Source organism: Jaculus jaculus, chromosome 6, assembly GCF_020740685.1.
Source record: "Jaculus jaculus isolate mJacJac1 chromosome 6, mJacJac1.mat.Y.cur, whole genome shotgun sequence".
Taxonomy (NCBI): Eukaryota; Metazoa; Chordata; class Mammalia; order Rodentia; family Dipodidae; genus Jaculus; species Jaculus jaculus.
The window spans coordinates 158,481,523-158,603,418 of record NC_059107.1 but is presented as its reverse complement, the minus strand read 5'-3'; the positions used below and the strand labels follow the sequence as shown (position 1 = coordinate 158,603,418).

At 47.1% G+C, this 121,896-nt stretch overlaps 4 protein-coding genes across 7 annotated transcripts in view; 2 read left to right on the top strand and 2 right to left on the bottom strand.

Annotated features, from left to right (window-relative positions):
* The first annotated feature begins 373 nt into the window (after nucleotides 1–373).
* Nucleotides 374–29,813, top strand: Rangap1 (Ran GTPase activating protein 1). 2 transcript variants are annotated; one of them, XM_045153076.1, is made up of 16 exons: nucleotides 374–415; nucleotides 10,554–10,703; nucleotides 14,364–14,491; nucleotides 15,289–15,348; nucleotides 16,473–16,652; nucleotides 19,782–19,916; nucleotides 20,189–20,347; nucleotides 21,412–21,525; nucleotides 22,479–22,578; nucleotides 22,665–22,749; nucleotides 23,899–24,079; nucleotides 25,049–25,168; nucleotides 27,017–27,119; nucleotides 28,230–28,318; nucleotides 28,513–28,634; nucleotides 28,932–29,813. In XM_045153076.1, exons 1-16 carry the CDS (start codon nucleotides 385–387, stop codon nucleotides 28,999–29,001), a joined length of 1,827 nt encoding a protein of 608 aa, XP_045009011.1. In that variant the 5' UTR covers nucleotides 374–384; the 3' UTR covers nucleotides 29,002–29,813. The 2 variants fall into 2 exon arrangements, with proteins under 2 accessions (XP_045009011.1, XP_045009012.1); XM_045153077.1 differs by lacking the exon at nucleotides 374–415 and adding an exon at nucleotides 4,996–5,373.
* A 2,399-nt stretch (nucleotides 29,814–32,212) lies between these two features.
* Chadl (chondroadherin like) lies at nucleotides 32,213–47,415 on the top strand. 2 transcript variants are annotated; one of them, XM_045151699.1, is made up of 6 exons: nucleotides 32,213–32,277; nucleotides 36,763–36,940; nucleotides 37,866–39,566; nucleotides 40,116–40,282; nucleotides 41,853–42,051; nucleotides 47,188–47,415. In XM_045151699.1, exons 1-6 carry the CDS (start codon nucleotides 32,270–32,272, stop codon nucleotides 47,212–47,214), a joined length of 2,280 nt encoding a protein of 759 aa, XP_045007634.1. In that variant the 5' UTR covers nucleotides 32,213–32,269; the 3' UTR covers nucleotides 47,215–47,415. The 2 variants fall into 2 exon arrangements, with proteins under 2 accessions (XP_045007634.1, XP_045007635.1); XM_045151700.1 differs by lacking the exon at nucleotides 47,188–47,415 and adding an exon at nucleotides 42,620–42,961.
* L3mbtl2 (L3MBTL histone methyl-lysine binding protein 2) lies at nucleotides 45,851–70,582 on the bottom strand. Of its 2 annotated transcripts, none has more exons than XM_045151701.1 (17): nucleotides 70,479–70,582; nucleotides 68,929–69,166; nucleotides 64,682–64,815; nucleotides 62,551–62,674; nucleotides 61,790–61,869; nucleotides 56,424–56,541; nucleotides 54,355–54,489; nucleotides 53,994–54,082; nucleotides 53,061–53,292; nucleotides 52,460–52,536; nucleotides 50,873–51,031; nucleotides 50,084–50,231; nucleotides 49,639–49,721; nucleotides 48,969–49,203; nucleotides 48,500–48,565; nucleotides 47,259–47,375; nucleotides 45,851–46,767 (listed from the first exon to the last, which is right to left on the bottom strand). In XM_045151701.1, the coding sequence occupies exons 1-17, from the start codon at nucleotides 70,500–70,502 to the stop codon at nucleotides 46,655–46,657; spliced, it is 2,172 nt and encodes a 723-aa protein (XP_045007636.1). In that variant the 5' UTR covers nucleotides 70,503–70,582; the 3' UTR covers nucleotides 45,851–46,654. The 2 variants fall into 2 exon arrangements, with proteins under 2 accessions (XP_045007636.1, XP_045007637.1); XM_045151702.1 differs by having other exon boundaries at nucleotides 50,873–50,977.
* A 17,790-nt stretch (nucleotides 70,583–88,372) lies between these two features.
* The window catches only part of Ep300 (E1A binding protein p300), a 79,394-nt gene continuing 45,870 nt past the window's right edge, over nucleotides 88,373–121,896 (bottom strand). Inside the window, exons 14-31 of the mRNA XM_004650338.2 lie at nucleotides 120,079–120,516; nucleotides 118,272–118,451; nucleotides 117,316–117,460; nucleotides 115,933–116,051; nucleotides 112,536–112,775; nucleotides 109,490–109,578; nucleotides 105,728–105,808; nucleotides 103,424–103,480; nucleotides 102,488–102,565; nucleotides 101,444–101,511; nucleotides 98,921–99,071; nucleotides 98,660–98,806; nucleotides 98,262–98,375; nucleotides 96,718–96,883; nucleotides 95,956–96,120; nucleotides 94,475–94,636; nucleotides 91,892–92,173; nucleotides 88,373–91,667 (exon numbers count right to left, since the gene is read on the bottom strand). Coding sequence (XP_004650395.1) covers nucleotides 89,475–91,667; nucleotides 91,892–92,173; nucleotides 94,475–94,636; nucleotides 95,956–96,120; nucleotides 96,718–96,883; nucleotides 98,262–98,375; nucleotides 98,660–98,806; nucleotides 98,921–99,071; nucleotides 101,444–101,511; nucleotides 102,488–102,565; nucleotides 103,424–103,480; nucleotides 105,728–105,808; nucleotides 109,490–109,578; nucleotides 112,536–112,775; nucleotides 115,933–116,051; nucleotides 117,316–117,460; nucleotides 118,272–118,451; nucleotides 120,079–120,516 — 4,875 coding nt within the window. The 3' untranslated portion in view covers nucleotides 88,373–89,474. The remainder of the gene's footprint in view (nucleotides 91,668–91,891; nucleotides 92,174–94,474; nucleotides 94,637–95,955; nucleotides 96,121–96,717; nucleotides 96,884–98,261; nucleotides 98,376–98,659; nucleotides 98,807–98,920; nucleotides 99,072–101,443; nucleotides 101,512–102,487; nucleotides 102,566–103,423; nucleotides 103,481–105,727; nucleotides 105,809–109,489; nucleotides 109,579–112,535; nucleotides 112,776–115,932; nucleotides 116,052–117,315; nucleotides 117,461–118,271; nucleotides 118,452–120,078; nucleotides 120,517–121,896) is intronic.

The following is a 121,896-nucleotide window of genomic DNA, read 5'->3' as shown; positions in this document are numbered from 1 at the left end:
GAGAATGCCATGAAGATGCAGGGAATCTGTATGCTAGGGAAAGGAGGCCCCTGACACACATGTGACTTCAGTGGTCACATCCGCATGGGACATGCAGAGCTTACAGGTGAAGTGAGACACTACCAATGAGTCCTTAGCCCCTCTTCAGCAGGAGCACCGACGTCTGTTTGAGGCAGTAGACACACAGGAGTCTCCCGAAAGGGGAAAGGAAATATGAGTAACGTCAAACCCATATGCAAGTATCGACATTCTTTACGCCTTATAGGCCTAGGGCAAAATTGCTGGAGCCAGGCCAGAAAGAATTAGGAGTGTCGGGGTCCAAACGTGTATTCTGAGGGTTTGTGTACCCATTCACAGGCTCTCGAGAACCCCTGTGACCCGACAATGGATGCAGGTGGACTGAAGGACCAGAAGGGTAAGTACTGGAAAATCAGGGCCGTGCCCCTCATTCATTGAGTAACATTCACAGATATCAAGGAAAATACAGTAAGTACGTAACACATGGCCCACTGTGAACACAGTTAGAATCTGTTGTGGCCTTACTTGCTCCTCACAATCATGAGAAATTCCCATGTGACATGGAAGAAAAAGAGCAGGCATGCCTATGCTTTATGATGACGTTATAGACGACACTGCACCCAGCGTCTCCAGTTTTCCAAACAGGTTCTTGTATATTGCACTGGAATGATGTCTTTACTTGTCAGAAAATGATAGCAATGTCTTTGGGTCAAATGGAAGTCATATATGTATTTCTTTCTAGGGTATCCCTGTTGAAGAACAAACATTTAGGCCTGTTTGTAACCTTTGACCCATCTTGCATAGTTTTCATTTGATCTCTGATTTTCAATGATCAGAGCAGTTGAGTATCATAAACACAGGGAGCTTGAAGTCGTGGCAGGCACCTTTACTGCCAGCAGAGATAAGAGGATGAGCATGACATGGCGGCCACCCTGTGGCTACATCCTGAATCCCAGGTCACCCGGTACTAGGATTCAAGCCTAGCTGGAAAAAGAAAGGGAAAAGAAAAAAAAAAGCCGCAGAAGGCTTGGGAACAGAGAAATTGCTTAGCCGTTAGAGCCTTTGACTCTGAAGCCAAAGAACCCCGGTTTGAATCCCCGGGACGCACACGAGCAGGATGCACGCAAGCCCAATGCACAAGGGGGCGCTCGTGTGGGCTGGGGTACCTGCTGTGCCCAGTCCCTGTATCTCTCTCTTATTTAAATAAGTAAAATACTTTTTTTTTTTTCCCGGGGGGGGGGGGATGACAATGTGCTCATACAGATTTCTGAAGAGAGAGGGCCTCCTTGTCCACTACCTGTCATGTGTAGTTAGGAATTTTATTCTGATAGAAGGTAAGTAAATCAATTCATATTCAAAACAAGTCAAGAAGGAATTGGAGAACCTATGTGAGTGGCATTCCACCCAGTAGCAAGAGTCCTACTGCCTCTGTCACTGGGTGGAAAAGAAAACACCGCTCCTTATACGTCCTGGACTTGTCAGGCTTTCTCTCAAGAAATGTGGACCAGCGTCCCTGCACGTTTCAGAAAAGGTGACACCTAATCATCACCAGTGACAAGGGTAAGTGAGCAGTCCACAGAAGTGGACCCAGACGTCCTCGTCGATTTTCAAATCTCTGAATGTTCCATATGTGAGGCAGGCTCTCCTGCTCTATCAGCTGGCTTGGCATTCATGGAGGCCCTCCTCCTCCAGCCAATTAAAGAATACTTTCTGGAGCTCTCTTTTTTTTTTTGACTTCTCAATTTTTTTTATTTTTCTTGTTTTTATTTCTTCTTATTTTCACAATTTTATTAACATTTTCCATAATTATAATGGAGCTTTCTTTATTCCCAAAGAAACGCACCTCCGGGCCCTGCTCCCTCACATTTCAGACATCCCCATGACAGTAGGCTCACCACTTGTAAGTGAGGGGGTGAACCCAAAAAAAATGGCTCAATTTGAACAAGAACAACTCAGGCTGGCACATGGCCATGCATCAGCCATCTTTGTGGATTGGATAAATCTGACCCTTTTTTGAAGAGAGCCAATTCTCTAACCTAGGGTGAGAGTTTGATAGCTTTGCTCTCACCCTAGGTTAGAGAATTGGGAGCTTTTAGGTCAAAGAGAATGCCACGAAGATGCAGGGAATCTCTGTGTGCCAGGGAAAGGAAGCCCCTGACACACTTGTGACCTCAGTGGCCACATCCACATACATGGGCATGCAGAGCTTACAGGTGAAGTGAGACACTACCAATGAGTCCTGAGCCCCTTTCCAGCAGGAGGACCGACATCTGTTTGAGGCAGTGGACACACAGGAGTCTCCTGAGTTTGAAAGGGGAAAGGAAATATGAGTAACGTCAAACCCATATGCAAGTATCGACATTCTTTATGCCTTATACGCCCAGGGCAAAATTGCTGGAGCCAGGCCAGAAAGAATTAGGAGGGTCACGGTCCAAACGTGTATTCTGAGGGTTTAGGTACCCATTCGTAGGCTCTCGAGAACCATCGTAACCCGACAGTGGATGCAGGTAGAATGAAGGACCAGAAAGGTAAGTACTGGAAAAATCACGGATGTGCCCCCTCATTCATTGAGTAATGTTCTCAGATATCAAGGAAAGTACAGTAAGTACATAACACATGGTCCACTGTGAACACAGAATTTGTTGTGGCCTTACTTGCTCCTCACAATCATGAGAAATTCCCATGTGACATGGAAGAAAAAGAGCAGACATGACTATGCTTTATGGAGACATTGTAGACGACACTGCACCCAGCGTGTCCAGCACTGCAGGCCCTGGCGTGCCCAGTCTTTCTCTCTCTCTCACTCTCAAATAAATAAATTAAAATAAACAAATATTTGAAAAAACAAAAGTAAGAGTGAAGCTGGGTGTGGTGGTGCATGCCATTAATCCCCACATTTGGGAGGCAGAGGTAGGCGGATCACTGTGAGTTTGAGTCCACCCTGAGACTATACAGTGAATTCCAGGTCAGCCTGGGCTAGAAGAGTGAGACCCTTCCTGGAAAAACCAAACAACCAACAAGCAAACAAACAACAGTGGCAGGGCATGGTGGTGTATGCCTTTAGTCCCAGCACTTGGGAGGCACACATAGGAAGATTGCTGTGAGTTTCAAGGCCAGCCTGGAACTATGGAGTGAGTGCCAGGTTAGCCTGGGCTAGAGTGAGACACTACCTCAAAAAAACCAGAAAATAAATAATCTAGCATTTTCCCCTAGTTAGCTCTCTTCACATACATATATATACCCATCCACCCACACAATACACACACACACACACACACACACACACACACACACACACACGCATACATATTGGAAAATATGTATCATTTTTCCTATGCACTCATTCAGTGACTTCGGACATAATCACTTCTGTAGAAGACACTGGCTCAGTATCCCAGTATTTTAGGAATGAGTGTAAGATTGAGGGAAAAACTAATATTATTATAATTATTTAAAATTATTTATTTATTTATTTGTAAGCAGAGGGAGAGATGGAGAAAAGAGCTAGACACAGAAAGAGAGAGAGAGAAAATGGACACGCTAGGACCTCTAGCCGCTGCCAGCAAATTCCAGATGCATGAAACACTGGGCATGTGGCATTAAATGGGTACTGGGAAACTGAACTTGAGTTGTTAGGCTTTGCAGGCAAATGCCTTAGCTGCTGACTCATCTCTCCAGGACCCTATTATTATTTTTGTTTTGTTTTGTTTTGTTTTGTTTTTGAGGTAGGGTCTCAGTTTAGCCCAGGCTTACCAGGAATTCACTATGTAGTCTCAGGGTGGCCCTGAACTCTTGGTGATCCTCCTACCTCTGCTGGGTTTAAAGGCGTGCACCACCACGCCACCTGCCATTATTATTATTATTTTGGTTTTCCAAGGTAGGGTCTTACTCTAGACCAGGTTGATCTAGAAAATTCACACTGTAGTCCCAAACTGACTTGGAACTCACAGTGATCCTCCTATCTCTGGCTCCCTACTGCAGGGATTAAAGGTGTGCGCCACCATGCCCAGGGGTATTGTATTTTATGCCAAGTCTCTCCACCCTAGTTGAAGATCCAACCGGGGGCTGCATACTTCCCTTAGTGGTCATATCATTTTCAATTTATTTATTCATTAGTTTGCTTATTCGTGCATTCATAGGTGCTGGGGATGTACACCACTGAACTCATAATTTTTCATCTCTTAATCAGCAGTTTTTCATTCAGCCTTTTTTTTTTTTTTGGTCATTGCACACACTGTTTTGGAATGATACAGACCAGTTATTCTGTGTTCAGCTTTTTTTTTTTTCCCTCGTGGTTTGATTAATTTTGTGTATTGCAGAATGGTGATGCTGCGTCCTCGTTGCAATGAAGCTGCGATGGATGTCGATGTGTCATGTTACCGATGCTAATGTGGCACAATTTAGTGTAAGTGATGTCAGCAGGGTGCAGGCTATCTGTAGTAGTACAGTTATTTATCCTTTTTGTTGTTGCTGTTTTGCTTTTTCAAGGCAGGGTTTCACTCCAGCTCAGGCTGACCTGGAATTCGCTATGTAGTCTCATGGTAAGCTCGAACTCAGGGCGATCCTCCTCCTACCTCTGCCTCCCAAGTGCTGGGATTAAAGGTGTGCGCCACCACACCTAGCCTTTTTTTAAATTATTATTATTATCTAGTAATCCTCGGAACGTTCTTTCAATTTTACGTGTGAAGAACCGAGTCTTTTTCTTTCAGCAAATGGATCCTTACTTCCTGATGAACAGATCCAACAGCATACCTTTATCAGCATCAGCCTTCGGCGTTCGCGAGAAGCAACCCTTCCCGGAAGGGTGTGTCTGGTTTTCCGCCCGGTCCGCTGGGGTTTGTAGTCTCCGCGCGCACCGGTCAAACGCGCTCTAGCAGTCTCTGCGAGAACCAGCCCGACGCCGCAAGGGGCGGGCGGAGGAGAGGGACGCGCCGTCGCGGCGCGGTGTGCCATGGGACTTGTAGTCCGCGCCTCTCGCCGTACTGCGCCGGCGCTGGAGAGCCGGACTTCCCTACCCGGTGGGCTTTGCGCGCGAGGCCGGGAAAAGCCGGCCCGGGCTTGAACAAATCAAATCGAAGGAAAGAAACTGCCGGCTTTCAAAAATCCTCCTCCTCCTCCTCCGCCATCATCCGCCGCGCTCCGTAGGGCAGGTGGTGTGGTAGAAGCGAGAAAACTGGGAGCCCCGAGAGCGCGGACGTTCAAGTCGAGTGGGCATTGGGATCGCTGGACCTCAGGGGCAGTGGCCGGACGGGACTTCACCGGGACTTAAAAAACAAACAAACAAAAAAATCCCATCCCAGCTGCGCTCGGTGCGCGTGATCGGGTCGCCCCACGCGGCGCCGCCGCTTGTTGACGGTAGGGTCGTAGTCCTTGTCCTTGTCCCTGTCACCCTGCCAGGGCCGGGGCGCCCTGGGGACTGGGTGTGTGTGTGGAGTGGGGGTGTCGGGAGCGGCTGCTGCCCCTTTCACCCAGGGAGACACAGGCCTAGGGACAGCATCCCACTGGTCGCAGCCACCCGCGGTGGCGGTCTCACCTGGAGGCAGTGCCAGGCTTTCCAGGTGTGGGGGGCCAGTGCCAGGCTTTCCGGGTGTGTGTGTGTGTGGGGGGGCAGTGCCAAGCTTGTGCGCGTCGTTCCCGCATCCACCGCCTCCCCCAGCCCGGCCCACGCCCGCGGGGGGGACGGGCTGGCGTCGCGGCCCCCTGGATTGGCGTGAGTCACCGCTGACGCTTCTGCCAGATCGATGGATGTGCACCTACTCACGCCCCCCCCCCCACGCCGTGGCCCAGACGGAAGAGGACATTTGTGTATTCACCGTGTCTCTGCTGTCTGTCGCTGGCCATTTGCTGACCTTGGACAAATCAATTCATCCCTCTGTAAAGTGGATGGCGGAGGGAGTCTTTGTGTGTCGATCCCCTGGACCGAGGAGAAATGTAATCTTCCAACCTGACAAGTTCTGTGCCCCCATTCCACCTGGAGCCTTCCCCGCGCCCCTTTTTACAGACTCATCTAAGAACTAAGAGGTGTGCTGGGCGTGGTGTTGCTCGCGTTTACTCAGGAGGCAGAGGAGGGTTGCTGTGAGTTTGACCCCAGCCTGGGACTACAGAGTTAACCCCTGAGCCATCTCTCCAGCCCAGAACTCCTAAAATCGTAAAAGTGTTGTGTTAATTTTTTTTTTTAAATTTTTTTAAGGTAGGGTTTCACTCTAGTCCAGGTTGACTTGGAATTTACTATGTAGTCTCAGGGTGGCCTCGAACTCACAGTGATCCTCCTACCTCTGCCTCCAGAGTGCTGGAATTAAAGGCGAGTGCCACCACACCTGGAAAGTGTTCATTTTGTAGGCTGATGAGGTGTCTGCTGGCTGAACCCTAATAGCATCTGATGAAGGACTGGTCACTTGAAAAACCTAAGCATGATTGGAGGGTTGGGACTTAGAGGCACTCCAACCTCCCAGGTTAATAGGCAATCATGCTTATGTAACGAAGCCTCCCAAGCTTCCAAAAGGACAGGGTTTGGAGAGCTCCCAGACTGCTGAGCACAGGGAAGGAAGCCTTGGAGGGAGGCAGGCCCAGAGAGGGTGTAGAAACCTAGAAAGGGCATGGAAAGATCAGAACCCCTTTGCCCTTGCCCTACCCTGCCCTAAGTACCCTGTGAATTTATCTGGCTGCTTCTTTATATGCCCTCAGATACCCTTCTTACTAGTTGGAGAGTTTAGCTCAGTGGTAGAACACTTGACTGGTATACATGAGGCCAGCACTGGACGTATGTGCACACACACTCACGCACACACACATCTTTTTTATTATAAACCAGTTGCTGTGTTTCCTTGATTTTTATTTTTTTTATTTTTATTTAGTTGAGAGCGACAGACACAGAGAGAAAGTCAGATAGAGGGAGGGAGAGAGAATGGGTGTGCCAGGGCTTCCAGCCACTGCAAACAAACTCCAGATGGGTGCGCCCCCTTATGCATCTGGCTAACGTGGGTCCTGGGGAATTGAACCTCGAACCTGTGTCCTTAGGCTTCATAGGCAAGCACTTAACCACTAAGCCATCTCTCCAGCCCTCATTTTTTTTTATTTTATTTTATTTTTTTTTTAAATTTTTATTAACATTTTCCATGATTATAAAATATATCCCATGGTAATTCCCTCCCTCCCCACCCCCACACTTTCCCGTTTGAAATTCCATTCTCAATCATATTACCTCCCCATTACAATCATTGTAATTACATATATACAATATCAACCTATTAAGTATCCTCCTCCCTTCCTTTCTCCACCCTTTATGTCTCCTTTTCAACTTACTGGCCTCTGCTACTAAGTATTTTCATTCTCACACAGAAGCCCAGTCATCTGTAGCTAGGATCCCCATATGAGGGAGAACATGTGGCGCTTGGCTTTCTGGGCCTGGGTTACCTGACTTAGTATAATACTTTCCAGGTCCATCCATTTTTCTGCAGCACATGGAACATTCTCTAAAATAGACCATATATTAGGACACAAAGCAAATCCAGCCCTCATTTTTATTTTTGTCAGTTTTTTGAGGTAGGCTTTCATACCCAAGTGCTGGGATTTAAGGCGTGTGCCACCATGTCTGGCCTGGTTTATTTTTATTTATTTACTTTTGGGTTTTCAAGGTAGGGTCTTGCTCTAGCCCAGGCTGTCCTGGAATTCACTATATCATCTCAGAATGGCCTCAAACTCATGGCAATCCTCCCCCTCTGCCTCCTGAGTGCTGGGACTAAAGGCGTGCACCATCACGCTTGGCAGTGTTTCGCTGCTTTCTGTGAGTTGCTCTAGTCATCTAATTGAACCTCAGGAGAGTGTCATGGGGACACCAGTTCATAGCCTGTAGAACGGAGCACAGAGTACACTGGCATTCACCTTAGCACCAGATGTGGGCCACAGACTTGTGGACTGAGGCCCTCAACCTTCGGTATCTGACACTATGTTCCTGGAGACGTGATAGTGCCAGGGCCCAGTTAGAGGGCACCTAGCTGGTGTCCAGAGAGGCTGCTTGTGAGGAGGAGCCTATACACTTCTAGTGTTAGAGTGTGTGGTAAAACGTGGTGGGGAAATTGAGTTTATTTTCTAGGCATTGGCCTATTGTGATGGTTGCCCTTGTGATGTAGATCCCTCTAGTCTCCTAGGAACCCCTGAGAGGTCACTGTGGCCTGTGGAGTGACCTGGCCAGTGCTGAAACCAGTCATGCAGTTGTCTTAGCCCTGTGTGCCACTGCCAGTCATGTCAGCTTGGGCAGTGGGGCATAACCTGGGATGGATGACCTGGATCCCATAGCCATCTTTGTTCTGTTTGAGGAACAGAGCCCTCAAACAGAGTACTGCCAACGTGATCAGGCAGGTGTGTGTGTGGGGGGGGGCAAATAACTCTTGGGGGAAGCATTGGTTTGGGATTTGGCTGCCCTTCCCTGGGGGAAGGGGACCAAGAAATGGGCAGTTCACATGGTTTCACTGGGTGTCCCTGCTGAGGCAGCTTGCAAGAGAAAGTCTTGTGAGATGATCAATCCTTCACTCTTCTAGAACCATTACTTTTTTAAAATAGTTTTTTTTTTAATTTTTATTTATTTATTTATTTATTACAGTCAGGGGGAGACAGAGAGAATGGGCACGCCAGGGCTTCTAGCTACTGCAAACGAACTCCAGATGCATGCGCCACTTTGAGCATCTGTCTTATGTGGTTCCTGGGGAATCAAACCTGGGTCTCTAGGCTTTGCAGGCAAGTGCCTTAACTGCTAAGCCATCTCTCTAGCCCAGAAGACCCCTTTAAAAATATATATTTTTTACTTATTTGAGAGAGAGAGAGAAGGAAAGAGAGAGGTCAATAGAGAGAGAAAATGGGTGTGCCAGGGACTCTAGCTACTGCCAACGAACTCCAGATGCATGTGACATCTTATGAATCTGGCTTACATGGGTCCTGGGGAATGGGGCCTGGGTCCTTTGCCTAAGCTATCTCTCCAGCCCTATGTATGTAGGGGTCTGCATACATATGTGCGTGCCAGAAATTGACATTGAGTGTACTCAATCATTCTCCATCTTATTTTTCATTTCTAATTTTTATTTTATTTATTTGACAGAGAATGGGGGGGAGAGAATGGGCAAGCCAGGGTATCCAGCCATTGCAAACAAACTACAGGCATGTGCCACCTTGTGCATCTGGCTTACACGGATCCTAAGGAATTGAGCCTGGGTCCTTTGACTTTACAGGCAAGCACCTTAGTTGCTAAGCCATCTCTCCAGCCTGCATCTTTGGTTTTTTGAAGTATGGTTGTGCTATAGCTCAGGGTGACCAGAAATTCACCATGCAGTCTCAGGGTAGCCTCGAACTCATGGTGATCTTCCTACCTCTGCATCCCAAGTGCTCGGATTAAAGGCGTGAGCCACCATGTCTGACTCCTAAACAATATTTTATTTACTATTTTGAGAGACTATGTATATGGCTACAGCAGGGCCTCTTTCTTATAAATGAACTCCAGTTACGTGCACCGCTTTGTGCTTCTGCCTTTATGTGGGTACTAGTCAGTTGAACCTCAGCTTTGCAAACAAGTGCTTTTAACTGCTGAGCCATCTCTCCAAGCCCTTCCATTTTACTTTGGTTTCTTCAAGGCAGGTCTCACTCTAGCCCAGGCTAACCTACAATTCATTATGTAGTCTCAGGGTGGCCTAGAACTCATGGCATTCCTCCTACCTCTGCCTCCTAAGTGCTGGGATTAAAGATGTGCGCCACCATGCCTGGCCCATCTTATTTTTCGAGATAGGCTCTGAACCTGGAGCACGTGGATTTCACTGGCTAGCCAGTGAGCCCCAGTGGTTCCCTGTCTACTTCCCCAGTGCTGGTATTACAAGGGCACACCACCATGCCCACCATTTTATGTGGGTACTGGGGATCTGAACCCAGTTCTTCATGCTTGAATGTTACTTTACCCACTGAGCCAACTCCCCAACTCCTTTTTTTTTTTTGTTTTTCGAGGTAGGGTTTCACTCTGGTCCAGGCTGACCTGGAATTAACTATGTAGTGTCAGGGTGGCCTCGAACTCATGGTGATCCTTCTACCTCTGCCTCCCCAATGCTGGGATTAAAGGCCTATGCCACCACACCTGTCTTCTTTTTATTTATTTACTTTTTGGTTTTTTTGAGGTAGGGTCTCACTATAGCCCAGACTGACCTGGAATTCACTATGGAGTTTCAGGGTGGCCTCAAACTCACGGCAGTCCTCTTACCTCTGCCTCCTGAGTGCTGGGGTTAAAGGTGTGTGCCACCATGCCCGGCTTCCTTTTCTTTTTGAGGCAAGTTTCATGTAGCACAGGCTGGCCTCAAACTTGCTGTGTAGGATGACTGTCAACTTCTGACCTCCCTGCGAGCTTGACATCTGAAGTACTGGGGTTTTAGGCATGCACCAGGTCTTAGCAGTTCTCAGGAACAAACTAGGTCTTCTCCGTGATGGGCAAGCCCTCTACCAAGAGAGCAAGCTTTGTCCCCAAGCCAAGATTCCTTTTCCTAATGCACTTTTGGCCTCTTCAGTTTGCAGGTCTCCAGGGGAGTCTGTCACTGTGGACAAAATGGCCTCTGAAGACATTGCAAAGCTGGCAGAGTCGCTGGCCAAAACCCAGGTGGCTGGAGGACAGCTGAGTTTTAAGGGCAAGAGCCTCAAACTGAACACTGCAGAAGATGGTGAGTTCTTGGGCTGGTTGGCCACGGGCGGGAAGGGAATGCAGCACACATTTAGCCATCATCGGGCTCTGTGAGCGAGCACCTTGTCCCCTTGTCTTCACTGTTTGTCCTAGCAGTTCATATTTAGAACGAGGCGCAGCCATCATTTACCTGTTTGCACGGCTGTAGTGAACATTCCTTTGTTTATGGCCCCTTCATCTTCCTGAAGGAGGGGCTGGCTCGTAGTGAGGGCACACAGGATTCAGCCCTAGCGCTGTGTGTAAACGTGCATGTTTGAGGCGAAGTCTTACTGTATAGCCCGACTTGGCCTTCAACTCATGATCCTCCTGCACCTTGGTCTCCAAAGGGTACCATGCTTCACCCCAGTAACTCCTGGCCAGTCTAGGAATGCCCTGCTACCTTCCCTAGGGCTGAAGCCCAGGTAGAGATGCATTAAAACAATAGTGTTGGGGCACTGGAGAGATGGCTCAGTGATTAAGGCGAGACCTAATGGCCTGAGTTCAATTCCCCAGTACCTACATAAAGCCAGATGCACAAACTGGTGCATGCATCTGGAGTTTGTTTGCAGTGGCTAGAGGTCTTGGTGCGGTTATTCTCTGTCTCTCTTTGTGTCTGTTTCTCTCTGCTTGCAAATAAATAAAAATATTTTTAAAATTTTTTATTCATTTTTACTTATTTATTAGAGAGTGACAGAGAAAGAGGCAGATAGAGAATGGGCACACCACAGCCTCCAGCCACTGCAAACCAACTCCAGATGCCTGCACTCCCTTGTGCATCTGGCTAACGTGGGTCCTGGAGAATCGAGCCTCGAACTGGGGTCCTTAGGCTTCACAGGCAAGCGCTTAACTGCTAAGCCATCTCTCCAGCCCAGTAAAAATATTTTTAAAGCTAGGCGCGGTAGCACATGCCTTTAATACCAGCACACGGGAGGCAGAGGTAGGAGTATCACTGAGTTCAAGGCCACCCTGAGACTACATAGTGAATTCCAGGTCAGCCTGAGCTAGAGTGAGACCCTACTTCAAAAAACAAAAAATTAAAAAAAATAAAATTAAAAAAAAAAAAAACAGTGTTGGAGGACCTGAGTTCAGTTCCCTAGTACCCACATAAAGCCAGATGAACAAAGTGGTGCATGCATCTGGAGTTTGTTTGCAGTTGCTGGAGACCCTGGTGTGCCCATTTTCTGTCTCTCTCTTCCCTCTATCTCTCCCTGCTTGCAAAAAAACATAAATAAAATAGGGGCTGGAGAGAGGACCCAGGTTGCATTTCCTAGGGCCCACATAAGCTAGATGTGCAAAGTGGCATCTGGAGTTTGTTTACATGGCTGGAGGCCCTGGCATACCCATTCTTTCTGTGTCTATTTGCTGCTTCTCTCCCCTCAAATAATTAAACAAATAATTAAAATAATTAAATAATTAAAATAAATAAATAATTAAAATAAAATATTAAAAATGCAAAACAATAATAGTCTTAGGCCCTCTTGGGGCATTCTGGTTTCTGCAAACCAGCTGCCCTTCCGAGAAGGCTGGAGGGCCCTGTGTGAGAGCCAAGGCCTGTCTGACAGTGACCAGCGCTAAATCCCCTGGTGTCAAAGTGAATGTGCCCGCTGCATCAGTGCCTTTGAGGCACCTGCACAGCAGCCTTGCTCCTCTCCCCCAGGACTACTTAAGCCTTGAGTTGCTGGGATCATGGTGATACCCTTCGCTAATATTTCCATAGGGATGCTTCCTTCTTCCACTGGCTCTTTGAGACAGGGCCTCATGTAGCCAAACGAGCCTCAGATTCTCTGTGTAGTGGAGGCTTGAACTCCTGATCCTCATCCTCTTGCCTCCACCTCCACAAGTGCTGGGATTATAGGCATGCTGGGCTTGGCTGTCTAAGCTGTTTTGATCTCCTCTGGGAGGAGGTTGCTGATTGATGAAGGGAGACTAAGTAACTCATTCAAGATCACAAATCTAGCAAAAAGCAGAACCAGGATTATTTTTTTTTTTCTTTTTGGTTTTTCAAGGTAGGGTCTCACTCTATTCACTCTGTAGTTGGAGGCTGGCCTCCAACTCATGACGATCCTCCTACCTCTGCCTCCTAAGTGCGGGGATTAAAGGCGTGCACCACCACGCCCCATGATTTTTTTTTCCATGTAGTCTCAGGGTGGCCTTGAACTCATGGCAATCCTCCTCTGACACCCAAGTGCTAGAATTAAAGGCATGTCCCACCATGCCTGGCCCTATTATAGCTTTTAAAAGGCCGTTTTATGTTCTAACATATTGAAAACATTTTACTACAAAGGAAGGGAAACCAAAATCATCCATGATCCTACCACCTAGTGGTGATATCTGCTTTAAACTAGTGTCTTTTCTTTTTCTTTTTTTTTTTTTTTTTTTTGGTTTTTCGAGGTAGGGTCTCTCTCTAGGAACTCTAGGCCTCGAACTCACGGTGATCCTCCTACCTCTGCCTCCTGAGTGCTGGGATTAAAGGCGTGCGCCACCATGCCCGGCTTCTTTGTTTTGTTTTTAATTTTTGTTCAGTGGTGTTTGGCATGGACCGTGGTGCTGTGAGCATGCCAGACCTGCATTCTCACAGTGAGCTACATTCCCAGCCCCCACATACATTTTAAACATGATCAGCACTATTAGATAGATTTTTTTAAACTTAATACCATGATATGAATATCTTATAAGTCAATAAAAACCTTTGTTATGGGGCCGGGCATGGTGGCACACACCTTTAATCCCAGCATTCGGGAGGCAGAGGTAGGAGGACTGCCGTGAATTCAAGGCCACCCTGAGATTACAGAGTGAATTCCAGGTCAGCCTGAGCTAGAGTGATTCCTTACCTTGAAAAAACAACAACAACAAAAAACCCCTTTCTTATGGGTTTAGGCTATAGCTCAGAGTGCATGCCTGAGGCCCAAGATTGAATCCCCAGGCCCACATAAACAGGGTATGTGATGCATGCCTGTAATCCTACTGGGAAGTAGAAATGGAAAGAAGGATCAGAAATTCAAGGTCATCTTGGACTGCATAGTGAATTTGATGCCAGCCTGGGCTATGTGAGACCCTGTCTCAAAGGATAACAAGTGTCACTATTCATAATGGCACTCATGTCACCCCTTAGCACACCACAGAGAATTGGCCTGTACTCTCGATGCTCATTTGGGTAATTTAGAATTGTTCATCCTAAGTAATGAACATGTATCCACACCTGAGTCATTTACCGGTGATGATCTCTGCCACTGTGCCTGCCAGTCCTCTAACTTGGGGGTGTCCCCCTGCTAGGCCTGCTGTGCACCTCATCCTTGAGGCTCTGCACATACCACCTGCTTGGCAAAGTCTCAGGGTGGCCTTGAACTCATGGAGATCCTCCTACCTCTGCCTCCCGAGTGCTGGGCTTAAAGGCGTGCGCCACCACGCCTGGCAAAGTCATCCTCTCTGTGAACAGCCTGTTGCTTTTTTCCTTGGTTACTGGGCTTTCATACCCATTGTCTGCGCAGCTCTGCCGCCACTAGACAGAGCCTGTCCAAGTCCTTCCTTCCTCAGCCCAGGCTCAGCGCGTGGGAAGGGCTCCACAGCTTTGAAACAGAGTCATAGGAGGTTGCCAGGCTCTCCCTGCCCTGGACATCCATGACTGCCAAAGCATAAAGTTTGATTCTTTGGTCCCTGGCAGCTAAAGATGTGATCAAGGAGATCGAAGACTTTGACGGCTTGGAAGCTCTGCGCTTGGAGGGCAACACAGTGGGCGTGGAAGCGGCCAAGGTCATCGCCAAGGCCTTAGAGAAGAAGTCGGAGTTGAAGGTGAGATCTGCGGGCAGGACAGGTGTGCGCTGGTTAAGAACAAGCTTCCCTGCAATTGGCATAACCCCAGTCTGGATCCAGAACCTACTAATCCCCTGCCCTGGTGACTGTCACCCACATTACGTCTCTTCTTTGTCCACATGGCTTTGACATTACTGTGTGTGTGTCTCACTGTAGCCCAGGGTGGCCTTGAACTCTCAGCAGTCCTCCTACCTCTGCCTCCCAAGTGCTGGGATTAAAGGCGCACACACCACGCCCGGATAAGAGGCCTCTTTTTTTTTTTTATTTTTTTTATTTAATTGAGAGCGACAGACACAGAGAGAAAGACAGATAGAGGGAGAGAGAGAGAATGGGCGCGCCAGGGCTTCCAGCCTGCAAACAAACTCCAGACGCGTGCGCCCCCTTGTGCATCTGGCTAACGTGGGACCTGGGGAATCGAGCCTCGAACCGGGGTCCTTAGGCTTCACAGGCAAGCGCTTAACTGCTAAGCCATCTCTCCAGCCCAGGAAACCTCTTTTTTATGTTCATCTGTCTCCTAGAATCATGCCACATGTCCTGCCAGCTCACTGCACAGATCTGAGATGTTCCCGAGTCCCCAAGGAGCCTCCCTTGAAGGCCAGTTGGCCTCCAGGTTGCTTCAGCTTCAGACAAAACTGATCTAATTTTCTATTTTCAAAGCCCCCAAATAAGTGATCTTACAGTGTTTTCATTGCTCATATCCTCAGCAGTGCTTATGGGGGCTCACTTCCGGCTGTCTTTTGGGGTCTCCAGCTAACACTTCCCTTCTTCCTGCACAGCGGTGCCACTGGAGTGACATGTTCACCGGGAGGCTTCGGTCTGAGATCCCACCTGCCCTGGTAAGAAACGAGGCCGCCCCCTCCTCTTAGGCACAGCGACCCTGTCAGCCTCTTCTAGATGTTCCCTCACCCATGGACACTGAGCTGCTAAGAGAAAAGCCAGGCAGGCCCAGCACCCGCGCCACGTCTCTCCCCATGGGCAGGTGATACCCTGGAGGTGCCCTAGGCAAGTCCTTGGATGGAAGGAGGTGGGGCTGAGAGCAGGGATTCCTCTCTCCATGACCACCCCTCTCCTGATAGCCCCTCCTGGCACCCTCGGAATGCGATCTTCATGACTTCTAGACTACAAACAGCCCATTTTGGCTCCTCCATCTTTGTGTGGCCTCTCAGTTTCTCCATCTCACTCCTTTGCTGTCTCTGCCTCTGCCTGGGAGAAGGATGGAGAGGTAACCTCAGTGCCCCAGGTTTCTAGAAAGTTCAGACTGGCTTCATGCAGCCTTCTGCCAAGACACCTCTGAAACCTGGAGGTGTTTGGATGGCCTCTCTCAGCTTTGGCAGGGTCCACACCTGTTGTTTCAACCCTGGGGAATTGAACCTGGGTCCTTTGGTCTTGCAGGCAAACGCCTTAACAGCTAAGCCATCCCTCCAGCCCTTAATTTATTTTTCATTGACAACTTCTATAGTTTTAGGCAATAACCCATGGTAATTTCCCTTTGTAACTTCACTCTCCATTATACCCATTCCCCCCTCTCAGTCTCTTATTTTATTTTTATTTACTTTATTACTCACAGCTCCTTATTCTTTTTTTTTTTTTTTTTTTTTTTTTTTTTTTTTTTTTTTTTTTTTGAGCTAGGGTTTCACTCTAGCCCAGGCTGACCTGAAACTCACTATGTAGTCTCAGGGTAGTCTTGAACTCATGGCGATCCTCCTACCTCTGCCTCCCGAATACTGGGATTAAAGGTGTGCGCCACCACCCCCAGCTTCTCTCTTATTTTAATGTCATCACTTTTTCTTCCTATTATGATGGTGTTGTGTAAGTAGTGTCAGGCACTGTGAGGTCATGGATATCCAGGCCGTTTTGTATCTGGAGGAGAACGTTCTACCCTTCCTTTGGTAAAATAAAATACTTTAACAGTGGCATGTACTAGGTGTCTGAGGCTGACCTGTGCTCTCTCTATGCCCAGATTTCACTAGGGGAGGGACTCATCACTGCTGGGGCCCAACTGGTAGAACTGGACCTAAGTGACAATGCATTTGGACCCGATGGCGTGCGCGGCTTCGAGGCCCTGCTCAAGAGCCCAGCCTGCTTCACCCTGCGTGAACTCAAGCTTAACAACTGTGGCATGGGCATTGGTGGTGGCAAGGTGGGTCAGGGGCCCTGGGTGGCCCTTTACACTTCCACGTCTGACCAATTGCTGGTTCCCGCCATGTGGGGATGTTGTGTGCTGCTTTTCAAAGGAGAAAGGCACTGCCTGCAGCCCCTAGAAAAGGAGTCCAGAAGGTGAGAGGTTGCCAAGCAACCATCCTGTGTTCTGGCGTTGCCTTGGTAACACAGAGGCATTGCTGCTGCAGAACCTGCGTGGACCTGCGGGCTGTGCAGAATTCGTGGTTGGTGTATTTCTGTACTATTGTCACACGGCACAGCTGTCAGGGCCCCGGCAGGGGAGGAGCAGACGAGCTCCTGCAGTGGGCGAGCAGCCCCAGCTCCCCTTTATTCCTGGACGGGGCTTTGCTGTGGGCACCACCCCGGCCTGTCAGTCAGGCTGGCCAGTCCAGAAAGGAGCCTGTTAGTTTTCCAGGAGGGTCTGGCCTTCGATTCTCTTCTTTGACCTGGCGGCCTCAGTCCCAGAGCTGAGAAACAGAACAAGGCCCATCCCCCACCCGTCTACATTCTCACAACAGGGCTGGGGACCCGGGACACTGATGGGTCGGAAACCTGTCTGTGGGTGCTTCTGTGTATTACACTGAAGGGTTGCCAGTGCTGATGCTGTTTTCCCACAAGAGTAAACTTGGTTTGGAGCAGCAGGGTGAGCTGATCACTTGGTAATATGGAATTTACATCTTAACTTCAAACTCCACTCATTAATTTTTTTTATTTATTTGAGAGTGACAGAGAAAGAGGCAGAGAGAGAGAGAGAGAGAGAGAATGGGTGCGCCAGAGCTTCCAGCCACTGCAAATGAACTCCAGACGCATGCGCCCCCTTGTGCATCTGGCTAACGTGGTCCTGGGGAACTGAGCCTCGAACCGGGGTCCTTAGGCTTCACAGGCAAGCGCTTAACCGCTAAGCCATCTCTCCAGCCCTTTTTTTTTTTTTTATAGTTTTTTTTTGAGATAGGGTCTAGCCCAGGTTGACCTGGAATTCACTGTGTAGTCTCAGGGTGGCCTTGTGGAATGAAAGGCGTACACCTCAATGTCCAGCTCATTCATTCGTGTTTTTTTTTCCTTCTCTTTGTGGTGGTAGGGATTGAATCTAGGGCCTCCCACACGATAGGCAAGAGCTCTACGCTGAGGTGTATCTCCAGCCTCACAGGTGCCATTGAGGGCAGCAGAAAGAATGGAGGTGAGGCTTGTAGCACCCCAGGCAGGAGCCAGCATGGCTGTGCTGTCCCTGCAGAGCCGGCCTGGCCTCATGGAGGAAGAATGGAGGCAGATTTCAGCTCTGACTCAGATGCCCTCCTTCAGTCTAACTGGGCAATAAAGTACCACATACTAAGGTGCAATACAAATGTTTGCAGCTGCCCAGGAAAACAGGTAAAGTGAGTAGGGTGTGCCAGCGAGTATGACAGGGGCACTATTGTACCCTGTACCTTATCAATGCCAGGGAACAGGCTCCATGAGCTACCCGGTGGTTGTCTGGCCCGGCCCATAGTTGGAGTGGATAGAAGGAGAGCATTTTAAACCTTGGCAACGAGCACCTTCTCAACAGACTAGCTCAATTCTGAGCTATGACTTGTATCATAGTACTCCATTATCCACAGGGAGTACATCCCCAGACCTCCAGCGGATGTCAAAAACCATAGGATAAGCTGGGCATGGTGGCGCACGCCTTTAATCCCAGCACTAGGGAGGCAGAGGTAGGAGGATCGCCATGAGTTCGAGGCCACCCTGAGAGTACGTTGTTAATTCCAGGTCACCCTGGACCAGAGTGAGACCCTACCTTGCAAAACCAAAAAAAAAAAAAAAAAAAATAGGATAGTTCCAAACCATATGTATGCTGTATTTTTAATTTTTTGTTTTTTGAGGTAGGGTCTCACTGTAGCTCAGGCTGACCTGGAATTCATTATATAGTCTTGGGGTGGCCTCAAACTCACAACAATCCTAACTCTGCCTCTCAAGTAAGTGCTGGGATTAAAGGCATGCATCAACACACCCAGTTCACACATGATAAAATTTAAAATGTGTCAATTAGAGGCTGGGAAGATGGCTTAGCTGTTAGCTTGTCTGCAAAGCCAAAGGACCCAGGTTCAGTTTCCCAGGACCCATGTAAGCTGGATGCACAAAGTGGTGCATACTTCTGGAGTTCGTTTTCAGCAGCTAAAGGCCCTGGAGCACCCATTCTCTCTATCTGCTTCTCTCTCTCTCTTAAATAAATAAATAAATAAAATTAATCATTAAATCACAGAAAGAGTAGAAACAAAAATGCAGCAAGCTGGGGGTGATGATGTACACTTTAATCCAAGGACTGGGGAGACAGAGATAGGAGGATCACTGTGAGTTCCAGGACAACCTGGGACTACAGAATGAGTTCAAGGTTATTCTGGGCTAGAGTGAGACCCTACCTTGAGAACAAACAAAATTTAAAAAAAGGCTTTACTCTCCCAGCCTTCAGGGAGGCAGAGCTAGGAGAATGACTGTGAGGTCAAGGCCACCCTGAGACCACATAATGAATTCCAGGTCAGCCTGGACTGGACAGTCTGAGCTAGAGTGAAACCCTACCACCTGACCTTAAACACCCCCCCCCACCATCATAAAACAAACAAACAACAAAAAAAGGGGCATTAAAGCACTTGCGTACAAAGTCAAAGGACCCAGGTTCAACGGCACATGCCTCTGGAGTTCATTTGCTGCGAAGGACCTAGTGTGCCCATTCTCTTATCTGTCCTTCTTCCCAACCTCCCCCCAATATAATTTTTTAAAAAAATGTTTCTAGGGAAAAAAAAGTTCTGTCCCTCTCATGTGTTTCTTTACCTGGAAGATTGTACTTGTAGTGACAAGTACAGTGAGCTACCTAGATATCCCTACTTCACCTGGCTTAAAGTCCTGCTTATCTCTCTCCCTTCTGGAGGGAGGCCCAAAGCCAAACCCCACTCAAGGGTGTGACCCACACAGTAAGAGCCAGCTGAAGTGCTAGGTCCATAAGAGGTGTGCCTGTTGTCCTCTATCAGTTCTGATCTGCCACTGGTCAGTGGTAGTACACTGCAGGCCACGTCAGAAGCAGGTGGAATCTGGGACTCTGGCTGTGACCCGAATATATCCCATACCTTCCTCACAGATCCTGGCAGCAGCTCTGACTGAGTGTCACTGCAAGTCCAGCGCCCAAGGCAAGCCGCTGGCCCTGAAGGTCTTCGTGGCTGGCAGAAACCGCCTGGAAAATGATGGAGCCACTGCGCTGGCAGAAGCCTTTGGAGTAAGTCGCTTTATTCCTGGTCGTGACAGTTCTGCATGTGGCTAAGAAACCTGTATTGTGGTTTCTGGCCTCCTACTTCTGAGCTGTGTCACCTTGGGCAGTCATTTAGCCTCTCTGATCTCTGGTTTTCTTCCTGGATTACATACAGCCTTGTCCACAGTACGGTTTGAATTCTTTCTATGGGAGCACCTCAGTGGATGTGTGCTGGCCTCCTGTCCACCACCTGTCATTGACCCCAGGGCCTGCTTCTCTGCTGTCTTCTGCCCCCACAGATCATCGGGACTCTGGAGGAAGTCCACATGCCACAGAATGGAATCAATCATCCTGGTGTCACAGCCCTGGCTCAGGCGTTCTCCATCAACCCCCTGCTGCGGGTGATCAACCTGAATGATAACACCTTCACAGAGAAGGGCGGAGTGGCCATGGCTGAGGTGAGGCAGCCTTCGCGGGGCCACGGGGGGCTTGGCAGCCATGCTTGCTTCACTGGCAAGCATGTCTCTGCCACTGCCCCCCTTCCCTCAATAGTGTATACCCCACAGTCCGGGGCTTGTGCGCATGTCCAGAAGGGGGTCACATGGTACCAGATGTCTCTGTTTCCTGAGCAGCTTCTGGGCCCCAGTGGCTGGTTCTGTCCAGGAGTCACTGGCAGAGCTTCCCGGGCCCATTGGTCTGCTTGTCAGGTTATTCAGCACCTGCACATTGGGCCCATTGTCTGTACCCAATATGTGCCAGGTGCTGACCACTACTGTCTGGGCTCTGGGCTCTGTTCCCTTGTTGGGGAGGCTGGAGGGCTAGCTGCAAGTGTCACAGACAGGAGTGGGTGTTGGGAGCACATGAGATGGAGACTGCAGACTTGGGGCAGGCTGGCAGAGCTTTTTTTTTTTTTTCTCCCTGAGGTAGGGTCTTGCTCTAGTCCAGGCTGACCTGGAACTCACTATGTAGTCTCAGAGTGGCCTTGAGCTCATAGCATTCCTCCTTCCTCTGCCTCCAGAGTGCTGGGATTAAAGGTGTGCACAACCACGCCCGGCTCTGAGCTTGCTCTGTTTGGCTAAGAGTACAGTGTGGGGAACTCTGACAGGAGGTGGGAGGCCTAGAGACTCAGGATGGAGTTTTAATGGCTTGGTTTAGTTTGAAATGATCAAAGTTCAAGCGTCATGGAAGGGATGCAGGAAGGTAAGCGAGGCATGCAAGACCTTATAAACTATTATGCTAGTAAAAGCTCTGTGAGACTTCATCCTATAAGCAATAGGGAACCATGACAGGTTTGGGGTAGAGGTGTGATATGATCATATTTGTGCTTCAGGAAGAGTTGTGGCTTTAACACGGGGAATAGAGTGGAGGGTTAGTCGAGATCTCAGGCCTAAGAGAAGCACTAATGAGAGATGGAGGGGAGGCCAGGCCAGGCTGCAGAAGACAGTGGTGTAGAGACTGGTGTGCGGTGTGGCATGCCCGAGGCCTTCTGAGCCTTCCCCTTCCCCTTGGACTTCCTCCTCAGACGCTGAAGACCTTGAGGCAGGTGGAGGTAATCAATTTCGGGGACTGTCTGGTACGCTCCAAGGGCGCCGTTGCCATCGCAGATGCTGTCCGTGGAGGCCTGCCTAAGCTGAAGGTACCAGCCTTTCTGCCTCCATCTTCCCCCCGGGGTCTAGGCTCCCCCATGTGCAGAGGTGCCTGCCCAGAGTGGTGGTATGTGGAGCAGGAGCGCAGGGTTCTGATCTGAAGGTGGGTGGATCTGGACCAGATCCCAGGCCTTCCACTTAGTGATCTGTGTGTAAATCCCCTCACGTCTCTGAACCAGTTCCTTTAAAAAATGTGTGCGTGCGTGTGTGTTTTGCTTATATTTATGAATTTGAGTGAGAGAGAGAGAAAGAGGCACAGAGAAAGGGAGGGAGAAGATGGGCACAGCAGGGCCCCAGCCACTATAAAGGAACTCCAGATGCATGTGCTGCCTTGTGCATCTGGCTTAAGTGGGTCCTGTGGAACCGAACCTGGGTTCTTTGACTTTGCAGCCAGGTGCCTTAACCGCTAAGCCATCCCTTCAGTCCTGAAACAGATTCTTTCTTTCTTTCTTTCTTTCTTTCTTTCTTTCTTTCTTTCTTTCTTTATTTATTTATTTATTTATTTATTTGAGAGCGACAGACACAGAGAGAAAGACAGATAGAGGGAGAGAGAGAGAATGGGCATGCCAGGGCTTCCAGCCTCTGCAAACGAACTCCAGACGCATGCGCCCCCTTGTGCATCTGGCTAACGTGGGACCTGGGGAACCGAGCCTCGAACCGGGGTCCTTAGGCTTCACAGGCAAGCGCTTAACCGCTAAGCCAGCTCTCCAGCCCCTGAAACAGATTCTTTATTGGGGGGAGGTGAGCCGGGAGGAAGGGAAGTGTCCACTGTTCCAGTGTAATACAGACGAGCGTGCTTTGTGGGTGCATGGCATTGCTTCCCTCATTGATGTTCATACCCTGTGCCTGAGTCTTGAGACAGCCTGTCTTCTCTAACCCGGACAGTAGGGCTTGTTTGCTGGCCTGGGTTTTGCCTGCCTCCACTCCTTCCTCTTACTTGCAGGAACTGAACCTGTCATTCTGTGAAATCAAGAGAGATGCTGCCCTGGCTGTCGCCGAAGCCGTGGCTGACAAGGCTGAGCTGGAGAAGCTGGACCTCAACGGTATGCAGAGCGGGCGGTCAGCCTCAGCCTGTCTTTGCCCAGCCGGCCCTGGCACCTGCCCTGATGTCCTTTCCTCCCCGGAGCAGGCAATACCCTAGGAGAAGAGGGCTGTGAGCAGCTCCAGGAGGTGCTGGACAGCTTCAACATGGCCAAGGTGCTGGCGTCCCTCAGGTAGGGCATGCGGGGTGCGTAGCCCCAGTGGTCCAGGGTCAAGTCAGACCTGCCTTCCCTGGTTTCTAGCTATTTTCATCCACAATCTGTTGGTTGACCTGCTGTGTACCAGGGCTCTGCCAGACACTGGAGAGAAAAGGATGAGATGACAAGCTTTCTGCCTTCCCAGAATGAGGCAGAATGACTAGCTGTTGTGTGCTGAGCCGAGGACCAGGAGGGTCTAAGCATGGCTACCCTGCAGATGGGCAAGTCGAGCAGCCACTGAAGGCGTGTCGGGTTTTAGTCTGGTGTGACAGAAGCCAGGCTGGACCATGAGGCCACGGGAGCATCGGGATGGGAAGAGTGGGCATCCGAAGGGGGTGGGCTTCAGTGCCCACGAGAAAGGAAGAAGTTGGTGCAGGAGTGAGAACTCCAGCTGGGTGTAGTGGTGCACACCTTTAACCCCAGCACTTAGGAGGCTGAGGTAGGAAAATTGCCACTGAGTTCCAGGTCAGCCTGGGCTAGAGCAAGACCCTACCTTGAAAAAGGCGGTGGGGGTGAGAATTCCATGGCGTGCTGAGTGGACAGCAGAGAGTGGCTACCTTTGCTAGAACACAGCTTGCTCTCCTCGGCCTCTCATCTCCTGGGGGGCTTTAGCGCATGTTGGACACTCAGGACTGGGCCTGGGCTGCTGATTAGGAACTGTGGGCTGAACTTTCAGGGGATCAGGAACTTTTTTTTTTTTTGAGGTAGCATTTCACTCTACCCCAGGCTGACCTGGAATTCACTATGTAGTCTCAGTGGCCTTGAACTCACAGCGATCCTCCTAATTCTGCCTCTGGAGTGCCGAGATTAAAGGCGTGCGCCACCACACGCAGCTGAGAAACATTCCTCCCGTACCCAGTGCTTCCTGAGTCAGGCTCAGTGAGGTGGTGTGGTGGTGCCCTGAGCATCCCAGCCTGCACAGCTGCTTTCTCTGTGTTCCCTTGTGGAGGCTCCTCTGTGCTCATGCATGGGTCTCCCTGGGTGATGAAAAATGAATGACAGGCTTTCTGGTGACCCAAGTGCCACTTTAGGGGCAGTGTTCCTCTGCTTGCCATAGTCCCTAGGCTCACAGGGCCAGGTCTCAGCCAAGGTGGACGGTTGGACTTAGAGTGTTCCACTCTGTAGTGATGACGAGGGTGAAGATGATGAAGATGAGGACGAGGAGGAAGGAGAAGAGGAGGATGAGGAAGAGGATGAAGAGGAGGAGGAGGAGGAAGACGACGAGGAGGAAGAAGAGCCACAGCAGCGAGGGCAAGGAGAGGAGACAACCACACCCTCAAGGAAGATTCTGGACTCTAACAATGGGGTGAGTTTGTTGTCATTTGCTGGGATCAGAGTCCTGGTCCCCCGAAATCCTGACCCATCCTCACCTGGGTTGGGCACTGTGTAATCTACTTAAGCATATTGTTCTAGTATAGTGATGATTTGTTTATGTTTCTGTTTACCCAGTATAGATATGTTTATTATTTTCTAAATTCTAAAATGATTAGCTGGGCATGGTGATGCACGCCTTTAATCCCTGCACTTAGGAGGCAGAAGTAGGAGGATCGCTATGAGTTTGAGGCCAACCTGGGACTACAGAGTGAGTTCCAAGTCAGCTTGGACTAGAGTGACAACCTACCTCGAAAAAGACAAAAACAACAACAAAAAATAATAATAAGCATACACTGAAGCCTTGTTTTCTCCTCCCGTCAGTGGTACTGGGGACTTCAGGGCACAGGCCTCTGGTCTACGATTCAGGGCAAGGATTGACACCAGCCTGGTGGTCCTTGGTAGCATCAAGACTGCCACACTGCAGTTCGTTCGTTAGTCTCTTCATCGATGTCCCAAATAACAGTTTCCCGAGAGCTCTGGGAGGGAGCGCCAGGCTATCCACACTTGTGGAGCTGGGCTGCTTTTTCTGAGCTCTGGCAGCAGTTAGGTTGGAAGGCACTTCTCAGGCCTGGGCATCCATGGGCAGTTGATGATTCCTGGCCTCACTGACGAAGGCTAGACAGCATAGGTCCTGGTGGCGTCACTTTACTCCCTGCATGCTTCTCAAGTCATTTCAGGGACCTTCTTGGGGTCCTTACGGGTGCCCTCTCCCCCAACTCAAAGGCGTAGCATCTATAGGACTCCACCCTTTGGGTATGCTGCTGCTCAATAGTAGAGCTCATTCTAGACCTGGGTCCTTGCCTAGCTGGAGTGAGGAGAGGGTGTTCTTAGAGTGGGAACAGGCATAGCCAGGTGCAGGAGTCTGGGAATCTACAGAGCCCCTGTGTCACCTGTTTCTCAGGAGCCAGCTCCCGTGCTGTCCTCCCCGACTCCCACAGACCTCTCCACCTTCCTGTCATTCCCCTCCCCAGAGAAGCTGCTGCGCCTTGGGCCCAAGATCTCCGTGCTGATTGTCCAGCAGGTAAGAGCCCCTCCCACGCGGTCCTGTGTCTGCCTCTGCTTTCCAGGCGGCTGTAGGAAGGGGACAGGGCAGTACAGGAGGGGACACGGTCGATTGGGTCCTGACCTCCTCTCCCCTCCCTTTTTTTTTTTTTTTTTTTTTGTTTGTTTTTTGTGGTAGCCTTTTACTCTAGCTCAGGCTGACCTGGAATTCACTCTGTATTCTCAGGGTGGCCTCAAAACTCGTGGTGATCCTCCTACCTCTGCCTCCCGAGTGCTGGGATTAAAGGCACACGCCACCATACCTGGCTCCCCTCCCTTTTTTTAAATACATACTTGTAGATCTGTCAGCCCTCAATGGTTGCTGATGTCACCCCCTACCTCCACCCCAGGAACCTGCTTGGCCTGCAACTCAAGGGTCCCTGGCAGGTTCCAGCATGACTAAAATGAGGGAACTGGCGCAGGACTCACGTCCACGCTTGGGCTTCTCTCTGTTCACTTGCTTCTGGAATAAAACCCCTTCCAGGGCCCCCTTGGAGGACAGGTGCTTATCGCTTGGGAGGGCCCTTGCTCCATCCTCGCATGACGTGTGGTTCTTGGTTTGTTCTTTCAGGCATGATAACACTGTTCTTGAGCATGGTTTTATTTCATCTTTGTGACAACCTGAAATGTAGACCCAGTTTCTCTTAGTTTATAGATAAGAAAATTGTAGCTCAGGGCATCAACCAAAATGATTTTTTCTTTTCTTTTTTTTCTGGCTTTCTGAGGGAGGGTCTCACTCTAGCCCAGGGTGACCTGGAATTCACTATGTAGTCTCAGGGTGGCCTCGAACTCGTGGCGATCCTCCTACCTCTGCCTCCTGAGTACTGGGATTAAAGGCATGTGCCACCAAGCTTGGCTTATATTTATCTTTAGTTTTTATTTTCATGATAGATGAGATTATATGGTATAAACCTAGTTTTATCTTAGTTAATATTTTCATTTCACACCATTCTGCATTTTCCTGCATCAACCGAACTTTTTTTCATGACTTCCTCTGTTCCAATGAATGTATCAACACATAAAAACAAGACACTATTTCTTTTTTAAAATATATGTTTATTAGCTGGGCGTGGTAACACATACCTTTAATCCCAGCACTCGGGAGGCAGAGGTAGGAGAATCACTGTGAGTTCAAGGCCACCCTGAGACTACATAGTGAATTCCACGTCAGCCTGGGCTACAGTGAGACCCTACCTCAAAAAAACAAAAACAGGGCTGGAGAGATGGCTTAGAGGTTAAGCGCTTGCCTGTGAAGCCTAAGGACCCCGGTTCAAGGCTCAATTCCCCGGGACCCATGTTAGTCAGATGCACAAGGGGTCGCATGCATCTGGAGTTCATTTGCAGTGGCTGGAGGCCCTGGCGTGCCCATTCTGTCTGTCTGTCTGTCTGTCTCTCTCTCTCTCTCTCTCTCTCTCTCTCTCTCCCTCCCTCCTTCTCTCTCTCTCTCTCTCTCTCTCTCTCTCCCTCCCTCCCTCTCTCCCTCTCTCTCTCTCTCTCCCCCCCTCTGCCTCTTGCTCTCTCTGTTGCTCTCATAAATAAATAAAAATGAATAAAATATTTTAAAAAACAAAAAGCATTTATTATTGTTTGTAAGCAAAGGGAAAGAGAGAGAGAAAGGACACACCACAACCTCTTGTCACTCACTGTAAATGAATTCCAGATACATGTGCTTTACATGGGTACTGGGGACTCAAACCTGGGCCATCAGGTTTACAGCACCTTAAACAATAGAGGGCGAGGTAGAAGCTGCCCATGCCCACTGGGATCCCACATATTGCCCGGGACTTTGGTCTTTGTGACCGGCCAGGCCATTGTCTCTTGTCCTCAGACTGATACCTCTGACCCTGAGAAGGTAGTCTCGGCCCTCCTGAAGGTGGCCTCAGTGTTCAGGGATGAAGCAACCGTGAAGACAACAGTGCTGGATGCAGCAGGTAATGTGGCCAGGTGGGAACTGGCAGCCTCAGCCCCGGGATCCTTGTGGGCCACTGATGACATTGACGGGTAGCTATACTGGGTGCTCCGCCCTTGCGTTGATGTGGCCACTGGACTCGATTTTGGAGGTTCTGATAGTCTTGCAGCAGAGCAGCCTGGATTTTGCAGCTGGGAAACAGGCCTTTCCCAAAGTTGCATGATTGTACAGTTTTAGAACTCAGGGCCATGCCTGACTAGGAAGACCAGGCAGTCACATCTGCAAGGCCTCACAGACTTGTCCTGTCTGGCTGTAGAGGCTGAGCCTTTGTGTCCAACCCGGGAGCTTTTGCATATACATACACACCACCACCCACCCCACCTCGAGGTCACTGACACAGAGGACTCATGTTTTCACTGCGTTCTGTGATTTGTTTCCAGGGTCTTTTGACTCACCTTCCCAAGCCTCACCATCACCACCCTCTTCCCACTCTGTTTTCTGAGTTCCCTCTAGTTCAGCCCCTGTCAATCCTCTATTTTGTCATGAATTTGAGCCCCAAGATGACCAGAGTTGGCCAGACAGAGATGAGAGGAAGGGCCCTACAGGAGGGTGTAGAGAGCTAAAGGAGTAGAAACGCATGACACCCCTTCCTAGATGGGCGCATCCCTGCCGGCCGCTCAGAGTTTGGGTGCCGTTCAGCGCAGGCGATGCAGGAGAGGAGGCAAGAGCTGGGTGGGAGGCTGCGGAACTGTGCTAGGAGTCTGCTGAGCATGTATCAGAACAGAAAACCTAAATTCTTTTTCACAGTCACATCAGTCCCCTTCCTTCACCCAGATATCTGAAACCTCCCCAGTGATTATCTCCCTCACACAGTCGGTCCCCACTGGGTAAGATAGCACAATAGGTGTTGTCAGCACCCATTTTACAAGTGAGACCAGGTGAGGGATGTGTTTTTTAGCTGGTAATTAGCAGCCTTTCCTGGTGCCAGCTGCCCCTCAGTCCGCTACCTCCCTCCCTTGTCATGTCTGCCTCGTGATGAAAGGAAGCAGGGCTGTGCCTGTATGTGCCAGAGACTGAATACACTGGGCCAGGTCCTAGCCCCCACCTGCCACCCTCTGTTCTGCCCCTGCAGATGCCCTCATGCAGAAGGCCTTCAGTTCCTCATCCTTCAACTCCAACACTTTCCTCACCAGGCTGCTCATCCACATGGGTCTACTCAAGGTGAGGCTGTGGAGTGGAGGGAGGAAGCTGCCCTGTCCCCCACGCTGAGTCCCGAGGCCTTGGTCTGTTGAGATAGCTTCCGTCTTTACAGTGGTACCTCAGCTCTGGGGCTCCGCCAGTAGTCTTTATGTGGTGGGGATCAGTGTCCCCTGTGTGACCATGGAGCTCACATACCTTTTTCTATCCCTTTGTAGAGTGAAGACAAGATCAAGGCCATTCCTAACCTATATGGCCCCCTAATGGTGCTGAATCACATGGTACAGCAGGACTATTTCCCCAAGGCCCTTGCGCCCCTGCTGCTGGCATTTGTGACCAAGTGAGTGTGATCTTGTCATTTTGCCCATTGCTCCTTCTTGGTTCTTCAGTTGGTTGATGTAGCTATCACTGGTCTGGTCAGGAGAATGCCAATTCCAGGAGCCCCATTCCAGCCAGCTGTGTCCAAAAGGCAGAAAAGGCTCATATGCTCCTTTTCAGAGTATCTGAGCATTAAAGAAATGAAATTGGCGCCAAAATGCACCTCCTGACACACCAGGTTGGGAAACAGACCTTGCTGGAGGCTGGCTCCCACGAATCTGAGCAGTCTGCCTTCCTCACTGAACTCTCTTCCCCACAGGCCCAACGGAGCCCTGGAATCCTGCTCCTTTGCCCGCCACAATCTGCTGCAGACCCTCTACAAGGTCTAGCTTCAAGTCAGCCTCTGCGTATCCCTCGGCCTGCACTAGTGATGGGGGACCTGGATGAACAGAGCTCCAGCCATGTCTTCCTTGGACAGGACTCGGACTAGAGGCGGGGGGTCTTTGTGTCATGTGTCGTGTTGGTTCCCCGGGTATGTGTCGTCTGGTGTATGTGCGCAGGTGTGTCCTTGCTGTCAGGATTGTGGTTTCTCATCTCCTGGTCCACTAGCGTTGTCAGTGCCCAGGGGAAAGGGCTGAAAGCTGCTTCGCCATTAAACTCATCAGCACCTGAAGGCACTCTCTGATCTGTGCCTCAGACCCTGGTGGCTCTCTCTTGCTCTGGCTTCCTGCCCCATTCCTGGGCTGTGCAAAGCCTGGGAAACTGCTGTCTGTGTCCTCTGTCTTCCCTCTCAGGGTCGGAATGTCTCCCCATCACCTTGCCTGCTGTGCCAGCCAATTGGCTTAAGGAACAGAGACTGCCACGGGTGGGTTTGTCAGCAGAGGCTGAGACTGGCCACAACCCCTATAGTCTAGAGGAGGAGCTGAGGGGGTACAGGCCCCAGATAGCCCAGGAGCAGGAGTTGCCTGAGGCTGCCTTGGCTCCTGTGCCCTGGAGGGCAGGTTCCCGATGATACCTGAGCTGCATCTTGGGGCTGCTCTTCAAGGACTGTTTGGGCATGGGAGGTTGGTGGGGGTTGGGCTGGGCAGAGATCCCCTGTGACTTCCCTTAGTGGCTGTGTGGCCACTTTGTGCTCTCCTCTTTGTGCTGCGTGTCTGGGCTGTGCCTGGGATCTTCATAATAAAAGTCACTTGTGGTAGTAGCAGAGACCCCAGAAACTTCTCTCTTGTGTAGTGGGCTGTCTCAGGCCCTTCGTATCTGCTGTCTCACTTCAGTCCTGCAGAAGAACCCATGCCAGCCTTGTGTCACCACGTAGCCAGGCCTCCCTCTCAGGCCCACATGCTTCCTCTGCTCTAGGTGGTATGGCTGAGGGCAGGGGGTCTCCTGGTGCTAAATTGGTGCCAGTTTTCCCTACCTATAGAGAAGCTCCTAATTTGTCCCTATTTTGGTTGTGGGCCAGCGTATGTAAGGTGGGCGGGGAGGAGGGAGACATTCAAGTCTTAAGGACATAAGAACTGAGTTGTAAGGTTCATACAGATCACCAGTTGGGGTGGTATGTGGGAGATGCCGGGATGAAGAGGGACCTGCCCGAGGTTGTCTAGCCTGGCTTACTTTCCTACTAGGTTACATGGGCTGGCCTAGGGTTATGTGTATATATAAGCTTTATCTCAGATGAAAGAGCGAAAGATCTCATGGTACCTCAGGACAAGCTTATGACTGCTGTAGCCCACCTCTGTACCTCAGACTAGCTCAAGAGGTCATAGTTAGTGGCTGTTCATAAGGAAATGAATTTCTAGACCTGCACACACCAACCCTGTGATTACACAGCCTTCCGGGTCCCTTGGAACTATGTGATGCCTGAGCCTAGGCCCCGTACCTGTGAAAGGTCTGCTGGGTACAGGTGCTACAAAAAGAGACCTCAAGCCATAGACTCAGGCTACAATACTTAATTTTGTTCTTTTTCTTGATTTTTTTGAGGTAGAATCTCACTCTAGCCCAGGCTAATCTGGAATTCACTATGTAGTTTTAGGGTAGCCTCAAACTCATGGCACAATCCTCCTACCTCTGCCTCCTGAGTGCTGGGATTAAAAGTGTGTGCCACCACGCCTGGCTGCCATTTCATTCTCAAGCTTATACTGGAAAACTTCAGAGAAATATTGTCAAGGAGGCCCTAGCAACACTGGTCACAACAGTAAGAAACTAGAAACAACTTGGGTCAGCATCAGAAAAACCTAAAGCCTGAAGTCACACACACAGTGCAGAACAGTAAAAATGCGTTAGGGCTGGAGAGATGGCTTAGTGGTTAAGGTGCTTGCCTGTGAAGCCCAAGGACCCAGGTTCAACTCTCCATATCCCATGTAAAGCCAGACACACAAAGGTGAGGCTCATGCAAGGTCACGCATGCCCACTAGGTGACACAAGCGTCTAGAGTTTGATTGCAATAACTGAGGCCCTGGCATGCCAATTCTCTCGCTCTCCCTAAAATAAAAATAAATTATAAAACTTCTCTAGCTGCAGCTACATGCACACAGGAATTGGTAGAGAAGTGGTACTGGCTGGGAGGTTGGCTCAGGCCCTTGCTTGGAAAGACTTCAGACACAGGTTCAATTCCTCTGTAACCATGTACAGCAGTTGCACAAAATGGCGCATATGTCAAGTTCATTTGCAGCAGCAAGAGGTCTTCGTGTGCCCGTATGCTTCCTCGCTCTCTGTTCATAAGTAAATTACTAATAATCGTGTATATGATGATTTTTCATTTGTTTTGGCTTTTTAAATTTTTTTCTTTATTTGAGAGAGAAAGAGGCAGATAGGATGGGTTTACCAGGGCCTCCAGCCACTGCAAACTGCAGGTGCTTGTGCCACCTTGTACATCTGGCTTCTGTGGGTACTGGGGGATTGAACCTGGGTCCTTAAGCTTTGTAGGCAAGTGTCTTAACTGCTGAGCCATCTGTCCATCCTGTCTGATTTTGTTTTGTTTTGTTTTTGAGATAAGGTTTTGCTTTGTACCCAGGCTGGCTTAGAACTCATGATTCTTTTCCCTAATGCCTCCACACCAGGCTTAAGTCTCCGGGTTGATAATATTTATACAAACGAATACCATAGAACATGCAAAATGAATAGATATGACTCAGAGGTATCAATTTGGATGACCCTTGATAATCTGATACTAAGTGAAAAAAAACGTTATGGAATACTGTATGTCATCAATATATATAGGTATATATATGTACCAAAAAAAGGAAGGGGTTAACCATGCTTCAGCACTTACGTTCCGGGCACAACAACCTCATAAACTAGTTACCAAGGTAAGGGTGGTAAGGAGTATCCCTGTTTAGGGTTCCATAGAACCTGGATTCACCCCAGGCTGAATCCCCAGGATTTCTCCCTGCTCAGGCCTGCTAGGGCTGCGTTCCTGAGCCTGCACTAGACAGGAGGCCCTGTAACTCTAGCCACTGTTCCCGCCCCCTGCCCACAGCCTGGGGAAGCCCCAGCTTCGCAGGGCTGCTGACAATGCCTCCATTCAGCCCTGTCCCTGCTGCCTGGCCTGCACGCCAAGGCGGGGGGGGGGGGGGGCGTCCTACGGGCATCCAAGCGCGGACCTTCGCTGGCCTGTCCCTTGTGCTGTGCCTCCAGGTTGGGCTGGCAGTTCAAGGCGGCATGGAAGGGTGAGTCTGGGGTCCCTGGGGTTGCAAAACAGCTGGATGCCACAGGCAAGCCTGTACCCTAAATGGGCCCTAAAATGGAATATAGAAATGTAGATCCTCTGGAGTTCTATGGATTAGTCCTTTGGGCCTTGTGAGAGGAATTGGCAGTAGCCCTCTGTGCCCTGTGCCCCTTCAGGGATTTGTCTGACGGGTACGCCCTTGTGGCCGGGAGCCACAGACTCTAGACAGGGCACCCGCTATAACACGGGTGGACGTGGGGACTCAAGGGAGACTCAAACAGTGACAATCCAGGAAGTGGTTATGGGGATGGCCCATGGGCCAGGGCACAGTCCAGGCACCAGGGACGGCTGTGCAGAGCCGGTTTGACAAGCCCCGAATGGAAGGAACAGCATGAGGCACGCAGGGAGGGCGCTCTGGGCCTGGGTGGTGAGGGTGTGTAAACCAAAGAATTCGAGCAGATTCTGCCTGAGGAATCAAACCTGGAGTCAGGGCTTTCCACTGAAGGTGGTAGAGAAATGCTAGACCAAGTTCAGCTGGGGACATCCCGGTCCTGTCTGTATGCTGGAAGTTCCTTTGCTGCTGAGTGGGGCACAGGGGAGGCCAGAAAAGCCACGTGGCAGCAGTCATCCCTAAGAAGAGATGGATGGACAGGGACTAGTTGTGAAGTAGATAGATCTGGCTGATAGAGCAAAGGACAAGCAGGTGGATGGATGGACAGGTAGACAGATAATTCTTGCCCAGAGTACCAGTCAGAACCTGTACCCTCAGTTCCTTCAACCCAGTGCAGGTGAGCTGGGTGGTGCTTAGGTGGGGAAAAGACAAAAGAGAATAAATGCAGAGGAAAGCAGAGGCCGGAGCTGCCCATGGACTGTGACAGTGTTGGACCAGCCAGTACGACATACTCAAGGATCTGACTCCACAGCACATGGACCAGTCTTTCATAAAAGCCTGGCTTGGATGCACAAGGTGGCCCAAGTGTCTGGAGTTCGTTTGCAATGGCTGAAGTCCCTGGCATGCCCATACTTTCTCTTTCTCTCCCTCTCTCTGTCTCTCTCTCTCTCTCTCTCTTTCTAACTAAATAAATAAAAATGTTATGCCTGGAGACATGGCTTCTTCGCATTTAAGGTGTGGTTAAGGCGCTTGCCTGCAAAGGCTAAAGACTAGAGTTCACTTCCCCAGTGCACATGTAAAGCTGGATGCACAGTGGCACATGTGTCTGGCATGCATTTGCAGTGGCTGGAGGCCCTGGTGCACCCATTCTGTCTGTCTCTGTCTCTCTCTCTGCTTGCAAATAAATATTAAAAGAAAATTTATCCAGGTGTGGTGGCACACTTCTTTAATCCCAGCACTTGGGAGACAGAGGTAGGAGGATTGGTATGAGTCTGAGGTTACCCTGAGACTACATAGTGAAAGGTCTGACTAGGCCTGGGTCTTCTCTCCCACTACTGCCGAACTGTCTTCGAAAGATGGATGCTATTGTTCTACCCACCTTCTACAAGGGGAGCTAAGGACAAGTCACTTCTGTACCTCCCCGGGACCAGAGCCTCATTACATCTTGGTTTTATGCTCTGAACTCCACAACCATTCTCACATTCAGCTGGTCTCAGTGCCTAGGTGCCTAGGTAGAGCAAAGATTGATTACTCTTCTTGCTTTTTTTTTTTTTTTTCTTTTCCCAGTTTTTCAAAGTAAGGTCTTGCTGTAGCCCAGGCTGACCTGGAATTCACTATGTGGCCTTAGGGTGACCTTGAAATCACACTGATCCTCCTACCTCTGCCTCCCGAGTGCTAGGATCAATGGTGTGTACCACCACACCTGGCTCACTTTTTCAAATTTTATTTTTTGCTGAGCATGGTAGTGCACACTGTTAATAGCATCACTCGGGATGCAGGGTAGGAGGATCACCATGAGTTCAAGGCCACCCTGAGACTACATAGTGAATTCCAGGTCAGCCTGGGCTAGAGCAAGACCCTACCTCAAAAAATATTTTTATTTATTTACTTGGAAGCAGAGAGAGAAATCGAAGACTGCTAAGCCATCCCTCCAAGCCCTAACTTTGTTTTTTCCAGGTAGGGTCTCACTGTAGCTCAAGCTGACCTAGAATTCACTATGAAGACTCAGGGTGGCCTCAAACTCACGGTGATCCTCCTACCCTGCCTCCCGAGTGCTGGGATTAAAGGTGTGCGCCATCATGTCTGGCTGAGCCCTTTATTTTTGTTTGTTTGTTTTTGTTTTTTGAAGTAGGGTCTCACTCTAGCCCAGACTAACCTGGAATTCACTATAGAGTCTCAGGGTGGCCTCGAACTCACAGCGATCCTCCTACCTCTGCCTCTTAAGTGTTGGGATTAAAGGTGTGTGCCACCATGCCCGGCAGCCCTAACTTTTTAAAAAATATTTTATTTGTTTGAGAGAGAATGGGTGTGCCAGGGCCTCCGGCCACTGCAAATGCACTCCAGACACATGCACCACCTTGTGCATCTGGCTTTACATGGGTACTGGGGAATCAAACCCAGGTCCTTTGGCTTTGCAGGCAAACGCCTTAACCATCAAGCCAAGCCCCCTTTTTAGACAAGATACCATGATCATAATCCCTTTCAACCCCTCCCCCACTGAAACCTTTCCAACTAGTCTATATATATATCTTTTTGAAGTAGGGTCTCACTCTAGCCCAAGCTGGCCTGAAACCTAGTGACAATTCTCCTATCTGTGCCTTCCAAGTACTGGGATGAAATGCATGCACCACCATAGTCTATAAATATATAATAGACCACTAGTCTATTTTTCTTTTCTTTTTTTTTTTGTTTATTTTTATTTATTTATATGAGAGCAACAGAGAGAGAAAGAGGCAGATAGAGAGAGAATGGGCACGCCAGGGCTTCCAGCCACTGCAAATGAACTCCAGACACATGCATCCCCTTGTGCATCTGGCTAACATAGGTCCTGGGGAATCGAGCCTTGAACCAGGGTCCTTAAGCTTCACAGGCAATCGTTTAACCGCTAAGCCATCTCTCCAGCCCCAACTAGTCTATTTTTTTAAAATATTTTGGGGCTGGAGAAATGGCTTAGCGGTTAAGGTGCTTGCCTGCAAAGCCAAAGGACCCAGGTTCCATTCCCTAGGGCCCACGTTAGCCAGATGCACAAAGGAGCACATGTGTCTGGAATTCGTTTGCAATGGCTCAAAGCCCTGGTGTGCCTGTTTTTTCTCTCTACTCTTTTCTCTGTTAAATAAATATAAAATATTGAATGAAAAAAATTTTATTTCAGAAAGAAGCAGATAAACAGAATGGGCACCCAGGGCTCTCGGTCCCTCTTACATTCTTTTATTTACTTATTTATTTTTTGATGTATGGTCTCACTTGACCCAGGCTGGCCTGGAATTCACTCTGTGGTCTCAGAGTGACCTTGAACTCTTGGTGATCCTACTTCTGCATCCTGAATGCTAGAATTAAAGGTGTGCGCCACCACACCTGGATTTCTTTGCCCCTCCTCCTCCTTCTTTTTTTAATATGTTTGTCTTATTTCATCTTATTTTTTAAATTTATTTTATTTACTTATTTGGGAGAGGGTGAGAAATAGGCAGAGAGAGAGAGAAAATGGGCATGCCACGGCCTCCAGCCACTGCAAACAAACTCCAACTCCAGACGCACATGCCCCCTTGTGCATCTGGCTTATGTGGGTCCTGGGGAATTGAACCTGGGTCCTTTGGCTTTGCAGGCAAGCACCTTAACTGCTACACCATCTCTCCAGCCCCATTATTTCATTTCATTTCATTTCTTTCTTTTTTTTTTTTACTTATTTGAGAGAGAGAGGGCAGATATAGAGAAAGGCTGGGCATGCCAGGATCTCCAGCAACTACAAACAAATTCCAGATGCATGTGCCACCTTGTGCATGTGGCTTACGGGGGTCCTGAGGAAGCCAATCTAGGTCCTTTATCCTGAAGGCAAGGGCCTTGACCACTAAGCCAATTCTCCAGCCTGGCTCGTACATTCTTTCCACTACCACTTCTTCCAAAATGGTCACTGAGTCTTGGAGGATATACTAGAGATGTCTCACTTAGTGCTGAACACTGTCACTTCTCAACACTTTGGCCATTTCTGAGTCACTCCAGTATTCTCAGGGTGGCCTCAAACTCACGGCAATCCTCCTACCTCTGCCACACAAGTACTGGGATTAAAGGCATGTGCCACCATGCCCAGCTCAAACTTAAAATATATATATGTGTGTGTGTGTGTGTGTGTGTATGTATGTGTGAATGAACGATTAGCTAGCAAAGAAATAGGTTTACAAAGTGGACATGGTGGCACACACCTTTAGTTCCATCACTCAGGAGGCACAGGTAGGAGGATCACTAGGGGTTCAAGGTCAGTCTGGGCTAGAGTGAGAGCGTACCTTGAAGGAGTTGAGGCAGAACTACCCTGTAGTTGTGTGGCTCAATGAGGGCCAGTGTTGAGACCTATGTGGACAGCCAGCTCTCTCCTTCTCACAGGCCCCAGAGCTCCACCCATGTCCCCTCGGTGCTGCCGCTGCTTCTCCTGTTGCTGCTGGGTCCAGCCTCGTATGCAGTTGCCCAGCGATGCCCACAGACTTGTATCTGTGACAACTCCAGGAGGCACGTTGCCTGCCGGCACCAAAACCTCACTGAGGTGCCAAACACTATCCCTGAGGTCAGCTGGGTGTGAACATTGGCATGGATTGTCAGTGGGGTAAGGGGGAGGCAGCAGGAGCCTTAGCTGGGTATCAGTGACTTAGCAAGTTACTTCTTAAGCCTCAGTCTTCACATCTGAAAACTGGTAAGAAAAATAAGTTGTAGCGGGTAGATATTCTAAAAACCCTTCCTTTGTGACTGGCACAGCTAGGTGAACTAAAGTAAATACTGAATTTATTACAGAGCCTGTGGAAGAGAACTGGGCCCACGGCAGGGTCTAATGGTGTCTTTGCCCCATGGAGTTAGGAGCTAGTGGGGAACAGAGGACATCAATAGCAGGGAAAGCCTGTGAGGGCGCCACAGTAGGCCAGCTCGGCGGCAGGGCTGCTTCTTGGGGAAGCAGGGTAAAAGAAGTAGGTGGGGAGATGGCCCCGTGGTTCAAGCAGTCAGCTCAGGCAGCCATACCAGGGCAGGTTTCTGTCATCCGGGCACACTAGCAGTGAGGAGGGTGGCCGAGACAGGATTTCCTGGAAGTTTGTGGCAGCAAAGAGCAGACAGCAGAGTGAGAATCCAGACCTCGAACCCCTGCTCCAAATGAGGTGGAAAGCTGTCCTGTGACCTCCACTCATGCACCATAGCACCCATTCACCTGCACTTGCACACAAACATGCACACAACACGAACAAATAAAAGAGCCGGGCGTGGTGGCGCACACCTTTAATCCCAGCACTCGGAAGGCAGAGGTAGAAGGATGGCCATGAGTTCGCGGCCACCCTGCGACACCATAGTGAATTCCAGGTCAGCCTGGACTACCGCAAGATCCTGCCTCGAAATAAAGAAATAGAAATAGAAAAGCAGGGGACGGTAAAGGGCAGGGAGTGTCCCAGGTAGAGGTGGGCGGCCAGGGCCCCGGTCTCTACGCAGCTCAGCCTCTCTTTCCCCAGCTGACCCAGGAGCTGGACCTCCAGGGCAACATGCTGAAGGTGATCCCTCCAGAAGCCTTCCAAGACCTGCCCTACCTCACGCACCTGGACCTGCGGCACTGTCGCGTGGAGCTGGTGGCTGAGGGCGCCTTCCGAGGGCTGGGCCGCCTGCTCCTCCTTAACCTGGCCTCGAACCGCCTGAGCACGCTGCCCCAGGAGGCACTGGACGGGTTGCGCTCGCTCAGGCGGCTGGAGCTGGAGGGGAATATGCTGGAGGAGCTGCGGCCGGGGACCTTCGGGGCCCTGGGCGCTCTGGTCACACTGAACCTGGCCCACAACGCCCTGGTCTACCTGCCGGCCATGGCCTTCCAGGGGCTGCTGCGCACTCGCTGGCTGCGGCTGTCGCACAACGCGCTCAGCGTGCTGGCCCCCGAGGCCCTGGCCGGCCTGCCCGCGCTGCGCCGCCTCAGCCTGCAGCACAACGAGCTGCAGGCCCTGCCCGGCGCCGCCCTGTCGCAGGCGCGCGGCCTGGCTCGGCTGGAGCTGGGCCACAACCCGCTCACCTACGCGGGCGAGGAGGACGGGCTGGCGCTGCCCGGCCTGCGGGAGCTGACCCTGGAGCATGGGGCCTTGCAGGCTCTGGGTCCTCGGGCCTTCGCGCACTGCCCACGCCTGCACACCCTGGACCTCCGAGGGAACCAGCTGGACACCTTGCCCCCGCTGCAGGGCCCCGGCCAGCTGCGCCGGCTGCGGCTGCAGGGCAACCCGCTGTGGTGCGCGTGCCGGGCGCGCCCGCTGCTGGAGTGGCTGGCGCGCGCGCGCGTGCGCTCGGATGGCGCGTGCCGGGGGCCGCGGAGGCTGCGGGGAGAGGCCCTGGACGCCCTGCGGCCCGCGGACCTGCGCTGCCCGGGACACGCGGCCGAGGCGGAGGAAGAAGAGCAGGAGAGAGCGCGGGCCGGACCCCGCGGCCCTCCGCGCCCCGGGAACGGCGAGGACGCGGCGGCCGCGCCCTGCCCCCACGCGTGCGCGTGCGTCTCCGAGACGCGGCACAGCAGCTGCGAGGGGCGCGGCCTCCAGGCAGTGCCCCGGGGCTTCCCCAACGACACTCAGCTCCTGGACCTGCGCCGCAACCTCTTCCCCTCGGTGCCTCGAGCGGCTTTCCCGGGCCTGGGCCACCTGGTGTCGCTGCACCTGCAACACTGCGGCATCGCGGAGCTGGAGCCCGGCGCCTTGGCCGGCCTGGACCGCCTGATCTACCTCTACCTCTCTGACAACCAGCTTTCGGGCCTCAGTGCGGCTGCCCTCGAAGGGGCCCCCCGCCTTGGCTACCTGTACCTGGAGCACAACCGCTTCCCGCAGGTCCCAGGGGCTGCCCTGCGTGCCCTCCCCAGCCTCTTCTCCCTGCATCTGCAGGACAATGCTGTGGACCACCTGGCACCGGGGGCTCTGGCGGGGGCGCGGGCCTTGCGCTTTCTCTATCTGAGTGGAAACCGCCTTACCCAGGTCTCGCCCGGGGCACTGGGCCCGGCTAGGGAGCTGGAGAAGTTGTATCTTGACCAAAACCAGCTGCGAGAGGTGCCCACCCAGGCCTTGGAAGGGCTGCCTGCCCTCCTGGAGCTGCAGCTTTCAGGGAACCCGCTCAGGGCCCTGCAAGATGGGGCCTTCCAGCCTGTGGGGCGGTCCCTGCAGCACCTCTTCCTGAACAGCAGTGGCCTGGAGCAGGTGGGCACTGGGTGAGGCTCCGGGAGGAATCACAGGCCATCCTCAGTGCCATCTTTTAGGCTGGGCATGGATCAATCCCGAGATAATCTAAGACCCTGAAGCGCTTCCTTTGCCCTTAGGGAGGTTCAGATGTGGGTGACAGGCCAGATAGATTGCAGTACCACAGAGCTAGAGGCTTGGGTAGAGACATGGAGGACTGAAGAACTGGGTCTGAAAGATCACCTAGTATTGAGACATCTGGGTGACTTGGATATGAGACCCATCTAGGGTTTGTTTTGTTTGTTTTTCGAGGTAGTGTTTCACTCTAGCCCAGGCTGACCTGGAATTTACTATATAGTCTCAGGGTGGCCTCGAACTCACGGCGATCCTCCTGCCTCTGTCTCCAGAGTACTGGGGTTAAAGGTATGTGCCACCACACCCAGCTCATCTAGGTTTTTATCCCAGCGCTACCCTTCCTACATGGGCCCCCTTGGAATCTTCGCCTTCCTTCTGTCAGAGAAGGTCCAGATCTGGCAGGAGCTCATGAGAGGGCCTGGCATTTCCTTGCAGATTTCTCCCAGGGCCTTCTCAGGCCTGGGGCCGGGGCTCCAGAGCCTGCACCTTCAGAAGAACCAACTTCAGGCCCTGCCTGCTCTGCCCAGTCTCAGTCAGCTTGAGCTCATCGACCTCAGCGGCAATCCCTTCCACTGTGACTGCCAGCTGCTTCCTCTGCACAGGTAATCATCCGGCCAGGCCTCCAGCTGCGGTGGCCTGCCAAGGCCCGCTGTTTCCCTGGAGGTACTATGGCTGTGCTTCACTGAGCAGTTTAGTGGGATGGAGTGTGTCCTTTAGAATCAAGCATGCGTGAACCCTTGGGCAGTCTTTACCATTCCTGGGATCCCAGGAGGGCTAGTCTCAGCTTTGACTCCCTCATCCATAACAAGAAACATTTTTGCTTGGTCTAGAGGATTGGGACCTAGTAAATCCATATGCACATTTGGTACAAGTACTTAAGTAGCAAGAAGCCAAGCATGGTGATACACCTGTAATCCTGGGACTTGGGAGATGGAGGCAGGAACATCAGGAGTTCAAGGTCATCCTTAGCTACTTAGTGAGTTCAAGACCAGCATGGGCTACATGAAACCCTGTTTCAAAAAAAAAAAAAAGTCAAAGAAAAAGAGCAACAAACTGGATGTGAGTTCAAGGCCAGTCCAAGACTACAGAGTGTGTTTCAGGTCTGTCTGGGCTAGACAGAATGAGACCCTACCTCAAAAAAAAAAAAAAATCTAAACTGGGTGTGGTGGTGCACACCTTTAATCCCAGCACTTGGGAGGCAGAGGTGAGAGGATTGCCATGAGTTCAAGGCCACCCTGAGACTTACATAGTGAATTCCAAGTCAGCCTGGGTTAGAGTGAGACCCTATCTCAGAAAACAAACAAACAAACAAAAAAAGAGCAACAATAACCTGAAGGCAGGCAAACCTGGACTCTGGTCAGTCCATGAAAGAGAGCTGGGAGGACTCATTCACCTTGCTGTGGCGGCTGAGCATTCATTTACAGCAGTTAGCAGCTGTAACTTGATGTGTGCAGTATCTGGCTCATGGTAAGCCCTTTCTGTTACTTTTGGTGGGGAGGTTCGGGGTAAGGTCTCGCTCTAGCCCAGGCTGATTTGGAATTCACACTGAGGTCTCAGGCTAGCCTTGAACTCACGTCTCCTACCTCCCAAATACTGCAATTAAAGGTGTACACCACATCTGGATCTGTTACTACACTACTTTTTGGAGAAGGGATCTGTTGCAGTCAGGTTCGTATTGCTGGTAGAAATCACCCAACCAAGAGCAGCTTGTGGGGAAAAAAAAAAAAAAAGTTTATTTTGGCTCACAGGCTCGAGGGGAAGCTCCATGATGGCAGGGGTAAATGATGGCATGAGCAGAGGGTGGACATCACCCCATGGCCAACATAAGGTGGACAATAGCAACAGGAGTGTGTGCCAAACACTGGCATGGAGAAACTAGCTATAATACCCATAAGCCCGCCCCCAACAATACACTGCCTCCAGGAGGCATTAATTTCCAAATCTCCATCAGCTGGGAACCTAGCATTCAGAACACCTGAGTTTAATGGGGGACACCTGAATCAAATCACCACAGGCTCTGAAGCTTGGAGTTGGAGGTCACAACTATACCCATACAGGTCCTCTGCAGAGCCTGCCCATTTCCCCCAAGTTCCTGACCCCCTCAGAATATTAAAGAAAGCTGTCACCCACACGTAGTCACAGTGAGCATCCCGGTCTCTGCTTCTTCCTCAGGTGGCTCACTGGGCTGAACCTGCGGGTAGGAGCGACCTGTGCCACCCCTCCGAGCGCTCGTGGCCAGAGGGTGAAGGCTGCAGCTGCTGTCTTTGAACCCTGTCCAGGCTGGACTGCCAGGAAGGCCAAGCAGACACCAGCCTCCAGGCCCAGTGCCAGAAGAAACCCCATCAAGAGAAGACATCAAGGAGCAGACAAGGTTGGCCCTTAGGAGGGAGGGTCAGGTTGAAAAGCCCCCAAGAAGGGCCTGACTGGTGGTTCCAGAGCTGGGTAACCACCCATGCCCCATTGCATCACTCAGTAATACCTCTCTCCTCACCTTTCCCCCACCTCCACCCCCCAAGGTAGGGTCTCACTCTAGCCCAGGCTGACCTGGAATTCACTATGTAGTCTCAGGGTGGCCTTGAATTCATAGTGATCCTCCCATGCCTCTGCCTCCTAAGTGCTGGGATTAAAGGCGTGGGCCACCACACCAGGTCCTGCCTATTAAGAAACTAACTAAGGCTAATTTATCCCATAGGACAGTGGCCTTTCCTACAAGCCACATTATATCCATCTCAATGCATCTTTAAAATATTTGAGAGATGCAAATAAAGAATGAGCACACCAGAGCCTCCGGCCACTGCAAACGAACTCCAGATGCATGTGCCACCTTGTGCATCTGGCTTTTCGTGGGTCCTGGGGAATAAAACTTAGGTCTCCAGTCAGTTTCCATGTGCAGCTCCAGGCACCTAGCTTCACTAATAGTGACCTCTAAAAACTTGTAGTAAACCTGTCGCCCACTCCAAACCAACCGGGAGGAACATTGTTCAGCATTTCCTGCCAGGAGGGGTTCCGAAAAGCCCTGGCCTTTATGCCATTGGCTATGAAGAATGTATTGAGAGGCCCCTCTCACCCCACATGGAACGACGTTCCTTGGACCCTGGCAAAGAGGGCCAGGCTGACCTGGAAACCCTTTCAGCACAAGCCTCATTACAGGTGGAAATGGAACCCATCCGAATTACCTACTACTACCTCGGCATTGCTGAGGTCAGGATTCTACAGCAATGCTTGTTTTTACATTTCCAAGCAAATACCAAAACCTTTAATAAAGATTGGGTTGGTATCAATGGGTTTTTGTCACAGAACTGTATTGTAGATCCCAGAGTTTCCCCCAAATCCATCTGTATCAAATCTGTAGAAGTAGAGAGAGATTTTCTTTCCGCTGGCTCATTAGTTGAATGCCTTGAAAAAGCCATTGGATACCCCTTAAAATTTAACAACTGAGTGTCCTCCTTCATAAGGATTTGGGCTCGTATATCCTCCCCCACTTCCCACTGTCCTGACTGCCCTGCATCCAGATGTGGCTGTCAGACTTCGTAGGAATGCTTTCCACCACAAGGCCAGTACAACCACAAAGAATTACAGACTTTGGGCAGAAAAAAACAGACCCATTTGAGCATGCTCATTTTGAGCAGGCAAGCTATCTAACAGACTTGCATGGTGGGCCAGTTCGTTTTTTAAAACAAAATAATAATTTTTAAGTGGATTTTACAGCCCTGGTGTAAACAAATGTAGGTACGTTCCATATTGGACAAAACTTATAGTTTGAGTTTCATACGAAATTGAAAAATGTATTTTTTTCACAATGTTTCATTTTTACACATGTCTGTCCCTATAAAGTATTTATAATCTTGAATAAATAAGCAATAGATAATGACAAATTAAAACTTGAATCACAGCAAATAAGGCGGTTTTTCAATATTACCTTTAGCTACTATTGTATATAATTGAGTTTCATTTTTCACCAAGTGTTTTGCTATTGCTAATCAGCGTTGCCTGCAAAGATTTCTGTGTTGTACCAACTTTTATGATTGTGTTGCCATTTAAGGGTTTTTTTTCTTTAAATATTAAAGTAATTCCCAACTTAAAAAAAAAAAAAAATTTAGGTCTGAGCCAGGCGTGGTGGCACACGCCTTTAATCCCAGCACTCAGAAGGCAGAGGTAGGAGGATTGCTGTGAGTTTGAGGCCACCCTGAGACTACATAGTGAATTTCAGGTCAGCCTGTGCCAGAGTAAGACCCTACCTTGAAAAAAAAAAATTAGGTCTACTTGCTTTTCAGGCACATGCCTTAACTGCTGAGCCATCTCTTCATCCCCTCCATGCATCTTTAAAATCAGGGCTTTTTGAGGTAGTACTGGTGGACTTGGAAGTCACTGTGTATTCTCAGGGTGGCTTTGAACTCACAGTGATCCTCCTATCTCTACCTCCCTAGTGCTGGGATTAAAGGCATGCCCCATCACACATGGCTTTATTTATTTATTTATTTTTGAGGCAGGGGCTTCCTTTAGTTCAGGCTGACCTGGAATTCACTATGTAGTCTCAGAGTGGCCTCAAACTCATGATGATCCTCCTACCTCTGCCTCCCGAGTGCTGGGATTAAAGGCGTGTGCCATCACACCTGGCTCCCACACACAGTCTTGGAGCCCAACAGACTGGCCTTTTTTTTTTTTTTTTTTTGACAGTGAAAGAGAGAGAGAGGCAGAGAGAGAGAGGCCGGGTGTGGCGGCGCACGCCTTTAATCCCAGCACTCGGGAGGCAGAGGTAGGAAGATCGCAGAGAGTTTGAGGCCAGCCTGAGACTACATAGTGAATTCCAGGTTGGCCTGGGCTAGAATGAGACCCTACCTCGAAAAAAAAGAAAAAGAGAGAGTGAATGGGTGTGCCAGGGCCTCCAACCACTGCAAACAAACTCCAGACGCGCGCACCCCCTTGTGCATCTGGCTAACATGGGTCCTGGGGAATCGAGCTTCGAACTGGGGTCCTTAGGCTTCACAGGCAAGCGCTAACCGCTAAGTTATCTCTCCAGCCCAGACTGGCCATTTTGTGTGTGTGTGCAAGAGCTAGAGAGGAAAGAACTGGTGCACCAAGGCCTGCAGCCACTACAATCAAACTCCAGACATGTGTGCTCCCTTGTGTGCATGTGTGACATTGCATGCTTGCATCACTGTGTCTGGCTTGCGTGGGACCTGGGGAGGTGAACGTGAGTCCTTAGACTTTGCAGGTCTTAATTACTAAGCCAGGATTTTTAGCGGCTGGGCATGGTTAGAGGCACATGCCTTTAACCCAGGGTTTGGGAAGCAGAGGTAAAAGGATCATTGAGTTAAAGGTCAGCCTAGAATTAGAGTGAATTCCAGGTCAGCCTGAGCTAGAGACTCTATCTCAGAAAGAGAGAGAGGAAAGAAAAAGATAAAACGAGATGGCCTCAATTGGTCCACTGTTTGCCTAGCAAGCACACGGCTATACAGGTTTGATCCAAAACAAAAAAACAAACAAACAGGTGGGGCACAAAGGGCTGCCTATAGCTGCCTCTGTGGGATCCAGGATATTAATGGGAGCAAACACATTCCAAAAGTGTCTAGCTGGGAAAGATAAAAGCAAACTGAAGCCGGGTGATGGTGAACGCCTTTAATCCCAGCACTTGGGAGGCAGAGGTAGGAGGATTGCAGTGAGTTCGAGGCCACCCTGAGACTCCATAGTGAATTCCAGGTCAGCCTGGGCTACAGTGAGACTCTACCTTGAAAAACCAAAAAAAAAAAAGCAAACTGAAATTGGGCAGGTACCAGGTGAACTGAACCTCTGTTGTGTAGTTTCAGAGGACTGGAGAGAATCAGTAAATTAAGAGGTTAGAAACTGGGCTCTAGAGATGGCTCAGTGATTGTTTTTGTGTAAGCATGAGAGCCTAAGGGGGGTCTCACACAGCCTGAGTTCAGTTCCCCCAACACCCACATACATGGCTGGCCATGGCCACATGTCTAGAACCCTAATGAGCTGGGGCTCATGAACAGCAGGGTACAGGATCAGTAGGAGACTCTCTCAAGGAACAGGCAGGTAAACTGTTAAGAGGGGTATGGGACATTCTCCTCTGGCCTCCACAGGTGCACATATGGGTCACATCAGCACTCACACACACCACATACTATGCACACGCAAAACAAAACAAAGGCAAGGACAGTGAAGAAAGTGTCATTTGCACCTCTTGTTTGCCTTCCAGAAGCACTGGGGGAAACTAGGGAAGATCCCCCTTTAGGGCCACCTCGGTCAGCACGGCTGAGCACACCTCAGGTGGGCTCTACAGCACGTCAGGCTCTGGCAGGCGCCTGTGGTGCACGTCAAGATCCTGTGTCCAAGCTGAGCAGTGGGTTCAGTCCGTGACACCAAGGACACCGGTCCCTGCAAATCTCCCTCACTGCTCCTTTTAGGAAATGGAGTCAGTGCTCTTGCTAAGAAGGGTCAGAGGCCACCTTGCAGGTCACCCATTATCTTGGTCACTTCTCAGCCACTTGCCACAGTGCCTAGGTTACCAGGAGGTGCACAGTGCCACCCAGGCGTGAGAGGCTGCTCTGTCCTACCACCCAAGGTTAGCCAGGGCCCTTCCTGCTCACAGCTCCTGCATGTTATTCATTATTCTCACGGCTCACTCACTTGGGCACACCCACACACCACAGCCTCATCTTCCCATGACAGGACAGCATCCATCCATGTAGAGGGTGCAACAGGTATGGGAAGGAAGTGTGCCAACTTCAGAACTCAGTGCTGTTGCTCAGATCAATCTGTGGGCAAAAGATGGTTGCAGTCACATAGGCCTGGCCAGGAGACAGAGCCATGCCTCAGGAGACCAAGGCTAGTCTTTCAGTGTGTAGCCTTCACACTCCAGGATGAAAAGGTTGTCTCCAAACTTAGGTGGGGGTGGCAGTAGAGAAGCCAGGCCTCCACTGTGCTCCACGACCCGGGCCTGACTTGAGTTAGCCAGTGGGGAAGGCTCAGTAGTCCCTCTCCTGCTTGATGCTCTCGATGGGGACAGGCAGATCTGGACTGGAAGACTTCTCAGGCGATGTGGGGTCTTGATGTTCTTCCTTCACGTATACAGCAATAACTAGGGGAAGGGAAGATGGCAGAAGAGAGAGAATGAGTGTGAAGCCGCAAGGGCTGGGGGCTAAGAACTGGCTTCTTACAGACGGGCCTTCAGCAGTGGCAGTGGCAGAGGCAGAGGGCAGGGGTAACTTGTACCCTTCTCCTCGCCCTCCCAGAGGCAACGGCAGAGGTCTAAGATCCTGGGCACAATACAGTGAGGCAGTCTAGGCCAGGGACCCGACGCTGGCCGACGTGCTACCTATCCTGCTGAGCACATCTGGTGCCGAGGTACAGAGAGAGCCAGGCACCTAGCTGGAGAGGGCCTCGGCTCAGTGGGAGAGGGGTGGGCGGCTTGTAGGAGGTTTTCCAGATCCAGTAAGTCAAGAAGTACTTAGTGGCTGAAAACTTCCGTTCAAACTTAATTTTATTCTTCTGTGCCCAGGTGGGGAAGGAGAGAGGCCACCTCTGAGAACAGAGCAGGCTGGCCCTGCCTCAACCCAGCCCAGCTCTTACTTTCATCAGCAATCTGCTCTGATGAGAACCTCTCGGAAGCCTGCAGATCATCCTCCAGCAAGGGTTTCTTGGACCCCTGTCTCAGGGGCCGTGTCTTGGTTGGTGGGATTCTTTTCCCTATAAATAAAAATAAAAATAAAATCAAACCCAGCGTTAAGTGTTGGATCTACTCAAGGCTTGTACAACTGGGTCTTATGCCATGGATAGGCAGTGTTGTGGAGGGGAAAGTGCACCTGGACTTGACTCCTGACAGTGCCCCTTACTGTACCCTGACCTCAGAGCAGCCGTAAGTTTTTCTTTCTTTTATTTTCTTTTTTTTATTTTTGGTTTTTTGAGGATCTCACTCTATCCCAGGCTGACCTGGAATTTACTCTGTAGTCTCAGGGTGGCCTTGAATTCACAGTGATCCTCCTACCCCTGTCTCCCAAGTGCTGGGATTAAAGGTGTATGCCGCCCCACCTGGCTTTGTTGTTGTTTTTGAGGTAGGGTCTCACTCTAGCACAGGCTGACCTAGATTCACTATGTAGTTTCAGGTTGGCCTCAAACTCACAGTGATCTTCCTAGTACTGACTCCCAAGTGCTGGGATGAAAGGTGTGTACCACCAAGCCCAGCTACTTTACCATTCTGAATGGCACAGAGCCTCCCCCAGTAGCACTATGCCATGCCTCACAAGTGCCCACTTTGGTTTTGTACCATTTCAGTACATCCTCTTCTCCATATGGTTCATGTTGTAGAGATCACCTAACCTTGATGGGCCTACAGATGAGGATGCCCCTCTGCCCCGTCCACCTTGTAGCCCCCGAGCTGATCCCACCCTAGGCTCAAGATCTGCTGAAGGTGGACCCCAACAGCCAGGTGGAGTCTGTCCACACAGCAGCTGCCTGTGCTCTCACCCATAAGCTAGGCATGAAGGAAGAGCGGCCTCAGGAAGCCAGTGTCTCTTTGTCCCCAGGCCTGTGCCCTTACAACCGAACAGCTGTGGGATGCTCAGGGCCTTGCCTCTTTCTAATGCTGTGGTAGCAGAAACAGGATCCTCCTTTTCTCTTTCCAGTCTCAGCCCTTACCTTAGCATCTGGACCATGGCCAGAGACTGAACCCTTTAATTGTGTTCTGGGTCTCCAAAGGCACAGTGTAAGGCCCATGGAGCCAAAGTAGCAGAGAGCCAAAAGGGACCAGAATGAGAGCTGTACAGGGCAGCACCCAGGGAACCAGTGCCTCGCTGTTTTGGGGCCTTCCTTACTTTTCTTCCCAAACTGTTTCTTTTTCTTCTTTGTCGTCTCTCTGGCCTTCAGAGGTGTAGCTGGTTCTATTATTTGAAAGACAATACCAAGAGGTGAGAAGAGAGTTCTGAGAAAACACAGGGCACTTCCTGAAACCCATGCCCTCACACACTGGGCACCCCGAGAAGGGAAGCCACAGCTGGACAAGAACAGGGTAGAGGGGTGGCTTGGTGGTTTACCTGGGTGCACATGGGCCCAGGCATATGACAGAGTGGGCAAGATGAAGGAAGGAGCTCTGCAGGCCAGAGGGAGAGGGAGACAGAGCAGTCAGGAGAGGGTGAGAGGCAGGGTACACACTCTGCTTAGAGCAGCCAGGAGTCTCCAGAGGACTAAGCTGGGCACAGGGAGAAGCCGTTGGCAGGAAGGAAAAAGGCAGACAAAGAAAAGTGATGAGCTGCTCAGAGCTGTGGGGCCCTGACACGACCTGACCTGCGGCCACAGGAGGCTGGAGCTGGTAGCCAGTGAGTTCACACCAGCCAACAGGGTAGATGTCCGGAGACTCGCAGTCCACCCACTGGTCATACTCGCTGTCCCAGCCATCAAAGTGGATGCTGAGCAGCCGATGTACCACCCGCTTCACTGTGGCCACACAGATGAGCCGGGGCTCCATCAGATCCACAGCCTCCAGCTTCATGCCCACCTTGAAGCCATGATTAGGGCAATCCTTAGGAGAGAAGGCAGTTGGTCAGCTGGGCAGTGCCCTGCCGGGTAGGCTCACCCAGAGAACTAGGTAAAAAGGATGGGCTGGAGAGGTGGTTTAGTGATTAAGGTGCTTGCTTGCAAAGCCAAAGGACCCAGGTTCGATTCCCCAGGACCCACAGAAAGCCAGATGCACAAGGTGGCACATGTGTCTGGAGTTCATTTGCCCTGGCGTACCTTCTCTCTCTCTCTCTCAAATATGTATATATAAACATGTATGTATGTATGTGTATATATATATATATTTTAAAGGCTGGGCTACACAGTGGCCCACTGGGAAGTGTCTGATCCCAGTAGGAGACTTGAGTGAAGGGCTGGAATTGCCCCCACTTATATTTGTGGGCAGAGCCAACCTCAAGGCTGCCATGGACCCCCGACTCCATTCCTAGGGTCTGCTCACCATGTTGAAGAGTCTCGATGGAGCAGCTTTCGACTTGGTCTTCTCCAGGTAGCTATCCCAGTCAAAAGTCTGTGTATCATACCCTGGAGAAGTAGCAAACTCAGATGTGGAGAGAAAGAAGGAAGCAGAAAATAGGACGTGGGCTGGGAAAAGGAGCATACTGCTGAAGTCACTGCAGCTGGGTCAGATCCAGTGTAGTCTCCAGAGCTGCCTGCTGCCCTTCTCTCCAGGTTGGCACCTGCTCTAGATCACAGTCCTGTTGCACAGCATGTTCGCTGCCCTGAGACACACGTGGAGTTTTGTTCACCAGCCACACGCTAGCCATGAGGCTATGAGCCCAGGCACCGTAAAGACTAGAAGGGCTGTGGGTGGCCACCACCTCTCCCATACCCTGAGAGCCCACCTAGCAGGCGTCTGACCTCCAGGCCACCCTGCAGAGCCTCACCTTTTGGGGGAGTGAGCGCGATGTCATTCTTCTGGCAGAAGGTGGCTGGGAAGATGGCATGGGAGGAGGCGTGGTAACAGAACCAGTCGGAGCCATCTGTAGAGGGGCCCCCATCCACACAGATCATCAGGTAGCCATCTAAGAGAACCTAGGGGAGGGGGTAGGGTGGGCAGACAAGACAGACAGAACCAAGTCATAAACTGCAGCAGCCCCTCAAGGGGAAGGTGGCTCTAAGTGAATGTCAAGCTCTGCCTTCCCCCAAACACCCAGTGGTCTCTGCAGAGCGCACACTTGTGAGATCACTCATTCTCCTCACTGAAGCCAACAGCATGTGTCTGTCTTGCGGTCACTTGGCTGTCATGGATCACATGGCCAAGCACAGAGCAGGCTAGCCTGACAAATCAGCCATGTCCTCTAGCAGGGCCAGGGTGGGGGCTTGGTCCTTGGGCCACAGGAATAATGGAGGGAAGGAGCAGGGAGAGGGACTGTGGTTTTGGGCAGGCAGGGAAGATGCCGAGTGGCAGGAAGGCCTCAGTGATGTGACACGATGGAGCCTTCACCTGACACGGGGCCAAGGCTTAGCTATGCAGTATGCATCCGTCCAATGGCTCAGACCCTATCATGAAAACTGATTCTGAACAAGCAGCAGGAATGGTTTCCCTCCTCTCCACAATGCTGGGCACAAGAAAGCCAGTGTCAGGTCCCAACCCACTACAGGGAAGAACAAGCACTGTGCCATCAGTCCCCTGAGAACACCACGCTGGCGGTATGAAGGGGCGCCAGGCTCACCTTGCATATGGTTGCCACACAGATGTTGCCCAGATTCAGGGGGTCAATGGCCTCCAGTTTCATCCCCTCCTCGAACCAGCCACCTTCTGTATAGACAGCTCGTACCTTAAAAGATTGAAGCAGGGGCTGGAGAGATGGCTTAGCAGTTAAGGCGTTTGCCTGCAAAGTCAAAGGACCCAGGTTCGATTCCCCAGGACCCATGTGAGCCAGATGCACAAGGGGCACATGGTTCTGGAGTTCATTTGCAGTGGCTGAGGCCCCGGCGTGCCCATTCTCTGTCTCTCTTCTCTCTATCTCTCTCTGCTTGCAAATAAATAAATAATTTTAAATTTTAAAAAAAGAATGAAGCAGTTGAGAATTCTGGGGAGGCCCAGAGGAAGGTGCAGGAAGCAGGCCTCATATGGGAAGGAAACAGATAGAAAGGAAGGAAGAGTTCTACCAGGCGTTGTAATACATGCTTATAGCTCCAACACTTGGGAACTGTCAAGTTCAAGGCCAGCCTGGGCTACAAAATGAGGCTCTGTCTTACATCTACTGACCCCAAAAAAGGTTGCCACATGCATTAAAGGAATGTGAATAATGTAAAAATAAAAAATAAAAAAAGGAGAGAGCCAGGTGTGGTGGCACATGTCTTTAATCCCACTACTCAGTAGGCAGAAGTAGGAGGATTGCCTTGAGTTTGAGGTTACCCAGAAACTAGAGAATTCCAGGTCAGCCTGAGCTAGAATGAGACCCTACCTTGAAAAACCAAAAGTAGAGCTAAAGAGATGACTCAGCAACTAAGGGGCTTGCCTGCTGTGGTGATTTGATTCAGGTGTCCCCCATAAACTTAGGTGTTCTGAATGCTAGGTTCCCAGCTTATAAGAGATTTGGGAATTAATGCCTCCTGGAGACGGTGTATTGCTGGAGGTGGGCTTATGGGTGTTAAAGCCAGTTTCCCCATGCCAGTATTTGGCACACTCTCCTGTTCCTGGTGCCTACCTTATGTTGGCCAGGGGTGATGTCCACCCTCTGCTCATGTTGTTTTCTCTGCCATCACAGAGCTTCCCCTCAAGTCTGTGAGCCAAAATAAACCTCTTTTTCCCACAAGCTGCTCTTGGTTGATTTCTAGCAGCAATGAGACCTGACTGTACCACCTGCAAAAACCTAATGACCTGAGTTTGATTGCCCAGTACACATAAGGCCAGAGGCACAAGATGGCACATATGTCTGGAGTTCATTTGCAGTAGTTAGAGGCCTTAGCACACTTGTTATTCTATGTCTGTCTCTACTTGCAAATAAATAATAACAAATTTTTAAAAAGGGGGGATGGAGAGGTTGCTCAGTGGTTGAAGATGCTTGCTTGCAAAGCCTGGTGGCCTGGGTTTGATTTCCCAGGACCCATGTAAATAAAGCCAGACAAAGTGCACCAAGTGGTGAATGGGTCTGGAGTTCATTTTTTGGGGTGGAGGCCCACGTGTACCCATGTTCACTCACTCATTCTCTTTCTCACAAATAATGAAACTGATTTAAACCAAAAGAAGGGATCATTCCAGAGAGAAGCTCGGGCCTGTAATGGAGGAGAAGTAACCAAAGTCCATGTCTCACCTTCTTGAACAGGTAGGGAACAGCATCACAGTAGATTTTCCTGAAGGTGGGATGATGGGCCATGTCACCTCGCCTCTCTTGAGATGGCAGTGGGACGAAGAAGAGCACAGAGTTGAAGGCAGCTATCCACCATGTCTGCCCACAAGCAGTTTGGGCCACTCTACCTGTGCTAACAGCTGTATCCCAGCTCCCCATGGGAACAGACGGGTCTAACCCAAAAGACTCTCTGTGAGGAGTAGTCTGTCTATCTGTCTATCTCTCTCTCTTTCTTTTTTGTATTTCTGAGGCTGGGTCTCACTCTAGCCCAGGCTGACCTGGAATTCACTACGGAGTCTCAGGCTGGCCTCGAGCTCAGATCCTTCTACCTCTGCCTCCCTATACTCAGTCTCTTGCATGACACTGAGCCTGTAGCATCTGCGTTACATCTTACAATTTACAAGTTCAGCTGTGTGACACTGGTTAAGTCCCTCAGGCTCTCTGGCCCTCTGTACTGTCACTGGATGACAGATATGGTAACCTCTCCCTTGCTATACTGTTGTGAGGAACAGGGAAGGAGCTCCCACCTGTCACTAAAGTTACGCTAACCTGAGGCTCTACTAACCTGACATTTTGATGCCATGGCCAACACGCCGTGACCAGCCCACCGGGTGGATCAGGGGGCTCCACATGTGGCACCAGAAGTCGTCGTCACTGTCACCATCCTCATAGAGCAGCCGTAGGCGACCCCCAATTACCGTGTCCACAACGGCCATGCGGGTCCGTGACACCTGGGACTTGTCCACCACCTCCAGGCGCATGCCCTGCCGGAAGGGGTACTTCATGCTTTCCACCATCTGCAATGACATTGGAATGCAGGTCTGCTTCAGCCACCAGGCTCTTCCCACCTGTGTCCTGCTCTGCTTTTTAAAAGTCTGCAGAGAAGCTGGGCGTGGTGGCGCATGCCTTTAATCCCAGCACTCGGGAGGCAGAGGTAGGAGGATCACTGTGAGTTCAAGGCCACCCTGAGACTATAGAGTATATTTCAGGTCAATATAGACTAGAATGAGACCCTACCTTGAAAAACCAAAAAGAAAAAAAAAAAAAGGAAAGGTTTATGGAGGCAAATGATGTTTATTTATTTTTGTAAAAAAGAAAAAGAAGGGCTGGAGAGGCAGCTTAGTGGTTAAGGCATTTGCCTGCAGACCAAAAGGACCTTGGCTCGATTCTTCAGGATCCACGTAAGCCAGATGCACAAGGGGCACATGCATCTGGAGTTCGTTTGCAGTGGCTGGAGGCCCTGGCATGCCCATTCTCCAACGCCCCCCCCCCCCCCGCTGCCTCTTTCTCTCTCAAATAAATAAATAAATAAATAATATTTTCTTTAAAAAGGGGGGGATGGGAGCATTAGCCTGTGGAAGAGTGCTTGCTTAGCATCCCCAGCACAATATGAAACAAAATAAAAGCCCTGCAATAAATTACATGAAACATGGAGACAAACGAGGGAAAAGACTGAGGGAAGGAGATCAACTGGGATCCCCAAAAGCTTTTGCCAGACCTTGATGTGGAAATCTGCAGGAAGCGTCCTAGAGCCCACCAACCGCTTCATGAGGTAGCTCTTCCAATCGGTATACTTGGAGTGGATAGCTGTGGAGACACCAGCAGACGCTAGTTGTAGAGATGACGCCTCCAGCAACCCAGAGAGCAGCAGAGGGGACTGAACAGTTTACTTCTGCCACTGCAGTCTAGCAATGACTGTCTCTTACAAAACCAGCTCTCAATCGGGAGCTGCCCATTGGCTTCTAGGATGAGGTAAAGACATAATAAGGGGGTTCTGTTCTGTTTAAGCCAAGACAAAGGGATCCCCTCTACTGAGGGCTGCATGAGAACTAGGATAGGGAAAGTTCTTATCAACTCACTCCGTGGAGGAACCAAGATTTTGCTGTTGATGGCACACCAGCCAATGGGGTGGACGTCCACAGTCCCCAGGTTGCACCAGAAGTCGTGACTGGCGTCATTTTCAAAGCCTTCATACCGGAGCAGCACCCGATAACCTGGAGAGAAGAACAAGGTTCCCGTGAGTGAGGATGGGATGAGAAAGGGACCTTCTGGACCTTCCTTCAGATTTCCCACTTCTTCTCCCAAGAACTCCTCCAACGCCAGTGAGGTCCCTGATGTACACAATAAAACAAATCCATGTTGCTTATTTAGAAAGTATTATGACATGGTAGTAAACTTAATTTTTTTAAATATTTAATTTTTTTTTAAATTTTTATTTATTTGAGAGCAACAGACAAACACAGAGAGAAAAGCAGAAAGGGAGAAAGAATGGGCACGCCAGGGCCTCCAGCCACTGCAAACAAACTCCAGATGCGTGGACCCTCCCTCTTGTACATCTGGCTTATGTGGGTCCTGGGAAATTGAACCTCAAACTGGGGTTCTTAGGCTTCATAGGCAAGCGCTTAACCACTAAGCCATCTCTCCAGTCCCTTAAAAATATTTTTATTAAAGCTGGGCATGGTGGCGCACGCTTTTAATCCCAGCACCAGGAGGTAGAGGTAGGAGGATCGCCATGAGTTCGAGGTCACCCTGAAACTACATAGTTAATTCCAGGTCAGCCTGGACCAGAGAGACCCTACCTTGAAAAACAAAACAAGCAATAGTGGCACGTCTGTCGTGGTGGAAACCAACTACCCTCCAACTGGACTGGAGGCCCGCTCCATGGGGGGGAATACATCCCTGATACTGAAAACTTAAAACAGGGGTAGTCATGAGCCCTAGGGGTGTAACATCTGCTGATGTCTGGAAAAAGGTATATACTATGCTTATCAAACTGCCCAGTAAGCACTTCTCTTAATATTTATACCTTTATATAAATGCTACTCTCACTTTGGGTAGAGAATCTTCTCTTTTCAGATGGCAGTGACCTTGGGACGACTCAAAAGGTATCATAGTGCTGGAAAGAAGTGACTGGAGTACTGAGTAACATCTTGATCACACCTTCCAAGGCTCAGGGTCTAATGCAGAAGAGGTGACGGAAAGAATGTAAGAGCCAAAGGAAGGGTAGGACTCCTTACAACGCGCTCCCTCCAGACATAAAATGGCCTGGATATCCATGACCTCATAGTGTCTGACACTACCTACACAAGACCATCGTAAGAGGAGGAAAAGATCATGACATCAAAATAAAAGAGACTGATTGAGAGGGGGAGGGGATATGATGGAGAATGGGATTTCAAAGGGGAAGGTGGGGGGAGGGAGGGTATTACCATGGGATATTTTTTATAATCATGGAAAATGTTAATAAAAATTGAGAAAAAAATACAAAAAAATTAATGAACTTTGAGCAAAAAAAAAGAAAAGAAAAAGAAACAAACAGGGCTGGAGAGATGGCTTAGCGGTTAAGGCACTTGCCTGCAAAGCCAAAGGACCTTGTTTCAATTCCCCAGGATCCATGTAAGCCAGATGCACAAGGTGGTGCACGCATCTGGAGTTCATCTGCAGTGACTGGAAGCCCTCGTGTGCCCATTCGTGTGCTCTGTCTCTCTCTCTCTCTCTGCCTCTTTTCCTCTCATAAATAAATAAACAAACAAACAAAACAATTATTTATTTGCAAGCAAAGGAGGGAGAGGTAAAGGGAGAAAGAATGGGTGTACCAGGGCCTCTAGAAAAGAACTCCAGATGCAAGTGCTACATTGCACATCTGGCTTGACGTGGGCACTGGGGAACCAAACCAAGTTGTTAGGCTTTGCAAGCAAGCACCTTAACTGCTGAGCCATCTCTCCAGCCCATGTTTCTATATTGTCATTATTCCTGGAATAAACCTCAAGAACTGGACTATCAAAGCTTATTCCAGCTCTGTGGTCTCCTCTAAGGTAAGGCAATCAAGAAGAGGGGACAGAAAAGAAAAGAGACAGAACCTTATAGAATTTTGAGATATAAGCCATCACTCTGCAGCCACAGATCCTGCCCTGCCCATATCACCCACCTGCTGTCTGGATGACAGAGGCGATCCAGTACACACGGCTGGGGAGCACGGCGTCACTGTTGAGCACCTCTACCTTCATGCCCTTCGTGACATCCTCCCACTGGTCATAAAGTGGTACCTATATGGGGATGAGAGCATTTAACAGGGGAGGGGGGCTGCACCTCAGGTTTTCACTAGGGATGAAGTGGTGATCAGGCATGTCCAGGAGCAGAGGAGGGGAGGCCGGGGAGCAAGCAGCGTAATGGTGGGGGTCCAGCGACACCAGCCTGAGTGCTCACCATTGCAGGACCAGCGACTTCTATCACCTTGGAAATATCTTCGGACACCTGAGAACGCCTTAGTTCCTGTCACTATGCCAATAGTACAACAATAGCTCAAAAGCTGGGAGTGACCCTTACCTAGGGGCGGGGTAGGTAATTTAACAATAAAAACGATGGGACCAGTGAAAAAAGCAAAGAGGCAACCTACAGAATGGGAAAAAATCTTCGCCAGCTATATATCTGGTAGAGGATTAATATCTAGGATATACAAAGAACTCAAAAAGTTAAATAATAAGGACTCAAACAAGCCAATCAAAAAATGGGCTACGGAGCTAAATAGAGCATTCTCAAAGGAAGAAATACAAATGGCATATAAGCACCTAAAAAAATGTTCTACGTCACTAGTCATCAGGGAAATGCAGATTAAAACTACACTGAGATTCCATCTCACTCCTGTCAGATTGGCCACCATCATGAAAACAAATGATCATAAATGTTGGCGGGGATGTGGAAAAAGAGGAACCCTTCTACACTGCTGGTGGGAATGCAATCTGGTCCAGCCATTGTGGAAATCATTGTGGAGGTTCCTAAAACAGCTAAAGATTGATCTACCATATGACCCAGCTATAGCTCCTAGGCATATATCCGAAGGACTCATTTCATTTCCTTAGAAGTACGTGCTCAACCAGGTTTATTGCTGCTCAATTTATAATAGCTGGGAAATGAAACCAGCCTAGATGTCCCTCAACTGATGAGTGGATAATGAAGATGTGGCACATTTATACAATGGAGTTCTACTCAGCAGTAAAGAAAAATGAAGTTATGAAATTTGCAGAAAAATGGATGGACCTGGAAAGGATTATACTAAGTGAGGTAACCCAGGCCCAGAAAGCCAAGCGCCACATGTTCTCCCTCATATGTGGATCCTAGCTACAGAAGACTGGGCTTCTGTGTAAGAAGGAAAATACTTAGTTGCAGAGGCCAGTAAGTTAAAAAGTAGATATAAAGGGAAGAGAAAGGAAGGGAGGAGGGTACTGAATAGGTTGATATTGTATATATGTAAATACAATGATTGAGATGGGGAGGTAATATGATGGAGAATGGAATTTCAAAGGGGAAAGTGCTGGGGGGAGGGAGGGAATTACCATGGGATATTTTTTATAATCATGGCAAATGTTAATAAAAATTGTGAAAAGAAAAAAAAAAAGATGGGACCACTAGAGAATTCAGGCAAAAGAGACGGCCTTTCCTGCCCGTGGGTGAGATGCACCCCTTCGTTAGCAGAGTCAGGGAGCTGATAGTGTAGGGCATGTCCTACCAGGCAGGACAGTTTACGCAGTCCAGGGAGTGGGCTTCAGGTGGTCACAGATTCCCCAGCAACCACGCTAGGGGTGCACGCCTTTAATCCCAGCACTCCAGAGTCGGAGGTAGGAGGGTGTCCATGAGTTTCAGGCCAGCTATAGAGAAAAGCCTCCTCTGGGGCTTTTAGAAATGGGACTAAAAGACAAAAGACCCAGGTATGACTGTAATCCCAGCACTTAACAGAGGGAATAGTCAGTTAGGGTGACTGGGCCCCTAAAAGTAAAAAAGACAGGAAAGTCTGCACTTGCTAGAAATCAAAGATGATCTGATTTATCTCTTGCCTAGTTCCCTCTGCTGTTTTGTTTTTTTTTTTTTTTTTCTCACAAACAACCAGGACCCCTCCTGGGAGGGAGGTCTTTCATAGGATTTAAACTCTGTAGTTGGTCAAAGTTCAGCCCCTGGAACTTGGGTTCAAGAGCTAATCTCTTCCTGAGACAGCCCCTAGCCCTGACTAACCAGCTGTCCCCTCTGGCTCACCTGAGTGGGAAGACAGCCCACCACTATAAGCTTATAAATACCCTTACAAGGGAGGAGGGCAGGCTCTCTGGCCACTTGGGAACTTCCAGCTGAGGGGAGGGCCTCCTACCCCCCACTCTCCACATGGCTTCTTTACCTCCTCCAGCTCCCCACATGGCAGGAGCTCCTTGAACTTTCTTTTCTTTTTTTCATGGTTTTCCCAGGGCCCCCATGTGGGATCTCTAGCCATATGGGTATCTTTCTCTGACTCTGTACTTCCCTCAATAAATACAATTTAGTGCTGCAGGGATGGCTTAGCAGGTAAGACATTTGCCTGCAAAGCCAAAGGACCCAGGTTCAATTCCCCAGGACCCACGTTACACAGATGCACAAGGGGGCACATGCGTCTGGAGTTTGTTTGCAGTAGCTGGAGGCCCTGGCGCACCCATTCTCTCTCTCTCCCCCATTCTCTCTGTCAAATAAATAAATAAAATATTAAGTCGGGGGCTGGAGAGACGGCTTAGTGGTTAAGCGCTTGCCTGTTAAGCCTAAGGACTCTGGTTCAAGGCCCAATTCCCCAGGACCCACATAAGCCAGATGCACAAGGTGACACATGCATCTGGAGTTCTTTTGCAGTGGCTGGAGGCCCTGGCACCCCATTCTCTCTCTACCTATCTGCCTCTTCCTCTCTATTGCTCTCAAATAAATAAAAGATAAACAAAGAATATTAAAAATATACATATTGAAAAAATATATATATATACATATTGAGTCGGATATGGTGGGGCATGCCTTTAATCCCAGCATTTGGGAGGCACAGGTAGGAGGATCGACATGAGTTTGAGGCCATCCTGTGACTACAGAGTGAATTCCAGGTTAGCCTGGGCTAGAGTGAGACCCTACCTTGAAAAAACAAACAAACAAACAAAATAAATAAATAAATAAATAAAAATAATAAAATATTAAAATAAATATAATTTAATAATTGATTAAAATTAGAAATTAGATGGAGGGATGGCTTAGTGGTTCAGGCATTTGCCTACAAAGCCAAAGGACCCAGGTTAGCTAGGTGCACAAGGGGGCGCATACATGTGGAGTCTATTTGCAGTGGCTAGAGGCCCTGGAGCACCCATTCTCTCTCTCTCTCTCTGTCAAATAAGTAAAAATAAAACATTTTTTACAAAATTAGAAATGAGGGCTGGGGAGATGGCTTAGCAGTTAAGGCACTTGCCTCCAAAGCCAAAGGCCCTCAGTTCGATTCCCCAGGACCCACGTTAGCCAATGCACAAGGTGGCACATGCTTCTGGAGTTCATTTGCAGTGGCTGGAAGTCCTGGCACGCCCATTCTCCCTCTATTGCTCTCTCTCTCCCTATCTGCTCCCCTCAAATAAATAAATAAAAAATAAAATAAAATTGAAATGAACCTAGAGTTTGGGGTTTAAACACTTTCCTGGACCCCAAGTACCCTGTTACACTTATAAGGTGGAAGGATTGCTTACAAGTTGCAGGCCAGCCTGGGATACACTATGAGATCCTGTCTTAAGCAAACAGTACACGTGAGACTTTGGCTGGAGGATCTCAAAGCCAGTATAGGTCACACAGTGAGACCTGGTCAAACATAAAATAATAGAAACAAAAACAACAACAAAAAGACAAAAGGCCTGTGAGTTCAAGGTCAGCCTGGGACTAGAGACTGAGTTACAATCACTTTTCTGCCTTTTGGCTAAAATCAAGTGGAGAGTTAGTTACTGGTCAGCCTGGGCCACAGTGAGACCCTAACTCAGAAAAAAAAAGGGCAGATGACACTGTTACAGTTGTCACTGCCAGCCTATAGGCGGCAGCTGCTGGGTGTGAAGTTCTAGACCTCGAACCTATTGGGCTTCATCCTTCTAGTTTTTCAGAGTTGGCCGGCAAGAAGTCTGCTGAGGCAGAGCTATGCTTCATATTAGACTAGGTTTGGCTCTGTGGTAGGGTATGTGACATCCCCAGGACCAGGAAAAAAAAAAAAAAAAAGACGCTCTACTAACCAGCACAAGGGAGAACACGGTGGTGCATGTCTATAATCTCAGTACTTGGGAGCCAGAATCAGAAATTCAAGGTCAGCCTGGGCTTCCAGAAACAATGTCTGTCTGTCTGTCTGCCTGCCTGCCTGCCTGCCCCTTGTGCACGTGCGTGCGCTCTCTCTCTCTCTCTCTCTCTCACACACACACACACACACACACACACACTACACACACACACACCAGCTAGGTGTGGTGACACATGCCTTTAATCCCAGCACTCCAGAGGCAAATGTAGGAGGATCATTATGAGTTCAAGGCCAGCCTGGAACTACAGAGTGAGGTCCAGGTCTCTGGGCTACATATGATCCTACTTTGGGGGAGGGGGACTTAGCCTGGTGTGGTGGCGCATGCCTTTAGTTCCAGCACTTGGGAGGCAGAGGTAGGAGGATCACTGTGAGTTCAAGGCCACCTTGAGACTATATAGTGAATGCCAGGACAACCTGAGCTAGAGTGAAACCCTACCTTGAAAAAAAAAAAAACCTAAAAAAGCCTAAACCCAGCATGGTGGCACATGCCTGCCTTTGATACTAGCATGTGAGAAGCAGAGGTAAGAGGATCACTGTGAGTTTGAGGCCAGCCTGGGACTCTAGTGAATTCCAGCTGAAACCCTATCTTGAAAAACCAAAAAAAAAATAAATAAAAAAGCCAAGCATAGTGCACGCCTTTGATTCCAGCACTCTGGAGGATAAAGTAGGAAGATTACTGTGAGTTTGAGGCCAGCCTGGGACTCTAGTGAATTCCAGCTGAAACCCTACCTTGAAAAACCAAAAAAAAGTAAATAAAAAAGCCAAGCATAGTGCACGCCTTTGATTCCAGCACTCTGGAGGATAAAGTAGGAAGATTACTGTGAGTTTGAGGCCAGCCTGGGCTACAAAATGAGTTCCGGTTCAGCCTGGACTAGAGTGAGACACTGCCTTGGGGGCAGAAAATACACAAAGTCAACTAGGAGCCAGTGAGACCCTCCTTTGAAAACAAGTCAGTCCGTGCAAGGCTGGTATGTAAATAAGCAAAGCAAGAGGCAGAGGTGGAAGGATCACCGTGAGTTGGAGGCCAGAGTGAGACTCTATCTCGAAAAAAAAAAAAGAGAGAGAGAGAGAAGTAAACAAAAGTTAAAGAAAGTTTCATCCAGGGTAACTCCCCACTGTTCCCTCCTCAAGAGATGCAGAGTAAGAAGCAGTACAGCCAACAGCGCAAGCAGTCCCTCCCTCAAGGCCAGGACACTCACATGTTTGAAGCAGCTGACAGGAGCAGCCTTGTAACTGTGATCCTTCAGGAACTTTCCCCAGTCGAACCCCAAGACCAGAGCTGCAGAGCAGAAAGAAGAATAGTCTGGAAACCAACGGCGAAGTAGCCATCCCCAGAGGACTCTTAAGGAGCGCAGAGTCAAGCCCCTGTCCCCAGCCTACAGGCACCATACCTGCCCTACCAAAGGCCATCAGGGCAGAGAGGTCCCACACTACAGGCAGCCTGACATAGAGGGGTAGAGGATGTTCAGAGCAGCTTTGCTTTCTTTCCCCACAAAGAAAGGATATTCAAATACCCCTATGGCTTAAATTCCTCAGACCACTCTCATTCTCATGGGCCACACCTAATCGGCCCAGGTAGGAGGAGCAACCACAGAGGCCAGGCCACCCACCTGCTGCAAGGAGCAATTCCAGCCAGAAAAGCATGCCAACCACAGCTGGACTGCTTTGTGCTTCCAACTAATTTGCTCCAAAATCTCCCCACTCCCTTTCCTTATCCTACATCTGCTCCACATCTTTGCCCCCGACTGACCCAGGGCAAAAGGAGCCATCGAGATAAAAGCAAGGAGAAACAAGAGCAAGCAGTCAATCTTTGCCAATTTAGTGATCCAGAGCCTTGGAGGGTAATGGAAGGGATTTCTTCAGGTCGTTTCCTCAATGCTCAGCAGGTGAGATTCAATTCACAATAGGGTTTCCGCATTTCCTCACCCTGGCCTCCCCGCCCAGGTTTCTGCTGTCTCACCATCTTGTCCTGTGGGCGTCCCATCAGCTAGCTGTCCTGTCCCCTGGGAGTGAAGGAAGGCTCCAATTTTCGCAGACCAGGCTGCCTTGTGCAGGACTTTGGCTTTCTTGGTGGGTGGTTTCCCCTGGAGACAAGAAGAGACTAGTTTGGGGCTGGAGAGATGGCTGAGTGGTTAGGCGCTTGCCTGCGAAGCCTAAGGATCCCGGTTCGAGGATCAATTCCCCAGGACTCACGTTAGCCAGATGCACAAGGGGGCGCACGCATCTGGAGTTTGTTTGCAGTGGCTGGAGGCCCTGGCATGTCCATTCTCACTCTCTCTCTGCCTTTTTCTCTCTCTCTCTCTGTCTGTTGTTCCCAAATAAATAAATAAAAATAAATGAAAAAAATTTAAAAAAAAAAAGGAGACTAGTTTGTTTTGACACTTGTAGGGATCATCTAGTTCCTGCAGGGATCACTGGCACAACCCTCGATGCCCAGCAATAACTGGGGTCTGGACTGGGACTGCCTGGTGTTGGTCAAACTACTTAACCTCTTTTGGGCTTCAGTTTGCTCTGTAAAACAGAATGGTGAGAAATCTTGGTGGTGGAGTACAGGAGGGACGTACGCTCTGTCTTTAGCCTACTCCAAGGCCCTCTCTCTAACAGCTTACCCGAGTCATCTCCATCCTCCCAGCTCATGCAGAGCTATAGCAAAGAATGGGTTCCACAGGGGCCAGGAACTACCTCTCCAGGCTCAGGGGCAATGTGTGGTATATATGTGAATGTTCACCAGGTGCTTAAGGGAACTGTATGTGCCCTGTCACTTACTATATGTATGTATACACATACATACATATACATTTATATATATTTTAAAAGATGAAGTCAGGCATGGCAGTGCATGCTTTTAATCCCAGCACCCAGGAGGCAGAAGTAGGAGGATCACCATGAGTTTGAGGCCAGCCTGAGACTACATAGAGAATTCCAGATCAGCATGAGCTAGAGGGACACCCTACCTTGAGAAACCACAAAAACAAGAAAGAAAGAAAGATATAGCTGGGAGTGGTGGCGCACATCTTTAATCCCAGCACTCGGGAGGCAGAGATAGGAGGTCTCTGTGATTTCAAGACCACCCTGATACACAGTGAATTTCTGGTCAGCTTAGGCTAAAGCAAGACACTACCTCAAAAAAAAAAAAAAAAAAATAGCCTAGGCTAACCCCAAACTCCCTATCCTGCCTTGGCCAGGATTAATGGTCAAAGTCTGTAATTTCTGCACTGAAGACCCTGGGGCTTGCTGGCCAGCAAGTCCAATTGAACTGGTGAGCTTCAGTCAGAAAACTTGTCTCAAAAAGATCAAGTAAGGGCTGGAGAGATGGCTTAGTGGTTAAGGTGCTTGCCTGCAAAGTCAAAGGACCCAGGTTGGGTTGGAGAGATGGTATAGCGGTTAAGCGCTTGCCTGTGAAGCCTAAGGACCCTGGTTCGAGGCTCGGTTCCCCAGGTCCCACGTTAGCCAGATGCACAAGGGGGTGCACGCGTCTGGAGTTCATTTGCAGAGGCTGAAAGCCCTGGCGTGCCCATTCTCTCTCTCTCCTCTATCTTTCTCTCTGTGTCTGTTGCTCTCAAACAAATAAATAAATAATTTTTTTAAAAAAAAAGAGATTTTAAAAGTTTAAAAAAAAAAGATCAAGTAAATGAGTCAATGGGTGCAGTAGTGGCATGTCTGTCATGGTGGAAACCCACAGCCCTTTAACTGGACTGGAGGCCTGCTCCATGGGAGGGTTAGGGTTAGGGTTAGAGACCCTACCTTGAAGAACCAAAAAAAAAAAAATTGTACTTTAACATGCTTCAGGGAGGGATTTCTTGATCTTCTAAAGTGTGAGAACATATCCTAAATGCTAGGAAATCACATTAGATGGCCACATACAAAGAGTTCCTCAAGCCTACTAGGTCTGTGTTTTTGAGGTAGGGTCTCGCTCTAGCCCAGGCTGACCTGGAATTCACTCTGTAGTCTGAGGCCTCTGCCTCCCAAGTGTGAGGATTAAAGATGCACACCACCACGCCCAGCTCGTACTAGGATTTTGACTTCCATCATTTGATGGATTCTGTCTCAGCACCCCAAGCCCAGGAAGGGTGTGAGTGGCTGCCTCTCACCTGCAGTCTAGCCAGGATACTGGCTTTCTTGGAGTTGGAGGAGTAGCTCCTGGAACAGGAGACACTGCAGAACCTCTTGGTCTTGGAGAAGAAAGCTTCCCTTGTGCCCACGATGCCACACATCTCACAGACAGCTAGAAAGAGAATGCAGTATGTAACTTCCAGTTACAGTCACTTCAAATCAATAAAAAGAACCGGCTCTTCAAAGCCTGGAGTACTATGTTAGCCAGGTAAGCTTCAACTCCTACTGTGATGGATTAAGAGGAGGTACTGAAGCTGGGCGTGGTGGCACACGCCTTTAATCCCAGCACTTGGGAGGCAGAGGTAGGAGGATTGCCATGAGTTCAAGGCCACCCTGAGATGACAGAGTTTATTCCAGGTCAGCCTGGACCAGAGTGAGACCCTACCTTGAAAAACCAAAAAAAAAAAAAAAAAAAAAAAAGAGGAGGTACTGAGCAGGCTTGGTGGAGTGCGCCTTGGAGTTCAAGGGCACCCTGAGCATACAGAGGTACTGGAGTATGTGTCTCCCTCCCACACAAGACAGTCCTACCATGCTGTCCAGGCTTACTTCAAATTCCTGGGCTCAAGCAATCCCTTTTTATTTTTCTTAATAACTACTAATTTATTTACTTGAGAAAGAGGCAGACAAAGAATGGACGCACCAGCACCTCCAGCTGCTGCAAATAAACTCCAGATGCATGGGCCACCTTGTGCATCTGACTTACATGGGTCCTACGGAATTGAACCTGGGTCCTTTGGCTTTGCAGGCAAGTGCCTTAACTACTAAGACATCTCTCCAGCCCAAGCAATCCCTTTTGCATCAGCCTCTTAAGTAGCTAGAACTACAGGCATGCTGCCACTGGACCTATCATCATGCCCAAGCTACACTGTTTGGCTTTGTAGCAACAGTGGAAAGTAAGGAAAATCCATATGGATGACTCGGGAAATGGGTAGGTTTTGGCAAGTTTTAGAGAAAAGAAAATGAGAAGAGAAAAACTATCAAAATCATTTAACTTCTGTGGCACTAATCCCTCATCTAAATAACAAAGAGACAAACTAGATCTATTACAACTTGACTTCAAGAATCACTTGGGGTCCCCCAAAACATTACAGGCCATTCTAAGGCCCTTGGTTTCCCACCAGAAATAGATGGTAAAATCCTTTTACTGAAGATTCAACATACTTGGGCTGCAAAGCCACTGAGAAATCCTGCTGGAGCTGAGCTGAAAACCTCCTCCATGTAGACCAGCTGACAGAAAACTGGAAAAAGCAACGCTGCATGAAGTTCCACGGGAGGGAGAGAAATCTCCAGTGAAGATACTCAACAGTGGACACTATAAGCCTTACATTTCGCCAGCCAGGCCAAATGAGCCAATGGGTACAATAGTGGCATGTCTTTTATGGAGGAAACCAACCACCCTCTAATTGACTGGAGGCCTGCTCTATGGGAGGGAGTACATCCCTGATACTGAAAACCTACAACAGGGGTAGTCATGAGCCCTAGGGGTGTAACATCTGCTGCTGTCTGGCTAAATGTATATACTATGCTCACCAAACTGCCCAGTAAGCACTTCTCTTAATTTTCATACCCATATATTAATGCTACTCTCACTTTTGGTTAGAGAACCTTCTCTTTTCAGATGTAGTGACCTTGGGATGATTCAGAAGGCACCATGGTGCTGAGAAGTGACAGAGGAGTGCTCATCACTGAAACATCTCTATCACACCTTCCAAGGCTCAGGGTCCATTGCAGAACAGGTGGCAGAAAGAATGTAAGAGCCAAAGGAAGGGTAGGACTCCTTACAACGTGCTCCTCCAGACACAAAATGGCCTGGATATCCATGACCTCACAGTGCCTGACACTACCTACACAAGACCATCATAATAGGATGTAAAATATCATGACATAAAAATAAGAGAGAGACTGACCCAGGCGTGTTTGCACACGCCATTAATCCCAGCACTTGGGAGGTGGAGGTAGGAGGATTGACATGAGTTCAAGGCCACCCTGAGAGTACAGAGTGATAGCCTACCTCACCAAAAAAAAAAAAAAAAAAAAAAAAAAAGGGAGAGAGAGAGACTGATTGAGAGGGGGAGGGGATATAATGGAGAATGGAGTTTCAAAGGGGAAAGTGGGGGGAGGGAGAGAATTACCATGGGATATTGTTTACAATCATGGAAGTTGTCAATAAAAAAACAATGATGGAACGAGGAACTGGAAAATAAATAAAAATTTAAGTATTAAGGAATATATGTGTGTGTGTGTGTGTGTGTGTGTGTGTGTAGAGAGAGACAGAGAGAGAGAGGATCACTTGGGGAGCGGAGCCAGCCGTGGTGGTGCATGCCTTTAACCCCAGCACTCGGGAGGCAGAGGTAGGAGGATCGCCATGAGTTCAAGGCCACCCAGAGATTACATAGTGAATTCCAGGTCAGCCTGGACCACAGTGAGACCCTACCTCAAAAAAAAAAAAAAAGAATCACTTGGGGTATCACTGACTTTAGCCGAGATTTGAATGAACTGGTCTACAGTGACTGGGACACCTGTCATTTGTTACCAGGTGATTCTAACTATAGCCAGGGTCACAAATCTCTGAAGAACTTTGTGTCTCTAATGATTCCTTCTAGTTCTAAAAGTTCCATGATGCTGGGCTGGGAAGATGGCTCACTGGTCAAAGGTAGCTGGCCCAGGTTTACCTGCATAAAGCCCAATGCATAAGTGGTACATGTATCTGGAGTTCATTTTCAGTGGCAAGCAGCTCCAATGCATCTCTGTCTATGCTCAAAAATAAGCCAGTGGCTGGAGAGATGGCTTAACGGTTAAGGTGCTTTCCAGCAAAGCCAAAGAACCCAGGTTCGAATCCCCAGTACCCACATAAAGCCAGATGCATAGGGTGGCACATGAATCTGGAGTTTGTAGTAGCTACAGACACTCCAACTCTTTCTCCCTCTGCCTCTCTTTCTCTCTCCCAAATAAATAAATAAATAAATAAATAAAACTAAATAAAAATAAGCCAGGCATGGCGGAGCATGGGAGGCTGAGGCATGAGGATCACTATGAGTTCAAGGCCAGTCTAAGACTACATAGTGAATTCCAGGTCAGCCTGAGCTCAAGCAAGACTCTACTTAAAAAAAATAAAAAAGGGGGGGGGTGCTGGAGAGATGGCTTAATGCTTAAGGCATTTGCCTACAAAGACAAGGGACTTTGGCTCAATTCCTCAGGACCCATGTCAGCCAGATGCACATAGTGCATGTGTCTGGAGTTTGTTTGCAGTGGCTGAAGGCCCTGATGCACCCATTCTCTCTCTCACACTGTCAAATAAATATTAAAAAATTTTAAGGGCTGGAGAGATGGCTTAGCGGTTAAGCACTTGTATGTGAAGCCTAAGGACCCCGGTTCAAGGCTTGATTCCCCAGGACCCACGTTAGCCAGATGCACAAGGGGGCTCACATGTCTGGAGTTCGTTTGCAGTGGCTGGAAGCCCTGGCGTGCCCATGCTCTCCCTCCCTCTCTCTCTTTCTCTCTTCCTCTCTCTGTGTGTCACTCTCAAATAAATGAATTAAAAAAAATAAGATTCAACAAGAAATTTTGGAAGCAGAAGAGAAAGACAAAGCAGAGGAAAGGAAAAGGAACCAAGATGAGTTGGAATGATGATTCAACTGGCTCTCCAAAGAGCTTAGGCATCAGGGAAAGGGAGCACTACAGACTGTCCAGCCTGCCTCTTTTCCCAGGCAGCCCTCACACTGCAGACCCCAACACAAGGGTCTAACGGCTACACTCACATCACTCCTTTGAGGTGAACCAGCTTCCAGGTAATGTATGGGGAGTCCTACCTGCTCATCTCCACCCCAGTCCTCTACAGGTTACTTTATCTGTGTTCTGTGCCCCCACAACGCCTTGACTTCCGACCCACAAGCTATTAATTTTGTGCTTTTTGGAAATGTATCCACACTTTTAAGTCTATCATTTTGTGCACACCAACTTAGAAATCCCCGGCCTACTAAACAAGTGTAAAATCCTCACCATGTTACTGACAGGCATCTAATATGTGTTAAATGATAAATTATAAGAAAGAATGGAATTACACTTTGAAACCAGACTGTAGCAATGGAAATGACCATTGCAGACAGATCCTATTACATCAGATCACACAGCCTGTTACATCTGGAAGGCTCTGCCCACATTGCCTGTGTCCACCCATTCCTCTCTTCCTCTGTGACCTCCTAACTCCTCTCCATCTTCAAGGCACCTGGCTCAGAACCACTGCCATCCAAGGAGCGGGTATTCCCAGGGCTGAGCAAATGCAGTGGGGAGGTGGGTAGCTCTCCTGCTTCTCGGTCCTCATTCTCTGCTTCACTTGATTCCTCCAGATAGGAGCTGCTCTCACTGCCAGCACTGCTATTATAACTCCGGAAACTATCATAGCCGCCAAACAATTCCAAGTCATCATCTTCCTCTTCTTCCATTGGTTCTGAATATGAGGTCTCCTAGTGGAAGAATGACAAAGACAAGGCACAGCAGAGGGAACCATGGTTACCTTTAGTGTACAAGGAGAAATTTTCTGCAATTAATCCTTTCTGATTCTTTTTTTTCCCCCAAGGTAGGGTCTCACTCTAGCCCAGGCTGACCTGGAATTTACTATGTAGTCTCAAGCTGGCCTTGAACTCACAGTGATCCGCCTACCTCTGCATCCCCAGTGCTGGGATTAAAGGCATGTGCCACCACTCCCAGCTCTGATTCTGTTTTAATATTTCATTTATTTGAGATAATCTCCTGTATCCCAAGCTGGCTTTCCTGTGTAGTCAAGAACTTCTCTGTTCCTATCTCCACCTCCCCAGTGCTGGAACTACAGGCGTGCGCTATCACACTTGGTTTCATGCAGTGTTGAGGACTGAACCCAGGATTTGTGCAAAATAAGTAAGCACTCTACCAATTGAGCTACATCCTCAGGCCCCCAAATGCTACTAAAATGGATTAAATAAAATACAGATGTTCCTTTCACTGAGGTTACATTCTAATGAAACCTCATAAAATAAAAATAGCTGGGACCCTACCAAAGCAAGGTGTGGTGGTGGCGCACGCCTTTAATCCCAGCACTGGGGAGGCAGAGGTGGGAGGACCGCTGTGCATTCGAGGCCACCCTGAGACTACATAGTGAATTCCAGGTCAGCCTACCTTCAAAAACCGGACAGAAAGAGAGAGAGAGAATGAACGCTCCCAGGGCCTCTAGGCAGTGCAAACTAACTCCAGATGCATGCACCCCCTTGTACATCTGGATTTGCGTGGGTCCTGGGGTATCATAATTCGGGTCATCAGGCTTTGCAGGCGAGCGCCTTGGCCTCTGAAGCCATCTCTCCCCATCCCTCGGCTGCTTTTAACCATGAAGAAGAAACCGTGTCCAGGAAGGCTGCGAGGGAGGATACTGGGAGGTCGTGCACGAACGCTGGCAGGAGCTTTTCACCTCCCTCCACTCCCCACCTGGACGTGCCGGGCCTTACAACACGGCAAGCTCACGACCGCAAGGCCGAGGGGGCAAAGACGACGCGCCATCTCGCATCCCGGAACGCAGTGCCCCATCCGCAGGCTCGGGACGCTGATGCTCCCCAAACTCTCCGCCCGGTCTCGGCCCCAACATGAGTGCAGTGGAGTCACACGGATGGCCCGGACTACGCTTACTAACCTCACCCACCTCCTCGGGGTACCAACACTTCCACCCTCATGGCGTCTCCAACCGACCCACCGAGCAAAGGGCGCGGAGTTCCCCTGCCCAGCGGTGTAAGGCCGATCGTCCCCTCTCACCTCCACGCCGGGTGGCTTCTCCATCGTCTCCGAACTCAACCTTGCTTCAACCGTCTCCAGTGGCAGGAAGCCCGGTAGGCCTCGCCGCTCGCCCAGAGCGCACTCATTGGCTGCCGCCACTCAGCAGCGGACCAATCGCGCTGCAGGAGAGAGGAGCACGCCGACCGGCGCTCCGCCTCCGCGGTCAGTGAGTGGGCGGGGCCGGGGCGCGGGGTGTTGTGGGAATTGTAGTTCTCTTCTTGGTGCAGGTGGGGTGGGGGGCGTTGTCACAGCGACGCGCTGCCTGCTCGGGAGTCTTTAGACGCATCCAGGCGCCGGGAATAATAACCTCACAGGCTTCGCAGCTAGAGGTCGAAAGAGCCTCTGTGCTGGGATGCCTAGAGGGAGAGAACGTGCTTCCCACTCATCAGGAACTGCAATACGCTGACGCCCTGCACTGCATATAAATTGCCCTCGCTCAGAATACCCAACAGCCATCACTAACTCGTGAAGTAAAATCCCGACGGCTGGAGAGATGGCATAACGGTTAAGTCCTTTCCTTACAAAGCCAAAGGACCCAGGTTTGATTCCCCAAATACAAACGGTGCCGCATGCCTCTGGAGTTCAGTTGCGGCGGCCGAAAGCCCTGGTATGCCCATTCTCATTCTCTCTCTCTCTCTTCTCTCCCTCTCTCTCTCTCTCTCCCCACCCCCTGCCTCTTTCTCTCTATATATGTCACTCTCAAATAAATAAATAAAAATAAATATTAAAAAGTTAAATATTTTCCAGGTTCACCAGGGCATCCAGCCACTGCAAACAAACTCCAGGTCTTTGTGCCACCTTGTGCATATGGCTTTATGTGGGTACTAGAGAATCGAACCTAGGTCCTTTGGCTTTGCAGACAAGCGCCTTAACCACCGAGCCATCTCTCCAGAACCCCCCCCAAAAAAATATATATGTGTGTATGTATGTATGTATATATATATATATATATATATATATATATATATATATATATATATATATATGTTTTTTGGTTTTTTTTTTTTTTGGTTTTTCGAGGTAGGGTCTCACTCTGGTCCAGGCCAAAAAATATTTTTTTTTGTTCATTTTTTATTTATTTATTTGAAAGTGACAGAGAGAGAGGGAGGGAGAGAAAGAGACAGATAGAGAGGGAATGGGCGCGCCAGGGCTTCCAGCCACTGCAAACGAACTCCAGACGCATGCGCCCCCTTGTACATCTGGCTAACGTGGGTCCTGGGGAAACGAGCCTCGAACCGGGGTCCTTAGGCTTCACAGGCAAGCGCTTAACCGCTAAGCCATCTCTCCAGCCCCAAAAAAATATTTTTTAAAGGAGGGCTGGAGAGATGGCTTAGCCGTTAAGATGCTTGTCTGCAAAGACTAAGGGACTCAGGTTCCATTCCCCAGTATCCACATAATCCAGATGCACAAGGTCGCCCTTGCATCTGTAAATCATTTGCAGTGGCTGGAGGTCCTTGTATGCCCATTCTCTCTATCTGCCTCTTTCTCTTTCTCTCTCTCTCTCTCAAATAATTTTTTTTTTTAAAAAAAGAAGAGGAAACTGTGGCTTTTTGGGTTTGAACACTTTCCAAAATCACATAGGATTAAAATGTAAGATTTAGTCCAAATTCTTTCTCTATGCTATGCTGCCTCATTTGAGAATCTAGATACAACAAGTGGAGATGGATCACATGTAAAATATATTCCTAAATTGGAGCTTGACTGTATAGATGTGATCTATGTTGTCCACAGTGGGTTTTTTGTATTTATTTGCATGCACATGCACATGTGTGTCCACACACATGTTAAATGCAAGTGCCCAGGATATCTTTGCCACTGCAAGCAGAATGCCAGACGCTTGATGCTTGCATCACATTTTTTTTTTGTAAACAGTTTATTGTTATTAAAAGGTGTAAAGTAGGGCCAAAGAGATGGCTTAGCGGTTAGGTGTTTGCATGCAAAGCCAAAGGGCTTTGGTTAGATTCCCCAGGACCCACATAAGCCAAATGCACAAGGGGGCACATGCGTCTGGAGTTTGTTTGCAGTGGCTGGAGGCCCTGGCGCACCCATTCTCTCTCTCCCTCTCTCTGACTCTTTCTTTCTCTCTCAAATAAAGAAATAAAAATAAAACGTTTTTTTTTTTTAAGTTTAAAAGGTGTAAAGTAGCTGGGCGTGGTGATGCACGATTAATCCCAGCACTTGGGAGGCAGAGGTAACAGGATCACTGTGAGTTCGAGGCCACCCTAAGACTACATAGTGAATTCCAGGTCAGCTGGGCTACAGCAAGACCCTACCTCAAGAAAAAAAAAAAAAAAAATGGTGTAAGAAGCTTCTGATAGACAAGTTGATGAATGATAGCAAACGTGGCTGTGGTAGAAGTTAGTTGTCAAGACATCTCTTGGCTGCCAAACACCAGCCAGATAGCAAAGGTGAATGTGCTAGAAGTTTTCGGAATCCGATCAATGGCAGCTGCTGGTTCTTTGCATCCTCTGGGGAAAATAACCTCCTCATAGGCCGAGCATCTACTACCAACTCAAAACCCCAAACTCCAGTTCTCAAAACCCTATGAAGGAAGGGCAAAGGTGCTGGTTCTAATCCTTTGCTGTCATTTCTCCACTGTTGTGTCTAACCTGGGTACACACAATTCTGTCACAGTTCAAATCAAGTTCACCCTTATTGCTGAGCCATCTCTCCAGCATCCCCTACACTTTATTATTATTATTATTTTTTTTAGGCTGGGTCTCATCCTAACCAAGGCCAACTTAGAATTTACTCTATAATCCAGGCTGGTGTCAAACTCATGGGTATACTACATTGAGATTCCATCTCACTCCTGTCAGAATGGCTACCATCATGAAAACAAATGACCATCAATGCTGGTGAGGATGTGGAAAAAGTGGAACCCTTCTACGCTGTAGGTGGGAATGCAATCTGGTCCCGCCTTTATAAAAATCAGTGTGGAGATTCCTAAGACAGCTAAAAATAGACCTACCATATGACCCAGCTATAGCACTCCTAGGCATGTATCCGAAGGAATCATCTCATTTCCTTAGAAGTACATGCTCAACCATGTTTATTGCTGCTCAATTTATAATAGCTGGGAAATGGAACCAGCCTAAATTTCCATCAACTGATGAGTGGATAATGAAGTTGTGGCACATTTATACAATGGAGTTCTACTCAGCGGTAAAGAAAAATGAAGTTATGAAATTTGCAGGAAAATAGATAGATCTGGAAAGGATTATACTAAGTGAGGTAACCCAGGCACAGAAAGCCAAGCATTGCATGTTCTCTCTCATATGTGGATCCTAGCTACAAATGATTAGACTTCTGTGTGAGTAGGAAGCAAACTCAGTAGCAAAGGCCAATAAGCTAGAAAAGAGATATAAAGGAAAGAGAAAGGAAGGGAGGGCAGTACCTTATAGGATGGTATTGTATATATGTAAATAGAAGAATAGCTTAATGGGGGTGAAAAGGCCCAAAGTGAGGTCAGAGATTGAGTAAAGGAAGGGTGGAGGGAGGGCTAATCAAAATCTAAGAGGATATAAATAAATCATATGGAAACCTACTTTTTTGGACAATGGAACATTCAGGTGACATAGATTATTGCTAGAAAATTTTCAGTGCCATGGATGGAATACCTTCAGTGAGTTGTTGGCCAGGGAGGTCCCTGATGCCCCCAAAACATTACAGACCATTGCTGAGGCCCTTGGTTTCCCACCAGGAATAGATAGTAAGACCCTATTGCTGAAGACTCCATATACTTGGGCTGCAAGGCCACTGAGAAATCCCACTGGAAGTGAGCTGATAACCTCCATGTAGACAAGCTGACAGAAAGATGGAAGAAGCCATTCTACATGCAGTTCAATGGGAGAAAGAGATACCACCAGTGAAGATACTCAACAGTGGACACTGCAAGCCTTATATTTGGCCAGCCAGGCCAAATGAGCCAATGGGTGCAATAGTGGCATGTCTGTCATGGTGGAAACCAAATTCCCTCTAATTGGACTGGAGGCCGGCTCTCCATGGGAGGGAATACATTCCTGATACTGAAAATTTAAAACAGGGATCGTCATGAGCCCTAGGGGTGTAGCGTCTTCTGCTGTCTGGCTAAATGTATATACTATGCTTATCAAAGTGCCCAGTGATCCCTTTTCTTAACGTTCATACCCTTATATTAATGCAAATCTCACTTTTGGTAGAGAACCTTCTCTTTTCAGATGGAAGTGATCTTGGGATTACTCAGAAGGCACCATGATGCTGAGAAGTGACAGAGGAGTGCTCAGAACTGAAATATCTCGATCACACCTTCCAAGGCTCAGGATCTAATGTGGAAGAGGTGGCAGAAAGAATGGAAGAGCCAAAGGAAGGGCGGGACTCCTTACAATGTGCTCCTCCAGACACAAAATGGCCTGGATATCCATGACTTCACAGTGCCTGACACTACCTGCACAAGACCATCACAATAGGAGGAAAAGATCATGACATCAAAATGAAAGACTGATTGAGAGGGGGAGGGGATATGATGAGACTGGAGTTTCAAAGAGGAAAGTGGGGGGAGGGAGGGAATTACCATGGGATATTTTTTATAATCATAGAGGTTGTTAATAAAAAATAATTTTGAAAGCAAAAGCCGGGCATGGTGGCACACATCTTTAATCCCAGCAGTTGGGTGGCAGAGGTAGGAGGATTGCCATGAGTTCAAGGCCATTTTGGGACTACATAGTGAATTCCAGGTCAGCCTGGGCCAGAGTGAGACCCTACCTTGAAAAAAATAATTTTTTTTTTGGAAAGAAAAAGATGGGGTTTCAGCATGGCATCTTCCTCTGTGTGTGTTGGTACCAGTGGCGGGAACATGTTAGGTAACGTGTTTTACACCACTGAGCTCCATCTCCAGCCCAGATATTGGTTCTTTTACTTCCAAAATATAGTATCACCACCACCTTAATACAAAATACCTATCCACTGCAGTAACCTTTTTTTTTTTTTAATTTATTAGTTTTCTTTTCAGTAAATACAGGCAGTTTGGTACCATTATTTAGGCTCATCTGTGATCTACCCCCTCCCATTAGACCCTCCTTGTTAATGAAAATGGGTCGTGCATTGTGGAGTTAGCCCCCAGTTATTGGTATGATAAATGTCTCTGCAAATCATGACCCAACATGTGACTCTGACATTCTTTCCACCCCCTCTTCCGCAAAATTTCCCTGAGCCATGTTGGGTTCATTTTTGGTCTGCTTCAGTGCTGAGGTGTTGGGGGCCTCTGAGGCTCTGGCTCTCTGATTTGGTAGGAGTTGATTTTTCTCTGTGCAGTAACCTTTTAAAGTTATTTTAATTTTTTGGTTTTTTTTTGTTTTGTTTTTCAAGGCAGGTCTCATTCGGGCCCAGGCTGACTTGGAATTCACTGTGTAGTCTCAGGGTGGTTCTGAACTCACAGGGATTCTCTTACCTTTACCTTCCAAATTCTGGGATTAAAGATATGTGTCACCACACCTGGCCAATTTTATATATATATATATTGGTTTTTCAAGGTAGGGTCTCATGCTGGTCCAGGCTGACCTGGAATTAACTATGTAGTCTCAGGGTGGCCTTAAACTCTCAGCGATCCTCCTACCTCTGCCTCCTGAGTGCTAGGATTAAGGTGTGCGCCACCATGTCTGGTTCAACAAATTTTTTTAAAATATTTTATTTATTTGAGACAGATAAAGAGGGAGGAAGGGAGGGAGAGAGAGAGAATGGGCACACCAGGGCCTCCAGCTACTGCAGATGAATTCCAGATGTATGTGCCACCTTCTGCACCTGGCTTAGGTGGGTTCTGGGGAATGGAGCCTCGAATTGGGGTCCTTAGGCTTCACAGGCAGGCGCTTAACTGCTAAGCCATCTCTTCAGCCCCAGTAGAATATTTTTTAAATTTTTTGTTTATTTATTTGAGAGCGTCAGACAGAGAGAGAAAGAGGCAGATAGACAGAGATTGGGCGCACCAGGGCCTCCAGCCACTGCAAATGAACTCCAGACACGTGCACCCCCTTGCGCATCTGGCTAACATGGGTCCTTGGGAATCAAGCCTTGAACCAGGGTCCTTAGGCTTCACAGGCAAGCGCTTAACTGCTAAGCCATCTCTCCAGCCCCCCAGTAGAATATTTTTAAAAAATCAGCCAGGAGTGGTGGTGCATGGCTTTAATCCCAGCACTCAGGAGGCAGAGGTAGGAGGATCACTGTGAGTTGGAGGCCACCCTGAGACTACATAGTGAATTCCAGGTCAGTCTGGACTAGAGGGAGACCCTACCTTAAAAAACCAAAAACAAACAAACAAAAAAAGCCAGGCATGGTGGCACATGTCTTTAATCCCAGCACTTGGGATGCAGAGGTAGGAGGGAGAGAATGGGCGCCCTAGGGCCTTCAGCTGCTGCAAACAAACTCCAGATGCATGTGCCACCTTGTGCATCTGGCTTACGTAGGCAATAGGGAACTGAATCTGAATCTTTTGGCTTTGCAGGCAAGTGCCTTAACCGCTAAGCCATCTCTCCAGCTCTTTGTTTTTGATTTTTTTAGGTTTTTTAAAATTTTTTAATATATATATATATATATATAATTTTTTTTCTTTTTTTGAGGAGGGTATCACTCTAGCCCAGGTTAAGCTGGAATTCACTATGTAGTCTCAGGGTGGCCTTGAACTCATGGCGATCCTCCTACCTCTTCCTCCCATGTGCTGAGATTAAAGACGTGCGCCACCAACCAGTGGTATTTTTACAAAGAAAAAGAAAGAGCTGGAGAGATGGCTCAGTGGTTAAGGTGCTTGGCTGCAAAGCCTATGGAACCCAGGTTCCAGGTTTGATTCCTCAGTACCCACATAAGCTGGATGCACAAGGTGGCGCATGTGTCTAGAGTTCATTTGCAGTGGTTTGAGGCCTTGGCACGCCCATTCTCATTCATTCTCTCTCTCTCTCTCTCTCTCTCTCTCTCTCTCTCTCTCTCTCTCTCTCTCTCTCTCTCTCTCTCTCCCCCTCCCTCCCTCCCTCCCTCTCTCTCTCTCTCTCTCTCCCTTTCTCTCTAAAATAAGTAAACAGGGGCTCGAGAGTTGGCTTAGCAGGCAAGGTGCTTGTCTGCGAAGTCTAAGGACCCAGGTTGGATGCCCCAGTACCAACATAAGCCAGATGCACTAGGTGGCGCATGTATCTAGCAGTGGCTACAGGCCCTGGCGTGCCCATTCTCTAACTACTTTTTTCTTTCTGTCTTTCAACCAGTCATTCAATAAAAATTTTAAATTTTTAAAATTTTAAAGATAAATCTTTTAGAAAGAAAAAAAAAAAGAAAGAAAGAAAAACAGAAAGCCAACACACATACTCATGCACCAAAAGCCCAACCCTTTCTAGCGCCCAAAGCGGCCAGGCTTGGTGCCCACCACGCTGGGAGCCGGACTAGTTTCCCGTGGGTCGGCCTGGCATGGCCCTTCTCCTCCCGGGCAGAGCATCCTGGCACGGCGAGGAGGCTCCTCCAGTCCCGGCGGAGTCGGGGAGCCCCTGGGTGGGAAGAGGGGCAGGCAGCCAAGAGAAGACGCACCGTCCACCCGCCAACCCGCAGGCCGGGGCCGGGCGGGCGCGCGCGCGCGGCTCCCGAGCGTCAACCGCCGGCCGCGGGGCGCTGGGGCGGGAGGCGGCGGCGCCCGGGGCCGGCCAGCGCGGGGCTGGAACTCCCTCCCGCCGGGGTTCGCGCCGCGGCTGCGCCGGGTTGCGCTGCGCTGGGCCGGGCCGGGGTTGGCGAGCCCCCGCCGGGTCCCAGGCACGCCCCGCGCCCGCACCAGCCAACCCTCGGAGGATGCGCGTCCGGGCTGCAGCCACCTGCGGGCGAACCGCGGGAGGCGACTGGGCTGGCACGGTAACCGCCACCAAGTCTGTCTGGCCGCGAACGGTCACCGCCCTGCTTTGCCCAAGCTGCAGCCAAGGCAGCTGGCGAGCGTGCGTCTGTCCTGGGAGGCTGTCATCACCGAGGCCCAGCTGCCGCTCTTCGCTCTTGGGCCACTGGCCTGGACCTGAACCAGGCTCTGAACACCAGGTAGAGTTGATGGGTGGAGGTGACACTTTGGGAAGACTTTAATAAGGGTCTGAGAGGCCCCACCGTGCCTCCTCGGTAAAACAAACAAACAAACACGGGCTGGAACCCTGAAAACCAATGTCATGTGTAAGCAGTGCTTTGCAATTTACGAAGCACTTGAAGTCACCGTGCCAGCTCTTTATCTTTCACTCAGCGAGTGAGCTTGTTTCTGTTGACCTTCCTTTACAGATGGAGATATGATCTCCTAGAAGAGGTTATCAGAGCAGGGAACAGTGACAGACAGAGCCTTGTCACTGAATAAGTCAGAAGTTTCTCAGGACACCCAGTGCCTGGGGTGGGGGGGGTATAAAGCTCCCTTCTCAGACATCCTGTGGTTTCATCGCAAGTTTCAGGCTGTTTATTTAACACACTTTGCAGGATCGGCCCCTACCCAACTACCAGCAACTGTAAACCAGCAACACTCATTACCATGGCACCACAGTTTTAATGATTACTTAAAAATATTTCTTATTTGTTTGAGCTGAACCCATTGTGAGGTGTCCTGTAGGTAGAACCAAAACTGGCAGGTAGTTGGATGGGGTTGACAGAATTCTGAAAATTTCAACTGTTTTGAGTTTTCTTGAATGACAAATATTTTGAGATTAATGATAACTAATGATTTTTGTCCTATTGGCAGGTCTACCTCCTAGCAAGTTATTGGAAGGAACATGAAAAACAACGTAAGTAGGGATTTTGAAGTGGCAGTTAAAAAGAAAGTTGTTTGTTTATGGAATAGTGGCAGTTAATTGAGTGATGTCACTTCTGGATGTATAAATTGGCTTATCAAAAGCCCAGTTAGGAGGATGTATTAATACACACAAAGAAGTGAGCCAGGAGTAGAGGCTAACACCTTTAATCCCAGCACTGGGAGGCAGAGGTAGGAGGATCACCATGAATTCAAGGCCACCATGAGACTACATAGTGAATTCCAGGTCACCCTGAGCAAGACCCTACCTTGGCGGGGTGAGGAGGGGCGGGTGTGGGGGAGAGATAAACTGAAAAAAAAGGAAGCGAGGTGAGGGGAGGTGTGGTGGAGCAAACCTTTAATCCTAGCACTCAGGAAGCAGAAGTAGGAGGACCCCCTTGAGTTTGAGTCAGTTTGGGATTACTGAGTGAGTTCCAGGTCGGCTAGAAAACCAAAAAACAAACAAAACACACGCATGCAAACAGGTTTTCACATGTGACAGTCAAACACCCTAAACACAGCCGTAAACACACCATAAACACTGAGAGATCTCATTTCTTTTCAGTCAATCCTCAGGACTATGAAAGACAGGCAATTATTATGATGGTTGCTCTGCTGTGGCCAGGAATGGGCTACATGTGATTTATCTCCTTGCCACAATTCTCCTAACAACAGAACTAAAACAGGCAGGAGGCATTCTTTCCCTTTTTTTTTTTTTTTTCCTTTTTAAAACAATAACAGACCCAAGAATAAGCTCATGAAAGTTAAGTAAACCACTAGCATTGAAAGTACCAAGAAAACTTCATGTTTTCACTGCATCACACTTTTCACACTGCTGATTAGTAGAAAGTCAATGACTATTATCTTGTGTCACAGCTCTTGATTTTTAAAAATATTCATTTATATATTTTTTAATTTTTTGTTTTTTCAATATAGGGTCTCACTCTAGCCCAGGCTGACCTGGAATTCACTATAGAGTCTCTGGGTGGTCTCGAACTCAGAATGATCCTCCTACCTCTGCCTCCCTAGTGCTGGGATTAAAGGCGTGGGTCACTACACCCAGCCTTTTTTTAAAAATTCATTAATTTATTAGAGAGAAAGAGAGGGATAGAAAGAAGGAGAGGGGCCAGATAGGGTGGCACATACCTTCCACCAGGGGCTTCCAGCCACTGCAAATGAACTCCAGACATGTGTGCTCTTTTGTGCATCTGGTTAACGTGGGTCCTGGGGAGTCAAGCCTCAAACCGGGGTCCTTAGGTTTCACAGGCAAGCATTTAACCACTAAGCCATCTCTCCAGCCCAAATATAAGAATTTTGAGGAGTAATGAATGTGTGTGTATAGAGGCATGCAATGTGAGTTTTCTAGCCTCCTTCCTTCCCTCCTTCCCTCCTTCCCTTTCTTCTTCCCCCTTCCCTTCCAGGTTCATTTATTTATACCACATCACCCAATATGATCTGTCCTGTAGGCTGCAAATAGGTGGCAATGATGAGCTTCTCCAACCGACAGTCTGGTGGGAGACAGACCCAAATGGAGTTCTCTGTCTTGGTGGAATGTGCCCCTGCCAGAGGATGGGCTGCTGTGAAACACTGGCTCACACGAGCGCACGTGCACTCATGCACACACAGAGAGCACCTTGATCCTAGGGAGGTGAGGACCTATCCACGGTATGTTGTAATGAAAAACAGGGTGATCTTTGTAAGGTGGAATTTTTTCTTTTTGGTTTTTTGGGGTAGGGTTTCACCATAGCCCTGGTTGACCTGGAATTCACTATGGGATCTCAGGGTGGCCTCAAACTCACGGTGATCCTCCTATCTCTGCCTCCCGAGTGCTGGGATTAAAGACGTGCGCCACTACGTGCAGATTATATAAAGGTTTTCTGTTTGTTTGTTTTGGTTTTCTTTTTCTTTTATTATTTAGAGAATACTTTATTAGTTTCTATAATCAAACTCACATATATAAGACCTTATATATTTAATATAGTGTGTTATCTCTGTACAAATGGAAAAAAATTAAGTTTAACATTTCCAGATCAATATGGCTATTAATTTCTGTATAATGCCAACTCAACATGGTAAACAGGGATGGTTTTACTTTTCAAGGTAGGGTTTTACTTTATGCCAGGCTGACCTGGAATTCACTATGGAGTCTCAGGATGGCCTCGAAATCACAGTGATTCTACCTCTATCTCACCAGTGCAGGGACTAAAGGCATGTGCTACCAGGTCCATCTATAAAGGTTTTATTTTTAGGGCATAACAAACCTATTAACAGTAATACACACCCAAATTCCAGAGCAAGCATTCTCTTTTTATTTTATTTTACTTTAGTTTTTAATTTAATTAATTTTTATTGACAACTTCAAAAATTGTAGACAATATTCCATGGAAATTCCCTCATTCCCCCCAGTTTCCCCTTTGAAACTCCACTCTCCATAATATCCCCTCCCCCTCTCAATCACTATCTCTTTTATTTTTTATTTATATTTTTCAAGGTAGGTTCTCACTCTAGCTCAGGCTGACCTAGAATTCACTATGTAGTCTTAAGATGGCCTTGAACTCATGTCAAATATCCTACCTCTCCCTCCACAGTGCTGAGATTAAAGGCGTGCGCCACCACGCCTGGCTCCTCTCCTATTTTTTTTTTTTCTTTTTGGTGTTTTGAGGCAGGGTCTCACACTGGCCCAGGCTGACCTGGAATTCACTATGGAATCTCAGGCTGGCCTCAAATTCGCAGTGATCTTCCTACCTCTGCCTCCTGAGTGCTGGGATTAAAGGTGTGCGCCACCACACCCAGCTTTTTCCTCTCCTATTTTGATGTGATGATCTTTTCCTCCTAATATGATGGTCTTGTGTAGGTAGTATCAGGCACTGTGAGGTCATAGATGTCCAGGTCATTTTGTGTCTGCTGGAGCACGTTGTAAGGAGTCCTGCCCTTCCTTTGGCTCTTACATTCTTTCTGCCACCTCTTCCGCAATGGACCCTGAGCCTTGGAAGATGTGAGAGATATTTCAGTGCTAAGCACTCCTCTGTCACAACTTCTTAGTACCATTAGTGTCTTCTGAGTTATCCTAAGGTCACTGCCATCTGAAAAGAGTATCAGGGATGTATTCCCTCCCATGGAGCCAGCCTCCAGTCCAATTATAGAGTGGTTGGTTTCCCCCATAACAGACATGCCACTATTGCATCCATTGGCTCATTTGATCTGGCTGGCCAAATAAGGCTTGCAGTGTCCACTGTTGAGTATCTCCACTGGTGATTTCTCTCTCTGCCATTGAACTGCATGCAGCATATCTTTTTCCAGCTTTCTGTCAGCTGGTCTAAATGGAGGAGTTTTTCAGCTCAATTCCAGCAGGATTTCTCAGTGAACTTGCACCTCAAGTATGTGGAATCTGCAGCAATAGGGTCTTACCACCTATTCCTGGTAGGAAACCAAGGGCCTTGGCAATGGCCTATAGTGTTTTGGGGGCATCAGGGACCTCCCTGGCCAAAAACTCACTGGTACCCTGAATTCTTACATTTGATCTTTCATAGTGTCTTGAATATCTTGAAATTCTCATTCATACCTTCCTAATAATTTGTCTTTTTCTTTGTTGGACTGTATTAGATCTGCCACCTTGTCTTCTAGTTTAAGTATTCTGTTCTCTCCTTCATCCATTCTACTGGCAAGATTTTGTACAGTTTTTTTAATTTGACTGTGTTTTTCATTGCTAGTATTTCTGACTTTTTTCTTATTATTTCTATTTCCTTTTTGATGTATTGACCTCCTTATTTCATTAAATTGGTTTCCTGTGTCTTCTTTGATTTCCTCCTTGGATTCTTTGAGCATGTTTATAATCACTCATTTGAAATCTTTCTCAGGCATTTCCTCTAAATCAGTCTCATGGGAGTCATTTCTGATGAATTAATACTTTTTAGTGGATTTTTGTTGTCTTGATTTTTTATGTTTCTTGTATGTAGAGATTTTTGGTCTTGGATTAATTTAATGCTTGGGTTTTCTAATTATCTGCAGTATTATTAAATGTAGCTATCAAACTGATACTACATATGTTCAGGGTAGGTGTTTATGGTGCTAGGTGTAGCTCTTAAGACTCTCAGATTAACCATAAAAGTGACCCTAGGTGTTGGGTTTGCCTGCTATGAGAGTATTCATGTAGGCTACATGGAACAAAATATAAGCAGATTCTAAAATTTAACTAAACAATGTACACATCCAATGAAAAAAAGCAAGAATAGATATGACAAGCAGATCCTCTAACAAAGTCACAGACCCTAAGGATGTGTGTTGCCTCACACCCTTAATCCTGTCAACTGGGAGGCTGGGATTTCTGGTATGTAGAGGGTTCCAAGGTCATCTTGTGACAGAGTGAGACCCTTCCCAGAAAAGGAGACAAGGGCAGTATGAATTAGGAAGCGACAAATGATAAACCCAAAATATAGCTTATTTAAGAATGGAAAATCTGGGGCTGGAAAGATGGCTTAGCAGTTAAGCACTTGCCTATAAAGCCTAAGGACCCCAGTTCAAGGCTCAATTCCCCAGGACCCACTTTAGCCAGATGCACAAGGGGGTGCACGCGTCCGGAGTTCGTTTGCAGTGGCTGGAAGACCTGACGTGCCCATTCTCTCTCTCTCTCTCTCTCTCCCGCCTTCTCTCTGTCACTCTTAAATAAATAGAATGGAAAATCTGGCCAGGTGTGGTGGTGCACTCCTTTAATCCCAGCACTCAGAAGGCAGAGGTAGGAGAATCACCATGAGTACGAGGCTATCCTGAGACTACATAGTGAATTCCAGGTAAGCCTTTGGTAGAGTGAGAACCTACCTAAAAAAAAAAAAAAAGAATGGCAAATCTGAACATCCATCAGATTTAACATTTTCCCCGGACATGGAAGGTGCAATTAATACTTCCAATGCAAGCCTATATACCAGGCTTATTTGGTGGGTTCTGACCTGGTGTAATCCCAGTTACCTTTTGGGATGGCTGTGGTTTCAATTATGCTGCAGGCCCTCGTGGGTCGCTCTTTGCTGTGTTGTGGGCTCCGGAAGGCTGGTTATGTCACTGGGTCACTGTTTTGATTGTCTTTGCCGGTGCTGTGTAGGTGAGCTCTCTTCCCTAAGTCTCTGGTGCTTGCTGGGATTGTGCTGGTGGTGGGGGAGGGGAGGATGTGGATGGTGGCTGAAGTTCTCCCACTGGTCTTCGTAATCCTCTTCATCACAAGCTGCTCTGCTGGTCCCTGCTGCCCTCCCCTTCACACTTTTTGAGTTTTTGAGGAGGTTGGTGTGAGTAGAAAATCCCCTCACCTGGCTTCTCCTGCAGCTCAGGCTGAGCCTGGTGGCCGCAGCTACACAGACCGGATGCCTCTGCTGCTAGAGCCCCTTCTGTGGTGTCTAGATCTCTCCTTCTCTGCTATGGTTGATAATTTCTTATATACCTTCGCTTTTTAGTGGAAGAGTGTATCTTGCTGGTTTTTTTTTTTTCCCCCAGGTAGGGTCTCTAGCCCGGGCTGTAGCCTCAGGCTGGCTTCAAACTCACAGTGATCCTACGTCTGCCTCCTGAGTGCTGGGATTAAAGGAATGCACCACCACACCAGGGTTTTTTTTTTTTTCTTTTAAGGGAAGATCTTACTCTAGACCCAGGCTGGTCTTGAACTCATTGTGACCTTCATACCTCAGTCTCCCAAGTGTTGGGACTTTAGGTTGTGAGCCTCCATGCCTGCTAGATGTGAATATTCTTAAACTCTGTGCTAAGTCAGAGCTAAAGAGAAGCTGTGTTCTAGGCAGTGTGACATTAATTGTCCTTGGTAGTGTGTTGGAAGAGGAAGGCTATTTTGGAAGCTTCTAAAATAGAGTGGGGATGAGTCTCTGTGGGCTTGGTTCAGGCCAGCAAGGAGAGATAGCTGGGGACATATTTATACATTCAGAAGGGACTGAAGAGCTGGACTTTTTCCTCAGATAGGGAACCAACAAAGTAATGATTTCACTAAAGTCCCACTTGAGGAACCAATGAGCTTTATTTATTACTTAGGCTTACTTACAATGTGGTAAACGCAAAGCAGTCCATTGCTAAGGTCTGACCTCAGCATGGATGTTAGCTGCACAGATGAGTGTCCCTGTCAGCCGGCTTCCGCTCTTTCCTAGAAGCTCCCAAGACCACGAGGCTGTGTGTAAGGGCAGAATTACATACAGCTGGCAGGGAGATGGAGGAGAAAGTGGTTGAGATCTCCAGTGATGGTCTAATGGCCCTCTTTACCCCTTCCCATCTGTGAGGGAAGGCCAACAGGCTCGATCTGGAGAGGGTCTTGCTCGTAGTCACAGCTGCTCTGATGAAGGTGTTAACAGTTATTATGGTTATACAGAGTTCTACAAGAGTGGGTTTTGCTGGGTGTGGTGGCGCATGCCTTTAATCCCAGCTCTCGTGAGGCAGATGTAGGATTGCTGTGAGTTCGAGGCCACCCTGAGACTACATAGTGAAGTCCAGGAGAGCCTGAGCTAGAGTGAGATCCTACCTCGAAAAACCAAAAAAAAAAAAAAAAAAAAAAAGTAGGTATATATATATATATATATATATATATATATATATATATATATATATATTTTATTTCTGCTTTTTTCCCCATATATTTTATTTTTATTTATTTATTTGAGAGAGAGAGAGGCAGAGAAATAGGTAGGTAGACACGGAGAGAGAGAGAGAATGGGCACAACAGGGCCTTCAGCCACTACAAACTAATGTGTGAGCCCCCTTGTGCATCTGGCTTATGTGAGCCTGGGGAGTCAAACCTGGGTCTTTTGGCTTTGCAGGCAAGTGCCTTAACTACTAAGCCAATCTCTCCAGCCCTATTTCTGCTTTTTGAAGTAGGGTCTCTCTCTAACCCAAGCTGACCTGGAATACACTATGTAGTCTCAGGGTGGCCTTGAACTCATGGTGATCCTCCTACCTCTGCCTCCCCAGTGCTGGGATCAACGGCGTGCGCCACCACGCCTGGCCTCCTTTTGTCTTTTGAGAGGGTCTCATTTAGCTCAGGCTGGCCAGTGGAGACTGGCATTGAATTGAATTCCGGGTCCTCCTGCTCCCATCTTCCAAATGCTACTTACAGATGTGTACCATTGTGCCTAGTTTATGTGGTGCTGGGGATGGGATGGAGGGCTTTGTACTGTAGCTAAACAAGCTGTTAAGTAAGTTACAGCCACAGTGTGATGAGCTCTCCCACCTTTTTGGTTTTTCAAGGTAGGGTGTCACTCTAGCTCAGGCTGACCTGGAATTCACTATGGAGTCTCAGGGTGACCTTGAACTCAAGCAATCCTCCTGTCTCCCAAGTGCTGGAGTTAAAGGCATGTGCCACTACGCCCCACAAAAATGTCATTCTTGGTTTCTTTTTTTTCCCACACCTGTGGTATGCATGTGTGCACACATGAGACTAGAACACCAGGTGTTCTCTTGTTATCTCTTGTTATCTGCTTCATTTTTTCCCACAGACATTCTCCACCCATCTCCCGCCTGAGGTTAGCGATGTGTCCATGGCAGTCTCTGGCCCAAGAGAATCCACATGCTTAGTAAGCAGCAAATGCTCTTAACTGCTGACCCATCTTCTTCAGCCTTTTTTTTTGGCTTTTTTTTGAGGTAGGGTCTCACTCTAGCCCAGGCTGACCTGGAATTCACTATGGAGTCTTAGGGTGGCCTCGAACTCACGGCGATCCTTCTACCTCTGCTTCCCGAGTGCTGGGATTAAAGGCGTGCGCCACCACGCCCGGCTCAGCCCATTTATTTTTAATATACTTTATTTTTTTCTTTTGAGAGAGAGAATGGGCACACGAGGGCCTCTAGCCATTGCAAATGAACTCCAGATGCATGCACTACGTGTACATCTGGCTTATGTGGGAACTAGGGAATCAAACCTGAGTCCCGAGGCTTTGCAGATATGTGCCTTTACCACTAAGCCATCTCTCCAGTCCTTTATTTTTACTTTGAGAGGCAGATACATAAAATGAGCATGCTAGGGTCTCTAGCCACTGTAAAGTCACCCCAGATGCAAACGCCACCTTATGTATCTAGCTTACGTGAGTACTGGGGAATCAAACCTGCCTGGGTCCATAGGCTTTGCAGGCAAACACCTTAACCACTAAAACATCTCTCCAGTCCTATTTCTATTTATTTTCTTTTTTCGAGGCGGGTTATCACTCTAGCCCAGGCTCACCTGGAATTCACTATAGAGTCTCAGGGTGGCCTCGATCTCACAGCGATCCTCCTATTGCAGCTTCCTCTCAGCTTTCTCAGTGCCGAGATGACTGTGAGCTACCACAGCTGGTTGCTATTAATACTTTTTCATTTTGCCAGAACTTTAGAAAAAAGTAATCAGAATCTACTGGGCAAGCTGGGCGTGGTGGCACACGCCTTTAATCCCACACTCAGAAGGCAGTTAGGGAGGATCGTCGTAAGTTGGGAGAGCACCCTGAGACGACATAGTGAAATCAAGGTCAGCATGAGCTACAGTGAGACCCTACCTCAAAAAACAAAAAAAAATCTACTGGGATTTCATCTCATGTTAAGGAAGCTGTAAACCAGTGCTTTCCCCGTCTTCCTGAACAGGAATGGAAACAATGTATTTTTTTTTGAGTGGGGTGATAGGTAGAGAAGGGATGGAGGGAGATCCAACAAGGAAAGCACTGATTTACAGCTTCTGTAACTTCTGCGGGAGATGAATTTCCAGTACCCCCCCCCCCCCCCGGGTCTCTAGAAGGGCCTGGCTGTAGCCCAGGCTGACCTGGAATTCACTATGGAGTCTCTCAGGGTGGCCTTGAACTCATGGTGATCCTACCTCTGCCTCCTACGTACCGGGATTAAAGGCATACAGCACCATGAATGCTTGGCTAATAAATATATATTTTAAGTACTTTTATTTGCAGAGAGATGGAGAGTTGAGAGAGAGGATGGGCGCATCAGGGCCTCTAGCCACTGCAAAGGAACCCCAGATGCATGCGCCACTTTGTGCATCTGGCTTGCGTGGGACCTGAAGAATTGAACCTGGGTCCTTAGCTTCATAGGCAAGAGCCTTAACCTCTAGCCCTGAAATGGTAATTTCTAAAACAAAGGTGTGCCCCTCAAGAAGTGAAATAAAGCCAAGGCATCTGTCTCACACAGTTTATTTAACAATAGGTAATAAGAAATCAAATTTAACAGTCTATACAGTGATCCAAAGTTCATATTTATAAGTAATCAACTTTAATTGCATGATTTACAACAGTTGAGGGTTTTTGCTTTCTATTTTCAAGTTTTACAGAAAATGTGTGTGTGTGTGTGGGGGGGGGCAGGTAAGGAATAAGAAAGCAAGCAAAAAAGAAACCCCAGGGACATTTTGCATGTTAAAATCATCCCACCGGAATCGTTTCTTACCCTCTTTTTAATTTTTTTCCTTTGTTAGATGTAAAAATAACAAAAAAAAAATTCTTTCAAGAAACAGAAACCACAATATATAATACATCAATTTGGCAGCTGCCCCTGTATATTTTGAAAAAGTCATTTTTCTCTCTACATGTACAAATTATTTTAATACTTGAAGTTTTACGTTCAGACTTACGGAATAGAAAATTTTCTGGAGCACAAAAGTTGACTTGAAGGAAGGAAAGGGGAATTATTATTTTTTAACATTTTAAAAGAATGAACATCTTTGCACCCAGAGAAAAAAAATTGGTATTTTAATATATATATTTATATATATTTATATATATATATATATAGAATGTAATTTTAAGTAACAATGACCCCTTTTGTCCTCTGGTTTTAGAAATGTTCTTTGTTTTTTAAATTCTTCCATAAAGTGAGGAAAATAGGGAGAAATGTCAACCATCTGCACCAGTAAATAATAACTATTAATATTACATATTTTCATTAATTTAAAAAAAATAATAAAACCTATTAGAGGTGCAAGGCAGGAGCATATGGTTGGCTTCAACCTCAGCCTCCTCCCAGTGCACACTTGAACCACACACACAAGGGAAAAAAAGGCTGGAGTAACCAGCCATAACAAAAATATATTCTTTGTACTCTATTATCCCTCAGGTTCATCTTGCATGTTCGCTTTAAACCACAAATGGCTACTGCACAGTTCTTACATGTTCCAAGGAAAATTGTCTTTTAGGCTACGAAAGATTCAAAAAAATTGTTTTCAGTACAAAAAGTCTTGTTAAGAGAAAATAATTTTTTTGCTCCCAAAATACTACAAGGTGTCTCTAGTGTATGTCTAGTGTACTCTGTGAGAGGTTTGAATTCAAGTCTGAGTTATCGGCGCTGAGTCCCAGGTCCGGGGCGCTTGCACCATGGAGGTTTGCCATGCCAGGATTGCTAGCAAGCTGAGAAAGCATTGAATTCTGGTCCGGACTGGCAAAATGCCCTTGTTCCATGGCATTGGCAGCCTGGGCAGCCACCAGTCCAGGATGTGGGGAACTGGTTTGTGGGGAAACGTGGTGTGGAGAAGGCTGAGGCTGCATTCTTGGGGACGGGCTAGAGTGGGGGGGCTGGGACTGTGGACGTGGAGAAGGAACAGGTTGGGGAGAACGTACTTGATTGGAGAGAGAATTAGGGATCTGCTGGCCTTGTAGGTGTGGGGACTGGGCTTGATTTGGGAGCATATGCTGTTGGGGGCTCATGGGGTTGGGCTGAGCAGGAGACCCCATCTGTTGTTGAAGAAGTCGCTGTTGATAGGCCTGTAGACTGGCTCCTGCCTCTGTCCCCAAGGCCTGGGGGAGCTGTCCCATTTGTCCCATGTTCCCTTGCTGCATCTGCTGCATGTGATGCTGCATCCGCTGTTGCTGTTGTGGGGGATAGCCAACACCCTGCGGCTGTTGAAACTGGTTATGGTTGGCCATTGTAGGGCCAATTCCAGGCCCTGCTCCTTGCTGCTGCTGTTGCTGCATCATCTGTTGCCGCCTCAAGATGTCTCGGAACTGTGAAGGCATGGTGTTATGGTTCATGTTCATTTGCTGTGCTTGGGGGCTCATCCCTCCCATGGGCGGCTGTAGCTGCTGCTGCTGCTGCTGCTGGGGTAGGCCAGCCCGCTGGACACCTGCCTGCATAGGATTCATGTTCTGCAAGGCTGGGTTGGAGTGGACACCTTGCTGACCAGGCATGGCAGGTGGCTGCAGCCCTGGTTGTCCCTGGGGCATGCCGGGCTGCCCAGGGAGAGGTTGAGGATTAGAGTTGGCATACTTGGCAGCCCGCTGCTTGATGAATGCAGCCAACAGTTGGGGGTTGGCATGAAGGATACTAAGCACCTGTTGCTGCTGCAAGGGAGAGCTGGGAGACCTGAGAGTCCGCAAGAGGTTTTGTAAGGCTTGTTGAGACACAGTGCCTGGTTTGAGTGGGCTTACACCTACTTGACCCAATCCTGGTTGTGGAGCCATGTTCAAAGGCTGACCATGCTGGGCCACTGACATCATGGCCGGCCTTGGCATGCCAGACTGCAGTTGCTGGGGTTGAGGCAATCCTCCTTGAGCCCAGGGTGGCTGCTGCTGCATTCCTGTGGGCCCCATCCCTGGCTCCAAATGCCCACTGGGACCTCTGGCCATAGGAGGTGGGTTCATGCCCATAGGAGCCATGGGAGTCATCTGGGGCATCTGATGCTGGATTGGCCTTTGAAAAATTTGCACATGGGCCATCTGGCGCTGCGTCTCAGCTGCCCTCTGAATCTGCATTGCCATTTCCACTGCTGCAGGTGGAGGCCCAGGAAGGGGTGGCTGAGCAGTCTGAGGGGGAGTTGGTGGGGTCACCTGACCAGCGGCCTTACCCTGGGACACAGGGCCAGCTGCCTGAGTCCTGGGCAAATAGGGTGGCATGCTGTTGGGAGGGGTGGGCTGTGGCTGAGAAGTGGGTTGGGGCTGGGGTGTCTGTGGAGTAGTTGGCTGTTGGCCTGTTGGTGTGGTTGGAGTGGCGGGGGTTGGGGAGGGCAAGCCCTGCTGCTGCCCTGCCACACCTGTCCGCTGCATGCTGGCCATCCTCCTACGGAGCATCTGAGCCTGCTGAAGCCGGTGCTGCAGCTGCTGCTGCCGAAGCTTCTGCTTGATGTTGAGGCAGAAGGGAACAGGGCACTTGTTCTCCTGGCAGTGCTTTGCATGGTAGCAGCAGAGAGCAATGAGCTGCTTACAGATGGGGCAGCCACCATTGGTTTTCCGTTTGCAGCCCTTGGTGTGCTGCACGACCCTCTTCATCTTCTGGCAGGAGGGCAAAGAACAGTTGGCATTGCGGCACTGGCAGGCATGTACCAGAGACTGGATGCAGCGCTGGATGCTCAGGCGACGAGAGTCTCCTGGGCTCTGTGTGGCTGCAGCCTGCTGGTTGTTGCTCTCGTCATCTAACCCGAGACCCAGTTTCTCCATTTTGTGGTCGTGGTTTTTAGTGTTGTAACAGGTGATACACAAGTCGTAATCCTGGGAGGGGGAAAATTTAGGAAGTGGTCAGCTCTCCAAGATTTAAGTCATTCAAAAGCACTTCATATACTCTGCTTGGAGTCAAAAAGCTTTTATAATACATAAGTAGCCTCTCCAGCTCTGTTTTCTGCGTGAGGCCAGAGCTATGTAACATATGTATGTATCATAACACGGAAAACTGCGACCAGTGTAGCCCAGACCTGCCCTTCCCATGATGTGCCTACCTCACAGACGGTGCAGTGCCAGCGCGTCTCCACGTGGTGCTTGCACTCATTGCAGGTGTAGACAAAGCGGTCCTGACTCTGTGTGTGCAGTTCTACCAGCATGCACATTGTCGACCACTGGGCTCTTCGAAGTGAAGAGAATTCTAGGTGTTTGTCCCTTGCAAGGGTGAGAAATGCATCTCGACCATCCATCAGATCACAAGGGATAAGAGGATCAGGATCAACGATGGGAGGCAAGGAGTTGGGAGCAGGGCCAGCGATGAGGCGGATTACGAAGAAGACCTGTCAAACAAAAAAAAAAAAACCTCATTCTGACTCTGAAACCAGCAATACTGTGCCAGAAAGGAGTCACACTGCACTGTAGTAGGATATGACGTTAGATTATAACCACACCTACTGTTCTATCTCTGCTGTGTGAAAAGAAGTACTGTGGACCTAACAATCCTATTATCCTTTACTTCATGCAGTAATTCAGAATAAGAGCAGTCCAGTTCAGGCCCAACACATGTAATGGGTATTTTACCTCTAGGAGATCTACTTAAGGATCATGCAATCCTAGCAAGGTCATCCTTGGCTATATGTGAGTTCAAGGCTTCCCTGAGACTACATCATAGTGACTCCCACATCAGCCTGGGCTAGAGAGAGACATGACCTCGGAACAACAAACAAAAACTAAAATACTAAACAGCTGAGCTGGAGATATGACTTAGCTTAGTTGAGGAGCTTGCCTGTGAAGCCTAAGGACCCATGTTTGGCTCTCCAGATTCCAAGTAAGCCAGACGTACATAGGTAAGGCAACTGCAAGGTCACACATGCCCACTAGGTGGCATATGGCATTCAACTGTAGTTACTGATGCCCTATTGGGCCAACTCTCTCTTAAAAAACAAAAAAGGGCTGGAGAGATGGCTTAGCAGTTAAATGCTTGCCTGTGAAGCCTAAGGACCTCAGTTTGATTCCTCAGGGCCCATTAAGTCAGATGCACAAGGTGGTGCACACATCTGGAGTGCAGTGACAGGAGGCCCTGGCATGACCATTCTCTGTCTGTCACTCTCAAATAAATAAATAAATAAAATAAAAAAAGCCAGTTGTGGTAGTGCAAGCCTTTTATCCCATCACTTGGGAGGCAGGGGGATTGCCGTGAGCTCATGGCACCCTGACACTACATAGTGAATTTCAGGTCAACCTGGGCTAGAGTGAGACCCTGTATCAAAATAACAAAAACAAACAAAAATCACCCCACCAGTAATGACTACTTGACTGCTTAACTACCTTACTAACTTAGTTATAATTCTACACCTAAAAAAAAAAGTATCAAGCCTGTTAGTTTTCTCCCAATGTAACTGCCACTTTTTAAAAAAATTTTTATTTATTTATTTATTTATTTGAGAGTGACAGACACAGAAAGACAGATAGAGGGAGAGAGAGAGAATGGGCGCGCCAGGGCTTCCAGACTCTGCAAACGAACTCCAGACACGTGCGCCCCCCTGTGCATCTGGCTAACGTGGGACCTGGGGAACCGAGCCTCGAACCAGGGTCCTTAGGCTTCACAGGCAAGCGTTTAACCGCTAAGCCATCTCTCCAGCCCAACTGCCACTTTTTATAAAGATCTGATTAGGGTATACCTAAGAACAGAGTGGAATTACAATATGAACAAAACCATAAATTATTATTATTATTATTTTTAACCAATTATAATGTTTAACAGAAGTAAAAACAATACTACATACATATAACAAAAAAGTATGTAAGAAAATGAATTTTTTTTTTTTTGGCTTGATGCTGTTTTTTTTTTTTTTTTCTTCTGAGGTAGTCTCTTCAACCTCAGGCTGACCAGGAATTTGCTCTGCAGTCCCAGGCTGACCTCAAAGTCACAGCTATCCTACCTCTGCCTCACAAGTACTTGGATTAAAGGTGTGTTCCACCATGTCAGGAGATAAAATAACTCAGCTTTAATTTAGAAGAAGCTTTAAGTCCATACGATTTTGTCTCCAATTCTCTCTAGTTCCTATAGGCCAATAATAGTCACCATCTTTATTCATTTCGTTCTCCATAGCACCATTATAGAGTGGAATGGCTCAGGGAGCCACCTTCCCCCCCGGAGCTTGGTAAAAGAAAAATATTCTGTTTCTACATCCTGAACAAAATGGACAAAGGTCACAAACCTGTAAGATGAATATAAACACAGTTACACTAAAAAGACTTTTAAGCTAGGCATGGTGGCACATGCCTTTAATCCCAGCACTGGGGAGGCAGAGGTAGGAGGATCGCTGTGAATTCAAAGCCACCCTGAGACTACATAGTGAATTTCAGGTCAGCCTGGACTAGAGTGAGACCCTACCTCAAAAACAAAAACAAACAAACAAAAAAAAGGCTTTTTAAGTTTACATAAGACACACTCCAATCACATGCAGACTTACAACACAGCCACACAGCTAAAGAAAACTGAACAGTTCCTGTCTTACAACCAACTGTACTTCCCTGAATTTCCGGTGGTCTGGTACTCTCATCACAAATGACAGTTGGGGTGCACAGTTCTTTAGAACCTCTCCTGCCGCACCCTCCATCTTTGAGGGGCCACTTACCTCTTTATGTTTCTCCATGGTGGCATATAGTTTCTGAGACAGGTCATTAGACACATTAGGCATGCCAGGCTTCTTCTTGTTGCCCCTACTCAGGCTGCTCTTATTTTTGCTGGTTTTCTTATTATTCTTCTTTTTAGCATTTTTGCTATCTCCTTTTGTCACCTGAAAGGCAACACATAGGAGGGGTAAAAGTTAAGGGACTGGAAATAACACTGAATGCACAAACAATTTTTCTTTTTCTTTTTTTTTTTTTTTTTTTTGGTTTTTCAAGGTAGGGTTTCACTCTAGCCCAGGCTGACCTGGAATTCACTATGGAGTCTCATGGTGTCCTCGAACTCACGGTGATCCTCCTACCTCTGCCTCCCGAGTGCTGGGATTAAACGCATGCACCACTATGGCAGCTATTTTTTGGTTTTGAAGCAGGGTCTCCCTGTAGCCTAGGATGGCGTGAAACTCACTTTATACTTGCCCTAAATGTCTAATGGTGAAAGCCTAATGATTAAGGCAGTGACATTTATTTTCTTTAGTTCTATTTAAATTATTTATTTATTCATAGTTTTTCAACATAGTGTTTAGCTCTAGGTCAGGCTGACCTAGAATTCACTATGTAGTCTCATGATGACCTTGAACTCATGAGGATTATCCTACCTCTACCTCCCAAGTGCTGGGTTTTAAGGTGCATACTATCACACTTGGCTTAATTAAAAAAAAAAAAAATTGTTTATTTGAGAGAGCTAGAGAGAACGAGAGTGGGCACACCAGGGCCTCCGGCCATATCAAACAAAGTCCAGATGTATTCAGCACCTTATGCATCTGGCTTATGTGGGTCCTGGGGAACTGAACCAAGGTCTGTTGACTTAGCATGCAAATACCTTAACTGCTAAGCCATCTCGCCAGCCTGAATTTTCAACTTTTTGTGTTTAAGCATCAGAGTTTTCAGACCCTGGCAATGGATGTTTACTAGGCCCTGGAAAGTCAAGGAGGAGTGAGTCACATGGGTAGTCAATGGTAATGGAATAAATCCATAACCCATCCTTTCATAATCCATCCTGGGGAAAAAAAAAAAAATCACTCAATGAATTAACTCCATTTTATAAAAATATTTTGGTTTTTTATTTTTATTTCCAAGGTAGGGTTTCACTGTAGCCCAATGCTGACTTGGAATTCACTCTGTAGTCTCAGGCTGGCCTTAAACTCAAGGTGGATGATCCTCCTAACCCTGCCTCCTGAGTGCTGGGATTAAAGGCATGAGCTACCAAGCCTGATCAACCTTTTGTTTTGAGTTAAGGGTCTCAGTATGTGGCCTATGCTTACCTGAACTCTATCCTCCTACTCTAAGTGCTAACATTACAGCATGTGTCACTACACAAAGGGGAAATATAATAAGCTTCTTTGGCAGACATTTCTTAAAAGTTACAGTTTATGTCTGCATTAGCTATCAGAATCAAGATAGAAACCAGAACGAAAAAAAATGCCCTTACATCAGTACTTTCATTGCTGGTGTTTTCTTCTCGTTTTCTCTCTTCTTCTTCCTGTTCAAGTTCCTTAATGCTCTCTTCCAGTACATTGGGCCAGAAGTCCCCCTCGAAGTATGGCAACTCCTTTGCACTTGTTAATCGGTCTTCTGTAGCTTGCTTAAGAATATCCTAGCAAAAACCACCAAGAACAAACATGAATAGCTGTGCTGTATTTTCAAGGGCATTCAAAGGCTGACAGAAAAACATTTAGTGTCACGAATGGTGAAATCATTTGGTCAAGTCAGTAAGTAACTCTTATTCTCATGCCACAGCAGAGGCTGGGAGCACTACTATTCCCACTCCACACCAGTCCTTGTAAAAGCATGAAGAATGGGTGGAAGGAGGCCCTTTTTTTCAACTGCTGTTAGCATGTCAGTGGCTTTAATAGAGAACCACAACATAATGCAAACTATAAATAATAAAGACCATTGTAGAATTTTTTGGGCTCCTTGGGAAAATATCCAGTTGATGTTCTTGAATTTGTCTATATTCATGAGTGTTTAAAAGTAAATATAAGAATACATTGTAGGTTGGTTAGGGCACATTTCATGACCTGGACATTTTTTTAAAGACAGGGTCTCATCTTGCTAAGATGGGCTTTGATTCCTAATCCTCTTGTCTTCCTGTCCCAAGTGCCAAATATACAGGGGTGAGCCACTTTTGTTACTTCGAAAAATATATGAAAGAATCTTAAGAATCTTAGTACACTTCCATGCTTCAACTGACCTTATAGTCATGGACAATGCGCTCTGATACGGCCTTGTCAAGCATTTTTTTATACCACTCCTGCAAGCGCTTTGGTTTGGGAATCTTCTGGTCAGGAGGATGACAGTGGAAGATGTAGTCATCCCCTTCACTTGGTGGACAAGCCCAAATATGACCTGTTGTGTATCTACCAAAACAGAGAAGGAACATCAAGAAAAGATATCTATTCCATTTAGAATACTTACACTATCCTTCCAGCCCCTTGCAGCATCTCTCTCTCTAATCCAGGCTGACCTGGAACTCAATTTATATAGCCCTAAGCTGGCCTCAAATTCACATCGATCCTCTTACGTCAGCCTTGCTATTTCAGGGACTAAAACTGGTTCCAAATTACCAGTCTCAATCTATCCTAGAATAGCTGGACTACCAGTGTACACCACTCCTCCCAGGTAGATTTGCATGACAGAGTTGAACAGAAATCAATGATCTATCTCCCTCCATCTTTCTCAAGATAACATGTATGGGTACACCAGGGTCCTCTGCCAATGCAAATGAAAGCCCACCTGGTTTAATGTGCATGCTTTTGAGAATAACTGCAAGTATGTTGGACCCTGTTTTCTACCTTGTTGAGAGGCAGGGTCCCTTGTTCATGTTACGTTTGCCAGGCTGAAGCCAGGGCAGGCACGTTGGGAACATAGACAGCATTCCTTCAGTACCCAGTTTTATGTCGATTCTTAATTAGGTAAATACTTTATCTATTTAGTAATATCCCCACTCCCTTAATTTATTGTGTGTGTGTGTCAGTCAAGACAGATTTGACTTTGTAGCTCAGGCTAACCTGGGATTTCCATGCTCTAGTCTTAAACCTGCTGTGTGTTGGGAGTACAGGTGTGCAACACCAAGTTCAGATTAGTTTTGGTCATGATATCCAATTATAAAAAGATGAAGATTCTTGCCCTCAAAATGAGCAACCAACCTTCAAACTGTATACAATGGCTTAACTAAATAGAAATAAACAACTTGTGTATGTAGGCAAACACTTTCTAATATTGGTAACAATTTCATTTCATAGGTGTTCAAAGAAAGCTGAAATACTAATCACTAGATCAGAAAGAAGATGAGAAGGAAAAATACATACTTACATATACCATTTAGGGTATTTTACAAAATCTTTTGTTTTGTTTTGTTTTTCAAGGTAGGGTCTCTCTCTGGTCCAGGCTGACCTGGAATTAATTCTGTCATCTCAGGGTGGCCTTGAACTCATGGCAATCCTCCTACCTCTGCCTCCCGAGTGCTGGGATTAAAGGCGTGCGCCACCACGCCTGGCTCAAAATCTTTTTTTTTTATTTATTTGAGAGAGACACAGAGAAAGAATATGAATGAATGGGTGTGCCAGGGCCTCTATCCCCTGGAAACAAACTCCAGATGCATGCACCACCATGTCTGCGTGGGATAAGGGGAACTGAGCGCCTTCACCACTAAGCCATCTCTCCAGCCCTACTTTAGATTTTATCACAATACTAGGTTATTAAAAAAAAAAAGACAGTCATCATTAATGTGCTTACCCTAATTTCTTGACATACTCTAAATATCCAATGAGAATTTCATGATAGACTGCTGTCCTCAAGCATTTAGGACGGAAGAAATGAACACTATCGAGGTAAGATATATATACTCTCCTGTATCAATGGAAAGAAAAGTCACATTACACATGAGCAATTAAAGACATCTTTTCTCTTTCTTGAGGTCTTTACCCACTGTCATTTACAAGGACTGCTCAGGTAACTCAGGGAAGTTTAATTAGCCTCTGACCTGACTGTATTTTTTTTTTAAACACTGAGCAGTGCTTGTCATATGCTATAGCTATCACCATCACTTTTCTGCCATGTATGCTTTCCCACCTGACCACCATCCACAACAGCAAGTAAGAAACTGGCTATATTACTGAGAACTACAGACCTACCTCTGGTTAGGTGGAGGGCAGTCAGAGCCATACTCCTGAACATGCATACCAAAGAAGCACAAATCAACACCATCGATTTCTTCGAAAGCAAAGAGGGCTTTGGTTCGGTATGGAAAGGATTCTGCCATCTCTCCACTATCTACAAACCTACACCATTCAAGTGGGGGCGGGGAGAAAGACCATAACACATGTCATTCAGATTTAAATTACCAACTGGAACTCGGTATAAACAGTTGTGCATAAGAGATGATTACTAGGTACCTTGCTTTCATGCCTGGTTTGACTTCCACAGTTTTGTCAGAAGCATGAACAACCCTGACAATGACCTCTCCTGATTCAGGGTGATTTTGTCGCCTCAGAAAGTCATTCACACGATTCTCCAGAAAGGTGCCAAGCCTGGTAGAAGGCAACCCTAAGAATGTAAAGTTAAAGTTACCAAGGTGTGATTCTGGGATTAAAAAAAAAGGGGTGGTGGTGATGGAGAAATGGCAGGACCCAGGTACAATTCCCCAAGACCCATGTAAGCCAGATGCACAAGGGGGTGCACACATCTGGAGTTTGTTTGCAGCAGCTGGAAGCCATGGTACACCCATTCTGTCTCTATTTCTCTCAAATAAGGTGAAACAACAAAAAGTTCTCCCCAAGGCCAAAGGACAACTTGCTGGAGTCATAAATAGCTGGGTGTGGAGGTGCAAGGCCTTTAATCTAAGCACTTGGCATTTGGGAAGCAGAAGTAGGAGGATTCTTGGGAGTTCAAGGACAGCCTGGGACTACACAGTGAATTTCAGGTCAGTCTGGGCTACAGCAAAACCCTGTATCAAAAACCAAAACAACAAAAAGCCGGGCTGGAGATATGGCTCAGGGGTTACGGTTCTTGCCAACAAAGCCTATGGACTTGGGTTTGATTGCCTAATAGCCATGTAAAACCAGATGTACAAGGTGGGCCAGGTATCTCAGGCATCTTTGCAGTGGAAAGAGGCACATTCTCTTTATATGACTCCCCCCAATATAAATAAATAACAAAACAAAATCTCAAACCAACCATTATTAGCAAGAAACTTTCCCATTCTCTCCTAGGGTCATATAGCCTAGACTGGCCTGGATGTGTTACCAGTCAGTCTCTACCTCACAAGTGTGGAGTTACGTCATGCATCACCATAGATAGGCTTTTTTTTTTTTTTTTTTTTTTTGAGGTAGGGTTTCACTCTAGCTCAGGCTTTTCTGGAATTCACTATGTAGTCTTAGGGTGGCCTCAAACTCATGGAAATCCTCTTACCTTTGCCTCCTGAGTGCTGGGATTAAAAGGTGCGCACCACCACACCCGGTTTAGCATTCATAATTTAATTGAAGCATTTGAAGTTACAAAAGAATAATTTGTAATCCGTGTGGCATACCATGACTAGGGGCCATCCTATTACCAATATTACTCAAGTTTACTTATAAGTGCTATTAAACTGCTATTCAATATTTTCTTTTTAAAATATATTTTTATTTATATATTTGAGAGAAAGAAGTAGAGGGAGGGTGAGAAGGAGGGGGACAGAGAGAGGGAGGGAGGGAGAGAGAAAGTAGTACACGGAGGGAGGGAGAGAGAGAAGCAGAGGGAAGGAGAGGGAGGGGATGAATATGGACGGGCCAGGGCCTCCAGCCACTGCAAATGAACTCCAGATGCATGCGCCCCCCCCTCTTGTGTATCTGACTTACATGGGTCCTGGAGAATTGAAGCAGGATCCTTTGGTTTTGCAGGCAAACACCTTAACTGCTAAATCATCTCTCCAGCCCTTCTTTTTTTTTTTTTTTTCATTAAGGTATGGTTTTTCTTTAGCCTAGGCTGACCTGGAATTCATTATATAGTCTCAGGCTGGCCGCAAACTCACAGTGGTCCTAATACTTCTGTCTCCCAAGTGCTGGAAATTGAAGGAATGTGCCACCATGCCTGGCTATGATGAAATTTGGACACTAGGAGGACCGCTGTGAGTGAGTCAGGCCTGGGACTACAGAATGAGTGCCACGTCAACTTGGGCTACAGTGAGAATCCCACCTTGAAAAAATAAAAAGCAACAACAAAAGCAAAAAATAAATTTTGACACCATACTTTCAATGAAAAAGAATCTCAGGCTTGAAAGGTAATCTCTTAGAGATGGTCTAGCTCTAACTGAAGGAATTATATGGGTATGACCATTCAAGCCAGTCATTTCCACATAAATATAGGAAAAAGAAAAAAAAACAAACAAACATGTATATTCCCTAAGTCCTATTTTTTTCTTCTTCAAAACTCCCCCCTCCTCCCCCCAGTTTTCTTGTGGTAGAGCTTTGCTTTAACCTGGGCTAACATGGAAGTAATGGTGTCCTCCTGCCTCTGCCCTTCAAGTACTGGGATTAAAGCCCTGTGCCTCCATGCCTGGCAAAATTCTAGTTTTACACTCCAAAAGCGTATCAACATTTAGAGGCAGGAATGATGGCCAATGCCCTTCATCCCAATATGCTGGAGACTCAAGTAGGAGGAGTTCAAGGCTAGCCTGCAATAAAGAGTGAGTTCCAAGCCGGGCGTGGTGGCGCACGCCTTTAATCCCAGCACCCAGGAGGCAGAGGTAGGAGGATCGCCGTGAGTTCAAGGCCACCCTGAGACTACATAGTGAATTCCAGGTCAGCCTGAGCCACAGTGAGACCCTACCTTGAAAAACAAAAACAAAAAAAAGAGTGAGTTCCAGGTCAGTGGGGCTAGATACAGTAAAATCCTACCTCAAAACTGCTCCCCCACCAAAATAATTAAAACAAACTTACTTTTAGCAGAAAACTTATTTTCTTTCCTGGTTCGTGCACTCTTCTTTAAACAGCCATCACAGACAAACCTAAAATGTAAAAGACTTCGCTTACAAAACACAGAAGAATTTAAAATTAGTAGGCAACAAACAAAAGCCACTATCCAAATCAAGTTAAAATACAAAAGACAGTTTAGTGCATCTATTTCTATACACCTGCCATAAAATTAGTAAAACCAGTGCAGAAAGACCTTCTAGAAGCTAGGCATTGTGGTCCACCCACACCTGGAAATCCATCACTCTGACCAAAGCAAGAGGATCGAGAGTCTGAGGACCAGCATAAGCTACATTCTGAGTTCAGGTCAGCCTTAGCTTTGTAGGGAGCACCTGTCTCAAATCAGCAAGAAAAAAACAATAGCTGGAAATGTGTAGGTAGGGGGTATTAACTGGGTTATATAAGTAAAGTTCTTATTCCCTAAATGTGATTAAAAATATGAGCCACCATGCCCAGGTGAAAAACAATGTTTTTTGAAGGGTAGGGTCTTTTTCTGGCTAAGTCTGAGCTGGAACTAGATAGCTCAGCCTAACCTCAACTCATGATGTTATTTTTATTTGAGAGTAACAGACAGAGAAAGAGGCAGATAGAGAGAGAGAGAATGGGCATGCCACTGCAAACAAACTCCAAACACGTGTGCCCCCTTGTGCATCTGGCTAACGTGGGTCCTGGAGAATGGAGCCTCGAACCAGGGTCCTTAGGCTTCACAGGCAAGCGCTTAACCGCTAAACCATCTCTCCAGCCCCTCATGATGATCGTGATCTACCATATTAAGTGCTAGAATTATAAGCATGACCTACCATGCCCAGCTTATTTTTAAAAAGGGCACTGTGGCACACGCCTTTAATATGAGCACTTGGGAGGCTATGCCCTGAGACTACATAGTTAATTCAAGGTTAGTCTGGAAAAACCAAAAACAAAAAAACAAACAAAAAAGGTATGATACAGTCAAGGCAAAGAAGAAAAAACAAAAAAGTCTGTTCATGTTAAGGGTACTGATCTAAGCCTCACCCCGCTGGCCAGATGACTTCATGGTGCAAGACACAGATCTGGTGCATCTTTCTTCCACACTCAGTACATTCAACAAATCTGAAAGAGCAAAGTCAATTGCAAGATTAATAATACCTTCTTCACCAAGTCTCCCCTCCTCCCGGTGTAGGATCTCACTGTAGTCCAGGCTTACCTGGAAGTAACTATGTATTCTCAGGGTGGCCTCAACTCACAATGAGTGGTCAGCCTTCTAACTCCACCTCCCAAGCACAATATGACGACCAGCTCACGATTTCATTTTGGCAAACCTTTTTAGTGTTACAGTTAAAGCATTTTAAGGGCATGGTGGCACATGCTTTTAGTCCCTACATTCAGAAGGCAGAGGTAGGAGGCTTGCCATGAGTTCTAAGCCACTCTGAGACTACCTAGTAAATTCTAGGTCAGCGGGGCTACAGCCATAGAGACCCTACCTTGAAAAACAAAAGCAAATCAAACAAAACAACAATTAAGTTCAGTCATTAAACCTGACAGTTTTAAAACTCTGGAAAGGCAGTAAAGGAAAGATTAACTGCTGTTGAGAATTAGGAGTTTGACACCATTTCACCCATCATTGCAACACCTAGAAAAATGGTACAGTTCAGTGCTACAGGTTCCAAAAAGCCTTAGATTCTATGAACTAAAGCTAAGTATGCACTAGAAATTCAGGGAAAATTTAACACAAAGGATAGAGCATAGCTATTGATGTTTCATATGGGCCAAGAAAACACCTTCACAGATTTGGTGAAGTGTTAATGAACACTAACTATAATGCTAACAGCCTTAGCTCCCAATATTTTTCAGTTTCTGTAATTTAGATGTATGACATGGAAATTTTAACAGACTATTTAGTCTTCTGGTCGGCCATGCGAAAAGAAGGAAGGAAAAGTGGTCAGTGACTATTCATGAGAAACTACTTACAGTTCAGGATCCAGTGTGTCATTTTTCCTCTTGGAAAACTGTTCTTTATTTATTGTACTAAGAAAAGAAAATGAGCACAATGAGAAAAACACAAAATAATTTAGATCCTCTAAAATTAATTATTCAACAAGTACATTCGGGAATCACACGAGCACACAATTTTGTAAAAGAATATTATGGATTTTATTTTTTGTAAACAAATTTCTTCATAGGAATTGAAAAAGCAACTGCGAAAAATCCTTTTCCTTTTGTGAATCTGGCCCACTCTTTCCCCCAACTTCTCATTGCTTACTATTCTGAGACACATCACAAGACAGACACAGAATGAGATGAAAACTATTTACGACTGCCCTGATCCGAGGCCAGCCTGGACCCAGAGTATGATTCTGTTAAAAAAAAGAATAAAGCAGCAGCAGCTAGGTGAAGTAGCACACACCTTTAATCCTAGCACACGGAAGGCAGAGGTAGGAGAAAGCAGTGAGTTTGAGGCCACTCTGAGACTACATAATGAATTCTACCCACTAGGTCAGCCTGGGCTAGAGTGAAACTTCCTCCAAAAAAGCAAACCAAAGCAAGAAGGCTTAACAGTTAAGTGCTTGCCTATGAAGCCTAAGGTCCCTGGTTTGAAGTTCAATTCCTCAGGATCCACGTAAGCCAGATACACAAGGTGGCGCATGCATCCGGAGTTTGTTTCCAGTGGCTGGAGGCCCTAGTATGCCGCCCATTCTCTCTACCTCTCTTTCTGTCTCTCAAAGAAATATATAAATAATTAAAATGTAAAAACATACTGATCCATAGTGCCCTAAAATAGTTGACAGCAAAGTGCGGTGGTACATGCCTATAGTCTTAGTATTTCCAAGAGAGGAAATCAAAGTTTGAAACCAGCCTGGACTATACAGTGAGACCCTATCTTGGGGTGGGGGCAAGGCGTGGTATGTCTGTATGAGAGGTGTTTTCAGGAAACAGGTTCACGTCTTTTATTTTCAAGCTATGAAGGAAACTGGAAGGATAACTAAAGTAGTTCAGAAGGATAAATTCAGTTATTTTGAGGTGTATACTTTATTTTGCATATACAAGCATGTGTGTTTTAAGGTAGCCAGATGTCAACATCAGGTCTATACTTTTTTTTTTTTTTTAATTTGAGTGAGAGAAAGAGGGAATGGATGTGCCAGGGCCTTCCCCAGCTAACATCAGGTAAATTCCTTTAAAAAAAAAAGGGGGGGGGATGGTGGAAGAGGGGCTAAAGAAATGGCTTAATGGTTAAAGTGCTTACCTGCAAAGCCTAAGTATCTTGGTTCGATTCCCCAGTACCCATATAATCCAGATGCACAAGGTGGCACATGCATCTTGGCATGAACCTTGTTTCTCTGCCTCTTTACTGCTCTCAAGTAAATAAATAAATAAATATATAAATATATTTGAGAGAGAATATGAATGAATATGGGGATCCTGGGGAATCGGACCAGGGTCCTTTGGTTTTGCAGACAAACACCTTAACCGCTAAGCCATCTCTCCAGCCCTCAGGTAAATTAATTGCTCTCCATGATTTTGTGCCCCCCCCGAAATGGTCAGGATTAAACCCATGGCTTTAGCAAGCACTCTTCTCCACTAATTCCCAATCATACCTTATTTATTGTTTTTTTTTTTTTTTTTTTTTTTGAGGTAGGGTTTCACACTAGCCCAGGCTGACCTCCCTAGTACAGACGTCACTGACTCAGCTGAGTAAGAATGTTCCTAGCATATATTCCACACTAGCACCCACAGCCTACTCCATTGCATTTTTATTTTTTGGTTTTTTGAGGTAGGGTCTCACTCTAGCTCAGGCTAACCTGGAATTAACTATTAGTCTCAGGATGGCTTTGAATTCACAGCGATCCTCCTACCTCTGCCTTCTGAGTGCTGGAATTAAAGGTATGTGCCACCACACCTGACTAAATCCTTCAATTTTAATAAATAACAAATTACTCAGGCATGAAACTTTTCAAAATTTAAAAAATAAACTACTTCCTTTTAGAATACTTTTAAGTATCCAATCCTGATCTTTTCCTTAGGTCAGCAATGTCTGTTAGAACTTGCTGCTATAATGACATGATTTGTGTAGACAATTGGAGGAGTCATTAGCCACAGGGCATGTGAATGTGAGAATGCAATTTCCAATTTTACTGTAAATAATTTGCATTTAAATAGCAAACTATGGGTAGATAATAACAACCTGTGGATAGATGATGGGCTTAGAATCCAGAGCACAAATAAGCACCTGAATAAATGAAGCATAAATTTTTGCTGAATAATACATTTACTTACGTTTGAGGCTGGGAAGGGTCGTCCCCCAAAGAAACGCTTTCCCCTTGGATTTCATTGAAACACTTCTCACAGAAATGATACCTGTCGGCAAGAAGGCCATACTGGGGTGAACTGTTCCGTTCACACAACACAGCCCAAGCCAAGCAACGAAGCCACCAATCACAGCAGGCCAAGGAGGGGAACGGGAGCAGAGAGCAGGTCATCAACGGCGACAAGGACATTCAATGATGAAGATATATGGACCCCACAGTTTGGGTTTGTTTTTTTGTTTTTTTGCAATCAAAGCCAAGTGCAGACAACGACAAGCATGAGGGGGAAAAAAAAAACAAACGAACAAATGAGGGATTGCCAGACAACAAAAAAAACATAAAAGCAAGACAGGACAACACAAAGCAGAAAGCCAAGGCAAAGCACAGATTAGCATTAAATATTTCAATGGGATGACAAGTAGCAAATGATTACAGCAAATCAAACAAAAGTTGCACTTAGACCCTACACCCTTTCATTTACTTATTTTTACTAGACATAACATTCTTTTTCTTTCTGTAAAAAAACAAACTTGTTGGTACAATCACTGTCAATTGTGTTGGGCTGCCGCACTATTCTTAAGGAATGACAAGAGAAAACTACTTTGATCACTAGACACTTCTCCCTTACAAAATAAAATCTATGAACTAGGGATTGAAAAACTTAACTCTGAAGGAAGCCATAAATAACGAATTTATTTCTAGCTGGGCATGGTGGGGCACACTTGTAATCCCAGCACTCAGGAGGCAGATGTAGGAGGATCGCTATGAGTTTAAGGCCACCTAAGACTACATAGTGAATTCTACGTCAGCCTAGACTAGAATGAGACTCTACCTAGACAAACCAAAATCAAAACAAAACAGAAAACTTCCTTGGCAGCTAAAAAGAGCCAGGTATAGTGGCACACTACTCCTTTAATACCAGCAATTGGGAGGTAGAGGTATGAGATGGCTGTGAATTTGATGCTATACCCTGAGATTACTACAAATAGGTTAGCCTGACAGTGAGACCATCTCAAAATCCCCACCCCTCAAATAAATCACTGATTATAGCCATGGACTGACATGCCTCAAAATGTAAAAGTGGCCAGGCACGGTGACGCACCCCTTTAATCCCAGCATTCAGGAGGCAGAGGTAGGATTGCTATGAGTTCAATGCCACCCTGAGACCACACAGTGGATTCCAGGTCAGCCTGGGCTAGGTGAGACCCTGTCTTGAAAAAACACGCACACACACACACACAAAGCAAAAAAAGCAGTAAAAGTCGTGCATGCAGGTAGGCAATTAAATATTTGTACAAAACATGAATAGGTAAACTGCCATTAAAAATGCAAAAAGGAGGGGTGGAGAGATGGCTTAGCGGTTAAGTGCTTGCCCGTGAAGCCTAAGGACCCTGGGGTTCAAGGCTCGATTCCCCAGGACCCACATAAGCCAAATGCACAAGGTGGCACATGCATCCCAGGTGTGCCCATTCTCTCTGTCTGTTGCTCTCAAATAAATAAAAATAAACAAAAAATTAAAAATGTCAGCAACGTGACATGAGAAAAACTTCGTGCCAGTTGTTACAATATAAAGTCCCTTTCTCCCTAGGTTTCAAGAAGTAAAAATCTTCAATATACCATCAGGATTGAACTTAAACTTTAAAATACATAAAACAAAAAGTTTAGGTGAATTTTAAAACTAGAAAACCAACTATAGCACAAGCCCAGCGAAAACCAGTAACATAGGCTAAACAACTGGAGTATGTATATGTGTATGTATATGTATATATTAATTAATCAGCCTTGATATTACTTGATATTACTAAGCCATAAGATACAAGTAAATTCTCTAAGCTATATAATAGGCTGATTATTAAAAGCAGGAAAATATCAAATGAAATTTATGAGATTATAGCCACTGCTGGGCACAACAGCCCTGTTCCGACCAAGTCTCTGTACAGATATATTTTGGAAATTTTGCTTGACAGAGCCAAAGCATGTATTTTAAGATGCTGTTTCCACAAGTTCCGAGAACAAGAATTTAGGAATGAGCCATATGTAAAAATGAAAGTTCTGAAACACTAAAGTTAACAATTCTTACGTTTTTGGGGGAGTTTGAAAACCTTCAGTCTTGTGATAGGCTGTGGTGACAGCCACTAATTTACAAAGGCTTCCAATACCTTAAAGGCCGTGGGTTTCTCAATAATGATAATAATGATGATGACAAAAAATGCAGCCAGGGGCTGGAGAGATGGCTTAGTGGTTAAGCACTTGCCTGTGAAGCCTAAGGACCTAGGCTCGATTCTCCAGTATCCACATAAGGCAGATGCACAAGGTGGCGCATGCATCTGGAATTTGTTTACAGTGTCTGGAGGCCGTGGCACACCCATATACCCTCTCTCCCTGTCACTCTCAAATATAAATAAGAATAAACAAAAGAAAACAAAAAAATAAGCTGGGCTTGGTGGGGCATGCCTTCAATCCCAGCATTTGGGAGGCAGAGGTAGGATCTCAAGGCCACCCTGAGACTACATAGTTAATTCCAGGTCAGCTTGGATTAGAGTGAAACTCTACCTTGAAAATACCCTCCCCCTGCAAAATAATAAAACAAACAAAAGCCTGGCATGGTGGTGCATACCTTTAATCCCCCCTAAACCACAATTTCTCTCTAACCTTTTCTCTTAAAAAAAAAAAAAAAAAAAAAGGGCTGGAGAGATGGCTTAGCAGTTAAGGGCTTGCCTGTGAAGCCTAAGGACCCCGGTTCGAGGCTCAGTTCCCCAGGTCCCACGTTAGCCAGATGCACAAGGGGGCGCACGCATCTGGAGTTCGTTTGCAGAGGCTGGAAGCCCTGGCGCGCCCATTCTCTCTCTCCCTCTATCTGTCTTTCTCTCTGTGTCTGTCACTCTCAAATAAATAAATAAATAAATAAATAAAATTAAAAAAAAAAAAAAGAGCTGGGCGTGGCAGCCCATGCCTTTATTCCTAGCACAGGGGAGGCAGATGTAGGATTACCTACCTGAGTTTGAGGCCCCAAAACAAAACAAAACAAAACAAACAAACAAACAAAACGCAGCCAGGAGTGGTGGTACATGCCTTTAATCGTAGCACTCAGGGGGCCTAGAGGTGGGAGGATTTCTGTTAAGTTTGAGACCAGCCTGAGACTTGTAATTGAATATAAGGGAAGCCTGGGCTAGAGCACCAGAGAACCTACCTAGAAAAAAATAATTAAAAATACAGAGTTTGAAGATATAACTTGGTGCAAGCCCCAGCACAAAAAGGCCCAGACAACACATTACTTTTTTACTAGAAAATACCACAATTCTGGCTGAGCATTTATGATGCATGCCTTTAATCCCAGCACTTGGGAGGCGGAGGTAGGAGGATCACTGTGAGTTTCTGAACACCCAGAGACTACATAATGAATTCCAGGTCAGCCTAGACTAGAATGAAACCCTACCTCAAAACACAAAAAACTTAAAAAAAAAAGCCGGGCGTGGTGGCGCACGCCTTTAATCCCAGCACTTGGGAGGCAGAGGTAGGAGGATCGCTGTGAGTTCAAGGCCACCCTGAGACTCCATAGTGAATTCCAGGTCAGCCTGGGCTAGAGTGAGACGCTACCTCGAAAAACCAAAAAAAAAAAGCTGATTTTCAAGCAAGTTACTCATGAATCATGATTTATGTGTGCTGGTCCATCTGCATGCATATCTGAGACACAAGAACACATGAACCATGTTTCACACATGACTGAGCTTACCTGTTCTGGTAACTGTAGTAAGTAGCATCACGAGGGATTGTGCACAACTGTTTGCCATAGCAACAAAGTGTTTGTGGAGAGAACTCCAACTGTGAAAGAAAACATTTGTTAAAGTACCTATTAAGGACCTACAGAACAGGCTAGAAGAGTTAACGGCAAATCATATTGGGGTGCTCATACATGTAAATCACAGGGAACCACTTCAGCATCTAAAAACCATACAATATTATCACATAGTTCACCACACTAAGGTAAACGAAGTAGTCATACTTTTCCTACAACATTCCACATGAGGGCACAAGAAAGTCTACCCTTGTGACACAAGTTATACCTACAGGGGAATATGAAAAAGCTGCTACTCCAGAGAAGCTTACTGATGATTCAATATTCTAAATGGTCAGTTCTGCCATACAATTTTCACCTGTGCAGAAAATGTCACTTTCTAAATGGCCAAATATTACTATGTTGTGAGAGAAAGAGGCTGTTTGAGCTGGGATAGGTCTGCAGCACAGTATTTGCCTTAATAACACAAAAGAGATAGGGGACCTGGAGAGTTGGTCCAGAAGTTAAGAGATTTGCTTACAAAGCTTGGGTTCAATTCCCTAGTACCCATGAAAGAAAGCCAGATGCACAAAGTGGTGCATGGATCTGGAGTTCGTTTGCAGTGGCAAGAGGCACCTGAATGCCAAAATCTCTTCTTGCAAATTTGAGAGAGAGAGGCCTTCCGCCACTGCAAACGAACTCCAGACACATGCACTACCTGTACATCTGGCTTACATAACCTCGGGAACTGAACTTAGGTACTTTGGCTTTGCAGTTAAGTGCTGTAACAGCAAAGCCATCTCTCTAGCCCCACATATATATTAAAGATTCCAGAGCCAGGTGTGGTGGTGCAACAAGCCTTTAGTCCCAGCACGTGGGAGGCAGAGGTAGAAGGACTGCGACGAGTTCAAGGCCACCCTGAGTCTACGTAGTTAATTCCAGGTCAGTCTGAACTAAACCCTGCCTCTAAAAACCAAAAATGATTTCACAGGCAGGCCTGGTGACAAATGCCTTTAATCCCAGCACTTGGGAGGCACAGGTAGGAAGATCACCCATGAGTTCCAGGACACACCTTAGATTACATAGTGAATTCCAGGTCAGCCTGGGCTAGACTGAGACCTAGAAAAACCAAAACATATTACATTTTAAAAGAAGAGAAGAGAGGATAGTGGTGACATGCTCTCAGCAAGTCAGGTCTCTGTCTCCTCCCTCAACCCACTTGCTCAGTGTTCCTCTCTGCCATCTCCACTGTAACCTTTGGCCCAGCTGGAGGTGTGGGGATGGGGGACAACATTAGTTGTACAGGCCTGCCCCTGCCTCAGAGAAGGTTAAGGAGAGTAAGATATTGGACAAAAATAAATGTCTGCCTCATGGTATTTTAGCTTCCGGCTTGTTGCACAGTCTTCTTTTGAAGAAAGTTCATGCTGAAAAACTGAACTAATGGGTAAATATGATCAAATTTCTTTACCAAGTTTTCAGTCCAATAGAAAACCCCTTTTTATCAACCTAATGAATCATTTAATCAAGTTCTATAATTTTTTTCAAGAAACTGAAAATAACATTCAATTACAGAATGCCAGAGGCCTAGAGCCAAAGATTTGTTTCAGAAGGATGAGTGAGGACAGTATTTGAGAAACAATGGGTACACAGAAGAGGTTGATTCCAGACCCAGGTACAGAATGTTTGACCCAAAATTCCTATTTAGAACCATTCAGGCATATTCAAGATTATATATATGTATATGTTATACACACATATATATATATGTATGTGTATATATGTATGTATTTTATTTTTTCTTTTTATTCCTGAGGTAAGGTCAGTCTAGCCCAGGCTAACCTGGAATTAACTATGTAGTCTTATGGTCTGGAAAACAGTAATCCTGTGTACCTGTGGGTAAAGGCATGTACCTCCACATCCAACCCTTAATAGTTCCTGTTTTAGGTAGGATCGCCGGTAGTTTGAGGCCATCCTGAGACTACATAGCGAATTCCAGGTCAGATTGGGCTAGAGTGAGACCCTACCTTGAACCCTCCTCCCCTCTGGAAAAATAAAAAAGAAACTGAGAAAGAGTGGCCAAAGGATGAGAGAAAGGTTCTGAGGAAGTGGATTTAAACACAAGAGCTTTCAAAGAAGGAAGGGAGAAATAGAAACTGAACCAGTCAGTACAGAAAAGCATAAGAATCGAAAAAAGTGACCTCAAGTGCAGAAAAGGCAAAGAAAGGAGAGAGAAGAAATGCTTTTGTACCAGTCTATCCTTGGATGTTGAAGTTTTTTAATTGGTTCTCCTCAAATTAAATTAAAAAATACTTAAGGAACTTAAAGATACTCATGCTATTTATCCTATGTCAAGAAGTACTTCTGACAGTGAAAATAAAGTATTTATTCCAATATGAAAAGTACATTTTCTAAAACATCATTACATTTTTCTTATATATAATTTCCCTTCATGAGTGGCTCTGCTTTTTGTTAAATTGCTGTGATGGGATCATTTTCCCTTGGGAGACCATTTATTTTACAATTTAATTTAATTTTGTTTTGTTTTTTTGAGGTAGGGTTTCACTGTAACCCACCCTAATCTGGAATTCCCACTATGTAGTCTCAGGGTGGCCTCGAACTCACAGCGATCCTCCAAGCTCTGCCTCCCAAGTGCTGGGGTTAAAGGAGGGTGCCACCATACCTAGCTCGAGACCATTTATTTTAAATTGGAGGATTAACAAACTTTGCAGATTCTATGTTTTGGTTGGGTTTGTTTTAGTTTTGTGTCAGATATTTTTATGCTCACTGGTTATAGATTTCCTTTGTTATATAGATTTCCTTTGTTAGATCTAAGTTGCAGTGTTGGAAAGTGAAATACATTATAAAATAAAATTCAAATTTCTAGAAAAAAAAAGTAGAAAGGGAAGCAGAAAGGGGAGGTCTGTCCAGCAGGATACTCTAACCCCAAGTTATCCTAAACCAGAGCTCTACGCTAAAGTGCCGACAGGTCTAAGTCATGTCTTACCTTTCTGCCACAACAATATCCAAGGGTTTGCATGACAGGGTCAATTTCTTGTTCGAAGACCTCAGACAGCTTAGAGCAGTATTTGTATACCCGCGAGGTCTTCCGGTTATACAACCAGGCATTGTTGAACATAAGCCAAATATCATCCACATACTGCCAAGGCTCTTGATACTGTCCAGTGTCTAACTTCCTCTTGATGGTAGAAAGATCCATGGGGCTCTTCACAATATCAAAGTAATCCTAGAAAGTGACACGATTACAAATTTTGGGGCAGCGTGGAGGGTGGACACAGTTTATTACCATCACCAAATTTGCATGTAATGTGTTTGGGATGGTTTCTAAGAGTTGACTGATATTGATCACCTCATCATTATTCTACTAATCTATGCAGCAGATCAGTAGCCTAAGAGAACAGAGCAATCACTGAGTCTTGAGACCAATGTTTGTCACAGTACATATATGATTGGTTCCAAGTAGAACCGAAAGTCTATAAATTGTATATAAAAGTATATAAAAAAAAAGGAAAGAAGGACCAGCAAATTCGTGTTCTATGTATAGGCACAGAAAGAAAAAAAAATTGCTTTTTTTTTTTTGGTTTGTTTTTTTCAGGTAGGGTTTAACTCTAGGCCAGGTTGACCTGGAATTCACTATGTAGTCTCAGGGTGGTCTCGAACTCATGGTGATCCTCCTACCACTGCCTCCTGAGTGCTGGGATTAAACGGCATGCACCACCATACCATACTGGTTTGTTTTTTTTAAGTAGGGTCTCAGCCAGGTTGACTGGTATTCACTTACATAGTCACAGGGTAACTGGTAACCTTGATCTCACAGCAATGCCATGTGAGTGCTGGCATTAAAAGCATTTGACACCTCGCCTGGCTGATTGTTTGTTTATTTATTTGAGATAGGGAAAGAGTGAGAATTGGCATGCCAGGGCTTCCAGCCACAGTAATCGAAGTTCAGATGCTTGGGCCATCTTGAGCATATATGTGTGCTTGTGAAAACTTTTGCACCTGTGGGATCTGGAGAGTAGAACCTGGGTCCTTAGGCTTCACAGGTATGTGCTATAACTGCTGAGACATCTCCCCAGCCCCAAACTGCTTGTTTTTGCACATGGAAGACCTCAATTACACCTCATATTATGTGATGGTTAGTCTCCAGTGTCAACCTGATTGGATATGCAATCACACCTCTGTGAGGGAGTTTCTAGATTAGCTTAATTGAGCTGGGAAAATTCATTTCCCATCCCATGGGCTGGAGCCATAGACTGAATAAAAAGGAAAAACTGAACTGATGACCACATTCATCTGTCTTTGCTTCCTGAGGACTGAATATATCTAGCTGCTCTGTACTGACACCACACCTTACCATCATGACTGAATATATCTTCTAGAAATTGTAAGCAGAGGTAGAAAGATTGCTGTGAGTTTGAGACCACCCTGGGACTACATAGTGAATTCTAGGTCAGCTTGAGCTAGAGTGAGATCCCAGTCAAAAACAAAGAAAGAGAAGCAAAAATTGCTCAATGGCTAAACACACTTGCTTGTACAGGCATGCAGCCTGCGTTTGAGTCCTTGGTATCTATATAAAATAGATGCAAAGTGGGACATGTATCTGGGGTTCTTTTGCAGTGGCAGGAGGCACTGGCTTGCCCATACTCATCCTCTCTATCAAATAAACAAATTTAAAATACAATAAACAGATAAGATCATTCAAGTAACCAAAGAGACAATTCAATGGTTAAGTGCACAAGGGCATGAGAATTCCTGAGTTCAAATACCCAGATCCCACATACAATAACTAGTTGGTCACATGTCCCTGTAACTTCATAATCCTGCAGGGGAACAGAGAACTGAAAATTACCAGAGATCCACAAGTGGTAGATTCAGTAAAAGGATTCTGGCTGAAATACAAGACCAGACATTATAGGTATGTAATGGGATCACCAAAGTTTGCCTCTGGCCAACACAGTTAAGCAACTCCCATGCATCACTCTCATACACACACACCAACCCACACACGAAAAGATCTTTTTTCTTTTTTTTTTTTTTGGTTTTTCAAGGTAGGGTCTCACTCTGGTCCAGGCTGACCTGGAATTAACTCTGTAGTCTCAGGGTGGCCTTGAACTCAAGGCGATCCTCCTACCTCTGCCTCCCGAGTGCTGGGATTAAAGGTGTGCGCCACCACGCCCGGCTCTGAAAAGATCTTTTTTGAGGTAAGGTCTCAAATCTATCAAAAGGTGACCTGGAGTTTCCTATAGTAGTCTCAGGTGATCCTCCTATCCCTGCCTAAAGAACATTCAAGCTGTATGTGTGTGTGGTGAGTGAACTCACTAAATTTCCAAGTAAACCTGGACTAGAGTAAGATTCCACCTCGGGGGGGGAGGGGAGTGGTATATTCAATGTAATAAGTGGGGCATGGTGGTGTATGGCATTAACCCGAACATCTGGGAGGCTGAGGCAGTAGGACAGCTCTGAGTTGGAAGCCAGCCTAGGAATACAGGGTGAATTACATGTCATCAAGGATCAGAGACTTACCCAGAAGCTGGAGAGATGGCTTACTGGTTAAGGCACTTGCCTGAAAAAGCCTAAGGACCCAGGTTCAATTCCATAATACCCATGTAAACCAAATGCACAAGGTAGTATATGCAAACAGAGTTTGTTTGCAGTGGCTGGAGAACCTACCCGCACCCATTCTCTCTACCAGCCCCTCTTCTCCCTTCTACCCTGGCCCCTTCTCAAAATAAGCAAATAAATTATATAAAAAAAATAAAACTATGCCACAAACAAATGAACAAAGTAACAGTTCATAAAAAAACAAACACACAACTGACTAGTGATGCTGTAACATAGATTAATTTCAAAAACCATTATGCTAGAAGAAGAAAAAAAAAACATTATGCTAAGCCTGGCGTGCTGGCACTTTGAAGGCAGAGATAGGAGGATCACCATGAGTTCAAGGTGACCTGGAGACTATGTAATGCATTTCAGGTCAGCCTGGGCTACAGTGAGACCCTACCTAAAAAAACCAAAAACATTATGTTAATGGCTGGAGTGGACTCTAGGGGTAGAACCCTTGCTTAGCTTTCATTAAGTACTAAGACCACAAAAATTAACCCATCCGTATTTTAAGTTTCTACAAAATGAACTGTCTAGAAATAGATGAATCGAGATGAAGTATACTACTAACTACCGAGGGTTGCTTAATGCAGTGCTACATGTTGAAAGTAATGACTAAGTGGTTTATTTTGGGGAGGTTATGAAAATGAATTGAAACTGTGGAGATGGCTACATGCTAAAACACATTAAACTGTACATTTTAAACAGGTAGCTCATAAATTATATCAATAAACGTGTCAGCAAAGTACATACAAACAACTAAAGCAAGAAATACTTACAGGGATACCTAGGAGCTGAGGGTCAACAGGCTGACGAAAAGGGAGGGATTCTGGGTCCTGACGGTAAAGTGCTTCCAATGTTGGCATCAAAGCCTGTCGCAATTCTTCTGGTTTAAAAACTTAAGAAAAATACATGTGAAATCAGTTCTCAAGTAGGCGCAAGACTTTAATCCCAGCAAAGGTAGGAGGATCACTATGAGTTTGATACTACCCTGTGCCTACACAGTCCAGATGACCCTTGGCTACATCAAGAGCCTACATGAAAACAAAACAAAACAAAGCAAAAGGCTGGAGAGATGGCTTAGTGGTTAAGGTGCGTGCCTGCAAAGCCAAAGGACCTCAGTTTGTTTCCCCAGGAACCATGTTATGAGGTTGGACAAGATGGTGTGTGCATCTGGAATTTGTTTTCAGTGGCTGGTAGCCCTGGCACACACATTCCTTCTCTCTCTTTCAAACAAAGAAACAAATAAACAAACAAAAAGCTGGGCATGGTGGCGCATGCCTTTAATCCCAGCAGGAAGGATTCTGTGGCTGCTCTAAGACTACACAGTGAATACCAGTTCAGCCTGTGCTAGGGTGAAACCTCATCTCAAAACAAAACAATAACAACAATAAAAAACCCTCTTTAAAGAATTGAGAAAGACAGATCTGAGGGGATGTATGCTTGCCCAGTATGCATGAAGCCCTGGGTCCAATACCCAACACAGCATGAACTGGGTGTTGTAGAGCATGTCTGTAATCCCACAGCACTCAAGGTGGAAAGAGTTAACCTCAACTACATGGAAAATTTGATTCTGTACAAATGTGTATGCATATATGCATTTGTGTTTATGTGAGTGTGGACACACACATACAACAGTGTACACGTTAGAGGGATCTTTGAGGGCTTTTTTTGGGCCACCTCATTTGAGAAAGTGTTTCTTGACCTTGCTCTGCCACTACTGTCTGGGCTGTGTTCATGGAGAGCTTCTGGAATCCTGTCTCTGCCTCCCACCTCACTGACAGAGTGCTGAGATTACTGAAGTCTGCAGTTTCCAGCTTTTTAAATGGGGTCTGAGGGTTCAGATTGGGTACTCCAGCTTGAAGAGCAAGCTCTATTATTAACTAGTCTACCCAAACATTTCCCTTCTTTTCTGAGATAGGGTTTGACCTCAAACACCTTAAGACATGAGGGGAACTTATTCAATATTTGCAGTAAGTGTAAGGAAAGAAAACTTATTATTCAACATCTTAAAATAATAAGGCTGTGGTCCAGGGCTCTCCAAATTTAATGAAAATCACCTGTTAATAGACATGTTTTTGGAGGCCCAAGAACCCAATTCCATTTTACTCTGGGCCTTAGGTCTTCCTGCTACTTCTGACAACAGAACCTAGAAGACTTACTCTTTCTCTTTGACTGTCCTGGAGCTGGGGATGACTGGGTAGCTGAAGTACTTGGCTGGTCTTCCTCTTCTTTTATTTCCGTTTTTAACTCAGGACCCCTTTCTTCGGTTTCTGTAGGTTGCACTTTACTGTCTTCAGCTTTAGACTGAAAGACAAGGTAGTAATTTTTAGTATTCCAAAGACACTTGCCTAGGAATATGACCATTATCATCATTAACTCTCCATCATGTAGATATCTAAACTCACATTTCAAAAATAGTAACAGTGAGATTTTTTTGAGGTACGGTCTTACTCTAGCCCAGGCTGACCAAGAATTCACTATGGAGTTTCAGGGTGGCCTGAACTCTCGGCGATCCTCCCTCTGCCTTCCAAGAGCTGGGATGGAAGTCGTGCACCAGCATGCCCAGCTTTGTGATAAGGGTTTTTTAAAATACTTAGGGGGTTAGAGAGATGGCTTAGCGGTTAAGGAGCTTGACAGCAAAGCCAAAGGACCGAGGTTACACTCCCGGGACCCATGTAAGCCAGATGTACAACCATTCTCTTTCTCTCTACCTGCCTATTTCTGTATCTTTTTTTCTCTCTCACACAAATAAATAAATAAAATATTTAAAACTCTTAGAAGGGCATAGCCAGGCATGATGGCACACACCATGAGTTCCAGTTCAGCCTGGGCTACACTGAGATTCCACCTCAAAAAAGACAGAAACAGCCAGAAAGATGGCTTAGAATTAAGGTTCTGGCCGGTTTAGCCTAAGGATCCAGGTTCAATTCCCTAGTATCCATGTAACCCAGACATATGAGGTCGCACATGCATCTGAGGTTTGGTTACAGAGGCTAGAGGTCCTGGCATGCCCATTCTGTGTGTTTTCTCACAAATAAATCAAACACACGTAAAAAGTTAGACAGAGGTCTTAATCCAAACAATTGTAACCCTAACTGCTTAACTCTTCTCTTACCTCTTGACTCTCCTCAGGTTGGGCATCTGCTGGTTCTGGCTGATCCACTTCCATTTTAACCTCCATTTTCACTTCCTGTGATGGCTGCTTATCAGGAATGGTCTGAGTGTTCACTTCTGTGCTACTAGTAGATGGAGGATTTGACACCTGTCCTTCAATACTTACAGCTGGCTGAGAAAGCTGGCAAGAAAAACACAAAAAGTTTGCCAGTTATACATTCAAAATGAAAAGCTCACAGGACTAACCACAGATGTCATTATGTCTCCTATTGAACTTCCTCTTACATGGCTCATTTTAAAAACAAGGAAGAATGATTTTCCAGTGCTGGTCAGTGGGTAATACAGGGAAAAGGGTTTCTTTGATAAGGAGTGGAAACTCCCAAGATAAATGACTCAGAGGACCTCACATTATTAAGAAATGATAGCCGGGCGTGGTGGAGCACGCCTTTAATCCCAGCACTCGGGAGGCAGAGGTAGGAGGATCACCATGAGTTCGAGGCCACCCTGAGACTCCATAGTGAATTCCAGGTCAGCCTGAGCTAGAGTGAGACCCTACCTCGAAAAACCAAAAAAGAGAGAGAAACACACTAGGTGTGTATCTCAAGGTTCAGGGAGATACCGATTCAAAAAACAAGGTGGCCAGGCGCAGTGGTGCATGCCTTTAATCGTAGCACTGGGGAGGGAGAGGTAAGAGGATCACAAGAGTTCGAGGCCACCCTGAGAATGCATAGTTAATTCCAGGTCAGACCCTACCCTGAAACCCCCCCCCAAAAAAAACAAGGGGAAAAGTGATTAAGAAAGACATAATGTTTACCACTAATATCCACGCCATGTGTACCTGCTCCCCTAAAGATGCATACACACATAAAAACCACACAAGCAGATTGATTTTCCTTTTGCATTCTTCTTTTTCTTACTTAACAGAGGTCACGATAACACTTAACGAAAAGTATTTTATAAGTGGATCAACAACATGATTAAGAATTAAGCTCCTTGGGATGGAGAGATGGCTTAGCAGTTAGGGCACTTGCTTGCAAAGTCTAAGGACCAACATTCAACTCTTCAGGTCCCAGGTAAGCTAGATGCGTGCATGTGGAATACACCTGCAGTGGCTAGATACCCTGGCCTATGAGCCCATGCTCTCGCACTCTCTCGAATAAATAAATAAAATCTTTTTTTAAATCTTTGTTTACACCTACGGACTCAGAAAATCTTGCAATTTTAATTTAATTTTTCAGTTCTATAACTTAAATGTTTGGAAATAGTCCCCTCCTCCCAAGGATCAAGCTGAGGCTGACCTGGAATTCACTGCATGTAGTTGCGATGGCCTAGAACTCACAGCAATTCTCCTACCTCTACCTCCCAACTGCTGGGATTAAAGGCGTGGGACACCTTACTTATATAAAATACATGCATTGCCAGAAGGGCAGAGGGAGTAGAATCGCTGTGAGTTCAAGGCCACCCTGAGATCACATAGTGAATTCCAGGTCAGCCTCAACTTGAGTGAGACCCTACCTCAAAAACCATAAAGAAATAAAATGCAGGTGTTGTACTAAATGATACAGTGAACTCTTCCCTTGTCATGCTCCTCCTTAATGCCTTCAAGCATTAAGACATAATCAAAGTCAGGCCTAAATAAAATTATCTGTGCTCCTTCAGTTCTAGGGACTACCATAGGAAGAGAAAATAGAAAGAGCAAGCACTGCTTTACACAGGGAGACAAAAATAGATGAAACAAGGTACAGAAATGGTGCAAAAGTGAAATACAATGGAGTTGAAATTATGTGAAAGCCACAATCATTGCTTACCGGAGTTGAAGGCTGTGGGGGAAGCAGTGGTGCTGTTGGGGTGGGAACAGAGGGTGTCGTACTCTGTTGTGAGCGAGGCTGCTGCTGGGACTGGTCAGTTGAAGGAGCAGTGGGAAGTGAAGGCTGTACTTGGGGCGGGAGCTGTGCCGTTGGAGGCGTAGGTGTTTGGCGGGAGGGTGGATGTAAAGCCTGGGGCTGGGGCCCAGGAGGCATAGCAGGAGGTGTAGGAACAGGAGCTGGTATTGCTGTTGCTGGTGGTTGTTGAGCCCCTATACTTGGGGGAGTATGATGAGGAGTGGGTGTTCGACTAGGTACAGGAGAGGGGGAATTCTGATGAAGAGCTTGTTGAGGGATAGGGGGACAGTGAATATGGCTCCCTTGAGATCCTGGGGGCATTATAGGAGAGTTCACTGGGCAGGAAGAACTGGACATTTGTGCCTGTTAAAATGAAAAACAAGACAAATATATTCAGGTTATACACATTCAGAACACATGTGTTTAACCATGCTGAGCTTTTTATGCAGATACTAGGAAATTGAAACTGTTGGTCTAAAGCCTGAGAGACTCTCTTTAGACACTGAGCAATCTTCCTAAAACCCAAGATTTAAATTTTTTTTTTTTGGTTTTTTTTTTTTAGGATGAGCATTGCGGTATAGTATCGTAATTCCAGCACTTGGTAGGAAGAGGCAGAAAGACTATGACTTTTTTTTTTTTTTTCTTTTTTAGGTAAGGTCTCACTCTAGCCCAAGCTGACCTGGAATTCACTATGTAGTCTCAGGGTGGCCTCGAATTTATGGTGACCCTGCTACCTCTGCCACCCAAGTGCTGAGATTAAAGGCATGTGACACCACGCCTGGCTTTTTTTTTTTTTCCTCTCTCCTTTGAGGTAGGGTTTCATCCTAGCCTAGACTAACCTGGAATTCACTACATAGTCTCAATGTTACCTTGAATTTATAGCAATCCTCCTACCTCTGCCTCCCAAGTACTGGGATTAAAGGTGTGTGCCACCATGCCTGGCTCCATGAATTCTTAAACAACTAAATGAGGCCCTGTTTCCAAAAAACCAAGGGCTATAGATATAGTTACAAAGTAAAGCTCTTGTCTAGCAAGCAAACAAACACCATGGATTTGGCTGTAAGCAATATCACATAATTAAGTCCAAAATTTTATTAAAAGCATAAAAAGCCAAAAAGGGCACACAGGCATAGTGGTGGATACCTATGATTCTAGACCTTGGAAGCCTGAGTGATGGGCATCAAAGCTTCAGTCATCCTTGGTTACTTAATGAGTTTGAGGCCAGCCTGGGCTGTGTGAACCCTGAACCAAAAAATCCCAAACTTGCTGGGGGTGGTAACACATGTATTTAATGCCAGCATTCAGGAGGCAGAGGTAGGAGGATTGCCATTATTTTGAGGCCACCCTGAGACTACATAGTGAATTCCAGGTCAATCAAGACCCTAACTTGAAAACCTAAAAACATTAAGGTAAATAAAAGAAAAATAAAGAATATACAGCATTTTGTGAGCTGAAGGCCAGGCTTAAGTAGTGACATCCTATCTTGGAACAAAAGCAAAAACAGGGCTAAAGAGATGGCTTAGCAGTTAAGTCTGCAAAGCCAAATGACCCAGGTTCGATTCCCCAGGACCCACATAAGCCAGATGCCCAAGGTTAGAACATGTCTCTGCAATATGCTTGCAGCAGCTAGAGGCCCTGACATGCCCATTTATTCTCTCTCTCTCACACACACAAATATATTTTAAAATATCAGAAATGAACTGTTTTTACCCACTGTTCTTGTATCAAGAATTTTAATGAACA

Coding starts and splice junctions, on each gene's coding strand:
- Chadl (XM_045151699.1), top strand. Junction 39,567..40,115: donor ACAGCAGTGGCCTGGAGCAG/GTGGGCACTGGG, acceptor ATTTCCTTGCAG/ATTTCTCCCAGGGCCTTCTC. Junction 40,283..41,852: donor CAGCTGCTTCCTCTGCACAG/GTAATCATCCGG, acceptor CTTCTTCCTCAG/GTGGCTCACTGGGCTGAACC.
- Rangap1 (XM_045153076.1), top strand. CDS start 385: ATGGATGCAGGTGGACTGAAGGACCAGAAGG. Junction 21,526..22,478: donor GAGGCCTGCCTAAGCTGAAG/GTACCAGCCTTT, acceptor TCTTACTTGCAG/GAACTGAACCTGTCATTCTG. Junction 27,120..28,229: donor AACAGTGCTGGATGCAGCAG/GTAATGTGGCCA, acceptor CTGCCCCTGCAG/ATGCCCTCATGCAGAAGGCC.
- L3mbtl2 (XM_045151701.1), bottom strand. CDS start 70,502: ATGGAGAAGCCACCCGGCGTGGAG. Junction 69,167..70,478: donor AGAAGCCACCCGGCGTGGAG/GTGAGAGGGGAC, acceptor TTCTTCCACTAG/GAGACCTCATATTCAGAACC. Junction 61,870..62,550: donor GACGCCCACAGGACAAGATG/GTGAGACAGCAG, acceptor TCTGCTCTGCAG/CTCTGGTCTTGGGGTTCGAC.